This window comes from Anolis sagrei, chromosome 1 (genome assembly GCF_037176765.1).
Source record: "Anolis sagrei isolate rAnoSag1 chromosome 1, rAnoSag1.mat, whole genome shotgun sequence".
Classification (NCBI taxonomy): Eukaryota; Metazoa; Chordata; class Lepidosauria; order Squamata; family Dactyloidae; genus Anolis; species Anolis sagrei.
This window is the reverse complement of record NC_090021.1, coordinates 232701717-232835967: the sequence shown is the minus strand read 5'-3', so window position 1 is coordinate 232835967 and position 134251 is coordinate 232701717. Positions and strand designations below refer to the sequence as shown.

The 134251-nt window shown below is 42.1% G+C and overlaps 2 protein-coding genes across 13 annotated transcripts; one reads left to right on the top strand and one right to left on the bottom strand.

The window, feature by feature from the left end:
* Window positions 1-14487: 14487 nt before the first annotated feature.
* On the bottom strand, window positions 14488-84441 carry CLCF1 (cardiotrophin like cytokine factor 1). 5 transcript variants are annotated; one of them, XM_067461336.1, is made up of 3 exons: window positions 84204-84441; window positions 24164-24330; window positions 14488-16302 (listed from the first exon to the last, which is right to left on the bottom strand). In XM_067461336.1, the coding sequence occupies exons 1-3, from the start codon at window positions 84286-84288 to the stop codon at window positions 15814-15816; spliced, it is 741 nt and encodes a 246-aa protein (XP_067317437.1). In that variant the 5' UTR covers window positions 84289-84441; the 3' UTR covers window positions 14488-15813. The 5 variants fall into 5 exon arrangements, with proteins under 5 accessions (XP_067317437.1, XP_060628306.1, XP_060628325.1 ...); XM_060772323.2 differs by lacking the exon at window positions 84204-84441 and adding an exon at window positions 83633-83876 and having other exon boundaries at window positions 24164-24355; XM_060772342.2 differs by lacking the exon at window positions 84204-84441 and adding an exon at window positions 83633-83705.
* On the top strand, window positions 17956-133278 carry RAD9A (RAD9 checkpoint clamp component A). Of its 8 annotated transcripts, XM_060772260.2 has the most exons (14): window positions 17956-18089; window positions 76790-76979; window positions 107980-108302; window positions 120916-121094; window positions 122409-122479; window positions 123054-123194; window positions 125161-125275; window positions 127714-127813; window positions 128273-128382; window positions 128615-128721; window positions 128823-128887; window positions 129952-130050; window positions 130504-130711; window positions 132447-133278. In XM_060772260.2, the coding sequence occupies exons 4-14, from the start codon at window positions 121061-121063 to the stop codon at window positions 132549-132551; spliced, it is 1155 nt and encodes a 384-aa protein (XP_060628243.2). In that variant the 5' UTR covers window positions 17956-18089; window positions 76790-76979; window positions 107980-108302; window positions 120916-121060; the 3' UTR covers window positions 132552-133278. The 8 variants fall into 8 exon arrangements, with proteins under 8 accessions (XP_060628243.2, XP_060628253.2, XP_060628232.2 ...); XM_060772270.2 differs by lacking the exon at window positions 107980-108302; XM_060772249.2 differs by lacking the exons at window positions 17956-18089; window positions 76790-76979 and adding an exon at window positions 83474-83683.
* The last annotated feature ends 973 nt before the right edge of the window (window positions 133279-134251 follow it).

Here is a 134251-nt window from a genome sequence, read left to right as displayed (position 1 = left end):
AACTGATCAGTAACCTAATGTCATCACCAGATAAGAAATGCAATTATTATTATTATTATTATTATTATTATTATTATTATTATTAATTTTTAGTGCTGCAAAATGGTGTCCTGCGAGGAAGAAGATATCTATGATACCACAAAAACTTCCTGCAAATAAAATTTAAATTTAGAGAATAAAATGAGTTTTATTCATCCATCCATTTGTTTGTTTCAAGGCCGTTTCTCTTGGGATAGGGAGGAAATGCAGACCAGCAACTTCATCAGATGAAGGCAGAGAAGTGTCTTCTCTCCACTTCTCTATGCTTGATCTTGGTTTTAAATGGCACATTATTTTATTGTTGAATGAATGTATTAATGAATTTGTATAATGCTGTAAAATGATTTTTATTATTTTAATTGTAATTCTTATGGTGTATGTGTTGATAGCATCATATGATGCTTATGTGAGGCCGCCCTGATTCCCCCTTTATGGGGAGAAGGGCGAGGTACAAATGTATGAAATAAATAAATACATAAATTTAAGGTGTGGACAGTTCTCTCTCAGTGGAATTTGAGATCCAAAAATTACCTCATGAGTACTGGATTTTTAAAATTCCTTACATCAACAACTACCTATGCCATAGCAGAATTTTTTTAAAAAATTCTAGTGGATGCTATTACAATATAAGTACGGAAGAAGGAGGTAACGGATTTGCTCACAGGAAGAATGTGTATCAATGCAAAAACAACGAAAATAAACTTCAACAAATTTGCCATATTTTTGAAGGACTGAGTCTTCTATATGCCCAGGAACCTGCTGTCAATGTGGAAAGAAAGTGTTAGGGATTTTTGTCAATGTCAAAATTTCAGTGTGTGCATTTTCTCTGGATTTTCTAAACTACTGTCTCTAGCCACCAGGTGCCGCCTTTATCCCCATGAAATGCAGTGATGCTGTTCTTTTTAAGGCTTTGCATTTTATTTGGTCCATGAAAAAGGACTGCAAATGCTTAAGGTTAACCCTTTCATTAGTGTTCAACAACAAACATGGAGGAAACTTGGAAACTTGGAAATTCAGGTAAGGATTATATCACACTGTTCATAAAAATTTGAAGATCTAGCAATGAAGATGTAGGGACTAACATGTTTACAAGAAAGGCGTGAGACTGCAATTTCATACTTTCCTAGCACTGAGTCTCACAAAATAAGTTCTACGGGAGATCACATTAGGATAGAATAGCATTTTAGGACCCTCTGCACAGTATCTGATACCCCATGCCTCCAAATGGGTGGCAGTAACACTGGGAGAACCACCTAGGGGCATTGCTTCTCTTCTGGCTGTAGGACTGGTTGGGTATGTTCTGTGTTTTGCTGCCTATTTTTGCCATCCTTCTTTTGCCAGGATGACTGGAGAATGATTTTAGTCCAGGCCATTGGAGACCACATACTAGCAGCAGATAGAGACAGTGTTCAAAGTGAAGGTAGATAAGCAACATTTGCCCCTTCCACACACATTTTCACACACATTCCCAAAGATGTATTCACACACAGTACACATGCTCCATATGTTTTACTGTCTCCGTTCCCAACTGATCAATGGAGCTTAGATGAGAAGCAAAACATCTCATAGTCTCCCCACTCCCCACAGGGAAGGGGGATTTTCACTGTGGTATGCTGAGAGGGGCAGCTTAAAACGTTCCATCCAGTTTGACATGATGGATGTGAAAATCACCCCTCTCCTCTAGTTCTTTTTTATCCATTCTGGTCACTGACCAGAGAAGACTCATAAGGGATAAACTCCAGGCTTGTAGAGCATGCTCTTGGAGACGGTGGCTAAGTCTCGAACTGGGTTCGCAGCCACATTATCTTTTATGATTGGGAAAGCTGAGAAGACCACAAAACACTGGTCAGTTAGTGAGCATGGCTCTTGGTAAGTTAGTTCTCCACCTTTTCTCCTTTCTCTATAGGGAGAGGATTTCAGGCAGAGTGCATTATAGAAACAAAGCAGAGGGCTTTGTCTCTATAATACACAGAATTGTCATGTTTTCAAATTGGGAAAATGGAAAAGCAAGGCTGCCTGATTCTGAATGAACATGAAACTCTATACTGTCCATGCTCTCAGATTTCACAGATAAAAACTGGGACAAATAGTAATAATAATAATAATAATAATAATAAACTTTATTTATATCCCGCCCTATCTATCCGAGAAGACTTGTGGACATGTGCAGGCAAGCAATATCAGAGTGTAGTTAGGACAGCAAAGGGTATTAGTGAGAAAGAATGAACAAGCTAAGAGAGGCTGTAGCATTTTGCTAAAAAAGGGTAAGCCAGTCTAAACTCTATTCCCTGTCTCATCCCTCATTCATAATTCGAATTTCAGTGGTTTAGGACAGGTGTCTAGTTACACCTTCATTTTCAAGTCAAGACCCAACTGAGACTAGGAAAAAATCCTTAACCTAATGCTTCTTAAGGAATTTGAGGTGGAGGATTGCTTGAGGTTTTTGTTTTGAAAATGAGTGAGGGACTGGCACTATATTTGTGGCTCTGGCTCTTGTTTTTCTGGCAATACTCTGTGGACTGGAAATGATTGCCCATGACTGGCACAGGTACATGGAACACCACTTTGAATAGCACTGCATGAGAATTTACATTTCATCACACATTTCAATCGCAATAAGGAAAATGCAGCTAGTAGGATCACTTTTGCCCCCTAATTTTGAGGCCTTCAACTTTGTTATTTTTTTTTGTGTGTGTGGAGGAAATGTTCCTCATGCCCCTTGAGCAAATGGGGGCAATGTTGAGTCCCTCCCCCCAGCCTAGGAGATACTTTTTTGGCAATAAAAACTCAAGAAGAAGGCTTCATGTCACCTAGCAATTTCTGGCGATGCTACAAATTTCATAAGCTTCCTTAGGCAAGGAATACTCAGAATTGTTTTTGCCAATTTCTATCTCTGAAATATTGATTCACTGGCTGGTATTGGTTGGCGATCCCCCCAAGAGCTTCCAAGATCATAATATAATGATAATAATTATTCTTATTTCCTGCCACCATCTCCCCGAAGGAACTTGGGGCAGCTTACATATGGGACAGAATATCCACAAGACAAAAAGCAAAATAGTCCATTAAAACAAAAACACAAATAAAATAGCAAAACATAATAGTCCAGATAAACACAATTAAATAAAAGATAAGAGTATAAAATGGCAGCATTGAAAACTCCATCTAAACAACACTCGACAAAAAAACAATTACCAGAAATGCGAAAATGGGCATAACCATGCTATAAAAGGGCTGGGCATGGGATATTGCGAAACAGTGTACCATAGGGCTGGGGTATTGGGTGAAGTGCAGAAAACAGAGTACTATCTGGCAAACTAGGGACTGGGCATGTATAATTTGGGACTAGTTATTCTCAAATGCTTGTTGAAACATCAGCCAGGATCCGGTGCCTTTAGGATATTTAGACTCCACCCAAGGGGGAAAATAATGTCTCCTATAGCCTTTAATGATGTATGGACCACTTGTGCCAATTACAACATTTTGAAATGTTGGAGTGGGAGCAAAGAAAGTCACAGCAGGAAGATTCAATCCCTCAAGGTCTCATGGGGGGTCGATGGTCATCAACGCTGGAAATCGCCCACACTGGCTTAGTTCCATTAACAATGTATTCTCCAGAGTCCATCTTCTTTCTTGACAGTTTTAAAACTTATAAAATGTGTATTGGAAAATTAAGTACAGGGACATGTTCTGCTACAATATATGTGAGCAGTTAAAGTTGCAGTGGAGAGTATATTTACAAAGCTGTTGTCATGTTGCAGTCTTTCTGGATTCACAGGTTCAAATCCAGGGAGGATGTGGCTGAGCTCCCTCTGATAGCTCCAGCTCCCCATGCGGGGCCATGAAAGATGCCTCCTACAAGGATGGTAAAACATCAAAACACCCGGGCATCCCCTGGGCAATGTCTTTGCAGACAGCCAATTCTCTCACACCTGAAGAGACTTGCAGTTTCTTAAGTCGCTCCTGACATGAAAAAAAGAGTCTTCCTAGCAAGACTGAAGACAAGAGGTGACAATGGAGGAACAGCAGTGGTTAACTCAAGTCTGTTTCCTAGCCACCTTCATGTTTTTCCCATGCTCTGAAAATATCCACCCTGGTCATTGTCTCCTGCTGAGAAACAGGACTGAGTCAGTTACTTTCCAGGATAAGAGACTCCATGAGACAAAGGCGGCCCCTGACCCAGACTTATCCCTGAGAATAAGGGATCCGCCAGGCCCTGAATCATCAACCTCTATGGTTTCCACCACCCCACAAGGAGTAAATAAGGGCCTGAGAGAAAGGAGATCTGAGCAAGTAGGTCAAGGATCAATGTACCCACCCCACTCACCCTTCGTTCACCCTCAACTTTTCCCCGGCCTTCCTTTTATCCTCATGGTATACAGTGACTAATGCAGTCCACGAGGCTCAGCTCCAGTCATGGGTGTCATTTTATGGAACTGTGCTGGGGAGCTTGACCTGCCTTGTAAACCATCTATCCACATCCCTAGTGCTTGACTCATACAAAGAGGCATCCAATCCATTGATTTCAGAGAGAATTACAAACCACATTTCCTAATGATGTCCCCCAGCCTCCTTCTTCACTGGCATGTGGATATTATTCAGCAAGACTTTCTAATCTTCTAATCTTTTTATTAGCTGTAGTATCTTGTTTACACGTTCTTTGATCCCAGTTATTGCTATGGATCCAGTTAGTACTTCATGTTGGAACACATCTTTCCAACTGTAGCTGATCAAATGCCAGCATCCTTGCTTTCATAGTAATGATGCCAACAAACTGCTATTATATTTGGTGAATCGCAGCATTGGGAAGCTGGATTTGAACATCACATTTGTACAATAGTAAATATGCTTGGCACCAGATACTCTGAAATGAAATAATGCCCTTTTGTTTCTCTCCTCCATTGTGGAAAATTACTGGATCCTCTGAAGATGCCAACCACACATGCAGGCGAAACATCAGGAGAAAATGCTGCTAGAACATGCCCAAACAACCCGGAAACAACACAACACTCCATTACCTGTTTGGTTAAGGTAAAAACACTGCAACTCACTCTAACAAAATTTTAGGTTGAACTTAGATTGAAGCATTTTGTATTACCACATACTGAAACTGTCTATATTCGCAGGTCTTCTGTGCAGCAGCCTTTGGGTTCTCTTACTGTCTAAAGTGGGTTGTGTGGAGGAAACTAAAAGGACACAAAGTCCACTTGCTAATCAATGATCAAATGGGTATTCCTTTTAAAAACACATTGCATTTTGATGTGTTATCGAAGGTTTTCATGGCTAGAATAACTGGGTTGCTATAAGTTTTTCGGGCTGTATGGTCATGTCCCAGAAGCATTATCTCCCGACGTTTCACCTGCATCTGTGGCAGGCATCCTCAGAGCATCCTCAGAGGCATCCTCTGAGGATGCCTGTCATAGATGCAGGCGAAACATCAGGAGAGAATGCTTCTGGAACATGGCCATACAGCCTGAAAAACTTACAGCAACACAATGCACTTTGGCCTATATGAGGCAAGACCTTCCTCAGGGACATTCAATAGAAATCTCTGGAGTTTTAAACAACACTTTCCAAAAAGTTGTCCATTTGGTACTAAAAGAACAAATAAAGAGGAGGCTTTATTGCTTGTTTCATCCCATATATGTAATACTTCACCCAGAGATCCTTATCTGGGAATGCATTTGTTTGTTTTTCTGGCACCAGATAAAAATCTTTAATTTCTTCACCCAGGTGTTGGATATTTAATCATGATGGAAGTGTTCTAACCATTATTCGTGTCTTCCTGCCTATTTAGTCTTGTAATATTTTACATCCTTTTTGTTTTCGTTTGGATTTATATAAGCCCTACTAGAACTGTTATTACACTTTTGGGCAAGGTTTCCATTTTATTACATGAATGAATAAATGAACAAATGAATGACCTCTTCACATTTTTTGGCAAGCCCTCCTTTGTTTCTAACTGAACATAGCGAATTGGACTCTGGTGGTGAAGTGAATATAAACATAAATGTGAAACATGAGTGATTTCTTGAAACTGGTCTTGTTCAACTGGAATCTATACAGTGAGCCCTTGTTATCTACTGCAGTTGGGTTCCAGGACACCACACAGATACCAACATCTGTACATGCTCAAGTCTCATTATGTACTATAGTATAGTAAAAAGGTGCCCTTTAAATAAAATGGTTTGAGTCTGGGGCCGTTTATTTTGAATATTTTCAAGCTGTGGATGATGGGATCCATGGATGCCAAATCTGTGGATACAGAAGGCCACAGTAGTTTCAGACTATCTCTTCCTGTGCCAGAATTTTAAGAACTTTCTTTCGGTCCCACCATTATTATAGGCACAATTGATGGGGGAGAGAGTCTTTTCAGTGGCTACTCCAAGATTATGAACTCCCTTTGATACAGATATGGGCAAACTTTGGCCTTCCAGGTGTTTTGGACTTCAACTCCCACAATTCCTAACAGCCTCAGGCCCGTTCCTTTTCCTGCTCAGCCTCTTAAGCAGCTGAGCGGGAAAAGGAAGGGGCCTGAGGCTGTTAGGAATTGTGGGAATTGAAGTCCAAAACACCTGGAAGGCCAAAGTTTGCCCATGCCTGCTCTAACAGGAGGTACATTTGGCACCCTTTCCTTGGCAAAGTGGCTTCAATATAGGGCTATGACTGGCGAGCAGGGTTCAAATTCTGGCTCAGCCATAGAAACTCGCTGGATGTACTTGGTGAGTCACACTCTCTTAACATCAGAACATTTGTTCATCTCTCTGAACAAAAATAGTCAAGAAAAACCTGTGATAGTCACCTTGGTGGCACCATGAGTCAGAAACAACTTGAAGACTTTCTTTTTACACATAGGAAAACATCCTTTTATTTGCACAGGGTTTTGTCGCATAATTTATGCGATGAAAAGGTCTTTTAATAGAGTCATGGTTTTAATCTATTCATCTTATTTTATCTTCTTTTTAAAACTATATTTGAATTGTGAATTATTTTAACTACAGTAGAATCTTGCTTATCCAACATAAATGGGCCAGCAGAATGTTGGATAAGCAAAAATGTTGGATAAGGAGGAATAAAGAAAAAGCCTATTAAACATCAAATTATGTTATGATTTTACAAATTATGCACCAAAACACCATGTTTTACAACATATCGACAAAAAGGCAGTTCAATACATGGCAAGTTACTGTATTTATGAATTTAGCATCAAAACATTGCAATGTATTGAATCAGCTGTGGATCCGGGCAAGAGGCAGACTGCGTTGGATAATACAGAACGATGAATGAGCAAAGGTTGGATAAGTGAGACTCTACTGTACCTATAAACTGACATTTCATTGTTTTTTATTTTTGCCTAACTATTTGTTTAAACCATATCATTTTTTTCAGATCTTCACAAATTACCTTCAATCTTTACAAGCTGCAGCACATTAAACAAATAAAGAGATGGATGCTGTAGTTTTCAGCCCAGTCTCAGGCTGCAAGAGGTATTCATATCTATTTTTTTTAAGCTGCAAAACTTGACTTTTCAGATGGTGGGTCTTTTTCTTTTCATGAAACATTGGAAGTTTTTCTTCAAAAATAGCTTTGAAGAAGGAAAATATCATCTATTTTACAACGATTTTGGGTTTTTTGGTAGTCAAATAGGCAAATTCAAGTTTTGATTTGCAAATCAATTTCAGTTGTGTTTAGGTTACCAAATTAATTTTAGCTCTATATAGATTGATGACCTACTGCAATGGTTCTCAATGTATGGGTCCCCCGGTGTTTTGGCCTACAGTTCCCAGAAATCCCAGCCAGTTTGCCAACTGCTAGGATTTCTGGGAGTTGAAAGCCAAAACATCTGGAGACCCACAGGTTGAGAACTACTGGCCTCCTGGATAGTTTTGGTCCCCTACAAGATGTGCTAGTCAATCTATTTAGGGGACAGGAAGGAAATTGTCGACATAATTATTCAGATGCCTGAATCATAAGTAATGAGAATATTTATATATAAAGAACAAGGGCTTGTGTACATCAGGATTCTTGCATATCTTCCTTCCAGACCACAAAGGAGTATTTGCAGAAGTAGCTACACTTCTGATGGGTTCACTGATTCCAGATTCACCAGCTATCGCCATAAATAAATATAAGTAGTCGAGGTATAGTAGGTATGTGTGCTACAGGCATTATAATTTTTATTTCATATTTAAAACATGACAGCTTGTCTTATGCTATACTAGCAGCTAGTAAGTGGTATTAAACCCTTCATACACTTTGTTTTAAAATGTGTGTGTAGGCTCCTACAAAGTAACCATACCTGATAATGGCTATGTTTGATTGTGTATTTCTGCATGGCAGGAGGTTGGACTGAATGGCCCTTGTGTTCTCTTCCAGTTCCATGATTCTACAAATTCTTGTCTGTTATACTGAAGAGGCAGTCTCTGCCTTAAATTCAAATTAATGTAACCACCCTTGTGTACTATACCTCACTACTGAGACAAGGGGGTAGGGTAGACACCATTTGCTCTTCCTATTTAAACAGCAAAACACACACACACACACACACACAAATTCCTTACATATATTGATTGACAGTCCTATGGGATTGTCTAATCTCCTTTTCATATTATAGTATTTAAATTAAATTGACAACAAAACAGAACTTCCATGTTCCGAGGTTGTTTTTTGTCCTTCATATGTATTGGGCTACATCTCCTGGCTGTTGTGTGATAATAGAAGTTACTGTCAAACACATCTGATATGCATTGTGGATGGGGAAGACTGTATTAAATGATCTCCAATCTGGGTTGTTGTAGGTTTTTCAGGCTCTATGGCCATGTTCCAGAAGCATTCTCTCCTGACATTTTAGCTTCATCTATGGCAGGCGTCCTCAGAGGTTGTGAGGTCTGATAACCTCTGAGGATGCCTGCCGTAGATGCAGGTGAAACATCAGGAGAGAATGCTTCTAGAACATAGTCATATAACAACCCAGTGATTCCAGCCATGAAGTCTTTGACGATCTCCAATCTGATTCTGTTCAGGCAAGGCACTGTACCTCTCCTGCAAGCTAGAGAAATACGTTTTTATGAACAGCTTGGGCTGGATGACAGACTCACCTGAGAGAAAACGGAGGTACTTGCTTCTACAAACTTCATATTCTTTTGGTTTAGTGCTACAGCTATGCAATCAAACCATGATAAATGGCCATTACCCTGCTGATATGTCATGGAAGAGGAAAGTGCTAATGTCTGCATGTAGTCTATGTGTAAAGAAGAGACCGGAAGAAATGGTGTCACCATGCTGTTTCCTTTTCTTTTGCTAGCTCAAAGTGTTTCTTTGTATTTCTGGAGGATTGACCTTTGGGGGAAGTAGAGGCATCTAGGACCAGATACAGGTAGGAAAATAATGTGAAAAAAAGAGAGCTGCATGAGAAAGGCTGCCTCAGCAGGGATCTGAACTCTCTAAAGGCCTATAAACCATTGAAAAAATAGTATCCTGCCCCAAGAAGCAGATGACAAGGAAGACTTCCTCCCAAGACTCCAGGGAGAAAAAAGAGGTTGCAGGAAACTTGGAAGAGGGGCTGGTGCAGGGTCCTTGTTGCAAGAGCAACTTAGAGTAGGGAGGTGCAAGGAGAAGTGTCTGGGGGGTGAGTTACATACAGGAGGTCACAACCCAGTTTCATTGGCTGTCGGAAATTATGAACACTGTGTGTGTGTGTGTGTGTGTGTGTGTGTGTGTGTGTGTGTGTGCGTGTGTGTGTAGGAGGTAGATAAGAGAGTAGCCAGAAGGTCAGTCTCTGTTCTCTCCTTGTTTAACGCTTTAGTGATCTCACTACAGCTGGAAAGGGTGAAAGCAGCCAACCTGGACACAAAGACCCGCCAGATATCCATCTCTAGGGACAAAAACTGGCTTCTTGCTGTCTCGCATAAGACACGTTTTAAGAGGTGAGGTATGGGAGGTCTGCTAGTTTCAGCCTGGATGTGGGGAGGAGGTGCTTGGAACAAAGACTCTTAAACTGTATTCCTGGCTCTGGACTCAAAATGAAATCTAATAATTAGAGCAAGAGGGATGAAGCTGGAAACTAGAACATGCGCAGTCTCTTCCCTCCTCAGGATATTAGTTCTCCTGCATATGATGATTATGATGATGGTGATGGTCTTAAAGACAGCTGCTGAGCGATTTCTCCTCTTGAGGCCTCTGGCTTTGCATTGCTTTGTTTTGCAGCCTGTCTCAGGAAGAACTGGTTGCCATTGTCCCCATGGCTTTGCTACTTGGGGAATTATAGCTTACTGAACCAGCTGCAGGGTATTAGGGGTGCTCGACACAGTTACCTTAGACCCCCCATAGGAATTGTGAGAAAGGAAACAACAATGAGAGAAAGAGAGAGGATCATCGTATGTCATAATTCAGTTGAAATGGGCTGAAGGTAAAAGGCACCTCAGGTTTGGCCTGAGTTGAGAGTAGCCAAGCCTCATCAAGAGATGTTCCTAATTAAAATAAAACTGTTTTGAATCAGAAAACGAAGCAGTACAGGGTTTGTTCCTCTTCACCATGTTACCTTTCTTTTGGTTCCCTTCTGCAACATACCTGGGAATACAGATTATCATAAAAATTGGTCACAATCAATGTATTGCCACCCCCAGCAAGGAGGAACAGCTTCAGGAGTTTCAAGAATAGGCAAAAATGACCAGATGTTTCTTGGACCAAGGATAAGGTTTATTTCAGTTTACAGGAAAGCAAAAAGCAAAAACCAGGGTGCACTTGCATGTGGGTGCCAACCTATCTTGTATAGGAGGGAAATGGCCAATGCTAGAACACAAGATGTATGCTACTTTCTTGACTACTTAAGCCAGCCTAAACTCCTAGCCAGTGGTTCCCAAGCTTTATTTGACCAGAGACTACTTTGATCAGGGACCACTCTCCAACATTAGTACCAAAAGGGTTACGAATCGGTTTTTGGTCAACTTTAGATTCAGTTTGGTTATTTGGGGTGCTGATTCAGAAACTTGCATTGGATAGACCACATCAGCTCTAGTTTCTGATACAGAACATATGCCATCCAGTAGTTGCCATCTGGTTGCCCACAGAAAAGCATATTTAATAATCTAGAGCCACTTACTTTCTTTTAGGTCTTGTGGGCCACCAATGGGACACGTCCACAGGTTGAGAACCACTGCTTCTAGCCAATGGAAAGTGTACATTTCTCTACCTTTGACTTGTCTGGTCAAGAGGATATGACTTTGCTTGATGATATCATTTCCTGCTCTCTAATCATGGGCATGTGGGCGTTTGAGGCTGGGCTATGCAAAGAACATTCAGGCTTCTGCTCTCTTTCTCCTTGCTTTATGACTGGTCGCTGTTTGTTTTAGGTTGTTGTTCCTCTGAATTGAAATACATCTTGGGGATAGAAGTGCTTGGACTGGATCAGTGTGTATGTAGAGAGGGAAGAAACAGAGCAAAAATGTATTCACATAGCTCCAGAATTGATTGTACATCTGAATGCAGTGACAGCCTCACCAATAAAAAGAAATAGCCACCTCTATAGGTTTGCGGAGCCATGAAAAGGCAACAAATTCTTGGTTGCTTAATTTGCTGTTGTAGTGCAATTTTCTATCTCATGTGCCAAAATAACTTGGCTGGCTTTTAGTACTGTGTGCTTTGACGTGAATGAGGAGTACCATTTTCCATTCTGCTCCAAGCAGCAAAGTATTTTGGACCAGGCTTACTAAAATGCTTTAAATATTCTGAGCCTGCCAGCCTTATTTATTTATTTATTTATTTATTTATTTATTTATTTATTTTCCACACTTTTATCCCGCCCTTTTCAGCCCGAAGGTGACTCATATCACCTACAAAGAAGTCTTATTGCCCCTAATGGGACTTACACATAAATTGATATGGACTTGTATTCCTGTTCCATTTTAGCCAGTTACACTTGTGTTCTCAGATATAACATCCATAGGATTTGATTCCTATTAGTTCCAGGTGAGCAAGCATCACTAGTGTTGAGAGATGAAAGAAGGATTATATCTCATCACACTGTGGAGCCCTCAGTGGCGTGATGGGTTAAACCCTTGTGCTGGCTGGACTGCTGACCAAAAGGTCGGTGGTTCGAATCCAGGGAGCAGGGTGAGCTCTGCCTGTTAGCTCCATCCCCCTATGCAGGGACATGAGAGAAGTCTCCCACAGGATGGAAAAATAGGATGCGTCCCCTGGGCAACATCCTTGCAGATGGCCAATTCTCTCACAAGAGAAGCAAATTGCAGTTTCTCAAGTTGCTCCTGGCTCGGAAAAAAAATTCCCCAGACTCTTGTTTTAAATGATCACTGGGGAAGGGGAATCAGAATAATTTTTTCCATTGATTTAGACACATTTCCTTTGCTTTTAAACAACTTCAACCACTGGTTGACTCCTTAAAGTATGAACAGAAATCCAAGACTGAAGTTGGCATGAGCTGGGGAATGGGAGCAAAGAATTATTATATTCAGGTTGAGCAAGAGTTATACAAAATTCTGAAATACTCCAGAATCATCCATGTGGGTGGCTAAGGTAGTAGTGACACCTTTGCTTTTTGATACTTTGCTGTACATCACAGTTTCTTTCTACCTCCATCCTCTGCCCATTAAGCTCATCTGCTTACCCACTCCTGCCTTCAATAAAATGTGCATTCCCTTCAGCTAAATAAACAACCACCCACATATCCAAGACACTTACTCTTTTTACTGGCTGTTTTTACAAGTCTTCAAGATTAGGAACTCCTGACATATTTGTCCTACATTGCTACAGCAGTTTTGCACCACTCTCGCCCCATCCCCATAAGATCCTGAGATTTGTTGTTAGGTGAGGTATTGAAATCTCTGTGCTAGAGAGCTCTACTGCTTTAACTCAGACGGTGGGGTACGAAGCTCTTGTAGGTGAAAATCTGTGTATCTCAGCAATTGACAAATCCCAGAATCCCATGAAATGGAGCTACAGCAATTAAGATGATATCAAATTTACTGTGCAGAGACATTCTAAGAGAACACGGGTAGCTGCATGCCTCTGGTTTGCAATCTCTTGGAGGGAGCTATTTATTTATTTATTTTCAAATTTTAGTAATACAAGATGGCTGTTCACCAAGATAAGTTTTTAATACAATGAATTGTAATAAGTATTGGTCTTTAATACATTCTATTGTCCTCCCTTCTTGCCCTTTTTCCTTTCATCTCATGTTGTCAGAAATATTAAAAATTAACTAGGTACACTATTTTTAAGTACAAAAATGTGAGTCAAGCACTGAAAGGATTCAGTGGAGGCAATGACTCAGCAAAAGCTGTAATTCAATATCAGCAGGTGCGCCTGTTGCTTAGTAATGCTTCAGTGTGAGAGAAGCCTGTGTGAGAGAACGCCTCAGTGGGGAAAATAGGTCTCAGTGATAGTAGGCCTCACTGTGCAAGAAAGGCTTCAGAGTGTGAGGTAGGCCTCAATATGAGATAGCCTTGTGTGTGAAGCTCCAGTGTGAAGGTTCCGCCTCATAGTTTAAGCTCCGCTGGGGAGGCCCTACTCTCAGTTCCACCGGCCTCGCAAATGGGTCTGGTGGGGACGAGGGACAGGGCCTTTTCGGTGGTACCCCCCACTTGTGGAATTCATTCCCCAGTGAGATTAGATTGCTGTCCTCCCTCCTTTCCTTTAGGAAAAAACTGAAATCATGGTTTTGGAACCAGGCTTTTGGTTAGCAGGCACAACAGCACTTTGGACATTGAACTGGACCATATGATTGTTATGATAATGAAAATGGCCATATGACTGTATAAGTAATGTTATTGTTTTTAATCTATTGTGTATTTCTGGTTTTATATTGTTGTTTATATCGTGATATTGTGGCATCAAATTGCTACCAGTGTTAGCTGCTCTGAGTCCTCCAGGGTAGAAATGTTGTAAATAAATAAATAAATAAATTCAAACATTTCTATCCTGTTCTTCTCAAGCCCCGAGGAGGGACTCTTTTGAACTTTATTTGTGTCATGGAAACCTTGTGCTTGTAAATAGTGCAACCATATTATTCTGCTACAAAGAGAAGCCTCCTATGAAAGAGATAACATTGGTCTGTGTGTTTTTGTTCTTTTTATCACTTTGGGCTACTGGTCCTAGGTCACGCTGCTGCTGCTAAGTCACTCTGCTGTACATTTGTGAGGAGGGTCTTTGTTAATGACATTTGTTTCAAACATTTGTTTCAAAACTAGCAGAAGTCTCATAGCACTAAGAGGTGAGGGCTGTCATCATCTGCCTGTGATGGTTGAGTGTATGCTTATGTCTGATGATGCAGGATCTGAGCATCATCAGATATATGCATAGGCTCCATCATCAGTAGTACATCAGGAGATGAGCTTTTGATAACAAAGGGGAAACACATACACACACAGAGTTTGGTTACCTAGAACTTCCCAGAATTATGCCATGAAGGAATTAAAATAAAGCCAATGCAACTTCTGGAGAAAGCCTTTTATTCGTTAATACAAGAATAGAAATTCTGCAATAAATACAATCTAATAAATAACATCTGAAAATAAATAAATATTAATACAGACAAACTGAGAATAAAACAACCTGACAGTAGGGAGGAGGGAGAGGGGGAGGAAGGGGCAGAGCGAATGGTGGGGGATAGAGAGTAAGGATTGGGGTCGCATGGGGAAATTCCTCCCTTTCTTCCCCTGCCGGTGACAGTGTAAACTGCGCAGCCTCACCAGGCCCACCTGCCATGGCATTGCAGGGAGAGGTACAGGCAGGCGGTTATCCCTGCTGGGGCTGGCTTCGATGATGGCCCCAATACCACATCATGTTGTAGCTCTTGGATTCAATGAACATGGCATGAATAAACAGCTGGAATGGAGGGAGGCTTTTTACTTGGCCACTGGGATTGTGATTAGAATTGTGGGAATGAGGGGGGCAGCTGTAAGGGAGGGGGAATCTGACGAAAATCACCACCACTGCCTGCATTTAATCATGTCCCCTTAAGTTTTGTGCCTCATGTTACCACCGCCTGTTGAGCAGCCTTCCTGGTTAAGATTGCCCCTAGAGTTTATGGCCTCGCTAGAAGGCCAGCCTAGGCATCCTTGTGAACAAGCTGGCGTTCCCACAAAAACTGCCTGATCGGTAAAGCCCCTTCAAAGTCCCTAATTGGCATTGCCTTTAAAGAGAGAGCAAGATTGGGAGAGACAAAGCAATTTATGGAGGGCGGAGTGTCAGAGGTGGAGGCTGCCAGATGTTAGCTGCCCTGCAGCCAGGGCTTTATTGCTCATCACTGAGGCGGGAGGAGGGAATACAGTTCTTCCTCTACTTCTGAAGGAATTAATGGCCCCCTCTGGGAAGAGTATGAGGAAATATAGGACACTCAGCAGGAGGAAGGAACAAAGAACAAAAGGAAAAGGGGTTAGTGGAATGGGTTTGCTCACCTAAGGCACAACTTCCCAACAGAGAGCAGTGCAGCACCATGAAAGGGGGGGGGGGGCTAGTACAATTTTGAAAACAGTTGAGGCCCCTTCGACACAGCTGTATACAATGTCACATTATCTGTTTTGAACTGGATTATATGGCAATGTGGACTCAGTTAACCTAGATCAAAGAAGATACTGTAGATTATCTGCCTTGATATTCTGGGTTATATGGCAGTGTGGAAGGGCCTTGAGAGTGTATGTATATGTGATGGGTAAGGAGGACACTGTATGGATTTGGAGGCTTTGAGAACCTCTAGCCCTTGAGTGACAGTTATGACAACAGTGGATGAGGTGAAGAAAGAGTGGCAGAGGACAAGGGTCAGAAGCGCCTGCTTTCGAGATGCAGCATAACAGCAGAAGGTGGCACCCTCTTGCGCAGCCTGTTGAAGTCCTTGGCCGAGCGCCACAGCCATGTCTGCAGCTCTTTAAGTAGCCAGAAGTCATCCATCTTACGTAGGAAGTTAGGAGGAACAGGCTTGGGCGTAATAGGTGGTGGCTCTGGAGTGGGGAGTGAGTATCCCAGGGCTGCCATGATGCCACCAATAGAGCCCAGCAGCCCTTGCAGGCTGGCACGGAAGTGGGCTAGGCTGTGATGCAAAGTTGGCACGGCAGCTGCATCTGCTCCATCCATGGTCCTAAGGTGGCACAGCAGGTGGCTGTATGCCTGGTAATTGGCCGCTAGCCGTGCATTATCATTCAGGCTGTGCCACTCCTGGATGTCCACAGTAGCACTTGGCACGGCTTTTGCCCCAATTGTCCGGGGAGGGTCAAAGTCTGGTTCATTGAAAGGCGGCCCTAAGTAGTTGAGCTGGAAAGCAAAGACAAGAGAGTGTCACTTTCACTTGTAGAGGGGTTGCCATTCCCATTTATCCCTTTCTGCATATCCCTTTCTCTCTACAAGCTCATTCTCCTCCCATTCTCCTTTCATTCACTCACTCACGTATATGATGGCTTGAGAGCAAAATAATATGTTCATATATTAGAGATACGTAGCATACTATAAGGCATGAGTGCATCATTACATATTTGATTAGCAGAAATAGCTGCACCCAGCGTATAAGCTTCATATGCGTGCAGGGGTACATACATGCACCCACTTGCTGGCAAGCCCACGCATAGACAAGTGTGGGCCTGTCAATGTGCATTCATAGGTGTCCACAGATCCACTAATACGTTAGGATCTTTTTGTTATCTAGTGACATCCCTCGTACTACTGCTCGTGCTGTCATGTGTCGGCTAAGAGATCCCTGCTTCTCCCGGAACACACACACGTGTGTTTATACACCTACTTTATTAACACCCGCCTGCCCTGCAGAGCTACGTTCTTGGGATTCCCCACCCCCTGCCAGCACTGATGCCCTGCGGGACAGCAGGATTGCCCAGGCAGTGGGGTGAGCGGGTGGGGTGAAGCAAAGAGCGGAAGGGAGGTGTGTCAGAGCCTTCAGGCATGTGAACAATCTGACAAGCTCAGGAGACAAATTAATTTCCTCTGTGTCGCCTGGGGACAAGTAGAGACGGTTCTCCCATTAACAACAAATGCTCACCAGCAGAAACCAACTCGTGAGGCAGGCTGGGGCAGTGGCCAACACCATGAGACCAGCTGTGGAAGGAGGATGAGACTGAAGGAAGCGTTCACATCTCTAATACTGAAGGGGATGGACTTTGAAGGGCAGCAGAAGCAAGGGAAATGAAGGTGGTGCAAGGCAGGCAGATATTGGAGAATGCACTGGACGGTGGGTTTTTTCAGCAATTAACCTGCATCAGCCAAAGGTGTCTTTTGCCCACTTTCCCCTTGCAGCATAGAGGCTTTGTACAGTTCAGGCAATTCAGGGCCCTTTTCAAAAATTCTTGATTTCTCTTTCTTTGTCGGACCAAAGTAGAGCAACAAATGGTGTTTCTCCCTCACCTCCATGTGCGTATCTAAGGGCCTTTCCACACAGCTCTATATTCCAGAATATCAAGGCAGAAAATCCCACAATATCTGCTTTGAACTGGGTTACCTGAGTCCACACTGCCATATACGTGGGATTTTCTGCCTTGATATTCTGGGATATAGGGCTGAGTGGAAGGGCCCTAAGAACAGTCATTTGGGCATCTAATGCCAAAAAATCCCACAAATCTTTCTTCCTATCTGTGGCATTAAGATAACAAAATAGTAATGAAAATTTGCTCCCCTTTCACCATGTTCTGCTTCTGCTGCCTCACTTTGCCTAAAAGACAGGCCAGTCCCATCTGTCTCAAAGCTGTAGCCTATTGCTGTTGCCCAAGAATCATCAACTAATAAATCTCCATTCTCACTGTGAAATCACAAAGATTTCAAAATGATTATTAAGGTTCTTTTCTTTTGCTTTCAGAATTCTGGGGCTTCAAACATAGTTTATTATAGCCATAAAAAAGCTCCCTCTGGGCAAAAGGGAAAGGAGTCTTAAAGAAGAGCTTGTTTAACTTAAAACCTCTGTCAGTATCAGTACTGAATACTAAATGTGGGCCACCAGGCAGATACTGACTGAGAGAGCAAGGTTTAGGTGCAAACAAGGAATCAGGAGTGTGAGAGAAGAGAGCCAAGAAGAAATAAGGATAGCTGTGGACAGCAAGGTAGGAGGCAAACATTTTTGTCTTAATGTTACATTCTTTTTATAGTAATTTTTGTTGAATTTTCATATAGATAGGATAAAAAGTAGAATATGAAAGAAAAAAGAAGGGAAAAGAGACAAGATCCAAATGAGAGAAAAAAAGAAAAAGAAAGAAAATGTACTTTCAATCTTTATCCTTGCTGGGTTCAACTAAATTATTCCAAAGTCTTTAGATTTATCTATTCCTCTTTATCTGTTAATGCTTTATTTGCATTCTCTTCCAGTTGTTTGGGTGGGTATATAATTAAAGCTCTCTTCTGTGTGTGCACATACATCCTAAAAAGTTGCCAGTCCGTCTTTTTCATTGGTCGTCCCTGATGTCTTGTTAGCAGCTGGGTCAATTCATCCATATTCATTACATCCATAATTTTATTTAACCATTGCTCTTTTTTGGGGTATTTTTTTTTGACACCATAGCTTGGTGTATACTATTACTTTCCATCTTCACATCTATGAGTCCTAGCAAAAAATACTCTTGTTTCATTTGTAACTCGATATCTAAAATCTTCTGTATATCTTCATGAATTATTTTCCAGTTTTGTTTTTGGTTTATTTTTTGTTTGGTTTTTTTGCTTTATTACACAATCACCACATGTGGTAAAAAGTTCCTTTTTGGTGTTCACATGTAAATTTGTATAATATTTTCCTAATTGGTATGGGGTGATGTACCACCGGTGCATCATTTTGAGCCAATTTTCTTCAAAGTCATATGTATGTCTCTTTTGGTTTATTATTCCAAATGTATTCCCACTCATCCATTCTGATTGATCGCCCTATGTTGACAGCCCATTTTACCATACATTCTTTAACCTGTTCACTCTCGGCTGATCATTCTAATAGCTTCTTGTACATTTTCATGAGTGACTTCTTTTCTGATTTCATTATTTTATCAGAAAAGGTCTCTTCAGACGTGAATCCGTTCAATCTATCTTTACTGTAATATTCCTTTAACTGCCTGTGTTGAAACCAGGAGATTTAATTAATTTCTTCTTGTTGTTTCATCTCGAAAGTATTATTTTTCTTCGTCAAAGCATCTCCATGAGTATTCTATTCTTTCCAACCTAATAGTTTTCTCTGACCTGCTTCTAATGGTGATACCCAGAGGGGTGTGTTAGCATAGAATCTCTTTTTGTATTTGTCCCAAATTTTGATTAACGCCACCCTTATTAAATGGTTTCCATTTTTTTTCTATTTAGATTTTCCCATACCTGATATAACCATGCCAGCCTATCCTTAGATCATGTCCTTGAAGGGTCAATATTTTTTCTCTATTCAATGTCATCCAATCCTTTATCCAGCAGCCTCATGATATAATTCTAAATCTGGCATGCCGAATCCACCTCTCTTCTTCTCATCTGTCAAATTTGTGGATTTAATTCTCGCTTTTTTCCTAGCCAAATGAATTTAATCAGACTTTTGTTCCATCTTTAAAAATCTTTAAGGTTCTGATTATTGGTAAGTTTTGAAATAAATACAGCATTTTTGGAAGTATATTCATTTTTACAATAGATATCCTTCCCAGGAGCAATAAATTTTAATTTTTCTAAATTTACCCAAATATTTATTTTTAGTTACTATTTGAAAACCTGATCTCTCTTTCAGTATCTCTTGCTTCTTCTTTGTAATGTTTTTGGTCAGTAACATTGATTTTTTAGTATTTATTTAAAATCTTAATGTTACATTCTTAATATGGGAGCAGAATTTAGAGAAGCCATCTTTTCTGAAGTATGATTCCTATGGAATTTGTTGACGATAAAGTAACCTTTCCAAGCCCTTCATAGGAGTTTTGCTCACTATATCAATATGAGCATATTTCCTTGTATCTGAGCCCCCGGTGGCGCAATGGGTGAAATCCTTGTGCTGGCAGGACTGGTTGACCGACAGGTTGGTGGTTCAAATCTGGAGAGTGGGGTAAGCTCCCGTCTGTCGAGCTCAAGCTTCTCATGCGGGGACATGAGAGAAGCCTCCCACAGGATGGTAAAACATCAATCATCCTGGCGTCCCCTGGGCAATGTCTTTGCAGACAGCCAATTCTCTCACATCAGAAGTGTCTTGCAGTTTCTCAAGTCACTCCTGACACACACACACACACACACAAGCAACCTTGTGTTAAAAGATAGGTCAGTGGTTCTCAACCTGTGAGTCCCTAGGTGTTTTGGGCTACAACTCACAGGTATCCCAGCCAGTTTACCAGCTATTAGGATTTCTGGAAGTTGAAGGCCAAAACATCTGGGGACCCACAGGTTGAGAACCACTGAGATAGGTAGATGGTTAAGTAGGCGGATGGATAGAGAAACAGTTAGATAGTTGCAAAATTAGTGCATCTCTCAGATGCAAGTATTAAGAAAATCTCTTACAGCCTTCTCTTCGCCTGAGCATTGGGCTATAAATGCATGGGTTTATAAATGTGCCTTTAAGAAAAAAGGAAAATACATGAAAGTGAGGATTAAGTTGAGAATTCTTGGGATGTTGCACATTATGTTCAGTCCTGGACTGAATGCTTACATATGGGAGAATTCACACCACCCGGGTCATAAAACCGGTCTTCCAAATAGTCATCCTTGTCAGATTCTCAAAAGAACAAGGAAGGGGTTTTTAGGCAGAAATTACTGTAGTGCATACTGATATACTGCAGGGATTCAATGTGCTTAAACTTCAATCCCCTAAAGAAACCTGTACAGATGTTAGACTACAGTCCTTTAGCTGTATGACGATGGTAGATTTTCTTTCTTTTTTCCTGGCTGCCTCAATACCCTTTTAATCGCCAATGCTCACATTGCCACATATGGGAGCAGCTTTGCTCCAGCCGAAATCCCTTGGCAGAAAGTTCACAACATCCCTCGAGAAGCAAAGACTAAGGCAGCAGAATCAACCGGTTTCCTTCCTTGTGAGATACAGAGCCCCTGTGGCTATGTGACAGTGTGCGTGCATACACTTGTGTGTGTATTTTCCCTCCTGCTGAACTGCTTAGTTGCCAATCATAAGGCATTAGCAAATACTGACCTGCTTAGGGGAAAGTGGTAGGTTAAGAGACAACCATCCGGGAAGGTAGAAAGCAAAGGGATTAGAATAAAATAACAAAAATCTAAAGTGCTGCTGTGCAGAAAGAATATGCTTCATAAAGTTTAAGGCAAAGATGGCATAAGTAAAGGAGGCCCAATTCAAATACTGCCAATAGCAACCTATAAAGTCCTCCCAACGCTACAAACTTGGACCACCAAAAATAATTGTTACTTGTTGCACTACTTTTTTTACTGAAGGGATGGATGTCAAGGCTATTACTGAAGTTCCCATCACTGTTCCCCAAATAGATTTTTTAGGGCAGAAGGAAAGAATGGCATTTTTGAGCCTCCAGCAAATGTGATTCTATTCTTTGTTCAAACTCCAAATCCACTTTTTGTAAAAAAACAAAAAACAAAAAACAAACAAAACAAAAACAAGCAACATCTTGTAATTAATCTTCTCAACATTTCTGACGTCATAAGGAAGGTCCGATGCACATCATGGAGGGATTGCGGAATTGGAACGGAGACCCCCAACTGTTCAAGATTATCTATGCTTGCTGCACTATTTCCAGCACTAATAATCTACTCCTTCTAAAAAGGGACAATTTTTTGGCAAAATTCAGGTTAACTTCTTTTATTAAGCAGATAGGATTTCAGATCTCCCTGCCTCTGCAAAAACTGCAGAATTGTCCTTTTTTATTAGATGTAAGTAATTTGTAACATTGTCAAAATTGCATTTACACAACAAAATAATAATAATTAACTTTATTTATACCCTGCCCTCTCTCCCCAGAGGGACTCAGGGCGGCCTCTGAAGTATAACAAAAATGGCAAACATTTGATGCCAGGAGCAAATAAACAACAGTCACAACGAACCATGAAATAAAATAGACTAAATATACCTTATAAACAACAGAACTTAAACTAAGTATAAGCTAAATACCATTTAAAACACAATTCATTAAAACATTTAAAGCCCAATAAATTATATCACATTATTATTATTTTATTCCCTCCTCATATGACATATTCTATTGATTACATTCTAGCAGTTCTATATATCTATTACCTATACCTATCCAATCCCCCCTTTCTCCCTTCTCCCTCCCTTTGGGAACAGTTATGACTCCTCTCTCTCTCTCTCTCTCTCTCTCTCTCTCTCTATATATATATATATATATATATATATATACTAGCCGCCCCTTGCCACGCATTGCTGTGGCCCAATCTGTATATATGTTCTTTGTGTGTGTGTGTGTTTGCGTATATATGTGGTTTTGCACATGCGTTGTAATGTATTTTTTATTTTATTTTTTTTGCTTTTTAAGTCTCTTCTGCTATGTTTTTCAGTGTTTTTATGAGTGATTGCCACTTGTTGGCCTGATCGGTGTATTGTGTCCAAATTTGGTGTCAATTCGTCCGGTGGCTTTTGAGTTCTGTTAATCCCACAAATGAACATTACATATTTGTTTGTTTGTTTGTTTGTTTATTGCTGGATTGCCAAAACAAAGTTGTGTTCTGTTCTGTGATTTCCTTGCTGTTTGGTACGAACCACTGTATAACCAGTTTATAGGTTCCTAAGGGCCTAAATTTCCAAAAGGCACCAGATGTATCTTATCTTGGATGGAAGTTAAGCAGGGTCAGTCTTGTTTAGTACTTGGATGGGAGGCTGCAAATGAATACCAGGTATGTAGTCTATATCAGAGGAAAAAACTGGGAAAACATCCTCTGTATTCCTTACCTAAGAAAACACTGTGAAATTCATGAGGTTGCCACAAATCAACAGACATGATGGTCTGCACACACACACTTTCTCCTGAAGAACTAGCACATGGTGAATATGATCACAACATGGCTCCTGAGAGATTTGATTAAATGTTGATTATGAATTTAGTCTCCTATCAGTCAATATTTATTATCATGGTCTAGAACAGAAGTTTTTACCATGTGGTCTATGTACTGCTTGTCGCAGTGTTCTTATTTCTGTTCCTTTTAACTCTCTTCATAGTGTAATTCTATTTGAACTTTTTGTTTTTATTGTTGGGAGCTCTTATCTGAACCTCTTCTAACTTTTTCACAGTGCTGGAGGTAGGAAATAAATTACATTAGATTAAAAAAAGAAAGTATATCATTGTTATGTCCATACATTCGTAAGATGGCACTACTGGTTTCTGCATGATGGATTAATGCTTGATTTTCCAGACCATGCTTCCCCATGCAAATTTTTCAAAAGAAGTTTCTGCAACAGCCTGTGTCTTCCTAATTTTCAAATCCCCGATTTCCCTTCTTGCAATTGCTTTTGGGTGCTGGGTGCCAGCAAACCTTGCCAAGGGGTAGGGCTTGAAATGCCAGGTAGGCCAGGGAGCAGGGATACCGTGCGGATGGAAGAGGGGCTGCCCCAATCTCCGCTCTTTGCACAGCCGGGGCGTTTCCCTGGCGAGTTCTGACAGACGAGGCCTCGCCTCACCCCAGGAGAAGATGCACAACAGATTGTAAACAGGGAGACTCCACCGGTGCCTGAAGGCAGGGAGGGGGGAGCATGTCAAATACTCTGCCGAGTGAGGGCTGTGCAGGGAGAGCAGTGCTTTAGCCCTTCATAAGGAAATTTCCGATATAAGGTAAAGGTGTGAGTGTTGTTCTCAGAGGGCGTCACAGTCAGCTGAAGCCATGAAGTGCCTTCCTTCCTACACGCCTTCTCTAAATCCCGAGCAGAGTCAAGTTCTGTCACCTTTTGATGCTCTCGTCTTCCCACTGAACTTTCAGGATTCAAGAAGTGCGTGACTATGTCTGGGATTTGATGAGTACAAAGAGAAACAAAATCAGGCCTCACCTTACTACACAGGCATCAAAGCAGAGAGAGACTTTGAGGCACAATTTACACAAGGGGTGTAGGAAGAAGAGGAGGAAGAGAGGGCACAAGGGAAAAGGTTGAAGAGGGAAAGAGCAGGGCACAAGGGCAAAAGAAGGGAGTTTTTTCCACAAGGTTACTCAACTCAGTATTCTCCGACTCTTTCAAGGCGTCTACACTCACATAAGAAGCCGCAAGCGTGTGCAGCTGGTGTTCCAGATAGCGAGTGAGGTCATACATCTGCTGGATGGAGTGTCTGGTGGCCAGTTGGTCCGTGTTGTTCAGTGCGAGCACCACAGGCAGGTTCCAGAGCGTGGCACACAGGAAGGCAAGGATCCCCCACGAATCTCCTGCAGGGAGCACACTTGTAAGGAGCTGTGGGCAAAGGGAGCACTGTGACAGGGGGAGCAAAGCCTAGGTCACCTCTCCCCATCCCAGGAGAGAAACTTTAGGGAAAGGTGCTTCAAAGCCACCTGCTTCTAAAACCCAGCCCCATCCTTCATTTGACATATTGATAGAACTAGGGAAATCCCTCAAAACCACAATAAATAACCCATGAGCCAGGGACTGGGTGTCTCACAGCCCTAGGAACAAATGAGTCACTGAGCTCAAAGGTATTCCCGGGTATTCCAATGCTGCCCTACCTTTGGCAACTGCTACAGCAAAATAAGATGAACCAACTACAGAAATACTTGATCAAAGAGTCATTTGCCCTGTTTCATTCATACATTTTTTCTTATAATTGCTGTTTCACCACGCAGGTTTCTATTTGCTTATGAATTTATGCTTCCCGTTATCTGATCACACTTTCTCTCTTTATGTAAATAGCAGCTTCATAGGTACAGATATTTTTGTCTGTACTATCACAGAAACAATCAAACTTTCTCTTGCCTTCATACCTCTACCCTCACAGTCCCATGCTGCACATTCTATAGTTTCACATATTGCTGTTACTATTGTGCAATTGAGTACTGGATGCCTCCTTGTTCCATGCCTCCCCTAAAGTACTTAAACTGGCGTAACTGTTATAAAACCAAGAGGAGTAATGCCCTCATCCCCTTTCCCTTTTTGATAGACATATTATTATTATTATTATTATTATTATTATTATTATTATTACGGCCAGTCTGATGTCATGGTTTGAGTACTGAAATAGGGCCTTCATGAGACCAGGATTTGAATCTCTATTACCTGGAACAAATCACTCTCTCAGTCTTTGAGGAAAGTAATGACAAACCTCCTCAAAATAAATCTTGGATTAGAGTTCCCATTAGCTGGGGTTGCCTTGAATGCACATAACAGTACTAAAAACGATTACAAATGTTTATTCGTTTGACCTGAATTTTGAAATTGTAAGACACTTTGTAGGACATTTTGAGAGTGAGCTGTTGAATTACAAAAGAAGAGAATGTGGTGAGCATTAAAGTGGCTCAATATGCCCCTGAGTTGTGCAGAAACTGCACATCAAAGGATATATACAGAGGGGGGAGAGGGGTGGTGGTTTTAAGTGTCCCTTATCCAAAATGTTTTGGATCAGAGCTGTCCCATATTTCAGATTTTTGCAAATTTTGAAATATGTTAATATACATAATAACACATGTTTCACATATGCCTTTAGACATTGCCATTTTATGCATGAAACAAAGTGTGTGCACATTGAACAATTGGAAAAGCAACCATCAGCAATCCATGTGGACAATTTTGAATTTTTGAGTATTTTGGAATTCTGGATCATCATCATCATCATCATCATCATCATATATTTATACCCTGCTTTTTCTCTACCAAAGGAGGCTCAAAGTGGTTATCATTAAACACTATAACAGTGTGTGAAAGGGATACTCAACCTGCAGTTCCAAATGTATTTGGTAGAAATCCAAAAGGCTTTCAGCATATCCATTTCCCCACCTTTCTGATCTCTGCAGGCCAAGTCTGGGAACCTGGTCATGCCTGCATAGCCGCCATGGAAGCCTGGCCCATTACTCATGTCAATGCCTCCCACTTGTGATGATTCACCCATGAAGCACGCAGCCCGGCCCTGGCCACTCGCGCTTCATTAAAGACTATCCCGCGGCATTTTCCTGTGCGCACCACGCCCCAGCCCAGCCCAGTTGGGCTGATTCCACCCTGCTTCACTTCTTCCGCTGCTCCCACCAGAAATGGGGCCCACCCATCCTCTCTCCTATGCACTTGACAACATTTCTACAGATTCATATCCTCCAAGTGTCCTAATTTGACATGGACAGTCCCAAATGGTCCTGTCATCCCACTTCTTTGGTTGCTTTTCAAAAGTCCCAGTTTCTCTCTCCTCCTCCCACTTCTCTCCTTTGTCTTCAAACTATTTCAGTTGTTGCAAACAAATTTCAAAGAGGGAAATAAATTTGCACTGAACTCAGCAGAAGGAGAGGACAGGGCAGTGTTTTTCTTTTTTTGGTAGCCTCATCAAAAGCCAACTGCTGTAACCTCTCCTAGTCTGTGTGCCCTTCCTTACCATTTTGACCTCACTCTGATGATGTTTGGCTACACATGCCCTGGTTTACATCTGTGAAATGTAGGAGGGTATGAAATTTCCATTACATTTGGGGGGCGGGGGGGGGGGTCAACTATAGTGGTTTCAGGGATACTGTATATACTCGAGTATAAGCCTAGTTTTTAAACTCTTTTTAGGCTGAAAAAGCCCCCGTCGGCTTTTACTTGAGTGAGGGTCCTGGCAGGAAGGCGTGGAGATGAAATAAGGGCTTCTTTCAGCCCCGTGCCTTCCTGCCAGGACCCTTACCACAGCAAACCCAACTCTTCTTCCTCTCCTCCTCTCTTGGCACTAGTCTTTCCCACTTTTCCTTATTCATATACACACAATATTTTCCACAAAATGTCTAGTTAAAATAAACTATGGTGATTATTGGAAGGATACGTAAGCACATTGAAGAAGGTTATAATAATTATTTAATCAGAGTTGAACAGTTTTATCTTTCTGTATGTAAATATTCAAAAACGTTTAACCTACTGATGCCTCAATTAATGTAAATTTGTTGGTATCTATTTGTATTTTGAAATTTACCAGTAGCTGCTGCATTTCCCACCCTCAGCTTATACTTGAGTCAATAAGTTTTCCCAGTTTTTTGTGGTAAAAATTAAGTGCTTCAGCTTATATTTGGGTTGACTTATACTCGAGTATGTACAGTATTTGCTTCCAACCAGCAAGTGACTACCATACATGCATTTTCATCCTGATGGGTGTCTTCTAAATGAAAGGAAGCCTAGCCGTTCTACCTATTCTGGTATATTCTTCTCAGGGAAGTTTCAGGGAGAACAAGAGGGCAGTTCTATGAGAGGGTAGAGACAGTAAACTCTCAGTACTCTATGGGAAGGCCCACTAACTTTTCAGTCTCTTTCTTATCACTACAGCTCTCTCGGGTAATTTGCACCTACTTATAGCACCAATTAAAGCAGAACTATTGAATCAATAATAATAATAATAATAATAATAATAATAATAATAATAATAATCTTTATTTATATACCACTCCATCTCCCTGAGGGGACTCAAAGTGGTTCCCAGGTAACATCACAAAAACATACAAAGTAAAAAACAACATAACCATAAGTTTAACAAAACAAAATATAAGCATAAAAATTGTCGCCATAACACACATATATTAAAAGAATCCTGCCTGTTCAAGGCAATTAAAAAATTTAAAAAGGCCGGGCCAAGATTTGTGCAAGCCCAAAAATTCTAGGGGCCCTGGGAATTAAGTGCACTGCTATGGCAGGCAACAATAATATTAGGTTCAGGTCTGTGGCACATAGTTAAATCAATGAGATTTAACTATGTGTTGATTCACCGTTCAACTGTCTTTTGTAGTTGGAAGGAGCTGGTAGGTTTTATACCATAATGCCCAGATGGCTTTTGTAAGAAGTTTTGCCTAAAACATTTTGCTTTCTATGGCAACAGACTGCAGTGTATCACCACCCAGCCCTGCTCCTGTTCTTTGTTTCACAGTCACCTGGACTGGCAGTTGAAATCTTAACTCAAGATCAGTAATGGGAGTGTATGTTCCACTGTGTCCTCAGTTCAAGACAGATGCTTCAGATTTCTATCTTAAGGAGCAGAGAGCAGTCTGCATGACACATACAACTCTGTCCTTCAAAATACAACTAAATCCAATATCTGCAAAACAGTGGTACTTTTATTGGGCCACATAATTACAAGTACTACAAGAAAGGAAACTTTAACAAGAGGAAGCAAATGAACTGTGATGTAACTCTTTCAGGTTTCCACCTGTGACAATGGTATAACTTTTTTTTTTAATTTGGAGAAAAGTTTTTCCTGATGTCACTGTACAGAGACTTGATGAGACTCTGCTTTAGAAGGGGACAGTTTGCATTGCACAGGACAGGGACAAGATATTAGATCTTGAAGGAAGTTACTTTTCTGACGCTAATGGAGTTGAAATGTTATTGTCTGTCTTTTACTTCTTTTCAGCATGGTCTCCACTTGGCCAAGAAGAGGGAAGGTCCTCTGCCTGCAATGAGATACCACCCCCACCATCTTAACTGACAACAGAAATAAAATTTGAAGCAAAATGCAGGCCTGGGATTCTAACATCTTTACTTAACTTTTCCTGTATGATTTATAACACCTTTGCCTGATAAAGAAGCCAATGAAGCTTTGAAAGTTTGCAGGATCTGTTTTGTGCATTTCAGTTAGTTCAATAAACATATCACTGTTTTGTGGATTTTGAGTTTTGTTGTATTTTGCTGCAAGGCCAACACAGCTATCCCTGAAGAGTGTCCTTCAAGTGGCACCATGTTGCCATTCCTCGTGGAGCTTGGAACTGGAAGCAGGTGAAGCACTAGGATTACACTAGGATGAGTTACTAAAGGGAAAAAACCTTAAATGATTGTGCACATCAGGAGCACCAGACTCCAGTGTAATTGAGCCTGTCCAGGAATTATTTGAAGTGTATGGAATGATCACACATTAAAAGAGATGAACACAGTAACTGTCATTGCATCCTCTCAGAAATGATAAAGTTTCCCTGCAGTCCATCCTATGTGCAATTACTTGGGAATAAGCTGCACTGAGCATATAGAGAACACTTCTAAGTGTGTGCTAGAAGAGTCTTCATATTTAAATACAATCAAATGGTAATGAATGGGTGTGTAGAGGGCGGGGGGGGGGGGAATTATTTGTCTTCCTCCTCTCATACCTGCAGATAGATAAAATTAATGGTACCCAGACTGCTAATTTTGAGTGTTCCCATCCCAATTCGAGGTCACAGCTTCTTCCCACCAACAGAATCTCCTGTTCATTCTACCTAGTGGTAAGGTTAACTCTGCCTAATAATTTTTTTGATTTTGTTTATAAGCCAAATTTTAGAAAATCATGTGTATTTCTATTTTTATTTCACATACACATATTCATAGTTAATATTAGATACCCCGCAACATCTCACAAATGAAAACCAGATGCATGTGGCTGAGCGACATCAGAGTGTGATCAAGATGGCAAAAGATATTAATGAGGAAGAACAGACAAGGTAGAAGGGTGGGTTGCAGTTATTTGCTTTTGTCCAGGTCTATGGGAAGGGTGAGATGTTGCCTTCTTCACTCCACTTTAGTCCTTTGTGCTAAATAAATGCAAACTATTTTGCCCTCTGGACTCATTTACCATCAATTGAGGACATCAACTGAATCAGAGCACAAAGTACCTCTAGACTATACTGGACACAATACTGAGCATTATGTTTGCTGTGGGTATTCCACAGGAAGCCGGAAACTAGCATATTCAGTCACATAATAGTTGGCATCCTGTTGGTGATTTTTGCATGTGTAAGTTGCTTATGCAAATGTGGACAATACATAACAATCATATTTAGCTGAAGGTTATAGAAGTCAAGTTACATAAATGGCATCATTTCACACCATTGTGCACTGAACTTTATGACATGGCAATGCATCATTGCCCATTTTACATCAATGCACAATGCATATTGGTTGTGTAACATCACAATTCTGTAATGAGGTGATGTAGCACAACCTCAATGGATGTAAAGTTATGATGCACTGCCAACAGAACCTCAGAAGATGTCTGCTACAGATGCAGGTTAAATGTTAGGAGAGAATGCTGCTAGAACATGGCCATACAGACAGCAACCCAATGATTCTGGCCACGAAAGCCTTTGACAATATTATGCATCCCTTGGATGTGGGATCTCAACCAATATCATTGCCTTTTATTGTGATAGCTTTGCCTTACTTCTGGTTTATTGTAGGCACAGCACTAAATCAGTTGTGTTGACAGCTGCCATCTGGATGTAACCTCAGAATGTAACCTGCAGTCTGCACTTCTAGACAAATGATTGTATATCACACCTGCTTGTTCCAGTGAGATCATTATACCATGTGATCTGTGGCAATCACACATAGTCAAACTGGTCTTATTATTTACTACTATGCGGGTCCCCAGGTGTTTTGGCCTATAACTCCCAGCCACATCCCAGCTATTAGGATTTCTGGGAGTTGAAGGCCAAAACATCTGGGGACCCACAGGTTGAGATCCACTGCCATAGACCATTGTCCAAACAAAATTTATGCTAGTTCTCTTTATACACACAAACACAGAAAAAAGAGACATTTTCCTCCATTTGAATATTTAAGGTTTTCAAATCTAGAAACCTTAAATGCCCCCAGCTATCACCACAGAAATATGCAAAGAGTGGTGATATAGAAATAGAACTTGTTGATAGTTCACTTTCGGCAGACTTTGGCTGCCAATCAGGATAAATATTACTGAGCTGTATGAACCAAAGGTCTCACTCAAAATAAGACTACTGTCTTATGTTCACAGTAAAACTATACTCTTACTTGGGGCTTAGCTACATTTACTTTAGTGTTCCAGGAAATACTCCTGATGTTTTGATTAGAGACTTTCACAGTTCACATCCCTAATAATAATAATAATAATAATATGTGCTTTTTCTGTCTTTGCTACTTTTAAAGACTCATTTTTCTTAGCTTTGTTAATCTAGGTTTATATATACAGTATGACCCTTGTATCTATGGGGGATGCGTTCCCAGACTTTGCGTGGATACATGAAACTACAGATAACAGCAAGCTATTATTTTCAATTGTGTAAAAGGCAGAGGTGTTAAGAAAAGGATGTAGCTTGTATAGGCTGCCCTAAGAGAATAAGTAAAACCATGCATAAAAACATGTATTTCGGTTCTTCAGATATAGAGATCTTATTGTATCCATTACTTTCTGTGTGTTCTTCATGTATTAGTTGAGGACACTTATGCCTCTCAAAATTGTTGACAGAATGGAGGATTGTGCTTTCTTTTTTTAAAAAAAATCACAGAGCTATCTGTATTTTTCAAAATACCTGGTTAGGGAAGAAATCTTAAGGTATGTGTTGTTTTGTCCACATTTGATCAGCAGGACCAAATCAAGTATCCCATAGCAGTCTTTCCCAGCCTGGTGCACCTTAGATGGCTGGTCTACATCGTTCTTGGCCAAGCTGGCTGTGCAGTTGGGGTTACTGGTCCAGCACACAATAGAGGGCACACTTCTGGGGAAATTGCACTATACGGCTTTGTTATGTGAGTGAGTACATGCCAAATGGATTTTGAACCAGGATCTGACTGGAAGAGAACTGCTCAGTGCTTTGGATAGATGAAAGGAGGGGAAGTACATTTACTCCATAAAAGTAGATCCAAGATTTTACAGAGTGCCTTAAGATCCACATGGGAGGGACACAAGGAAGCAAAAGGCCTGTGAAAAACAGGAGATCGTTCTTCTGGTCCTCAGCACAATCTACAGCGCCAGCATATACAGAAAGGATACTAAGGATAAATATGCACATTTATCCATGAACAGATATGTGTTCTGGAAGTGACCACATGGCATCCGATACAAATATGTTTCGTTTTTTGTTTAAAGCAGCATTTCTCAACCTGGGAGTCAGGACCCCGGGGGGGGGGGGGTTGCGTGTGGGTTTCAGAGGAATCACCAAAGACCATCAAATACATATATTTCTGATGTTCTCAGAAACCCCTTTGGCAGAGAAGGCTGAAGATCTTTCCGCCTGTCCTTCTCTTCCTTTTTGGAAACAGACAGCGAATCCTATCACTAAAATCCCTCCTCCCTGTGATTGGCCAGCTTCTCAGTTTGCCTTTCAGCCAAGGGAAGGACTGTTTCTGAGACTCCAAGCAGGGAGAAGAGAACAGGTGTGCTTGGCACATGGCAGCATGGTGCGCATGTGTGGACGAGAGAGAGAGTGAGAGGATGGAGGGAGGCTCATGCCAGCGAGTCCCTTCAAGACAAGGGAGTTCTGAGAAGTTTAACCCAATTCTATAATTGGTGGGGTTCAGAATGCTCTTTGATTATAGATGAACTATAAATCCCAGTAACTACAACTCCCAAATGTCAAAGTCTCTTTTCCCCAAACTCCATCAATGTTCACATTTGGGCATATTGAGTATTTGTGCCAAGTTTGGTCCAGATCTATCATTGTTTGAGTCCACAGTTCTTCTCTGAATGTAGGTAAACTACAACTCCAAAACTCAAGGTCAATGCCCACCAGACCTTCCAGTATTTTCTGTTGGTCCCGGGAGTTCTGTGTGCCAAGAATGGTTCAATTGCATAATCGGTGGAGTTCAGAATGTTCTTTTATTGTAGGTGACTATAAATCCCAGCAACTACAACTCCCAAATAACAAAATCACAACCCCCCCCCCCCCCAAATCTCACCAGTATTCAAATTTGGGCATATCGGGTATTTGTGCCAAATTTGGTCCAATGAATGAAAATGCATCCTGCATATCAGATATTTACATTACGATTCATAATAGTGGCAAAATTACAGTTATAAAGTAACAATGAAAATAATTTAATGGTTGGGGGTCACCACAACATGAGGAACTGTTTTAAGGGGTTGCAGCATTAGGAAGGTTGAAAACCACTGCTCTAGCTTTAGGTGGCCATTCATACCAAACAACTTCTAATTTTCCTTCAGGAGCAGGCTAGAAGCAATACAACGACAGCAGTTTTCTTTTCCTAGAAGTATATGCACTATGCACTCCTATACATAATCTTTTTCACTAGCTTGCTTTCTGTGTGTGTGTAGAATGCATGCACAGCACTGCACATACAAATATTTTCCCTTGCTTTCTCTTTGGCAAATAAGCCTATTTCTGCTGTATGCTGTAAATACATTGCATTTTCTTCCATAGGTTACCATAAGTATTTTTGGAACAGACCTCTTTTTTCAAGGCTATAATTGACAGTTTCCACATCATTATCTGGTCTGCAATTTCCATCTTGAGACATGCTCTAGCAGTAGACTTCATAGTCACAACAGCTGGGCTTTTTTTAAAAAAACTTTTCTGCTTTAAATCAAATTGCCTGTTTATTAATACCAGCTAGCCAGCCTGGTGAAGTGTTCTGAATAATTTGAAAATTTGCACACCTCTGCAGCATTTCAGATGAACCCGTTAAAGGTGTTACAAAACTTTTTTGATTATCAGAAAGAAATCTAAAATATTATTTCTGATCAGTTTTAATAGTATAGTAAAGGTAAAGGTTTCCCCTTGACATTAAGTCTAGTTGTTTCTGACTCTCGGGGGTGGTGCTCATCTCCATTTCTAAAGCGCCATTACCTTCCTGCTGGAGTGGTGCCTATTGATCTACTCACATTTGCATGTTTTCTAACTGCTAGGTTGGCAGAAGGTGAGGCCAACAGTCTGAGCTCACCCCGTTCTCTGGATTCGAACCGCTGACCTTTTGGTCAGCAAAATCAACAGCTCAGCAGTTTAACCTGCTGCGCCACTGGGGCTCTTTATTATTCTATACTGTACTATATATACTATACTATAACTATAGTTGTGAATATAATAATATAGTATTGTATATTTATTCATAATTCACATGCACATTCCAAGGCCTCTCACTGATATTTATTATCTATATTTACATACCCTTCAACGTTTCAGAGGTGAAAATTGGGATATGTATGTTCAAGTGGTGAAGCCACATCAAAATGTGGGCAAAATGACAAAAATTAAGAGTGAGAAAGAAGGCATATGTTGGAAGAGGTTAGTGCAGTTGCTTTGGTCTGAACTTACAGGAAAGAGCACGAAGTTTCGACTCCTCTTCACTTCTCTGTCCTGTGAGTGAACTGAGTGCAAACTACTTTTGCATTTTAAACTCAGTTTGGAGGAATTAAGTAGAGGATAAAGGAAAAAGGGGGGAAAGAGATTTTTTTAAAAGCAGCTGAAAAGTAGAGTAATCCTTGCAAAACTGGGACAGTCGAGAGGGTATGTAGTTAGCATAATGTTTATGTAACCCTCAACTTTGCATACTTTTACATTTATGACCTTTTATCACTTTAAAACTGTTTGTGACTGAAAAACTGTTGATATCTCTAAAAGTTTTTTGTGGAATTATCACATGTATTTATCCACATGCTGTACTGTGAGGGTTCCCCCCCCCCCCCAGATTTTTAAAAGTTTGTGTATTGTTTTCAGATTAGAAAAATTGCCTCTTTAAAACCTGAAGTACCAATGCTAATAAGACATGCTAACCTCTATTTGCATGAGCACAAGTCTGTGATTGCTTTTACCTAGGCAACCACCAATATTTAGTTCTGTGATCAGCTTCAACTTTAACCATCCCAATCAGAGGTAATACAGGTTTTTGAGCAAATGAACATTTAATATGAGTCTTAAGCATACTAAACTTTTTCCTCCTTTTGTTTCCCAAGCTCTAACAAGCCAGGAAGTAGAAAGGTCAGGCTCCATGCTGATGTTGTCATACATTTGGCAAACGTATGTAGTATGATACACGGCTACCTGTATTCATTAGCTAGCTAACCCGACTCTCTTCTCAATAAACAAATCGCAAAATCACATTAAAATAGGGAGTGGGAGGCAGAAAGGACTCAGTATTCATGCAGCACTGCAGCAAAAAAGCAGGTTAATACAAAGCAGTTGGAAATGAGATGAAATTAGTCCATTAATCGTGTCTGTATCTCAAGCCCCCAGACAGAATTAAATCTGCTTAATTTTTCTCCTTCCCTTCACCACTGTTTTCCTTTGTGTCTTCTTGAGTTTCGGAATGTATCTTGACGGCAGAGGTGGGATTGATTAGTGATAAAGGGTAGTCAGTCTTACTCCAGAATACCATATAACTGTGTGCCAGATGTAAGGCAACATCAGCGTGAACCTCAACCGCAGATTTCCTGTCTTGTTCTACATCGTCAAAGGACAGATGCGGAAGACAGGAATCGTAACTCACGTTCTACAGATTTCGCAAGGATGGATGTGTGCTTGATAGGCCTGGCATTTTTATGAGATTGACAAAGGAGTTGGGTATGTGGCTTTTCACAAGCCTCACATCCTTTTGCGGACAAGTTCTAGGGAGTTTGTGTTTCCTGAAATATGCAGGGAAAACCACTGCTGCTGGATGCCACTGGGTCAATAAGAAAACAGGAAAGGTGGGGTGCTTCACAACCTAACACACAAACCACAATTGTGCAAATGCTGGTCTGGTAATTGACAATGCTGGTGGGGGAAAACCCACACAAAACTTATGAATTTGGTGGCTGCAAGAATGGTTTCATTACATCTGGTAGTATTGTAATTAAAAGCCGTTTCCAAAGAGCCACGTAGCCCTTTTGCAATAAGCATCATTAGTGTCTATGTTGCCTAATAATCCTTTTCAGTGTTCCCTGAAACATAACCTAACAATATTTTTTAAGTTATCCTGTGTATTTTTTACATTCTTGTATTGAGATTTTTTTCTGGATAAAAGCCATCATTAGCTTGCAGGATTCATCAAGAATATAATTGGTAATAGTTGTAATAGTTTTGAAGTTCTTGTTAAGAAACTTCTGTCTTTAAAAAATCACAAATACAGGGTGCTCTTTATTTTTTTAGTTGATCAGTTTTAGAATTATAGGACTTCATCACATCAGTGTTTCTAGCCACTTAAGAATCGGCAATCCACAGAGCCCACCACATGATGCAAGCTTCAACTGTGGATTCCAGGTATTTTGCCATTTCTAAAGTGTGTGTTTATCCCACAATTCCTACGTTGATTGGCAAGCAACTTATTTTTCAACTCCCTGCACACAGACATGTGAAAGCATCCAATTTAGCGTGTGATGGGAATCTCCCCTTGCCCATTTGTAAAAAAAACGATGACATCATAATGAAGGAGGAGCCGAGATGGGCATCCTTTCTGCTGCCATGATCTTTAGATCCAATGAGGTAATTTATATCTTTGTAAAAAAAAAAAAAACAATGGCTAATGCTTCTTCGGGTGATGTGGCTCCCACTGAAATAAGTGTTTTAAAAGGGTGGCTTAACTCAGCTTCATTGGAAGAGTGTTGAGGGCAAACGACCCCAGAATAAGTGGTTTCTTAAAACTGATAAATTAACTCTGTTGTAGCTGAAGGGTTTTGAGGGCAAATGATGGAGAGGAGACAGTGGGAGGAGGCATATGTATCCCATGTGATGGCAAAGGATTAGGTGTGATGGGGGTAGGAAAATCTTAAGTTTAATTTCAAAACGGAGTGTAGCAAGGTTTAAGGGAAAATAAACTTTTTACTTCATTTTACTTGTCCCATGGGATGAAGTCCATACAGTTGTAAGAAATGCAAGGGACATCTAGTCTGGCCTCCTGCAATGCTGAAATACACAATGCAAGAGTTCCAATGTACATCCAATCCTAAAGGAGAATCTACAAGCCCTCTATTTCACTGTCAAATGACTCTTATAGTAAGTTCTTTGCCATGTTTGGTGAAATCTCTCTTCCGTGAGTCGGAACCCATTGGTTCATGTTCTGTTATGCATTTTATTGATCACATTTACAGTTCACAGGCCTAAATATCCTGAAGGCCCCTCATCATGTCTGATATGGGAAGCTAAGCAGTGTCTGTCGCTCTGGTTAGTATTTGAACAGGAGACTACCAACTAACACCAGATACTGTAGGCTACATTTCAGAGTGAGCAATTAGCAAAACCACCTCTAAGTATTCCCAGTCCCTACGTAAGAAAACCATATGAAGTTGATTAGGTCATTATAAGTCAGAAAGCGACTTTAAGGTACTTACACACACACACACATCCCATGAGATGCTATATTTTGTTCTCCCTTGTATTTGACATTTTTCTTCCCTGAGCTAAGAATGAAAACAAATTTAGATGGAGAACTTAGTAAGAGCCAACATGTTTGTTGTAACCATTTTTGCCATTGCAGAGGAATTCCTGACTGATGTGGATCTGTGAAATCCAGAGAGAAAAGGTTACAAATAGCTTACAAGGAATGTGAATGTTGGTGAGTATGAAGACTGCCGCTGGTTGCACAAATCAAATCATCAAGAGCCATTTTTATATTTTGAAATATAACTATAAATCATAACTATAAAATATAGTTTAAAACATAGAATGGATTAAAAATATATACTTAATAGAAGCTGTAACAACAGAAACAAGTTCTTCTGCAGTTAATGTGAAATATTTGGACCACCTCTTCCTTTTCCTTGTGATCACTGGCTTCCTTTCTCTTTGTTTTCCTTCATCACAAACCTCTGGATCTCCATCTTGCAAGTCCTCTGTTCTCTACTGATGTCTGTGCCTCTTCATACACTATACAAATCTCTCTACGGCTGGCTTCTTCTGCCTCCACTCCTTTCAGTCCCTCCTGGAGTTTTCATTTCTCCGGGCCTGGACATGGTTCTCGAACCCCTCTCTCACAGGTCTCAAGCAAAGACCACCAGCTTTGAAGTGATGCTCCTCTGACAAAGGGAGAAACGTGCCAAGAGGAAAGCACATCATGCCAACCCTGATCAGGACTGCTTTCCACCTGGAAACCAATGTCGTCAATTCAGGGAAACAAACCCATCAAGAATAGGGCTCCACGGCTACCTACGGACCTAGGGCCAAGACACCACATCTGGAAGACCATCATCCTCGAGCTACAATTTATTTATTTATTATTTACTATATACCGCCTTTCTCAGCCTATCAGCGACTACAAAGGATCGCTTAAGTCTCACAGGTGAGCATAACTTCACTACCAGAACTTGAACAAGAAAAAGCACACCCAGGATGGAGTGAGATAGTGGAAGATCAAGTAACATGTGATATAGATTCCTCACTTGCATATTTTGCTGTTGGAACAGGCAGCCACACAAATATCCCTCTATTATTGGCTACAAAGATGAGGAAGCAGGCAATGAGCTACAGGCAAGAAGCATTGCTCGCAAGAAGGACAGTAAATGGGAAGTGAGCCCAGCGGTCCATATACCATGTGTTGTGCAGCACTGCTTTCAGGTTGTCTGATGTAAAGGGCTAGCTGTATTTATTAGTTGTATTTACTAAGGGAACTGTTGGTCTATTTGGGTCTATGGGCTACAAATGATTCTTTCTGGGAAACAAAATTGCTCAGGGACTTGCACTGGTACAGACACCACTGCTTTGAATAGCACTGTTGTAAAACACACCCCTAAATCAGTCGATTTGACAAAAAGCAATAGAGTTCACTACACTGTAGTATAGAAGTGAATAGGCAGTAGATTTGGATTTACCATAGCTCTCATTTGCAGTAAATCACCATGGATTTCAAGTTCCCAATTGTCTAACAATAGCAATAAAACAACCACACATATGCTTATATTGCTAAAATGGATAAAGTTTAAAGTAAGGAGGAGTGGACTTTTATGTGGAAGGAGTTCTGCAAGATCAGATCAGTTCTTCTGGCACTCAAAAAGAAACTCCTGTGCTCAGACGTCTTAAATTTTAAGTGAATGTCTTTTGTATGAGGCTCAGGTAAATGGATCTCAGTGTTCTAGTAAAACAATAACAACTACACCCACAAGTCTCCAGTCAGCCCACCCTCTGCTATTCCATGAAACAAAGATCTTAAGGGGGATTTTTATATTGTTTTACATATTTTGTTTAGTATGCCTCTCCTCGGCAAAGTTTTCACTTGACCCCAATCCTGCATTTGCCTTCACTGTGCATAAGGACCATTACATTGTCCAGAAAAGTCTAGGTAAATTCCATACTAAAAAAAAAAAACCCTTTTGTTTTCCTCCCTACATTGAATGGAAATAAGCCAGTAGACAAAGAGGAATGAAATGCGGATAACTCCTTTTTTCATCTGACACAGTATTGGGCTGGGTGAAAAGATACTTCTCCAGACTTTATTATTATTATTATTGACTCTATTTATATCCTGCCTTTCTCTACCCCAAAGGGAGCTCACAAATGGCAACTACCTTTAGAGAACAAACAATTAAATACATTTAAGTTAAAATTTAAAATTAAGAAATTAGAGTTAAATGCACATTAAAACATATAAACATTATAATCACTATTCAAATCACACCATACACATTCATAATCCAGGACCGTTCCAAAAAATCATTGCACATACTTTGTAGTTATTTTTGCACTGTAGTTAATCTCCAAAGGCTTGACCCCACAGCCAGGTTTTTGCTTTCCATCTGAAAGTCAGGAGCAAGGGAGCTGCTCTAATATCACTTTGGAAGGAGTTCCACAGCCAAGAGACCACCATTGAGAAGGCCCTGTCCCTCATTCCCACCAGATGCGACAAGAACAGAGCCTCCCCGATGATCTTAGTCTCCTAAGTGGTTCATAGAAGGAGATATGTTTGGACAGGTAAGCTGGGCCAGAACCGTTCAGGACAGTGGTTCTCAACCTTGGTGTAGAGATGTGTTCATTATAAAGTGTTATTTATAATGTGTTTAAACTGTATTTATAATGTTTATTATAGAGTGTTTAATGTACTGTGTTGAAACTGCATTTATGTATTACATTTATTGCCATGGCCTAGCTGTGAGGGATAGGTTGCCATGGTGACAAGACAAGGCAGAAGAGGAGGTGGGCGGAGCTTAAGGAGAAAAAGGTTGGAGTGTGGCAGTTAAGCTCCAGTCCGGTGGAGGAGACCCGGAGAAGAGCAGAGCCAGTTAAGGGCTCTGGGAAATAGCAGAGTCAAGAAAGGACTCTGGGGGAAAGTAGTTTAGTCCGGTGGAGGAGACCCGGAGAAGAGCAGAGCCAGTTAGTTAGGGCTCTGTTGTGAAGCTGTGAGAATTCAGCAGTTCTTAGAATTTGTGAATATTTCTTCAGCAAGAGAGCTGAAGGTGTTACCTTGTTAGATTACTTAGGTTAAAGAATCTAACAGAGGGGGTTTTAAGGATCACCAGTAAGGAAAGACTGGTGATCAGTGGTTTGTTCCGAGTATAGGGCAAACAGTGTGGACATTCACAATAGGGAACTCTGGAATAGTATAAAGAAGGAGTTTGTAGATTTGTAACATTCAGAAGCCTGAAAGTATCTCAAACCAGCCATTTTGTAACATCAAGTCTTGTGCCAAGTTCAAACTCTCAAAACTGCAACAATTACGTTCTGTTAACAATAAAACTTGTTCTCTTTTTATTTCAAACCTGCCTCCTCCATTGCTGTTATGCTTGGTGCATTCCACACTACCAAAATCACCTCACAACCCAACTAAAGATAAACAGAGACATAAACCAGCGTCTCTAAACATATTGGTGGCAGCTTAATTGATATTTAAAAGAAGGTTCCTCACAGAATATTGGTGGCATTAAAGAAGATTAATACTTCCTCACATAATTTTTGGTGGCATTTTAGTGAGATTAGCGCTGCTTCTTTACATTTTTGGTTGACAAGCGGTGGGATTAACGCTTCGTTACATTTTTGGTGGCAGACGACGGGATTCGAGTAACAACTGATCGAGTGCCTTAAGTTTAATTTTAAAATAAGTTGTGAGGTAAAAGTTGCTGAAAAATGGCTACCAGGCGACAGAGAAAGTTGGCTGAAGGAAGAGAGGGAGACCAAGAGGAAAGTTCGGGCTCTGAGGCAGAGACAGAGTTAGTGCCTATGTCAGAAATGGCTTATAAATACAAACTGGAGATGGAGGAAAAACGATTAGAGATGAGACGATTGGAAATGGAGGAGAAACAAAGAGAGAGAGAAATGGAGGAGAAACAAAGAGAGAGAGAATTGGAGATGGAGAGAGAGGCTAAACAAAGAGAGTTTGAAGAAAGACAAAGAGTGAGAGAATTTGAACGGGAGTTAGAATTGAAGAGAATGGAGTTTGAGCTAGAAAAACAAAGATTGACTTTGTCTCAAACATCCAGTGATGTTCAGGAAGGGAGATCTGGAGGGGATACCCCAGATTTGATGAAGAAATTCCCAAAATATACCAAGGACGATTGTCCAGAGAAATTCCTAATATCTTTTGAAAGATGTTGTCGTGATTTTGGAGTGGCTAAGGAAAAATGGATGACTTACCTTAGGCCACAGATAAGTGGGAAACTTTTGCAGATTTATGGACAGTTGCCTGAAGAATCTTATAGAGACTATGATCTGTTTAAGAAACAGATTCAACAAGAGTTTAGATTGACTCCGGAATATTATAGATTTAAGTTCAGATCCTTAAAGAAAGATAAAACTCAAAGTTTTGCTCAGGTGGCCTCTAGATTGTCTCAACTGTTTGATAGTTGGATAAAGACGTCTGAGGTAGAAGATTATCATCAGCTGAGGGAACTTTTGAAATTGGAACAATTTTTCCAATTAGTTCCTTATGAAATTCGTTGGGTGATTCAAGATCGCAAGCCATCCACGATTGTAGAGGCAGCGGGTATGGCAGATCAAATAACAACCTTGAAAGAAGGATTCAAAGGGGAAGATCTGCCAGGGGACAAAAGAACAAACAGGCAGCCATTTTATTCACAACAAAAGCGTCCACAGCAAGAAAAGGGTGCTGACTTAGAAGACACCACCTGTAGGAGGCAGAGTGTAATAAGACCAACTGCTCCTGAGGTAAAACGACGGTGCTATCTATGTGGAGAATGGAATCATTTAAAATATCAATGTCCCTTGTTAAGGAAAGAGAAAACAACCCTCTTTGTGAATAAAATGAAAGAAACACCAAGGGCAGAAGCAGATACTGTTTCAAAGGAGAGTTCAAGCTCAGAGCCTCAAGAGAAACAATGTCTGTTTATCCTGTCAGGCAGCCCATCTAAGGACTACTTAGAAACCATTTCTATTGATCACAAAGACAGGAAAGCACTCAGGGATACAGGTTCCGAAATATGCATAGCGCATCCCGAAATAATACCTCAGAGATTTCAGCAACCAACCTCTGAAGTAAGATTAAAAGGTTTAGGTCCCGCGATCCCGACACCCGTGGTGACCTTGCCAATAGAATATAAAGGATGGAAGGGTGTGTGGGATTTTGCAGTCAGTCCTGACATACCATATCAATGTTTAATTGGAAATGATTTGGCTGAGGAGATTAAATTCTGTAAGATGGCGTATGGGGAGAAAGAATGTAACAATGAAAGCCCTGAACAGAAAGCCCTGTGTTTTGCCATACAACAAGATGGGGACGAGAAGCCAGAATCTAGCACTACGGTTGCTGAGCTTATTAAGAAGACAGGAGGAGTCAAAGAAATTCAACAGGAACAAAGAGCAAAAGAACAACCCTATAGATTTATTGCTGAAGATGGTGTTCCAAATATAAAGTCAGAAGTGTACAGCCAGAAGAGACCATGCAAACGAGGAACAAGCCCTGCAGCAGAGCCGATTCCAGTGGCTGATTATTTGAGAGCCAGTGAAGAGAGTATAGAAACAATAGGTCTGGAAAGACAAGTGATAAACTCTGAGGAGAAAGAGGAATCCTTGACCTTAAAAGATGTATTTCCTTCAGCTCCACATAAAGAAATTACCTCAGCCGAACTTTTTGACAAAGACAATAAAATAAAAATAAAAGAGAAAGCTAAAGGAAAACAAACTCTGGATGTGACAGTAGGAGCTGATGCGAGTTCAGAATATCCAGGGGTCTTCTGTGAAACAAAGATCCATACATCTGAAGAGAAAGTAAACAGAAAAAGAAGATTTGGCCATGTGTCGGAAGAGAGATCTCCTTTATCCTTGAACGGAGAGGAAAGAGAGAATAAAAGCCAAGCTGATAGACTGACAAGAAAACTAATATACACAGACTATATTGGTGATGATAAAAAGAAAAAGCTGCAATTTCTAGCTTTGGAAGTTTGTCCAGATAGCAGTGATGAGCTTGCCATGAAGAAGGACAATATTCGTGTTCGTTCTTCCAAGGACAGTGAGTTCTCTTCAGTGCCAAGAAAAGATGCTCGAGGAATTCCAGATTATTCACTACAACCTGATGCTTCACGGAAGCAAGCCATTGTTCAAGCCCTGAAAATCGATGGAAACAGAACTGTTCCTGATAATTGGAAGGTCAGACAAAAGAAGAAACCTAAAAAGAAGAAACGAAGAAGTGGAAGAAAGAAGCTAAAAGATCATCATAAAGAGACATTGCTGTGGACAGTTGGTCCAATACAACCGAGGTTGTGTTTGAACCATGGGACATTGGACACTAAGACATGTCAATGATCAAATGTGGGAGTTTAACTATTGTGTGGGCTATTAACAAAGTGGGACCATATGTATGGAAAAAAGTTGTGGTATGGTATATAGATAAATGTCTTGTGAATTGACCAGACTGGGTAGAGAGTCAATTGTGTATGTTGATGGGATGGAAACACATTTGGACAAGGGTGGTTTTATTCAGGTAAGCTATATAGATATAGGTTTAGTGTTAGCCTGTTAGTTTCATTGGAAGGTGTTTCATCAATACTGATTCCATGGAAAAGGATTTAGCTTTTAAAATCTAATGTATGTGTAAGGTAGTGTAATATTAAAGTGTGGTAGGTATATATGTTTTACAATAGGCAATAGATATTTACGAATATATATATAAGTATAAAAATGTGAGACTTTGATACCACATCCATAGATGATACTAGAATTCCATAGGTTAAAGGTTTGTATATATGTATAGTTGAAATGTACCTAACTATGATGCGTTTCCCTTTCAGAATTGATGTATATGTATATATTGTTAAATAATATGTGAGATTATTTTTGCTATTCTAGGATTAAGAAATATACAAAAATAATATTTCTGGGGAGGAAGGTGTAGAGATGTGTTCATTATAAAGTGTTATTTATAATGTGTTTAAACTGTATTTATAATGTTTATTATAGAGTGTTTAATGTACTGTGTTGAAACTGCATTTATGTATTACATTTATTGCCATGGCCTAGCTGTGAGGGATAGGTTGCCATGGTGACAAGACAAGGCAGAAGAGGAGGTGGGCGGAGCTTAAGGAGAAAAAGGTTGGAGTGTGGCAGTTAAGCTCCAGTCCGGTGGAGGAGACCCGGAGAAGAGCAGAGCCAGTTAAGGGCTCTGGGAAATAGCAGAGTCAAGAAAGGACTCTGGGGGAAAGTAGTTTAGTCCGGTGGAGGAGACCCGGAGAAGAGCAGAGCCAGTTAGTTAGGGCTCTGTTGTGAAGCTGTGAGAATTCAGCAGTTCTTAGAATTTGTGAATATTTCTTCAGCAAGAGAGCTGAAGGTGTTACCTTGTTAGATTACTTAGGTTAAAGAATCTAACAGAGGGGGTTTTAAGGATCACCAGTAAGGAAAGACTGGTGATCAGTGGTTTGTTCCGAGTATAGGGCAAACAGTGTGGACATTCACAATAGGGAACTCTGGAATAGTATAAAGAAGGAGTTTGTAGATTTGTAACATTCAGAAGCCTGAAAGTATCTCAAACCAGCCATTTTGTAACATCAAGTCTTGTGCCAAGTTCAAACTCTCAAAACTGCAACAATTACGTTCTGTTAACAATAAAACTTGTTCTCTTTTTATTTCAAACCTGCCTCCTCCATTGCTGTTATGCTTGGTGCATTCCACACTACCAAAATCACCTCACAACCCAACTAAAGATAAACAGAGACATAAACCAGCGTCTCTAAACATATTGGTGGCAGCTTAATTGATATTTAAAAGAAGGTTCCTCACAGAATATTGGTGGCATTAAAGAAGATTAATACTTCCTCACATAATTTTTGGTGGCATTTTAGTGAGATTAGCGCTGCTTCTTTACACTTGGGTCCCCAGATGTTTTTGGCCTTCAATTCCCAGAAATCCTAACAGCTGGTAAACTGGTTGGGATTTCTGGGAGTTGTAGGCCAAAAACATCTGGGGACCCCAGGTTGAGAATCACTGGTTTAGGGCTTTATAGGTTCAAGCCAGCACTTTGAATTAATGGTATCTTTCCAGTAACAAATCAACCAAAAATAGCCTACGTATTATATAGAGTTCTTCTATTCTGAAGTATATAAGAAGCCAATCTACAACTCTAGTATTTCATCCATTGCTAGAGGCAACCAGGAGAAAGGGTCCTGGTTTGAGCAGCAAGCTGTCCTCCTCCTAAGACATTCAACTGCACTGGTATGAAACGTGACTTCAATGTATATGTTCATAAAACAGCAAACATCTGGAACCTATCATGGTAGCAGCCGTGATCAAATTCAATCTCCCTTGCTTCTAAAATTTAGATCCCTGCCACTGAGCTAAAGAAGAAATCCTAGTAGTGGGTTGAGAGCCATAGCCCATATAGAACACCAACCGTAAACCTATAAACATATGCACAACCCTGCCCAGTGCTAAATTAATGTGATTTTTGCAGTAGCCAAATGAACCATCATTAAGTTGAAAAATTGTGTAAGATGCCTACGTCCAATTGTTCAATGGATCCAAATGAATAAGCAACCGTAATTCTTATTTGGCTTGCTTTCCACCATTGATTTTTCCCTCTGCATGAAATCTAGTGAAGTATAGAGCACCAACTGAAATCCATGCCTGAGATTAGACTTCAATATATTATGATACAAGTTCTGGAATACAACATGGTCAACTTTCTCAAAACATGATGATCACAGCTTTTGCTCAATCTTAGTGTTAGGTAATGGGTGACGATAAAATCCCGTGTTCACAATATATGGAAATTAATATTCTCACCACCACCACCACCACCCCACATCACTGCAGAAGAAGTAGCTCTGAAATAAGGGTCACAGAAATCTGCTTTTGAGTCCTCTTGCCCTCCTCGGTGTAAAGCTATACTGATACAGCTGCATGGCTTGAATGCTTCTACTCATTCATCCCATCTAACCCTATCTAACATGGAGTTTCTGAGTGACCAAATAAAAACCCACTTGGGTTTTTTTTAAATGTATTCAGTCTTGATTTAAAAAATGGAACTTAGTGCCCAAAGCTTGGGAATATTACTTTGAGGGGTTGTGAAATGTAACTGGTGGGTTTATCATTTAATAAATCTCCCCGTTTGGTCAGGGAAAACCTCTGAATGGCTTTTGGGAAGTCACACTCTCTCAGCCTTATTCAGAAGCAAACGTTCTCTGAATAAATCTTGCCAAGAAAATCCAGATTTGCCTTAAGGTCATCAAAATCAGAATTCACTTGAAGGCACATACCAACCAATTGCTGGAAAAATTGATTTCACAAGTTTTCCCATAGAAATAATGTTTTTATCCTAAACAGGAACACAGCTTTTTTTAACTTGCGTAAAATAATTTACTATTATTTTGACATGCAGGTATTTAACAGAGACAATATTTTCCATCACTTTCATTATGAATTGGGTGAAGTAGACTGTATCCACTTAAGTATACACCACAATATATGGCTTTGTTTTTAAGTTATCACAAGACTACAAGGTTGCTACAACAAGTTGATATGGCTACTTTTCTAGAAATTGCCTAATGTATATGTCAGGCTATTGTGACAGATACAGAACTACTGCTACTTCTTCTTCTTCAAAGTGGCAACTGTATACTTTTTTATTGTGTCAGAAGTGACTTGAAAAACTACAAGTCGCTTCTGGTGTGAGAGAATTGACCATCTGCAGAGACATTGCCCAGGGGATGCCTGGATGTGTTACCATCTGGTGGGGGGCTTCTCTCATGTCCTCGCATGGGAAGCTGGGGCTGACAGAAAGGAGCTCACCCTGTCTCGTGGATTCGAACTGCCAACCTTCAGGTCAGCAGTCCAGCTGGCAGAAGGGTTTAACCCATTGCACCACCACGGCTCCAACTGTATACTAAGCAAGTGCTAATCAAACTGGTGGCCCTTGAACTGGTGCCTTTCTGTGAGGACTGGCTGACGGTCCTTGGCAAGTTTTCCACAAAGGGAAAGGGGAAGGTCAGTGACAGAAGCCAGAGGTTTGGACGTGTGGTCCAGCTGGGGGGGAGGACCATCCCAGGCAGAAATATGGTGCCACATGGAGGAAGGGACACCTGTCAGCCTGCCACATCAAAAAGCTTTTAAAATCACTGTCATAAGCCAAACTAACCTGAATGAATAAACACCCAGACCCTTGAGCATGGCCTCTTCCACACAACTGAATAAAATCCCACATTATCTGCTTTGAGCTAGAATATATGGCAGTGTGGTCTCAGATAACCCAGTTCAAAGCAGATATTGTGAGGTTTTCTGCCTTGATATTCTGCATTATATTGTTGTGTGGAAGGGCCCTATGTTAGCAAAATAATTCCCATAGAAGCATCCCACTTGACTGTATTCTGTTCCAGCAGCCCTGGCACAATACCATTGAAAATGGGATTATGGCCTTGGCACTAAGCCTGCAATCAGGACACCATGTGCTCACTGTCCTGTTTACAGCACCTTGGACTCATTGGCCTAGGGGCACTTTTGCAGGGTTTTCTTAGGCAAATAATATTCAGAGGTGGTTTGTCATTTCCTTCCTCTGAAATATTGCTGACATCCCATGATATTCCTTGGTGGTCCCCCATTCAAATATTAACCAGGCCTGACCCTGCCCAACTTCCAAGATGAGGCAAGTAAATGGGCATCTGGTTACCTAAGAACTCCTATCCTTACTGTTCTGAAGGTTTAACACTTTTGACAGTTGAAATGGCTTTGAAGGTTGTTCATGGCACATATAAGGTTAAATATCTGTGGACCCTGTGTAATAATACACATTACATATCTTTTATCTTAAACTTTGAAATAGTCCAAAATCCAAAATTGTCCACCTGGTTGGTTGACATAGTGACTCCCTTGCTTTCTGATGCTTCAATGTATATTTATTTATTTATTTATTTAAAACTTTTGTATCCCAATCTTCTCTACCTCCGTAGAGGGATTCAGACCGGCTAACAGCAAGTATTCAGTGCTCACAAACAAACCTTTAAAACATCATATATAAACAATAAGTTAAAAATGCATGTGAGATAAAAAGCATAATAAAACATTCACCAGGATAAAAACATCCAACTCAGTCCACACATTGTAGTCAATACCTTAGTCAATTACTGGACTCAGCCATCACACTGCAAATGCCTTGTTCCACAACCAAGACTTCACTTGCCTCCTAAAGGTCAGGAAGGAGGGGGCAGATCTAATTTCATTTGGGAGAGTGTTCCATAGCCAGGGAGCCACCACAGAAAAGGCCCTGTCTCTCATTCCCACCAAACACGACTGTGAAGGCAGTGGGACACAGAGCAGGGCCTCTCCGGAAGATCTTAACGGAAGATCTATATGGCTTTGTGGAAGGCCCCTCACCCCCATTCTTAACTACAAGTCATTTGTAAGCCAGATGTTTGTAACTTGGGGACTGCCTGTATATAACAATATATGCCTGCTCTTGACTCCGAACTATGCATTTTAACTTAATACAATGGTTTTCAACCTGTGAGTCCCCAGGTGTTTTGGCCTACAACTCCCAGGGCCCTTCCGCACAGCCCCATATCCCAGAATATCAAGGTAGAAAATCCCACATTATCTGAGTGTGGACTCGATAACCCAGTTCAAAGCAGATATTGGGGATTTTCTGCCTTGATATTCTGGGATATAGGACTATGTGGAAGGATCCCCAGAAATCCCAGCCGGTTTATCAGCTGTTAGGATTTCTAGGAGCTGAAGGCCATAACATTTGGGGACCCATAGGATGAGAACTAGCTAAAATGCATAGGACGGAGTCAAGAGCGGGCATACATTTTTATATACAGAAAATCCCACAATATCTGCTTTGAACTGGGTTATCTGAGTCCACACTCAGATAATGTGGGGTTTTCTGCCTTGATATTCTGGGGTATAGGACTGTATGGAAGGACCCCAGAAATCCCAGTCAGTTTACCAGCTGTTAGGATTTCTGGGAGTTGAAGGCCAAAACATTTGGGGATCCACAGGTTGAGAACCACTGTATTAATCTAAAATGCATAGGTCGGAGTCAAGAGTGGGCATACATTGTTACATACAATCAGAAAATCCCACAATATCTGCTTTGAACTGGGTTATCTGAGTCCACACTCAGATAATGTGGGATTTTCTGCCTTGAAATTCTGGGTTATATGGTTGTGTGGAAGGGCACAGGTTGGCTTAATAGATGGTGCCGGATCCCTATGGGGCTACTTTGCCCACCGCTGTGGGCTACGCAGCCAGTCAGAGGGCACCATGCAAATATCCGACGGCTCTTTCAGAGTCGATTGGCTAGGGGACTACTGACGTCATAAAGCCGTAGATTCGGCGAGTGCGGGTAATAGAGAGGGGTCTGGAGGAGGGTCGGGTCCCCCACTTCTCTGGGCAGCCCCTAATGGCAAGAGCAGTAGGTCCGGCCGGCGAAGGCGTTGGGGGTTCGCGTTGGCCCCCTTCCCATCTCTTCCGCCCTTTCTTCGACCCGCCTGCCTCCCGGCGACCCCCTCCCTGCCGACTTGGCCCGGGGCCGGAGTGGAGCTGGCCCCGGTTCAGCGGAGGAAGCCGGCAGCCCATTAAAGCAGGTGTCACATGTTCCTTCACCTGGGTCACTTGGCCGGCGGAGGCGCCGCGACGTCCCTTTAAGAGCTCTGCCTGGAGAGGGGAGGGGAGGGGAGGGGGGGGCGCTGGGGGCAGGATCCGCCGAGCAGAGAGACCCCCCCCCCCCCCCGCACAAGCACGCCCCGCGCGCACCATCCCACCCACCGACTTCCTTTTAACACCCAGGCCAAGCACAAGCACATTCCTCATCGCCTTTCAAAACAACATCCACATTTCGGATCCTATCACTATTGCTTCCCAATAGGCTTTGGGGGCCAGCTGTGTAGGGTTTGGGTTTTTTGGTCTCTTTTAATATGTTTATGTTCAATGAAACCAAGAGTTTAATGGTATTTTTTTTAAAAAAGTTTTATACTATTTTAATCCATTTATATGGTTTTTGATGTGCATTGTGTTATATTTATTTTTAGTCCCTATATCAGGAGAAAGGCAGGATAACAATAAACACAGCAGTCTCGCAGTTAACCAGAACTCAATCAAACAGTTAAGGTAAAGATTTTCCCCTGACATTAAGTCCAGTCCTGTCCGACTCTAGGGGTTGGTGCTCATATCCATTTCTAAGCCAAAGAGCCGGCGTTGTCCATAGACACCTCCAAGATCATGTGGCCTGCATGACTGCATGGAATGCCGTTACCTTCTCGTGGTACCTACTGATCTACTCACATTTGCATGTTTTCGAACTGCTAGGTTGGCAGAAGCTGGGGCTGACAGCAGGAGCTCATGTTGCTCCCCGGATTCAAACCTGCGACCTTTCGGTTAGCAAGTTTAGCAGCTCAGCGGTTTAACCCACTTCGCCACCAGGGGCTCCAACTCTCAAGCAACTGGCAAAAAAATCAAAGAAATAATACTACATTTACAGATTTTTTTAAAAAAAATCATGTCAGGAGTGATTTGAGGAACTGCAAGTGAGAGAATTGGCCATCTGCAGAGACATTGCCCAGGGGACATCTGAATGTTTTGATGTTTTCCCATCCATGTTGGAGGCTTCTCTCATGTCCCTGCATGGAGAGCTGGAACTGACAGAGGGAGCTCATCCACGTTCTTCCCAGATTTGAACCTCCGACCTGTCAGTCTTCAGTCCTGCCAGCACAAGGGTTTAACTCATTGTGCTACCAGGGGCTCCAATACAATAAGCCCTAAATTGACTAGATATTAATATAAAAATGCATTAATTAAAAATTTTAATCAATGCATTTTAATATTAATATCTAGTCAAGTTAGAGTTTATAGTATGACATATGATGGGGTATAGTATTGGTTAGGCCTATTTTCAGTTGTAACTCTCAAACAACTACAAAGTTCATTTGTGGACAGATTTGTGGACCAGGCTGTTTGGTAGCTTTCAATATGTTTTAATTGATTTTAACTGTGATTTTAATACTGTTATGTTTAATTCTGTTCTAATGTATGTGTTTGTATGTGTTTGTACTTTTAATATAAGCCATTGAGAGTCTCCTTCAGAAGAGAGAAAGCAGACTTTAACTAATAATAATCATCATCGTCATCATCATCATTTACCTGGCATCTACCAATCCCATAAGTGCCGTGGTGGCATAATGGGTTAAATCCTTGTGCTGGCTGAACTGCTGACCTGAAAGTCAGCGGTGCGAATCCATGAAACAGGGTGAGCTCCTGTCTGTCAGCTACAGCTTCCCATGTGAGGACATGAGAGAAACTTCCCACAGGATGGTAACACATTCGAGCGTCCTCTGGGCAACCTCTCTGTAGAGAAACATGAGAGAAACTTCCCACAGGATGGTAACACATTCGAGCGTCCTCTGGGCAACCTCTCTGTAGACAGCCAATTATCTCACACCAGAAAGGACTTGCAGTTTCTCAAGTCGCTTCTGACACAATAAAAAAAGGGGGGAGGCACTTAACTGAGAGTCTACCACATCCATATTTTAATGCATTTACATTGTTTTGGTTTGCATGGTCATATGTATTGTTAGTCTCTATGTTGGGAGAAAGACAGAATAAAAAATAAATGAAAATAAAATGAAGGCACAAACCAGTTTGCTGGTTTGCTCTGCAAGTCAAATCAAGAAACTGAAAAGGGTTTGAAGAAGTCAAACTGACTACAAAATATGAATCCTCAAATAAAGCCAGCTTCTGATGGATCTCCCTGCGAGGAGAAACACTCTTTTAAGTGCTGGCCACTCACAGATGGCAGGTCGCAAGGGGATATGCATTTGTTAGGAGGCCATCAAGCAGCAGGAACTTGCAGTGCATCACATGAGATTGGAAGCAATGAAGGAGTTGTGAACAAACTCCAGATTTGTTGGTGTGTTGCCTTCAACATCTGGGAAGCAATGGGGTGCCTGACCCCCACCCACCCCCCTTGTCTAAACTTCACTGGGAAAAGTAGAAACCTGGAGCAGGTTGGTGGGAAAGAAGTCCCACTTTGGACATTTCACATTGCCTGCAAACTGATAACTAGCGGAATAAAGAAAAATAGTGGCCATACAATGTAAGTGGGAACTGAACCATAAAGCAGAGGAACAACTTTGGCTGGATCAATATTGGCTACAAAATACAGTCAAATGAAAAATGCTATTCTAAGAAGAGGGATTTGAACCTTTGGTTCCTGGGGTCTTAGCTCAGCACACAAACTACTACACCATTTGCTCCTACTATTCTGAACGTTAGGAAATATTTTACTTTAAGCCAGAGGTGTCAAACTCATTTTCATCAAGGGCAACATCAGCCTTATGTTTGCCTTCACGGACCATTGAATCTGTGGACAGAGAATACATAGATACAGAGGGCCAACTATGTCTTTTTTTAACATAGCGATCAGTGCTCTTAAGTTCTTACCCCATTTGAGTCCCCAAATATTACTGAACAACAACTCCCATCACTTTTGATTATCAACCATGAAGACTGGGGATAATTGGAATTGCAACCCAAAAGAACTTGTCGCTTTGAAGCTGGGGAAAGATTAAAGGACATTTTGAAGTCAGAAATCATATCCACAAGCCTTGTGTCTAAATTCAAACCCCACTTTAGAATAATAGAATCATAGAGTTGGAAGAGACCTCATGGGCCATCTAGTCCAACCCCCTGCCAAGAAGCAGTAATATTGCATTCAAAGCACCCCTGACAGAGGGCCATCCAGCCTCTGTTTAAAAGCTTCCAAAGAAGAAGCCTCCACCACTTTCCAGCAGTCTTCTAAATGTTACTGAATCACAAGTCCCATCAGCTGTAGTCTAATGATGAGGAATACAGTTCCTGATTCAGTTCAAAGGGCTAGTTTTGATTTTTAAAGTTTTCCACAGTTTGGGATTAGTGTAACTGCAGGATCTTCTCTCTGTTGGTCTGTGTTGACAAAGATCTTAATTAGAAACCTTTTTGTGAGTTTCCCATCAATAAGTCATTTTCCCAATGTGCTTTGATGGCCAAGTGGGGATTCTGATCCTAGTCTTCCAGGGCCCTTCCACACAGCCACGTAACCCAGATTATCAATGCAGATAATCCACAATATCTGCTTTGAACTGGGTTATCTGAGTCCACACTGCCATATAATCCAGTTCAATTTGGATTTTATACACCAAAGTATATCTCCCATGATTCCATTGCATTGATCCATGGCATTCAATGGGCATCAAACTGCATTAATTTTACAGTGTAGATGTACCCATACTTCACAACTCAGTTGACTACATATTTCTGGCTCCCTGTAGTACATGCCTCATATGTCCTTTAAGTGACAGTGCCAAATTCAGGAATGCTGTCCTCAGAGAGGCTTACCTGGCATTCAACGTGGTATTATTTTGGCCTTGGGCAAATACCATATTTTCTCAGGCTTTTCAATTTCATTTGATCATTTTTGTCTTGGCCAAGTTTGATGTTTCTACGCTGTTCACAACTCCCTTTACTGCTTTGAGTAGATTGCTCTATGTTTTGATTTGCAAGTTTTAAAAAATTGTGTTTTGAATGTTTCCCAGTCTCCTGGGAAATGTTGAAGACTGGGACGCAATAAATAAATAGTTTCATAAATTGCATGCATGCCTACAGTGTAGTATTGGCGGATAGGTTAATAAGGGTGGACTCATAAGACGTCTGTGTGTAAAATTGTGCGCAAGAGAGAAACTGCAGGCAAGAGATGGAAAACAGGGTCACTTCCAGCAACATTACTGAGAGTCCTACTTCCTTTAGGCTTGTTCTATCCACAAATTATTTCTGTTTTAGCTGGTTATTATAAGAACTACTATGAGAAGCCAAGTACTGGCACCTCAGTTTGCACTTTTCCTCCTCCCTCCCTGTTCCTTTTCCTTTTGTGTCATGTTTTGAGTTGAAAGCTTGAGGGCAGAAACTGCCGTGTTCTGATTAGCTGAATCTACATGTATTTGTCTAGCCTCATCACACTAGGGAATGACTCCACTTTGAATCCGGTCGCTGCCTCCTGCAGAATTTTGGGGTTTGTAGTTTAGGGAGAAGCCTTTAACAGCCTCCCTAAACTACAAACCTCAAATTCTGCAGGAGGCAGCAACCAGATTTAAAGAGGATTCATTCTCTAGTGTGATGAAGTATTTATATTATCCTACTTTTTTCCACAAAATGTTACTCGGATTAGCTTAGCAGTCATAAAATTTGAACAGGCAAACTCACTATGAGACCTCTTTTCAGCTGAAAAGCAAGATAAATAAATAAATAAATATAAAATAAAGTAGTGCTTTGTTAAACAATCAGCTCTTATTTGTGCAAGAATTTTCAAGTTTTGTGCTTCTCTAGGTAAAAGGAAAGAGGAGCAAGATCTCAAGTATATTGAGTTGAAGACAACAAATTTAAGTCACAAAGGCTACCATGTAAACAGAGAATAAAATGATTGACACAGAGGTATAGACTGATATTACCCAAATCATAGAAGGTATAGATTCCTATTACCCAAGTCATAGAGGTCGTGGCCAGGCCTGTAGCGAGGGGGTGGTTTTAGGGGTTCAACCCCCCCCCCCCGAAATGTTTCAGATTTTTTTTAAAAAAACCTGGTTTACTCATGAATTTTAACTGGTTAACCAAATCCCCTTGCTAAGTCTATGAGATGCAAAAAATTAAGAGTCCCTCCAGAACTGTAAGCACTATCTCAAGCAAATATTGACAATTTATTCACACTGTCATTACTTGCAGCAATAGCCAATGTAGTGAAGCAACCAAGTTGGGTGTGTGTGTGTTGAATGCTCTCATTAAGGAAGCCAGAATTGGTGGAGGTGGTTGACAGGGGCGGAGCTGCAGGCTATGGAAGGTTGCTCTGCCCCCTGCTGTGCTCTTTGCTTCAGCATGAGCTAGGAGGCAGGTTTCAACCGCCCCCCCCCCAGAAATTTTCAACCCCCCCCCCCGAAATTGTCAACCCTCCCCGAATTTTTTTTCTCTAGCCTTTTGCGCAGCTAAGATTTCTGTGCAATACAAATAATCCATGCTTTTGTCTGAAAAATTGTATGACTCCTACATACTGTATATTTCTGATTCTTGTGGAACATGTCTTTGGTTCACCCACAGTTTGGAAAAGTCCAATTGTGTACTACAGTTCCCAGAATCTTTTAGCCAGTATTTAAAGAGAGAGTGAGAAGCAGCATCACATAAAGATGAGAAAGTATTATATGGTTTTTTATAAACATAGGAAGGTGATGGAGGTAGGATCATACCATTTATTTATTTATTTATTTAGGGTTGTGAAGTAGAAAAATCTATTAGGTGACTAGATCTGGAAACAGTGTTTAGACATTGCAAGTTGATCACAACAGCACAAGTTGCCTATGCAAATCACAGATATTGGAGATGGGATAAGAAGTAGAAGAAACATGATGTCATAAAGCCAAAGGCATAAACTTTAAGACAGTAAAGTTATATCTGTGAATCATAATATCTTGTCCCTTTAGCCTAATGGTTTCCAACCTTTTTTTGACCAGGGGCCACTTTGACCATGAACCACTCTCCAGCATTATTACCAACAGGGTTATGAAACAGTTTTTGGTCAACTTTAGATTCGGTTTGGTTATCTGGCGTGCTGATTCATAAAATTGCATTGGATAGACTACATCAGCTCTAGATTCTGATACACAACATATGCCATCCAGTAGTCACCATCTGCTCGCCCATGGAAAACCATAATCTAGAGCTATGGACCTTATTTTAGGTCTTGCGGCTCACCAGTGGGCTGCAGCCCACAGGTTGGGAACCACTGCTTTAGCCTAAAGAGGCTAACACTTTGAGATATTTAATATTGTGGGAGAATATAGGTCAGCCAAGAGCCAGCTTGGTATAGTGGTTTGAGCAGTGGACACTAGAAGATCAGGATTTGAATCTCATCTGAAAACCTAGTGGGTCACCTTGGGGAAATTGCATTTTCTCAGCCTAGGAGGAAGATAAGGCCTCTTCTGAACAAATTCTGCCAAAAAAAACCCACCATGACCTCAGGGTCACCGTAAGCCTAAAATGATTTGAAAGCATACGGCAACAGGTCAGTCCGAGGCAAACAGAACTTTCAAGCGATTTCCATATTACAGCCTTGCTCTGTCTGCTAAGACTCCTGAAAATGGAATGCAAGACAAATATGAAAAGCCAATTGGCAAGGAAATTATTGTTAATTCTGATGCACCAAGCTGGGAGTCTTATCAAGGAGATTTTCACTCTGTATCCACAAAAGAGTAAGCTATCTCTGCAGGAGCTGCATAAACCAGCTCTGTGTTCTTAGCTTTTGATGATGAACGATAAAGGCTCTGAAAGTGCTTTAGGGGTATATTTCTTGGTTCCCTGGCCATTTAGCTCCATCATGTATTCCAAGAAATGTAGAGGGAGATTAAATAAACGGTCTGATTGGTTCCCTGGCATCCCATACTTGGGGGTGCTGCATCAAGCTTCTGCTCTGTCTGCCAGGCCTGTGCTTGCTTGTCTTGGGCTCCGTTCCCCGGCACAGCAGGCATCGTGTGACCTGACCCTGCTGGGCGACTCGAGCTCAGTCCAGAACAGCTTTCCCTTACTCTGTTGCAAGTTGGGAAACAATCCTTTATATGGTCTGTAAGCAGCTGCCTCACTGGACACCACAAGGATGTTTGGCTGCTTGAAGTCATTGACTATTAATGTTTCTGCGAGGGAAATGGGCCATCTCCTTCCTCTAGGACTGAGCTCTAGCCCCTGCCCACACACGTGCGTGTACACACACACACACACACACACCTCCTTGCTCTGAAAATGAGCTTCAACCCCTACTTGCTGTCCAATTTCTATTCTAGTTCAGGGCTCCCCTTAAAAATAGTACTGACTCCATACTGTGATTCCACCCTCATCCTGCTATTCTAATCCTTAGCTCCCTGTAAATAGTTCCACTTATGCTCCATGATTCCTACAAACCTGTCCCTTGGATTACAGATGCAAATAACTTTGCTGAATCCCCCCACCACCACCTTTTTTTTCATCTATAAGCCAACGATCATCCATGTCAGTGGGTTGCAGCGGGTTTTCCAGGCAGTATGGCCATGTTCCAGAAGCATATTTCTCCTGACATTTGTCCTGTCAGTGTCCAAGAGCCCTTCCACACAACCCCATTTCCCAGGATATCAAGGCAGAAAATCCCACATTATCTGAGTGTGGACTCAGATAACCCAGTTCAAAGCAGATATTGTGGGATTTTTTGACTTGATGTCCTGGGATATAGGGCTGTGTGGAAGGGCCCTATGATTCCTAGAAAGTTCACAGTTCCAGTGTTTTAGCAGCAACAGATTGGCTTTCTCTCCTTTTTAAATTTTGTGTTGGTAATTCTACAACAGAACCTACAGCCTCCAGTTACATTCCGATTTTAGTTATCATGAACAGGCAGGATACAAATGCTTCAGATTATAATATAAGCCTTTACAGACCAGTCTTGGAGAGAATGGGGCCTTATTCTTTCTAAAACTATAAATGTGGTGGTGGTGGTGGTGGTGGTTGGGGGGGGGGGTTCCTGGACTGTCTGAAAATCCTGTGCCTTCTGCTTGAAAATCTTTCCTCCTGAATCCAGGTACTTGGCATGTTAACTCTCATGTTGCAATTAAGTCACTGAGAGGGAAGTAAAAGCCACATATTGTGTGCACTGTATGTGATCAAATCTCTTTTCTCTAGCAAGTCCCACTGCAAATAAGTTGTAGGCTTACTTCTTTCACTCTTATGTAACAAAAAGAGCATTCAGCAGCACCTGTTTGGTTGCAAATGGTGCCTTCTATTTTTTAAGAATATCATATATGAGTGTATTAATAAATATCAATTTTTAAACTTATTATTTGGAAGGGAAATTTATGAAAAATGTGCCTGGGATTTGGGATACCCAAATGCAAACATCTGCTTTGAGGGTTGTAGGAAATTGCTTATTTTGTTCTTACAAAGTGGGTAAGATGATACTTTTTTCTATCCTTGCAGGAGTATGCAAACTTTTCAGTTACACAGAGCTTGCATTAGGCAAAATGAAAAGGTATTGCCTATGCCAAAATATTTTACAGCCAGAATTATATAAAAAAAACTTGAGAGGGGAGGGGTTAAGACTTCATTCACTCAATAACTTTGATTACTCATTACAACAGTATGAATCACTGGCTCACATAACAAGAATATATTTATGTCAATTTCCCAGTGGTTGGAGGGCACATATAAGTCTGCTTTGACAACCTGGAGAGGAACAGAGGGGAGGTGGCATAAGCCCTATTTGCTCACTGAATTCCTGAGTCAATGGGTCCTTGTAACTTTTTGTCCAAGATGGGGCATAAGAAAAGAGCAGGCCGGGGAGGGGGGGGGGGAGAGAGAAGCAAGAGAGATGGGGGATGGTGACAAAGAAGCTGTGCCTGGCAAGACCCTGGGACAGATTGACCCTGACAGATGTTTACAGTGGTGCTAAAGGAGGAGGGTTACTATGCCGCCGCAGACTAAACAGACCCTGATGCAGGGAGGGGCTGATAGTACTGCCCCCAGCCCCATCAAATCTTCATTCTAAAAAAGAAGGAGGTGGCTTGGTTTCAGGAGAGAATGATATCCCATGGGAAGCAGCCAAGAAGATGGGAAGCCCGTTGGCAAAAGTAACCTCTACTTGCCATTGACACTACTCGCCCTAGCAGTTTGCAAGCTGCAAGGGAAAAGCTTACTAAAAAGAATCAGGGTTGGGAGATGTTGCAAGACTAGGGAAAGGGATGTCCAAAGACATAGATGGTGATGATTCAGGCAAAGAGGTTGGTCATTGGAGGGGAATCCTTGCGGGGAAGAGAGAGAACCAGGCCAGAACACTGCAGTGACCTTTCTGGCCTGGCAAGGAACCACAGAGGCTCCTGACGTCAGAGACCGCCAGGAAAGTGTCTGTTCCCAACATAAGGAAAGGTCATGTCTGATTCCAACACATTTCCATCCCACTGACATCTCTCTGGATGCGTAATGGTATGTGCATGTAAGTGTACGTAATGGAAGTAAGTGGGGGGTGGTAGAGGAAATCCCATCACTTCCCAGAATTGGAGGTTTCTATCATGAATCTCAAGCCAACAATTGTTCATCATCCTGACTTGCTGCAAGTCCACATCTGGAGAGAGAATTTCTCCCTTCAAATTCTAGTCAAATCCTTCAAGCTTAGCCATCATTCCTAAGGGTGCCAGATTGTTGACCCTGTTCTTTCCGACGTTATACTGGATTAAAATAAACCAACTCAGGAAGCTGATATAAAAAGTCTCTGGTCATACCATGAGTTAGCAGAAAATATTCTGAGATAAATAAAATGTGTATGGACTTAAAAAGTAAAATAAGAAAGAACAGGACCAAAATCTGGAAATGTCTGGTCTTTTCTGGTTCCATCTATGATTCTACCTCTGCATTAACACACGGAGAGACATGTAAATCGAGCTCAGGAGGGCCAGAAAAGCAATTAACAATACATTTTGGTCTTCCCAGATCCAGTTTCCTCAGTCAAATATACATTTGCAAATTTTCAAAATTATTTCACATCCCTTGTGTTTGCATTTCTTTTTATATTTATATCCCTCCTACATTTTCTCTCTCTGTGGCTCAGCTGAAACTTGCAAGAATTCCTTTCTTCTGTTGCAATGTATGAATGCCAGTTGAGGGGGCACAGTGGGGTAAAACAGGGAGGGTGCCTTCATACTGCTCTTTTGATTTTCCTCTAAGCTTTTAGTTGGCTGCTGTTAGGAAAGAGATGCTTGAGATTATATTACCCAACAGGACTCTTCTTACATTCTCAAAGCTTAATATAAAAACATGGACTGTTGTCTGTTAATTTGAAAGTATTTGCATTCAGGTATGGGAGCATCCCCTTAAGAAGGAAACTGAGACATTGAAGTGGATCACATGGACAGCAACAAAAATATCTACAATTCTGGAAACAGGCTCTTTGAAGAAAGGAGGAAAGGGTGCATGGGTGGATGTTTACCCTGAACCAAATAAAATAAGCAATGCAATGTTTGATTAGGTGAGTTACAAGGCTCCCTCCAGGTTTCTGTGCTTGGTGGAGTGAATGCATACATTTAATGCCAAGGGAAAATCATAACAAAGACCTTCTCTTTATCAGTTGGCTTCTAAAATGGGGACACTTGAGAAAACAACGTTTAGATATGACAGAAGATACATGGCCTCCCATGGCAAAGCACAGTGCATGGGGGAGATGTTCCAAGACCCCCTGTGGGTAGCTGAAACCGTAGATAATAGTGAAGCCTATATTTTCATTATAGTACTTGGGCTGGAAGCATATCGCAGAATTGCATCGGAGGATCTTAAGAGGCCCACAGACCTTCAGGGAGGATATTTTTGGAAGAGTGAATAGGTGAAATCTGTAGATACTGTAATAGGGAAATCTTGCTCTTACAAGAGAAAACACATTAGAGAAGCAGCATAGGACTAGCTCAATGGTTCCCAACCTTTTTTTGACCAGGGACCACTTTGACTAGGGACCACTCTCCAACATTAGTACCAAAAGGGTTAGAAATCAATTACTGGTCAACTTTAGATTCAATTTGGTTTTTTGGGATGCTGATTCAGGAAATTGCATTGGATAGACCACATCAGCTTTAGTTTCTGATACACAACATATGCCATCCAGTAGTCACCATCTTCTCACCCACAGAAAACCATAGTTAATAAGTCTCGGCACTTTAAGAGGGTTTCACAAGATCAGTCACTCTTGTTGCAATAGTGTAGTAACAGTGAGGTTGCGGACTATATTTTAGTTCTTGTGGATCATTGGTGGTCCATGGACCAGGAACTACTGGACTAGGAAGACATCTCTCACTACATATTCGGCATAAGCAAAATGGCTTGGAACATGGCAATGGCTGCTACTTGGGTTTTAAATCTTTTTAAATGTTAGTGTTTTAAAATTTTATTAATCTTATTTTTTCCAAGTCTGGTTTTATGAGCTCAGTTAAAATGTAATCTTGAGTTGTATGCTGTCTAATTTGCTGTAACGTTTCATTATTGTCTGATGTCGATGTTTAATGTGTTGTTATTATTAAATTTATGGTAGTCTTATTATTTGTTGGTTGCACCTTCTTGGCACTGAATGTTTGCTGGTGTATATATGTTGTTAACATCATGAGTCCCTATTGGGGAGATAGGGTGGGATACATATAAAGTTTATTTATTGTTGTTGTTGTTACATCAGATAGGGACAGAACAAAACAGTACACAAAAGGGCTTCTGGTATCAAGAAAAGATTAGGAGAGAACAACTGGCATTCATTTCCCAACCTTATTTCCTTTGTATATATTTTGCCAATGCGTGCTATGTCCTGCCTATAAAATATATATCTGCCTTGCTTGCAAATTCAGCACCTTTTTCTAGAATTCGGTGCTCCTAAAAACAATTAAACCCCATGACAGTGAAGCAAAAAGACCAACCATTTTACCAAAGGAGTATACCTAAACAGAAAATATGAGTCACTAAGCCCATCCTTTGTGAGCCAACCTTCCTGAAAAGTTCCAGAGCTGGATGCACCTATTTCCAAAAAGCATAACCATAGGACCACAGCCCAACGGCCTCTTAATGAAAGGCTTATGGGTCTTTGCCTCGCATGGTGTGATTTTGTATCCTCAAAAGCTCTCAGGTTACTTCTGAGTAAACAGGCAGTGGAATGCTCTGCATAATGTCAACTTGGGTTAGAAGGAAAAGAGCTACACTGAAATGTAAAAAATGCAAATATAAACAATGAAAGGAGGCTTTTTTTAAAAAAAAAAAAGTTCATTTTACAGCTGCTGGAAATGCACATACAAAAAGCCGTGTATGGTACAACCTTATATATACATTGACTTGGAATATATTGGAAGCAACTGTGTTCAGTGGGGCCTACTCTTCCAACAAGCCCATTCAGCTAATTTTAAACTATTAATTTTAATATTGGATTGGATTGCATGATTTTAATGTGTTTTAAACTTTGTTCTATGTCTTTTTATATAGGTTTGTTTTATCTATGTTTTAACTGTGATACCCCACCACAAGCCGTAAGGAGAGGCGGATCACTGGCCATTATTATTATTTAGTCAATGGACTTGCAAATTTAAAGAGTTCAGTTTTATTTGCAAGGCAAATCCTACTGAATTCAATAAGTTTTACTCTCAAGTAGCAGGCGGGGTTAAACTTCATCCTTCCAGGTGTTTTGGACTTCAGCTCCCACAATTCCTAACAGCTTACGGGCTGTTAGGAATTGTGGGAGTTGAAGTCCAAAACTCCTGGAGGGATGAAGTTTACTCATGCCTGGTTATAGAAATCTGAAAGGGAGTGGATTAGGTTGACCAGCGGGCGGGAGAAAGGGGGACACCCTAATCCACTTCCCTCCTAGGAACCCATAGCCCCAAAGCCCCTGCTGTGCCTATAAAAAGAGAGGGAGTGAGGATGGGAGGGAAGGTGGAAAGAAGGAAGGAGAGGGAGGAAAGAAAGGAAAATAGGAAGGAAGGAAGGAAGGAAGGAAGGAAGGAAGGAAGGAAGGAAGGAAGGAAGGAAGGAAGGAGAGAAGGGTGGAGTGAAGGAGAAGGAACAAAACGTTTGGAAGGAAGGAAAATGTAGACAGAAAGGCATGGAAGAAGGAAAAGGAGGGAGGGAAAGAAGGAAAAGAAAGGAAAGGAGGGAGGGAGAAAGAAAAGGAATAATGAAGGGAAAGGTGGAAGGAAGGAAAAGGAAGGGAAGATAGAGAGATAAGAAGGGAGGGAGTGAAGGAGAAGGAAGGGAAAGGATGGAAGGAACGAAAAGGAATGCAGGAAGGAATGAAAGAAGCAAAAGGAGGCAGGGAGGAAGGAAAAGAAAGGAGGGAATGAAGGAAAAGGAAGAAAGGAAAGGAAAGGAGGGAGAAAGAAAAAGAAGGAAGGAAAAGGTGGGGGAGGAAAGAGGTGGAAGGGAGGAAAAGGAAGGAAAGACAGAAAGAAAAGTAGGGAGTGAAGGAGAAGAAATGAAAAAGATGGAAGGAACGAAAAGGAAAGCAGGAAGGAATGAAAGAAGCAAAAGGAGGGAGAGAGCAAGGCAGGAAAAAAAGGGAGGGAATGAAGGAAAAGAAAGAAAGAAAGGAAAGAAAGAAAAGGAGGGAGGGAGGAAAAGGAAGGAAGGAAAGACAGAAAGAAAAGAAGGAAGGAGAAGGAAGGAAAGGCTGGAAGGAAAGAAACAAAGCAAAAAGGAATGAAAGAAGGAAAAGGAGGGAAGGAGAAAGGAAGAAAGGGAGGAAAAAAAGGGAAGGAAGAGAGGAAAAGGAAGAAAGGAAAGAAAAGAGAAACAAAGAAACAAAGAAGGGAGGAAGGGAGGAAGGAAACGATGGAAGGGAGGAAAAGGAAAGCTGGAAGGAATGAAAGAAGGAAAAGGAGGGAGGAAAAGAAGGGAGGGAAGGGAGGAAAAGGAAGAAAGGAAAGGAAAGAAGGGAGGGAGAAAGAAAGAAAAAGAGAGAAAAAGAGGAAGAAAAAGAAAATTAGTCCGTTTGATTGTTCCCTTCACTCATAAGCATTTCTTTCATACCAAATCGCCAGGAGAGGAGATTTGCTATTTTAAAAGTCGAAAGTCCCGCAAAACCCATTGAGGAAAAGGACAAGACTGAAAGGGGGGCTGGGAGGGTGCCTGGGGGGCGGCGCGGGGCGGGGGAAGGAGGGCGCTGCTTTGGGGGGGGGGGCGGCCCCTCCTTGTGGGGTGGCTTGGCTTGCTGGCCGCGCCCCCTCCCTTCGGCCCGAGCCCCGCAAGATCTGGCCCGAGGCCCCAGGGCGTGGAGGAGCAGGAGCGGAGGGGAAAGGGGGCGCTTCCCGCCTCTGGAGCCTCGAAAGAGGCAGGGCCTGGGGCCCAGGGGCCCGGTGGAGGCCAGTCTTCGAGGCGGGAAGGGGAACCGGACCGAAGGGTTTTGTCTGGGTTTTGCAACCAGTAAGAAGAAGGTTTGGGGACTGGACCCCAGGGGAGGCGTGCCTTTCCTTCTCGCACACTTGAGGCAGGAAGATGGGTCGAAGTCCAAACCAATGTGGTGGTTTCGCATGAGAGCATGACAAGCATGGCCCCATCTACACTGCCAGTTGGAAATGCCCAGTGTAGCCTCATAGAATGCACTTAGACGCAGTTAACTGCGTTATATGGCAGTGTAGATGGGGCCAGTGAGGGAATAGACTTGTACCTGAAAGGCTACATTTTATTTGGCATACATTTCAGTAATGGGCAGTGTCCCGTTTTAGATGCACTTGGTAAAAAGTGTATTTTTTCCTGCAAATGCTATTGAGGGAAGATCCTATAGCAGGCAGGGGCAAACTTTGGCCTTTCAGTGTTTTGGATTCCAACTCCCACAATTCCCAACAGTCTCAGGCCCTTTCCTTTTCCCCCTCAGCCGTTAAGCGGCTGAGGGGGAAAAGGAAGGGGCCTGAGGCTGTTAGGAATTGTGGGAGTTGGAGTCCCAAACACCTGCAGGGCCGAAGTTGGCCTAGGCCTGTCCCATAGTAATAGTTAAGGCAGTTTCTTTGGCCATTTATCAATATACTGGGCCTTCGCAATCTGTTGGGTTTGGTTCTAGAATGCCTTTTTATACCAAAAACATGAATGCTTAGGTGGGCAAAAATATGATAGCTGGGACCCAATGCCAAGACAGTGCAGCAAGTGAGAGACACAGGTGCAACAGAGTCGTGGCAAGATAGTTTCCCAGAAAGGGGGGAGGCACAAAGGGGGGGGGGGGGAGGGAAACAACAAACACCCGAGCATAGTGTTTAAGGTGATCTGGATATCGTATGCAAACACGTTCAAAAACGTAATGTCTTTGCTTCTCTAATTCTGACCCGCTTTGCGCAAGCAGCATTTGGTCCCAGCTATCATATTTTTGCCCGATGGTGTAGTAAAATGATTACCCTTATATTAAAAGTTTACTTTTTGGAATAGTTTCAAAGAGTGGATGGTGGAATTCATAGTTATGGAGGGGCAACTATAGATCCCCACCCCAAAATGCAATTAATTTTCTGATTTAAATTGTCCTGTTGTTAAATCCACAGGAAAGAAGGGCTTCACTCTATATCAGGCATGGGCAAACGTGGGCCCTCCAGGTATTTTGGACTGCAACTCTCACAATTCCTAACATCCTCAGGCCCCTTTCTTTAAGCAGCTGGGAGGGGAAAGGAAGAGGCCTGAGGCTGTTAGGAATTGTGGGAGTTGCAGTCCAAAACACCTAAAGGGCCCAAGTTTGTCAATTCCTACTCTATATTAATCTGAGAAGGAAGGCCACATACACACGAACATACTTTGCCAAGTACTTTTGTATAGAGGCACATCAGGGTAATGACAAAATTAAAATTATTAAAACATATAAAACAGTGCAATTACAACTGTAAAACCACATCCACAATCATAATAAGGCCATTCGGGTAATCATTACTCATACATCCAAGTCCATCTATTGTACTGTGTTATTTGCCAAAGGATTGGTCCCAAAGCTACATTTTCATCTTCTTTCTGAAGGTCAAGAGGGAAGAGCTGATCTAATATCACTGGGAGGGAGTTCCACAGTCTAGGGGCCACCACTGCAAAGGCCATGTCTCTCATTCCAACCAATCGCACTTCAAAGGAGTCAGGTCCTCTCCGGACGATCTTACCCTGTTATTATTTGCCAGCTTGTGGTGACTCCGATGGGAGTCCTCCAAGAACCTGACATCAGCTGCCCTGCTCAGGTTTTGCAAACTCAGAGCCGTGGCTTCTTTGATTTAATCAATCCATCTATATTGTGGTCTCCCTCTTTTCCTACGGCCTCCCCTTTTACCAAGATTACCACCTTTTCCAAAGTATGATCAGGAGCCATATGCAGTCTGTTCCTGCTCCCACCACGAACTGACCATGTTGAACAGAATATATTCACATGCTCTCTTAGGGCCTTCCTGGTCAACATGGCAGCAAAGGAGTGGGGGAGGCTAGTCTGCCCATCCACACATTCCTTCCATGTTTTCAATTTTGTATTGCTTGCAGGGGGCAGTCTCAAACTTCAGGTGGTCTATGAAATGGATGCAGAGTAAGGGGAGAATATCTGTACTTGGCCCTGCACTTAATTTATTTTTTTCTGACAACAGAGATTGAGACCATTTTGACCATGAACTAATTAATGAACAAGACCCTAGCCAAGGGCCCATTATTTTCATGATATATTGCTTGGACAGTCAACTCATTTCCCCCTAAAATGTACCAGTTAAAGTTAAAGGTGATTTTGCTGAACCTGACCCAAGGCTAAAGCTGATGAATGGCACACAGAAACAAGTACGTTTGTTCCAAAGCAAGACTATAGTTATTAAAATATGACTTAACATACTTTTAAAAAAAGTTACTTTAGGGTTTGCCAAGATCCCTAGAAATTTTCAAATGCGTGCAGTAAAAAAAGTTTGGAAACCATAGATGGGAAAGTTACAAACAAAAATCATCTTAAAGTGATCACCTTTTTGGTTTTAGATATGTTTGAAGTATTGGAGCACAAGGAAGAGGAAATTGTTAGCAAATACATAGAGTTGAAGGCAAAAGAATTAATGGATAAGTGAAAGCTGAAGGAAAAGAGGAAAGAACAGAGTAAAGTGTAAAGGGGAATCAATTATATACATGGGGCAAAGACACGTCAGAGCTGTATTAAGATTTCAAGTGTAGCAGAAGTAAGTTTGAGAAGGAATTTTTAATGCTTGGGGTGCATTCTCAAACACCATATAATATGGATTGTTCATATCCTTTGACTATATTTCTGAGCAAAGTCAAAGTAGTTGAGGAATGTCAATGGTAGTCTTCCTATCCCCTATTTTCAGTGTGTAATGTGTTAAACCCTTGTGCCAACAGGACTGCTGACCAAAATGTCAGCAATTCGAATTCAGGGAGTGGGGTGAGTTCCCATCTGTCAGCACCAGCTTCTCATGCGGGGACATGAGAGAAGCCTCTCACAGAGTGATAAAACATCTGGGCATACCCTGGGCAACATCCTAGCAAATGACCAATTCTGTCACTCCAGAAGCGACTTGCAGTTCCACAAGTTGCTCCTGACACGAGAAAAAGTGTGTAATTGTGATATGAAGGAAAATCCTTAGGTCTTAATAAATGGTTTCAGAGCTAGTGCATAGTCCGTAGATGGATAAATCAGTGCATGCTTTACCTGATTGTCTTGAGAGATGAGAGAAAGAGAGCTGATTTAAAAAAACTTTTCAATTATGCTTCCTTACATTACATGAATGTTATGGTAATATCACAAGAAAACAACTGATATCTAGGCATTGTCTTTATTTTCTATGCTCGATATAAAATATGTTTTTAATATTCTACGGTTGCAGAGAAAACTCAGAACTGTAGCATTAGGCTTTCTACAACTGTGAGCCTTTCAACCCTTCAGCCAGATGATAAATGGCTCCATCTCAGGATGCCAACAAGTTAACATCCTCCTGCCTCATTTGAAAAGTTTCAAGTGGTAGTAACATAGATCAGTGTTCCCTTTTAACATCATTACAGTATAGCTCAATACTTAAAAGTTTCACTCACACTAAGCCAAAGTCTTAAATCTGTCCTGATTTTATCACATGAAAAGGCCTGCCTTAGTGGAACATTGTGTCTTTATTAACCTGCAGTAAATAATGTGACATCTTATTTGGGATGTGAAATTTAACAGAAAGTCAAGACCATTTTTAGAGAGGTATACCCCTTTATAATTACTGACTGTCTCACTTTCTAAACTTCCTGGAAAAATGGTCCATTATTACTCCCATTTTACAGAACTGAGACTGGTCCCCCCCCCCCTTAGTTATTGATTGAATTGTTGGCTGACCTAAGATTTGAACTCAGGTCCCCTATGCCTTTAGTAAAGAGGGTCTGGGTGGGCTAGAGTGACATCTTTCTTGGTTACGCACCCTACTTGTCCTTACATCTGTTTGTTCCCTTCAGCACGATGCAGGCTGAGCAAATGGAGGAGTCTGTTGATGACACTGGGGAGCCCTGAGCAGCCAGCAGACTTGTTTGCATCAATAATGACAGAGTCAAGGCCGTGCAAAAAAGTGGACAATGAAATTAGCCAGACAGTGGCTGTGCTTTGTAAGGATTTTTCCATTCTGAGGTAAGCAGCATCGCACCAGGAGAGAGGAGTGTAGGGTGAAGTAGGGAGTGACAGGGAACAGAAAAAGTGTGAAACTGAATGAGGCACGGAAGGAGATTCCTAGATGGAGGGAAGATTCCTGGTAGGTTATATGGCCCACGGAGGAACTTCCAGCTGTTTACAAGTGGAGACACAACCAAACATGTGCTATTGCTGCTGCTTTAGTTTTTTTTTTTTAAATTACTGGGTCTTGCAAAGTAATTTTTAACCATTCCTTGTCATATTAGGAATTACTCTTAATCAGGTTTACTGTAAACTCTGTTGACTTCAGTGAGAGTTACTGCCAGGGAAGTATGTTTTGGCTTGCAAAATCCATTTTCAAGCCACCTGTAAACCTGAACAGATTACACAAGTACCAAATGGACAACCAGAGAATAGTCCGTGACCATTCAGCCTTAAAGGCAGCAATAAGGACTGATGAGTGTAAAGGGGAGGTGGAATCATAGCAAGGGGTCATAGGACACATAGGAGACCCAGTGACACAATGGGTTAAACCTTTGTGCCAGCAGGACTGCTGACCAATAGGTGAGCAGTTCAATTCTGGAGAGAGAGGGTGGAGATCTCTCTGTCAGCTCCAGCTTCCCATGCAGGGACATGAAAGAAGCCTCCCACAAGGATGGTAGAACATCATACATCCAGGCATCCCCTGGGCAACGTCCTTGCAGACAACCAATTCTCTCACACCAGAAGCGACTTGCCGTTTCTCAAGTTGCTCCTGACATGAAAAAAAATGAACACATGGTGTTGGGGTGAAGGAAAATACAGCTGATAAAAAACATAGGATTGGAGACCTCAGTTCCTGGGTGGACAAGGAATCAAGTAGATGTCACACAACACATCTTAGATGCACAAATTCCCTCCTGAAATCACTTAGCTGTGTGTTCCACTTACCTACAGAGCTGTTTGCAAAAGACATTGGCAGAAAATTTGATGGGCTGTTTAGTGAACTGGGATGTACTAAGGCTATAAAAGCACAGTCCTAATATTGTTCCCAGTGTGCCACAGAAAATGCGGACACTACATAAAGCTTTCTTTCTTAACTGCAAGAGGCAGAAGTGGCACCAGACCAAATGATAAAATGAGACGCTTTTCAACCAGGAGCCTAATAAAAAGCAAACAAGTGGAGTGTGTGCCTAGGCTCGAAAGTTGTGAATGTGGCCACCGAGTCTGCACAGTGCCCCAGGAGAACAGTTGAGGAGATCATGTCTAGACTGCACAATGCAAAAATAATTTCAGATTTGAGTGCAAGCCAAGAGTTTTGGCAGTTCCAACTCAACACTAAAAGTGCCAAACTCTGCACCTTTCACTCCCCTTATTCCAGATTTAGGCTAAAAGGATTTCAGTTCGGGATAGTAAATACCTGAGATTATAAGAACATCACTGCCTGAATCTTACAAAGCACACAGGGAGGTAATGTATGTGTATTCTCTGGGATCTGGAATGGAAATAGGCTTTGCAGGCCAAGTTAGTGCATTTTGGCTCAGTTCAAAAGATCTGCTGAGTTTGGTGGTACAGGTAGTCCCTGAGTTACAAACATCTGACTTACAAATGACTCATGGTTAAGAACAGTGAGACAACAGAAAGTGAGAGAAATCTACCCTTAGGAAGGGAAATTCACTCCTGAAAGAGTTATCCTGGGGGGAAAGGTGCCTCCACTGAAGCTTTATCACCAATCCTTGTTTCCACAATAAGCTACATTTTTCAAAATCCAATTATCATGGGGGCAGAAAGTGAGGTGAAATCTTCTGAACAGGGGCACAGACAGCAAAACAAACAGTACAGGGGTGTTAACCCTTCCCTATGCTATCCAAAGCAGTCTGTCTGTCTATCTATCTATCTATCTATCTATCTATCTATCTATCTGTCATTGGAATTACACTTTAAAAATGTGCCTACTCCAACTTACATACAAATTCAGCTTAAGAAGAAACATACGGAATCTATCTTGTTCATAACTTGGTGACTGCACATTTATTCAGGAGGCAGCCCCACAGTAATCAGTGGGACTTCGAGCTTGGTAAATGTGCATAAGATTTCACCCTTGCATCAACTGGATGAGCTTAGCCCTATGGTCTTAATATAACAAGAAGCTTCCTGCAGGGTGACATATGATAGATTTCAAGTCCAGGAAAGCAACAGTATCAATGGAAAGACCTCAGGCATGCAGAGAAGAAGGGAAGTGTTGAAACACTATAAAGAAATGCTTTATTTCGATTGCTGCATGTGGTGAGGTGTTAGTTGCTGCCAGATTTTATAGTGAGACATACCATATACTCATGTATAAGTCGACCCCATGTATAAGTCAAGAACAGGTTTTTGAGCTAAAATTATGGATTTTAATATAATCTATGGATAAGTTGAGGGGTGTTCCTCAGAAAAGGGAAAGTGCCAGCACCAACCAAGGGACAGCTATCCCTGACTGTAGCTACCACTGTTTTTCTGCCAAGGCATTCAAAAGGCAGAGAAAGTAGAGTTCAGCCTTTCTTTATGAATTTACAGGATGGACTAAATTCTTGCTTTTTGTCACTTTATTCAGGGCACATCTACATGGTCCACTTAGGCCCCTTCCACACTGCCCTATATCCCCAGATCTGATCCCAGATTATCTACTTATCCCAGATCATATGGCAGTGTAGACTCATATAATCCCCTGATTGGATCCAGGGATATAGGGCAGTGAAGATCCAGCCTGAGTCTGAAGGGCTGGTGAATCAGTCCTGTGGTGGCTAAACAACATAAGGAGTTGATCCGGGTTAACACAGGCCAAAGCTGCTTAACACGGCCTTGATCGGCATTAATCCACAGAATCCAGAACAAACTGCTATTTTGGCCATATGGAAACAGTTAGGCCAATTTCAAGATGGAACTGGCTGAAATGTTTACACAGCCATCCTATGTTCTCCAGGCTCAGGAAGCCCAGGGACACACTGTCTCGCCTTTTCCGCAGCTGTCAGTGGGTTGGATTGGTTGTTTGTCAACTGAACTGGCATGACATTGACTGGATTGATGAGGTGATTGGAGAAGGGAGGGAGGAAAGGAGATAGTGATTCCTTCTCTTTGTTCTTGCTTCCACATTGATCTGGTGCCCTGGCTGTCATTCCTCCAGTCAACAGGCAACTGGCATGACCCATGTTGTGTTAATTGGGTGTCGTGATTAATAGAACAGGAGGGGACGATGGTTGTCTGGCAGTGCCAGTCTGGGTTCAGCACCACTGAACAATCAGGACTTCCTCCAGGGAGTGAGAGACTTTATTCAGACTTTATACAGTCTGGGAACTGGAAAGCTTTGGAGAATTTGAAGGCATTTTTGAACTTCGGTAACATATTTGTTAGCCATCCCTCCTATGAGCTCTTATTTGGGAGTAAGTTCCATGATATTCTGTAAGGTTTACTTTGAGTAAACATGTAGTCAGATAGACTGGTGTCACCCCAAAATTGCAGCTGGCAAGATACTGGTGGTTGTGTTCGGTTGACAATAGAGGCTTTCTTCCTGAGAAGTTCGCTAGGTGTGTTCCCTACAGTTAAACACAGGAGCAAGTGGAGCTGAAATAAACATTGAGCTGAGCTCTGCTGAAACTAAATCTGACCGGCTTAGTTGGAAACCGCAGGGTGACGTGAGCATATGAGAGTGTCAAGGCTAGGAGGCAGAGCAATAGGAAAGCCCAAACGTTTTAAAGCTCCAAAGGGGGAGGGGTGGAAGTCCTATTGAGAAGAAATTGCAGCAGACAATGGGATTCTAAAAAGAATATTAATACTACGTAGAATGGGGATTACTAAGCCTAACTACCAGTGCCCATCTGGTAATTGAGACATGTAAGAACAGGACCCACAAAGTCATATCTTGGCCAGGCATGAAGAGCACTTAACCACACTCAAGCATCCAGCTGTGAAAGTTACAGCCAGCAAAAGAAAGAGAAGGTAAAACCCCTGGAATGATTTTCTTGGAGGGATATAGGATATATTGGCACTAAAATTGCTGTGTTGCTTTTGTTTTTTCCAGATGTACACTGTTTTGAGAGAGCCTCCATGGTGTGGCAGCTGTGAGTTTAAGATCAAGACACTGGGAGATCAGGGTTCAAATCCTCTCTTGGCCATGAAAACCCACTGGGTGGCCTTGGGCAGGTCACATTCTCTCAGCCTCAGAAGGAGGCAAAGGCAAATCCTCTCTGAATGCACTCCGACAAAAAAACCTCTGTAATATGTCTTCCTTAGGATCTCTATAAGTCAGAAACTATTTGAAGGCACACAACTGTGATCATGCTGTGAGATGGCTACCCATCTTACACTACAAGCTTAAGGCAGATTGATTCCTGATGTTCTGAACTTTTTTTATATAAGCAAATTCCTCCGTGGTGGAAAAAAAATCAAATCATTGGTAGGCGGATAGGGCAGGTAGATCCCCTTCAGGTTCAAAGCTCCTCTAGTAGAGAATAACATGTGGTTTGTGAGTCATTTTTTTTAATCTATGTGCTAGAAAGTTTAAATTTGAGCCATTCGTATTTGGAACTAGATGAATAATACTCTGCCCAGTAGTTGGCAGAGAGTACTATTCCTGAGAGTCCTTAGATTTGTAAGATTTGTAAGACAACGCTGAAAGTCCTCAAGAGCCTTGTGGGCAGAAGGACGCAGAACTAGCACAGTAGGTAGGACATTCAGTCATAGCACGGAGCCAGAGCTTTGAAAACTCACTTCATTGGCAGGTACTCCCAGAATCCTTCAACTAGCCTGGTCTTGCTGACTAGGGGATTCTGGGGTTACAATCCATCAAAGTAATTTGACCAAACTCAGGACGGAAATCCACTTGAGATGCTTTCATCTTGCAGCACTCCCACTGGGATTGGTAGAAGCTAGATGAGGAGTCACTGAAGCCTGGGCAGGAACTGCCATATTGAGAGAAAAACAGTTGTTGTGGATTAGCTGTGAGGAGGCTGGAAAAAGTGTTGAGGCCCAGTCTGTGATGATAGCAAGCACTCTGCATATAAGATTCAGAAACTGTAGATAAAAAGCTAGATCTGGATAAATTGTGGCATCCCACATACTGGGTTGCTGTGAGTTTTCTGGACTGTATGGCCATGTTCCTGAAGCATTCTCTCCTGACGTTTCTCCTGCATCTATGGCAGGCATCCTCAGAGGCATCTTCAGAGGTTGTGAGGTCTGTTGGGAACTAGGAAGATAGGGTTTATATATCTATGGAAAGGACTCTTGACTACTTGAAGCAAGTGTGAATGTTGCAATTGGCTATCTTGATTAGCATTTAATGGCCTTGAAGTTTCAAGGTTTGGCTGCTTCCTGCCTTGAACAGACAAAAGTTATTTCTCCCACCCTAGACATTGCACAGATATATAAACCCCACTTTCCTAGTTTCCAACAGACCTCACAACCTCTGAGGATGCCTGCCATAGATGCAGGTGAAACGTCAGGAGAGAATGCGAATGGAAAATGGCCATACAGCCCAGAAAACTCACAGCAACCCAGTGATTCTGGCCATGAAAGCCTTCAATAACACATTGTAGATACTGTTAGACTGCAACCTTTCTCAGTCCTAATCCATACAGTCAGTAGTAGGGGATGATGAGAAATTTAATTCAACTTCTAGAAGCCCAAAATTTCCTCATACCTGCTTAAGAAAATGAAGTTTTTGAGGCTCAGCCTGTTTTCATGGCCTCTGTGCTTATTTTAGGAACTTACCATAGCTCTTTTTTTCTTTATAGAGTCATCCCCTCTTATTAAAGTAGCCTATCATCAACGGGACTTGACTCACATTTCTTGTCTGCTCATGGCTTTTACAGACTGCAGCTCAAAATTTGGCATAGAGCAGTGATGTGACTCCTCCAGCCCTTCTTTCTGAACTGAGCTTGGAAACAATGTTCTGCCCTCCGTTCCCTTGGACACTACCACAGGTTCTTATTCCTTGAACATCTATTTTCTCCCGTTGCTCCATCCTTATCATTCTTGAGCATTTTGTAGTTTTTTCCATTCCATTTTGTATCAGGGTTATTAGAACCTCAGATTTGGTGCTTCTGCGCTACATTATTGAGATACCTTCTCACCTGAGTAAGTCATTTGCTTTTGGCTTTATATCCAAGCAACATGACCTATCTCTTAATAGCCTGAAATTCAGTATAGGCAGAATTAAGTTTCATTTACTAAATATTGTCAGGGTAAATATCATAACATCTCAATGCATTGTCAAAGGCTTTCGTGACCAGGATCACTGGGGTATTTTGCGTTTTCCAGACTGTATGGCCATTTCCAATAGCATTTTCTCTGAAGATGCCAGCTACAGAAACAGGCGAAATGTCAGGAGAAAATACTGCATGGTCGTACAGTCCGTAAACCACAGAACACTCCATCATGATAGCTTTCGCCTTGCCTTTTCTGGAGATGTCAAGCTAAATCCTTAGTGACTAAAGATGCATCTACACTGTAGAATTAACACAGTTTGATTTGACACCATTTAAACTGCAATGGCCCAATATTATAGAATCCCGAGAGTTGTAATTTGGGGAAACGCCAGTACCCTTTGGCAGAAAAAGCCAAAGATGTTGTAAAACTACAGCTCCCATGGTGCCATAGCATTGAGCCACATCAGTTAAAGTAGTGTTAAACTGCATTAATTCTACAGTATAGATGCACCTAAATGTCTTATCCATTGACCCAATTACAGTCTTGCTTTTACTGCCTATGAAGTACATTTTTATTATTTACTTATTTATTTATTTACCCTATTTATACCGTGCCTTTCTCTACCCCAAAGGGGACTCAAAGCAGCTTATATATAGGCAATTTTCCAATGCCTTAAAACACATACAATTCCAATCATATTAAAATTAAAATCAAATTAATCAATATTAAGCATTCAAAATGTTTAAAAACATTACATTCAATATAAATCACGTCATCCATAATCATAGTCCAAAGACATTCCATAGTCTTTGCACATATTCCAAATCTGTTATTGTACTGCACTATTCTCCAAAAACCTGATCCTAAAGTCAGGTTTTTACTTCCTTTCTGAAGGCTAGGAGGGAGGGGGTGATCTTTCCCATCGATGCTTTCTGATTCAAGACCCATCATCCCAACAAACTTGACTATGTTTGTCAGATCTGTTGGTTTCTGTCTTTGAAATCTTCATATTATCTGTTTTTTGTCTTAACCTTGGTTTATTCCTATTTTCTTTGTAGGCTATACATTAGTTTTCATAGTTCTTTTTTAAAAATGCTCCTTTCATAATTTCCTGAGGAAACAAGCACTTAGATCATCTATCAATTATCATACGCTAACTGTTCCTCTTTTGTTTTTTTTGTTTATATGGTTTGTCTGCATACTTGGACTGCACTTAGTCTGGTAACTAAGCAGTTGAGATATCTGAGGAAGGTGTCTAAAGGGGACAGATTGCTCCCTGCTTTGAGGGGCTTCAGCCCCCCCCCCCTGAAATTCTCAGGGTGGTCCGCGAGCAGAGGTGGCCCTATGTAATTTTCAATGGTAAGCAAACAATATTCCCCCCCCCCCCCACCAATCACTGATATATATTTTCTGTTCGTCATGGGAGTTCTGTGTGCCATATTTGGTTCAATTCCATCATTGGTGGAGTTCAGAATGCTCTTTGATTGTAGATGAACTATACATCCCAGTAACTACAACTCGCATATGTCAAGGTCTATTTTCCCCCAAGAGTGCCTCAAGAGCACCCCTGGGCAAAATCAACTATGCTGCAAATGCTTACTTTGCGTAATGGGTTGAGCCGCCCCTGTCCGCGAGAAGGCCTTATTGGTACATTATTTAAACTGTTATGTTTATTCATATCATGATCTGATCACCATGTTCAATATATCCCATATGCATGGGGGTATTGGGGTAACAATACAAAAGGTTTGCTAGGGTAGATCCTCACCCCCCCCCCCCCCGGAATCAAAATCCTGGCTATGGGCCTACGACTTGAAAAATGGCAAGTCACTTCTGGTATGAGAGAATTGGCCGTCTGCAAGTACATTACTCAGGGGACGTTCAGATGTTTTCCCATCCTGTGGGAGGCTACTCTCATGTCCCTGCATGGGAATAAGATAACATCCAATTGCCTTTAATGTGTGGAGTTGTTTCTCTGAGTGTGAAACTCTTTTTTTTAAAATGCTCATGCTGATCACCTGTCTGTCTGCAAAACTGACTGGGTTGGTGCGATCCAAATGTTGCGTGGGGTCTGTGCAATCCAAATTGTGACTTGCAGAGAAATCACATGGCAGCCTGGAATGGGGAGGCCCTGGTGGGGAGAAGGAGAAGAAGGCATTTTCCACTTCCCAGGGTACTCCCAGTTGTATGTCAACCCTCGTCCATGAAACAATTCTCTCAGGCCCCTGGCAGCCCTGCATAAATTCAAACCATGTGGTAAACATTTTGCCCAGAGTTTCATATGCAAGCAGAGGAAATTTGTTTCCAAAAGTTGTGAGATACAATGAGTTATTCCATACGTTAAGTGTTAGTTCTTTCTTTCAGATTTTACAGGCAATAGCCCAGCAGATAGCTCTGCGGATACCGAATTCTAACGCCTGGCCATTATGAGGAGGTCAAATTAAATTTCCAGTTTTCAAACCACTGCTTGGAAAACGGAGGAGTCCCTAAGAAAAGAGAACAAGCTCATTCCTGTGCTGCAAGACTGAACTAGGAGTGATGGAAATAGTGACTGGTATGTGCCCCTAAAAATTATGTCTCTCTCAAACTGTCCTGTTCGAGGCTCATTTGTTCCACACTCATTCCATACAAATGCATTGCTATCTTGTCACAGTAACATAGAATCTTCAAACCATTCCTATAACTTTTCCTTTCCCCTCTTTAATTTCCTGGCTGCAGGCTTAGGATCAACAAACCTAAACCAGCAGCAAGCTTAATGAGGAGCATCTGTAGAGAAAGGGCATGCACATGGAAAAGTATGTACACATGCATAGATGTGAGGGAACGCTAGAAACTGGACAGCAGGCAGTCTACCTGTTGAGACTGAAAAGCTGTCGTTAACCCTATCCTCTTGTGTAAGAAAAAAAGGCCTGAAACCGTGCTACTTGCAATGTACCCTAATTGGGAATTAATGTCTCTCAAGGACAGCGGAAAGTGCATCTCAGCCCCATTTTTTCCTCTGTATTGAGACACAAGACATTCGCTGAGACTAGGTCATAATACTTTCATCCTCGTTAAATTCGGGATTGAAAAGATCACAATTTCTTTCTTCTCAGCCCCTCCCCCCTAGTTTTTGGTTTTTTTCCCTTGTACATGTGGTCTACACTTTGGCTCAGTCCCAGCTTTGGTCCCACATCAAGAGGCAGGCATGTCAGGGGTTGTGTTAATGCATGTTTTTGTTGTTTTTTCTGGGAAGTTCCCCCACCCCCATTTCTACATATGCATCACTACAGAGTTCTTTCCAAACTGGAGTGTGGGACAGGGCAAAGGGCGTGTGTTCCCCATCAAGGCTAGATTCAAAGACTTTGGGGCAGTCCCAGTAGGTCTGGGAGCTAAGCATCTTGGTATAGATTATGTGCTGTTGATGTGCTTCCTGCAAGTCAGACCACAAGCGTTCAGTTTTATCATTTTGCAAAAGCCCAGAGGTCTTTGCTGTGACTATTTCCAACATTCATTGAGGAGTGAGCAAGGTCTAGGGAATTCAGCAGACTCCCTCGTATAATTTGGCAATTGGACAAAAACCCAGATACCCTCATCTCCTTTTCACACCATAATGAAAAGAAGGCTAAAGACAGCCTTTACCTAAGACAGTGGTTTCCAACCTTTTTTGACCAGGGACCACTCTCCAACATTAATACCGAAAGGGTTACAAATCGGTTTTTGGTCAATTTTAGATTCAGTTTGGTTATTTGGGGTGCTGATTCAGAAAATTGCATTGAATAGACCCATCAGCTCTAGTTTCTGATACAGAACATATGCCACCCAGTAGTCACCATCTGCTCACCCAGAGAAAACCATATTCAATAATCTAGAGCTGAGGTAGTAGTAGTAATCTTTCATGGATAGTCAGCCTCTCCCCTCCCGACATCCCAGTTGCCTCCTCACTATAAGAGGGTTTCACGAGATTAGTTGCTCTTGTTGCCGAATGGTTTTGAAGCAACGGTGTAGTAATGGTAAGGCCGTGGACAATATTTTCGTTCTTGCGGACCACTGGTGGTCCATGGACCACAGGTTGGGAACCACTGACCTAAGAGTACGTCCCACTGAAGTCAAGTTACTTCAGAATACACTTTTATAGGATGGTACTGTATAAAGCAGAGATAAAGAACCAAAAGGCATCAGAAGTTAAGCCCTGGTGCTTGGATGGGAGACTGTCAATGGATACTAGGTGCTGTGGGCTATAGCTCAGAGAAGGTACTGGCAAAACCATTTCTGAGAATTCCTTGCCTAAGAAAAACCTATGAAATTCATGGGATCACCAAAAGTTGATAGGCAAAAGCAGAGTTAATACAGAGGGAGATACACAAATAAGTCAGAGATAAGGCGATATTTCAAATACAGATAAGCACATTACAAATGACTTATTTGACAAGACCTTTGAATATGCATGTGACCTCTTACATAAGTATAAATATAAATATTTCCTGGAAAAATACACGTGAAGGATTTTCTTTTTTCCCCTAATTCATCCCTAAATAGTATTGGATTTCATTTGAGAGACCCAACAGGCAAACTCATATTCTGGTTTTACACTTGCATGTGGCTTGCCCCATCAATTCAAAGTCAGACTAAAAACAGCAATGTGGTCTAACCTAGATCAAAAATAAACTGAAGCAGATTGCTGCCATGTAGACACTACCAGGATAGGTAGTGCGAATTAGTTCCCTTCCAATTTTGGTTTATATTCTCTCTCCTTCTTTCGTGTACCATACATAAACTCCATGACAGTGCACATACAACTCTTGACATAAGGCCTGATACAGTACAGATTCTGTCTTCAGGGTCATACTTGACCTAAATTGCTGGACTGAAATATTCTTTGACCTGAAGCGAAGGTCAGGATGGCATCCTCCCCTGCTATTCTTTGTATTCTATGCAAATCATTCTGGCAATTGAACCTTCTGCAGTGACAATGCAACAGAATCCACCAGCAAACTGAAGTTTCAGTAGCTTAGCCTAGATCAGAGGTTTCCAACCTTTTTTTGACCAGAGACCACTTTGACCAGGGACCACTCTCCAACATTAGTACCAAAAGGGTTAGAAATCAATCAGTTTTTGATCAACTTTAGACTCAGGTTGATTATTTAGGGTGCTGATTTCAGAACATTGCATTGGAAAGACCACATCAGCTCTAATTTCTGATACAGAACATATGCCATCCAGAAGTCACTCTCTGCTCACCCACAGGAAAAAAAACACATAATTAATAAGCCTCAGCAGTATAAGAGGGTTTCGCAAGACCAGTCACTCTCATTTTAACGGTGTAGTAACGGTGAGGCCGTGGACCATATTTTAGTCCTTGCAGACCACTGGTGATCCACAGACTACAGGTTGGAAACCACTGGCCTAGATCGTACAGGGCAGGTCATATGGCTTTACCACCCAACAATTCTCCATCTTTCCCTACTTTCCAGCTTCTGTCATTTGGGCTGCCTGACTGGGTTACCACTCACTGAAAGGGATGTCTTTGTACTGAAACACACACATATACACATATATTTCTATCTATCTATCTATCTATCTATCTGGTCAATGGTTCAGGGAAATTGGAAGAAGTGAAAACAAGAGTATGTGGCCTTTCCATTTCTATGTATTAGGAAAAATGTCCATTTAAAATGGATCCCATCAGGGACTCCATGCTTTTTTGCTAAATAAGTAGTGGGCTAATAAACCAAGCATAAAAACTCCTCATCCTGTCTCCTTTTCACAAGGGGCATTTATAAGAAAAGATGAACATATCCACATGCATGCAGATGCACATAAATGGTTTGTCTGAACACAAGGAGGATGTAGTATTAGGGCACATGCCAAGCGTCCTTCCTGGAGGACCTTCTCCAGATGTTTTGACCCAAAACCTCATTGACTCTACTCAGTAAGGGCAGCAATAAGGGACTGTGGGAACTCAGAAGACCAAAGTTCCTTTATCCTTGGTGTATCTCAGTATATATGACTCCATAGCATAACTGAAAAGGCTTCCTGGAGTAGTCCTACCTTCTCTCTCTCTCTTTTTAAACCCTTTTAACAGGACTCTGCCAGCCTCAAGCACCTGTTATCCTTGCAATTATATTAGCCTCGACATCTTAACTTCATCTACATTAGAGTTGGCTACAAATGTAACTGGGAATTCTAAGTACAAAAATTAACTTTTCCAAGCTTTTTTCTCCAGACATTGAATTTTGCCATGGCAGTCCACGTCTCTTTGGAGGAAGGATTCTCACATCTCTTTTGCATTCCGTTTTGCTCTTTAGCATTAACTGGGCAAATTATTAAGCTAGAAAAACTAGAATGAACTGGTTGCCAAGGTTGAAAACTTTACGACTATCGCTTTCTTCTATGCTCCTTGCCTTGCATGGAGCACTTGCCTCTATAATCCACTAGTGACCACCAAACACTAGCAAGTGGGACGGGCAAATGGGATCATCAGTGCCAGTCAGAGTAAAGGAGGCTCCAGTATATGTACAGCTAAAGAAATGATGTTCTTTATAAAAGATATGTCATTTCCCAGTGTACCAATCGTAGCCAAATCATTCTATGATACTGTGCAGAAAAAGTTCTGCACAGCTTCTTTTGTGTAGCATTTCTTTTTTGCTGCTCAAAATCTACCCAGTCTCCAAGACATTGTTGTTTAAAGATTAGAGGTCTGACCATCTTCATCTTCTCTCATGGTGTATTTATGTGTTGTATGGCACTATAATGCAGTGCTTTGTAAACTGCCCTGAGTCCCTTTTGGGAGATGGTGGCAGGATATAAATAATGATGATGATGATGATGATGATGATGATGATGATCATCATCATCATCATCATCATCATCATCATCATTAGGGCTGTACTGATGAAGAGCCCCTAACAACACTTGGCCCTATACTATCAGTTGCAGTTGTAGGGTGATAGAACTGTCTGCATTTATCAAGTGTGTTCCTATTCACCCTCCTTCCCTTCTTTCCTCACTTTCTCTGAATGCTTCAGCCAAGGAGCAGGACGGACTGGCTGTGCAAAGCCCCAGGCCAAAAGGGAGCATCTTTCCCCCATCAGACCTAGCAGCGAGAATTCGGGCTCTTGAGACCTGAAAGAGCAAGTTCTGGCTATGTCTGTCTAGTCCTAGAGGAATTAAGAGAATCAATCGCCCTGGCCTCACGTTTTTCCGGCATATTCCCTCTTCCACTTTCTTTGCTCTGTCTCCTTTGCTCAGCATCCAGAATGTGAAGGGAAAGAACCAAAAGATTTTGTTGTTGTTTTTTCTTTATCCCTTTGTTTGTTTGTTCTTTCTTTTTAAAGAGTTGACTCTGTGGGAGCAAGAGGCTCCCCTCTTCCCAAACAGCCTGATTGTCAAAAGAGTCAGTCCAGGAAACAAACCACTTTTGACCTTTTAAGGCTTGTTTTTACATTATTATATTTTATTTTATTTTAAACACAATCCCTCTCCCAGAAAGCCTGGGGTGTTGTCTGCAAAACACAAAACCCCCATTGCTTATAAAAATTACACCCTGCAGGAGAAAGCATTCTCACTCCAAGTAATCGCAACCCCCTTCCAGCCTTCTCGGAGTAGCAGCAAGAAAAGTTTTGCTAAGCAGGATGCAAACGCTAAAACTCCAAGGATTAACCAAATACACACACAGAGAGAAACACCCTCCCATTACTTAAGCAAGCTCGGAACTGTTCCTAGGGTTTTGTTCCACGCTCCCCCCTTCCGCCACTTCCATCTACCCCAGAGAAGGTCTTTTCTTAGTTTGGCCAGAAACTTGTTTCAGGATCCCCCTCCAGCCCACCCGCCCGTCCCAGCATCCCACGCCTTCTCCTTCTCCTGTTCTTTGTTTAAAAACAAACAAACAAGCTCTCCTTTTCTTGTTTTAATAACTAAACAGACTTTCTCTTGGTATTGGGACAGCACTTCACTCAAGTGGTGGAAAGTGGAGGAAACACCCCTTCCTAAGCCCTTGTCTCGAATCCTGGTGACCATGATTTTCCTCTGTCAGTTTTGGATGTCATTCCCTTGCTAAGCAGAGGCTATTACCCCCCTCCCTCCCCATAATCACAAACATGCATGAAAAAGAGGGGAAGGGGGGGGGGTCGCAGAGGGAAAGTCTTAAATCAGCCCCAAAGCCAGACAGACGTTTTAATCAAATCAAATTAGAATCAGCAGCGGTTTAGAGAGAGGGGGAAAAGACAAGGCGCTTGGCGGGACCCCCGCCCCATCCCCCCTTCCTCCAAAGTGAACGAGATGCGAGCCCTTACCTGGACTCCCCCCAGCAACACATAGCATAGTAGACTCAGAGTGTGGGCTGGGGGCGACGTTGTGGGTTAGCAGGCAAACGGTTTCCCCCCGAATATTCGCTGCAGATCCCCGGTGCGGAGTGAAAAATTGCCTTTCTCCCCAGCTGGCTCTGCCCTAGGTTCCGTTCCGTTCTTCTCTCTCTCTCTCTTTTCTATCTCTCCCTTTTGCCTATTTGTTTTGGTTTGTGTTTGCTGGGTGTTAGGTGGGAAAAGCTGCCTGTACTTTTTTTTCTTTTCTTTTCTTTTTTTGTTATGTGCGCAAAGTTTTCACCACGCTCTCTCTTGCTCTCTCTCTCTCTCTCCCCTCTCTTCCACCTCCCGTGATTTGCTCTTTTGATTGGTGTCCAGGAATGTAAGAATATAAAAAAAGGAAAGGAAAAAGCGCATACACCCTCTCTCGAAGCGACTGCCTTTCTTTTAAAAAAAATTCAAGTGTTAAACAGAACCAGGTTGCTTTCAAGAATGTATTTGATGCAATAGTATACAAGAGCAAGGCTCATTCATTTTTCTCTCTGCCCCCCCCCCCCCAATATTGCCACCCACCCCAAAATACCCCCACTTCAGATCTCCAAACTTCAGGGCTGGGAGGGGTAAGAGAAAGGTAAAAGAGCTAGATGTAGGGTTTTCTCTAAAGAAGGGGGGAAGAAAACTTTTGGGGGGTTGTTTTTTTTTTCAAAGCACTTTCCAAAGGAGGAAATACCAGCTCACCATACCCCACCCCCTCCTCCCCCCCCCCACCCCCCTCTCTAGATCTCTGGATGCTGCCAAGAGTTGCTAGTGGCATTTTCTTTTTTAAAGGGGGGCTTCCAGCAAATGTTGGAGAAACCATTTGAGTTTGGCAGAGGCTCGCTTGGGGTCCTGAAAGTGGCTGGTGAAGAGTACCAAGGGTGCCTACCTGCTCTGAACTCCATCTGGTTAAAGCCCCAGTCGGTTGCAGCCCTGGAAGGTAGGTGTGTGCCTGAGTGCGTCCTTTCGGCGAGGGGTCTGCATGGAATCTGCTGCCTCCTTTATTCTGGGCCAGGATTAATAATCCCATTTGCCAATCCCACTCACAGGGGTTTGGTTGTGGGTTTGGTTTTGTGTGTGTGTGTGTGTGTTTTAATTTGGTGAAGGATATTTGTGCAACCTTCTCCTCTTCTTCGAACCCCCCTCCTTCTGACGTGTAAAGCTTTAACCACAAAGCAAAGCCCAGTCCCAGAGGGTGGGAGGGTGTGTGGGGGGCACGGGGGAAGGGGAGGTACTGCAGATTGGCTCCTCTCCCCTACAAAGAGACAAGGCGAGGTGAGTGTGCGAAACCACCCTGTCTCAGGCTGAAATGCCAGATTTGGAAAGGGAAGGTGGAGGGAGAAAATGAGAGTGGGGGTGGGAAGGAAAGGGGTGGGGATAGAAGGAAGCAGAAACTGACCCATTCCCTTTCTCCACTCCTTTTGCCTTTCCCCATGCTTCCCGTCCTAAGTGTCTCTTACTTTTTCCTGTCTGAGAATTCCTCGGCCCAGCCTTCTGGCCTGGGCTGTGGAGGAGGGCTTCCACCTCCGAAGCCGTCCCATCCATGCGCCAGGTACCTAGGGCACAGCCACTTTCCCCAGTGCCCTCTCACAGGAAACAAAACACAATGGCCTGCTGGTGGGCTGTTGTCAGATGCTTGTCCCATTCTCACAAGTGGAGTGGCCTTTAGTCACCGGCAGGTGACTAACCCTCCAGGCGACAGATGTCATGAAAGGCTGATGTGGGAGTGAGTGCCAATTGTTTGCTTCACAGCCAGTCAAGGGCATTGAGGGGAGGGGTGATTCTTTGTCTGTTCCTCCACCCCCAGGGAGAGAAAAGACAAAAAAAGAAAGTTCATTCACATTGGTTTCATTCATCCCAATGTTCTTCTGTCCTTTGTGTGTGTAAGAATATCTGTGATTATAATTCATTAATCAGCAAAAGACTTCCCCGTCCTATTTCCACACAAGGCTTGTGACTCAGCACTCTGCTCTCCAACATTATTAGGGGCAACATCCCCTGCGACGCTGGATGCGCTCACTGAAAAGGGACTCTGATAAGGAAAGCATGGGAGGTTGCAAAAGAGTTCAGGCAGAGTGGTGTGACAGAATGAAAGAACAAATCAGGTTGGATCCGGAGGAAGAATTGGTTTTTTTTTTAATGCCACTCTGCCTTGCAAATATATCTAGTATGGGAGATTTTTGAAATGTTGAATCAAGTTATTAGATGTGTACTGTTTACTGAAAATGCAACTGTCATAAGTTTAGCCCAGCTTCCAGCACTGCCATTGCATTCTGAGCAATTGTTCCGACATAGACGTATGTCCCCTTTAGTGTGGATATTGTGCCCACGTTAATCCTGCTTGAGTTCAGCTAAACTTGCACACATATGACCGTGTGCAGACAATCACAGTCCTTTCCAACATCTCAATTCTTCAATTGACAACTTACATGTTCTCATCCATGGTTCTGATCAGACACCCATTAAAGTAGGTCTTGAGTTAGTTTTATGATTGTTTATATTTCAGTTCCAGTAAATAACTTTTGAATGCTTTGGGGTCTGTGTAAAAGTGCCTTTTAACTGGAGTTTTGAGTATTGTTGAAGTGTGTTTTTTTTCTTTGTCTTACCATTTTGTAAAAAAAAAGTTTTCTGACAAAAAATTTCTCTTCTAATTTCAATAGTGAAGGATTTTTTTTGTTTTCAATTATTCTCCTCTGATTGGGACTGACTTTGCTGATGGGAGTCTTTCTAACTAGACGAGAACTTTAGAAATAAACTTCCAATTTAAAATAAACTATCCAATGTTATTAAAGCTGGCATGTCAGGTATATGGCAAAAGTGGAAAAAAACCTCCAGACCCTGTTTATTCATATTACTAAATATTTACATATTTTGCAAACGAGGAAAGCAAGGAAGAGAAGCATTATATACTGTACAAGGAAATCAAATTACTTCATCCAAAATTAATTGCATTTGTGAATATATATGTTTTTTTCTTTGTTAAAACCTGACTCGTTATTTACATGGAAAAACTATTATAGGTCTTTGAACTTTAGGGAGGAAGGAATGGGGGAAACATATTCCTTTTTCCCCTTGAAGGCTTTCGCGTAATGCTTTGTGTAAAAACAAAGGCACTCACAGACACAACTAATTTTAGCGTTTTTTTTTCTCTCTTTCCAAAAAAAGTGCCTTGTGCCTCCAAAAGGTAGCATTCCGAATTCATCTCAAATGCAGTCTTGAGTTTGAAGAACTCAGCGTTTAAAATATAGTAAAATGTTTTTAAACTGGACTAGCCATAAGATGGACTTTTCTATTTTTAATTCAAACTAATTATTTGTTCTCAGTTGTTTCGTGTTCCTTTTATTTGTTAGTGTGAATGAAGATTTATGTATCTTAGTTTTGGCTGAAGGGAACTGAGGTGTAACTCACGTATAGAATAAATAATGCTATGGTAAGTATCAGGAACTCCTTGTATATATTTATAACAAATGGAGTCCTTCATTTCTCTTTTCCTAGACACAACTTTTCATGTTAATCAAATACACAGACCTTTTCGGGCCCTAGGCTTTCTAATTCCGTTTTCATGCTGTTTTTGGAGACTGTCGCAAGGAGAAGCAAAATCAGCTGAACTGGGCTTTTGAGGGCATAGGGTGGGGGTAATGTTGGATCCAGAGGCATATCCTGAGCAATGAATTTTTGGTGCCTTGTCTAAAGAGGGGATGAATCGCTTTAAAAATGTTCCCAATTTGCTTTGCTAACAGAGACAATCGTGTAGAATATTTTTCTCTTTTTAAATAAAGGTACGCTTGGAAATATCTGAATATGAAAGACCCATTATGCTATCAAAATTTTCCTTTTTAAAATAAAAATACACTGAATATGAGAGATCTATTATGTTGTGAAAAATGTGTGATGTTTGCTTTATCCGATATGACTGCAAATGCAATAAAACAAGAGATAGCTCTTGCGGTTGAGAGCATCCTATAAAACAAATACAGCCAACAACATAAAGGTATAAAGGATGCTCAGCCTGATATCTTACATAGTTTGAACATCATCAGAATTCTGAAATTCTCCAAAATTCTCCACATAGGTGGCTGAGATAGTGACACCTTTACTTTCTGATGGTTCAAGATATGCAAACTTTGCTTCATGCACAAAATTATTAATAGTGTTGTGTATAAAATTACCTTCAGGCAACATATATAAGTTGTAAAGGAAACATAAATAAACTTAGGTCCCATTTCTAAAATATCTCATGTAGATACAAGTATTCCAAAATTTTTAAAAAATTCAAAATACACAACACTTCTGGTCCCAAGCAGTTCAGGTAAGAGACACTCAACCTGCATATGCTGAAACAGAGGAAAAATTACAAAAGTATTTGGGGGAAATGCTTAATTTTTTTTAGTACATACAAATATATATTCCCCTAAAGTGCATTGGCAGTACTTCAAACAGAGTATGCATTCCCTTAAAGCAAACATGGACAAGGAGTTGAACCCAGAAGTGTGCATAAGGAGCATGCTATAGATGTCATTGCGAAATACAAACTAAAAGAGCAGAATTTCTGCTTAATGTTCTTATGCAACATTCATACAGACAGAGTGCTTCTTTGGGGTCATTATTGTTTTTGTGAATCATAATCTCAAAATGTCAGAACGTGGGGCAAAGCTGTTCTGAATAAAGGAAAAGGCATGCGTTCCTTAGGAGATTTAAATTCCAGAGGAGTTGTGTATCCCTGTTTTGTAATTGCAACATAGAGAAAGGGCTATGTTATTTTTCCTCAGACGACTCAACTCATTTGTCTCCAGGTGCCAGGTTCAACTGTTGTGAAGGGCAGCTCCGGAAGCCAAAGAACAAGGAGAGACCCTTCCCCATTCTAGGATTGTGTTGCCTCTTCCAGGAACAGCATCTTACCTGAAGCCCTAATAGAAACCTCTCTTCTACCACTGTGCAAAATTGTGTTTGGATCTGCATCTAACAGTGCATCTAACTTTTTGCAGTAGTCCAGCCATTGTTTCTTGTGCTAAGTGTATATTGTGCTTGTGTATATTGTGCTAAGGCACCTTGTCCCAAAGATTTCTTTTTTCTTTCTCCACTGGAGTGTGCTAGCAAAAAAAAAAATGTCCTTGTTGGACATGGGCCAATTGCCCCGGTGGCACAATGGGTTAAACTCTTGTGCTGACAGAACTGCTGACCAAAAGGTCAGTGGTTCGAATCTGGGGAACGGGCTGAGCTCCCGTCAATCAGCTCCAGCTCCCTATATGGGGACATGAGAGAAACCTTCCACAGGATGGTAAAACAACCGGGCACCCCACTGGGCAATGTCCTTGCAGACAGCCAGTTCTCTCACATCAGAAACGTCTTGCAATGTCTCAAGTTGCTCCTGACACGAAAAAATAAAGGGCACTTGAGAAAATTTTCAAAGATCTCATGGGCTAATTGGTGGCTAATTGGCTTTGCCTAAAGAAAAATGGTGAACTATGGTATAGTTTTATTTACTTAATACATTTCTATCTTTCTTGCAGTGAGCTTAAAGTAGTGTACATAGATCTACTTACCCCGGATTATTTTCACAATAATCCTCTGTAGCAAGTAAGTCAGGCTGAGGGTGGTTGTCTGGCTCAAGGTCAATCGAGCACAATCCAGCACTGTATTCCTACATTAGATTAGTCTGGGATACTTACAGACCCTGGCAGTATGGGAGAGTGTGTAATTTGGTATCTAGGAAGATACCTGGAATGAATTTCTATTTTCTGGTTACTAAAATGCACACACCAATTATCCTGGGTTTTTTTGGGGGGGGAACTAGCAAATATTGCCTTCACATTTTAAAGTCTAAGATTGAGGGCCCTTCCACACAGCCATATAACCCAGAATATCAAGGCAGAAAATCTCACAATATTTGCTTTGAACTGGATTATCTGAGCCCACACTGCCATATATCCCAGTTCAAAGCAGAAAATGTGGAATTTTATTCAGCTGTGTGGAAGAGACTCTAGACACATATTTGGGGGGGTTTATGGGACACGGATTTTACAGAAAAATGCATTGTTTGTCATAGAATGGCTTCAAATGTTCTAAAAGTGGAGGGGACAGAGCTATACATATCTCGTCCCTGCATTTCTTTGTACAATCCGAAATAGAATTTCAGATCTTGCCTTCATGGGGGGAAAACATTCAGAAGTGTAGACAGTTCAATTCACTGCCACATTGTATATATGTAAACATATACAATGCTTTGGGTGGCATGAAAAAGTTCAAGAAAGAGTACTGTTAAGATTATTTGTTCCACATACTGTAACTCCAGACACCATTTTTGGCTTTGCAAATTGCTGTCTAACTTGATAAAACTTGATTCCCAACATCCAGTATTCCTTGACATGGTTTGTGCCCTTGGACTAATGAATTCCAAATAAACGACAGTCCCTACTTTTATTGCCAGAGTCACAAAATGGTTTGAGGATGATTTAATTTGGAAACCTATAACAGATTTGAAATATATGTTTCATTTAAGCTTAAGTGCTTTAAGGTACAATCTGTCTACATTAACTCCTTTTGGGAATGTCTCCCTGTGTTTCCTTCAACTTCTTTTCTCTTTGTAATAATCCTGTTCTTTCGCCCCAATTTTTCTAAGGCCATATTCATACAAACAATTATTTCTGTTTTTTTTAAAAACAGGCTTTGTGATTGAAAAATGTGTGCTTCCGAATGCCTCTTTTTTACACACTGACAAAAGTTTAATGAATGGGAAGCAGAATGCTATAATTCTTGTTCTGTGTATTTCTGCGAGTGCCCTAGAAGCAAATCCTACATTTCCCCCCTTCACAGGGTGCCTCATAACTGCAGAAATTATGGTTTAATAGCAGTTGAGATGAAAGTATAGCTAGGAGGAATTCTGGGATCCTTCGCATGACATCACTAAATGGGATCTCTCTGGAGCTTTATGTCTTCGGTTTCTTAAAATGTGTATAAGAAGAAGGAAAGAGGAAGGCACGGCTTTTTGAAAAAGAAGTATTTTTTGTGATGTTCATGCAAATGCTATCAAGAATAAGGAAGAAAAACAGTTTTGAGCCTTTTCAGAAGGAAGAACTGTGTTCACTTTGAGTTGACATCGCAAACCCGCCCCTTGTGATGCAGAGGACCACACTCAACTTCTGGTCAGAGAGCTGGCAGTGGTGGTGATCTCTGTTAGGTTTCATAAAACAGCCACCAACAGCATCCTGCTGTTACCATATGGTGGAATGGGCAAAGTTCGGCCTTGTGGTCCCCGTTTTGTGGTTTTCATCTTCACCGAAACATTCTTATTTGAGGCCATAAAAATGAACTGGCCATCCTGAGTAGAGCAGAACTTCCCATTTGAAGTGAGTTGCTCCATTGTTTAACATCAAAAATATCCCTGTTTCAAAATAAGAGATAGAGTCATGTCACTTCTGGTTTTGGTTTGTTTTTTGGAAACTTTGTGCCCTCCCGCCCACCCTCCAAGGGTCACAGATCAGAAAATTGGACCAGAATTGCTCAGCTGCACTAGAGCAGGCCAAAGTTGGCTTTCAAGTGCAACTGCCATATGATCTTGAATGGCTTTCTGTTTCTTCCTGCTGCCCTTTCTTTTCTTTTTTTTATTTCTGTCTTCAGCCACTTTCCTGAACTGTGTTGGTATGTCATGCATGTGGAATGTATTTTGCCTTGTTACTGTAATTCTTAATAGATCATTCAAGACTGCTCATTCAAGACTGCTCAATGTTATCTTCCTCTTTCAGAGTGAGACAAGGTGACTTTGAGAAATATGCGTTGGAGAAATGTGTGTCAACATTTCTCAAGTGGCAGATAGATGTGCCAGCCTTTGAAATGGCCTTGCAGTGTACAGCACCAGCAAGCAGGCCCCCACCCCATTCCTAGGGGACCAGAGGATCCACATCAGGCATCCTCAAACTGCAGCCCTCCAGCTGTTTGGGCCTTCAGCTCCCAGAATTCCTGACAATTGAACAATTTGTTAGGGCTTCTGGGAGTTGGAGGCCCAAACAAGCTGTAGGGCCACATTTGAGGATTCCTGGTCTACATCATGCAATGTGCTGTAATGGTTAGAGACATGGATTGTAGTTGGGTGATCCAGGTGATAGTATCCACTGATTTACTTTTGCCAGTTACTCTCATCCTGACCTATATCACAGGTTTGTTGTGTGGATAAAACAGGGTAGAAGAGAGCCATGTACTGCAGGAAAGCTGAGATGTAAATGCAGTGATTTGAATGAATACATGAAGTGTCTGGGTTTTCAGGAGGATGAGCAGTTTTCCCTAAGGCAGCTGCTTTTGTGTTCATCTCATTGGGAGAACGGATAGGCCTTTCCTATTTATTTATTTATCTAAAACATTTATACCCTGTCCTTCTCAACCTCCGCGGAGGGACTCAGAACGGCTTCCAAACAGGCAACAATTTGATGCCAAACATAATACAAAACACATAATAAATACATCCACAAAAATTAAAATAATTATAAATATACATTAAGATCCTGCAGGAACCCCTGGTGGCCCAGTGGGTTAAACTGCTTAGTTGCTGAACTTGCTGACCGAAAGGTCGGTGGTTCGAAACCAAGGAGTGCCGTGAGCTCCCGCTATTAACCCCAGTTTCCGCCAACCTAGCAGTTTGAAAACATGCAAATGTGAGTAGATCAATAGGTACTGCTCCAGTGGGAAGGTAATGGTGCCCCATGCAGTCATGACCTTGGAGGTGTCTATGGACAATGCCGGCTCCTCAGCTTAGAAATGGAGATGAGCACCAACCCCCAGAGTCGGACACGACTGGACTTAATGCCAGGGGAAAACCTTTACCTTCACCTAAGAACCCGCTCACCAGAATTAAAATGGTTATCCAGAGCAGTTCAGATCCAATCCAATCCATCTTGTCTTTCCCATATGTAACTTGTTAAATCCTCGCTTGAGTCTTATCCCAGCAGCATCCATGGCATAAGCCTGTGCTGTTCCACACATTCGATACATGGGTGCATAGGGCACCCCTTGGTCTGGAGGACCTTGGCAGGCTGCTTGGCTCTGCCATCCTCATCCTTGCCCCTCTTTCTCTCTTGCTTTCTTCTTCCCTCCCTGGTGCTCACAGGAAGTGCCGTGGGCGGCTGAGCTCACCAGAGAAGGGTGATTCGCTCCCTCGCCCTCCAGTGGCGCCAGCCCCAGCCAAGCCTCCCACTGCCGACCTTTCACTGGGCTCCCTCCCAGCCTCTCTTCTCCCCACTCCCATTGCTGTTCTGCCGAGCTGTCTCCTTTCCCTTCTTTTGGCAGAAGTTTCAATAAGGCCAGTGGGACATGAGAATCAAACTGTTCTGGCTCTTAGTGATACTGCTAGGAAGATCTCACAGGCATCAAGATGAAATCCTAGCCATTTACTGTGAATCCCAGGGATGCCTGTTTGCTCTATTCTCAGGACTTAAAATTTGCTAATGCTGTCACAGGCGGCTGGTGCTCTCTGCCCTCTCAGATATTCCCTCTCATGTCTCACTCATCTCTCGCTCGCTCTCCGTGCCTCTCCTATCATTCCCACAGTTGCTTTTTTCAAGTTCACAGCCTGCCTGTTCAAGGCTCCCTTCTTACCTGGTTCCCATCCACTTGCTAAAAGGATTGACAAACTGGTAAACCGTGTGATGGGGAAAACATGTCACCAGGTTTTTAAAGCTGACATTCCAAAATGATGAATGGATATGGATTCACACATTTGTGAGGTGTGATCATTTTTTCCCTGTATCCATGGTAAATAAAACATACTGGGAGTACTGAAAGAAAATCATATGGCATACGATACATTGGATTTTGCTTCAGTGATATCTCTTATGCTAAATCTTTCTGCCTCTGATGTCTACAGTGAGGCACATTCACACTTCTTCCAGATTTTAGCAATATCAGCGTTTGCCCAACTGGGAGGATTACCTTCATCTTGTGATAAAGTAAGTCAGGAAACACAATTACAAAAATGATGAATCACTAATTCGCTTGGGTGCATATGTAATGGGTTTCATAGCCTAAAGTTTAATCCAGCATTGCTGGTGGTAAAGTGGGAACACAAGTCTGCTCCTTAACCCATTTGAGGTTTTCTTTAAGGCTACAAAAGCCTTACGCAAACCAGACACAAGCAGTGTTTCCAACACTTTTTATTCCCAGATGCTTTTGGGATTTGCTTAAATGTCACAAGTTGGAAGTCTAAATAATTTTGGGTTGTGAAACATTTGTGGTTTGTTCATCGTGATGCCCAGTCTCAGCAGGAGCCAATACTTTGGTTTGTCTCATCTTCCAAAAGCCATAAAAGAAATCCCGTAACAATCCATGGGTTTGTCATTGGCTTGTTGAGAAAGAACGCAGATAGTCATCTTCATTATAATCCACTGCTTGTCCCCAATAAGCCATGATTCCTGTGGCTGTGCAAACCCAACCTGATGTGCCTAAAATCAAAAAATAAAAAGGATAAAAAGTAATGCACCATTATCATGTTAATGCTGGTGCCATCATCAAGGTGTCAGATGAACTCAAATAAACGTTTTTTCAAGTAAAGTCTACCCAATAAAAACAGGATGTCATTTACAATACATGAGACTCAGGCCCCTTCTACAATGCCATATAACCCAAATTATCAAAGCAGATAATCCACAATATTTGCTTTGAACTGGATTATATGAGTCTACACCGCCATATCCAGTTCAAAGCAGATAATCTGAATTTGATATGGCAGTGTAGAAGGGACCTTAATGAAAAGGAAGGGCCTAAGTAGTATCTTCACAAATTCCTAATTTAAGTCCTCGCTTTCAATCATACAGCCCAAATGTTTGGGCAGGACAATACTTGGACCTATCCCAGATGGAACATAGTAAAGGTAAAGGAAACCTTTACCTAACATTAAGTCGAGTCGTGTCCAACTCTGGGGAGTGGTGCTCATCTCCATTTCTAAGCCAAAGAGCCGGCATCATTTGTAGACACCTCTTAGGTCATGTGGCCAACATGACTGCATGGAGCGCCGTTACCTTCCTGCTGAAGTGGTACCTATTGATCTATTCACATTTGCATTTTTTGAACTGCTAGGTTGGCAGAAGCTGGGGCTAAGAGAGGGAGCTTACCCCACTCCACAGATTTGAACTGCCAACCTTTCGGTTGCTCAGCAGCAAGCTCAGCAGCTCAGTGGTTTAACTTGTTGCGCCACTAGGGGGCCTAGATTCAAATTACCAGTATTTTGTAAACTGTAGTTATGGAATATGATGAAACATATGCTCATTGTCACCAACACAACACAGATGCACCTCAAACACATATTATTTACTAGTGATTCTGATTCATTAAGTGGTGCTCATTGAGTTGATTTTACTTGTTTTTTATTATTGAAAAATCAATTTCTCTTGTCATGTGAAATTGAAAAAATTTAATTTGCCAGTCACAAAAATACAATGGATTAATTTATACAGAATTTTGCCTTTTTCCCTGGACTGAAACTCATGATAGCTTATAATTTAAAAAGGGATCAAGAACAAAAAGTATTTTGACACTGAAAAGTAATAATGCATTTATAACAGCAGGTGGTCTTGTAGATTATAGCACATGTCATCAGATGAAAAATATGTGCAAATTGTTCCTCTCCTTCGTTGACTCGATTTGGATTGTTTTAAGAAGGTAAAAAGTCAAGGCAGGAAATGTTAGGCAACTGGTGAAAATGAGGGGAAAACACTGATAATATGATGAATCATTTTTATGGGATATGCAAAAAGTGGTTACATTTACAACTCATTTGTCTGTTTGTTTATTCTACCCAAAGCAAACAGATTGAGGAAAGTCTTTTTATCTTACACTGTCTTATTTTTAACCAAAGGCTATTTGAGGAGAAAGCGGCGGGGGGGGGGGGGGGGGTTGTCTGAAATATTGCATTTCATTCTAGTTAACTTCCCTGTTCTATGTTATTCTCATCATTCATTTTATTGCCTGGGGCTTTGTTTATTGCAATCATTAAATACTGAACTGACTAGAGAATTACTCATCCCATGCCCCGGGGCGTCCTGCGTCACTCCTCCCTTGTAGCCTCTCTATCAACACATGTCTTTTATCTTCACAACATCTTGATGAGGTGTACTTTAAAATGATGAAAGTGCCCATTTAATTTGGGTTGCCCTACTTAAGATTCATGTCTTGATTAGCAGCAGTTCTTGCACAGCGTTGTTGTGTTCTAAACTGGGAATTCCCCAAACCAGGACTCAGGAATCTTTTTTATGCCAAGACCATCTTCTTTGAAAGGAGGAAGATCTCTCAGGGGCTGTGTGCTCCTCACTCTTGTTCTGCCACTCTTATGGCTCCCTCCCATTTTATCCTTTACTTACCAAGGTGCAAGGGAAGAGACATCTCATATACGGGGGTCTCAGCCCATTTCTCATAAGAAGCTATTGAAATTAGGTTAAGATCTCTAGATTTTTTTTCATGTCAGGAGCAACTTGAGAAACTGCAAGTTCCTTATGGTGTGAGAGAAATGGCAGTCTGCAAGGACATTGCCCAGGGGATGTCCGGATGTTTTGATGTTTTATCATCCTTCATTGGCTGCCGATAAGTTGCCAAGCCAAATTCAAGGTGCAGGTCATGACCTATAAAGCCCTAAACAGTTTGGGCCCCGCCTATCTCCACAATCGCATCTTCTTCTATGAACCGGCGCGAACTCTTAGATCTTCTGGGAGGCCCTCCTTTCGCTCCAACCACCCCACTATCACAAGTATGGATGAGAGAGCCTTCTTGGTGGTGGCCCCCAACTCTGGAACACCCTTCCAAAGGAAATAAGACAGGCCCCATCTCTACCCTCCTTTCGTAAGAGCTTGAAAACCTGGTGGTTTCAGGTTGGAAGATGTCACCTTTTCTCAAATATTTCAGCGTTTTCCTCACCCGGCGGGTCAGAAAATGCCAAATTTTTGAAAATAGTCAAGTTTCGAAAATGTCAGCGTTTATACTTATACTTCCTATCTATTACCCCGGTAATCCCTCTAATAGGCCCTGGAAAAGAGCAGCCACAAACCTGCTATTGTTGTTAGCATGTTATGGCACTGTACTTAATTCCCGGTCCCCTCATATTTTGAATTGCACTAGCCTCAGCCTGGCCTTTTAATTGCTCTGAACAGGCAGGATTATGTTTAATATGTATGTGTTATTGTGATAACGTTATGCTTACATTGTTTTGATAATTTTATGTCATGCTGTTTATTCTGTATGTTTTGGTGATGTTACTTGGAAACCGCCTTGAGTCTCCCTCGGGGAGATAGAGCGGTATATAAATAAAGTTTTATTATTTATTGTTATTCTTGTGGGAGGCTTCTCTCATGTCCCCACAATGGGGAGCTGGAACTGATAGAAGGAGCTCATCGGTGCTCTCCCCGGATGCGAACTTGCGGCCTGTCAGTCTTCAGCCCTGGCAGCGCAAGGGTTTAACCCATTGCACCACTGGAGACTCTGGGTTGCTCACCAGGTATGGTTCAACAATTTGGGCAGCATAGGAAATTGCCTAACTAAATGCTTCAAATAAGCAAGGAGATACAGGAGGTATAACCTTTAAGGAATGAAGTTGAGCACCATACTCCATGTTTTATGCTTCATCTTCATTTGTATTTTGGTTCTACCTCATCCTTTGTTTCACTATCCCCAGTGCGTACCAACCATTGTTGTTGGTTATAACCTCTTCTGGGATAGAAATCTGTGAACAGGAGGACATGAGTGATAAACCCTCCTATCGCTTATATGTGTATGTGAATATGTTCAGCCAAGTCACCTGCTGACTTCTGACTCCATAAAAGGGTTTCCGTAGGCAAGGAATACTTGGTAGTGGTTTTGCTAGTTTCTTCCACTGAAATATAACACACAGGACTTGATAATTGTTGGTGTGCCCATAGAGACATCAGACTGGCAACAAAGATCCGCCTAGTCAAAGCCATGGTATTCCCTGTAGTCACCTACGGATGTGAGAGCTGGACCTTAGGGAAGGCTGAGCGAAGGAAGATCGATGCTTTTGAGCTGTGGTGTTGGAGGAAAGTGCTGAGAGTGCCTTGGACTGCGAGAAGATCCAACCAGTCCATCCTCCAGGAAATAAAGCCCGGCTGCTCACTGGAGGGAAAGATACTAGAGACAAAGTTGAAGTACTTTGGCCACATCATGAGGAGACAGGAAAGCCTAGAGAAGACAATTATGCTGGGGAAAGTGGAAGGCAAAAGGAAGAGGGGCCGACCAAGGGCAAGATAGATGGATGGCATCCTTGAAGTGACTGGACTGACCTTGAGGGAGCTGGGGGTGGTAACGGCCGACAGGGAGCTCTGGCATAGGCTGGTCCATGAGGTCACGAAGAGTCGGAGACGACTGAACGAATGAACAACAACAACAACAACCATCCAAATACTAACTAGGGATGGCCCAGCATAGCTACCAAGATCAGATGGGCTCTGGTGCCTTTTGGGTATTTAGGCCTTTTACCTGGTGACTATCTGCGCCTACTCAAGCCAGCCTCACTCCCTCATTGCCTCCTCATTTCTAGATAATTGTCCTATTTTTTTAAGTGCATGCAGAGATAATATAGTAATAATAACACTTAATTTTTATTCTGCCCTGTCTTCCCAAGTCAGGGTGGATTCCAGCATATACAAAGACACAAGGCAAATATTCAATGCTTTGAGACAATGAAACACAGACACACAGATAAAGGTAAAGGCTTCCCCTTTCATCTCCAGCTCTGAGGGGTGGTGCTGATCTCCATTTCTAAGCCAAAGAGCCTGCATTGTCCGTAGACATGTCATGTGGCTGGCATGAGTGCTCCTTCCCGCCTATTAATCTACTCACAATTGCATCCATAGATAGGACTGTGTATAATTTTCTCTGAACACATCTGAAGACCATTGAATACAGGGTGACACTTAGAGTGGCAGAAATAGGTCAGGAAACCTTGCCTTGTGCATCTTAGCATATGGTGCTCCTGTAATCCATGAGGTATCCATTCTGAATTGGAATGGGCAACAAAAATACAATAGGCAACAAGCTAATCTTTCATATGAACTATGTGATAAGGAAATTGTCAAAATGCAATTTTGGTGAAGCTGTTTGCTCTCCAGTCGTTCTCATCCTGGGGATCCTCAGGTGTTTTGGCCTACAACTTCCAGAAATCCCAGTCAGTTTACCAGCTGTTAGGACTTCTGGAAGTTGAAGGCCAAAACATCTATGGACACACAGGTTGAGAATCACTGCATAGGCATTACTTTAGCATCTTTGCATATTCTATCTCATATTTCCTTCAATAGATAAACTTCCATTCAATAACCACAGAAGCCAGGTTTAAGTGTGGTATGAATATGAGAGGCACTAGGTGATATGCCCGTTGATTTGTGGAAAAACTAGTGTGGGTTGCATAATGAAAAACAAGTACATACAGATACATTTAAAAAACAGAGTCAGTTATAGGTTTTTTTCCCTCCTGCCAGATGTGTTTCCATCACTGTACTGTAAATAACGGGTGCATTTGCTTCCTGTTTGAGTGGTGATATAGTCTTCAGGTTCCACACCCTAGGTACTTCCCCATTTTTAAATTATTTAAAGACTCCTTTTGCATTCACGTAATGAAATACTCATTCAGTGCTCTTTCAAAAATATGCTTAAATTAAAAAAAACTGTCCTCAGGTGAGGGGGGGGGCAGTCCTCTTTTGAAAGGATGGAATCGATTAGTCAATGCCGGTGAGTAAGCTGACTTCGAAAGAAAACTTGCAGAAACCTTTTCTTCCGAGCTCAACCTTGGTGAAGAGATAGCTTTTGTTCTGAGCTCCATCCTAGTGAAAATCTTATCAGTGACCTTAGCAGCTCCATTCTTTTTCCTAGGTGCATATCTAAGTCATATTGATAAAGAGGCAGAGTTAAGGTTACCTTCTAGCATTGAAAAATCATTGAAGGTCTGAAGATTTTTTTTATTTTTCAGAACAAAAGTGTTTTAATATTATTTATTGTTAAATTGTGATAACAAGAATTCTCACAGCTGTCATCTGTCAAAAACCAAGCAGTATTTTGATTCCTTGAAAGGCATGGGTTTAATCCCACACTAGAGGCTGTAACACAGCAGCAGAACAGATGGCAAAAGTTCCACTTCTGTATCTGACATTTCTGCATGAATATATTTCAAGTGGCAAAATCAAGACCTTAGAGAGCCACTGCTAGATAGCTGAATCAATGTTCTCCTTTTATATGAAGCAACTTCAGATAGTCACTCCTGAATCAATTCCCCAAAGCAGGTAAAGTTTTTCCCCCAAATAAAGTAGCTTGTGAGTCCTGAACTTTGAAACTTTTTTGGACTGCAGTTTGGCATCTCACTCAGCTAGTATGACCAGTGGCATGCTGTTTGGTGCAATAAGAACTGATTTTTTTTTAAAAAAAATCTCCTGCTAGAATTTGATGCATTCATATTTAATATCCTAATGCAAAGTAGATATATGCACAGAATTCATTCCTACTGTTTCTACCGTTCGTGTCTTCCATTATTTCAGAAGCATGAAACAGGAAGGCCCCTCCCCACACGAAAATCTACTCGACACAAAAGCCTGCTTTCATATGCATCCGAACTTGCCTCCTTGCCTTGGAATGACAGACTATGTATGGTGGGGCAGGCCAGCAGGCAGGTCCAGAGTTTGGCTGCAGACATGCTCCGGGCCTGCCTGCACGGCCTGCCACACACACATTCTCAGAGAGTGCGACGGGGTGTGTGTGGCAGAGCATGCAGGCAGGCCCAGAAAGCACTCGCGCCTGCCATTACCTACAGCCGAGTGCGTCTTACTCTAGAGTAAAAACAGCAGGTGTCAGGATGGGAGCCAGTTGGTGAGAAGCACATATACACACCTTCCATAACGGTCCAATTTTTGGCCCCAACCCTGCCAATTTCAGGAGGCTCACAAAAAACATATCAGGGCCTCCAACGAAAGCCGGGACACAAAATGGGGCAAAGTTTACCACGAATGCACATGTTTAATGCAAAGTGATTTGAACTGGGTACAGTAACTGTGGAGAGAGTTAGGCAACAAACTCACCTCTTGACCACTCAAGTACATACTATTTCCATGCCAACACCTGTCCTTTATGCCTGGTAAAAACTGTGAAAGTTGTGCAGGTGTTGGCATGGTTGTAAACAAAGAGGTGTGTTTAATCACATGATATGGGAATGTGACAGAGTACAGGCATATTGGAGAACGATTGAAGGAGAAATTAATAGAATGTTAAGTCTTCAAATCATAATAGCCAATAAAATGTATTACATGCAATGATACCAGGAGTGTCTAATGTGCAAAAGGAAAGAGTGGTTGACAAATTAATTGCATGTGCTCAAATTGTTTTAGTGAGGAGTTGGAAAGATAAAACAAAGTAGACTCTAACAGAGTAGTGTAAATATGCTAAATGTGGAAATAACAAATAGTAAATTGAATAATCTAGACAAAATAGAAAATGTTATAATAATTAAGAACATGTGGGATCCAGTTAGGAATTATTTAGAGAATGTATTAAGATGTGGAGTTGAAAAACTGAGACTAAGACTGATATTTCAAATGTAATTTCTGTAGTTTATTGTATAAATTGTGTATCCAGGGTGAAGGTGTGGAGGGTGGGAGTGGGGTAAACAGTAAAATAATATTTTAAGTGCATACTATTCCCTATTTGAAAATATACTCATATGGTGTTGAGAAATGTATGTACTTAGGTATTTTCCCCATAGGTCTATCAGAAATATAGGTTGCTTACCTGTAACCGTATTTCTTCGAGTGTCCATCTGCGAAATTCACACCTATGGGTTTCCCTTTGCGCATGCGCAGAAATCCGGAACATTCTAAGTTTGATGAATAAAAAAATGATTATTTAAGGCTCCGCCCACCTCCCCGCCCCCTCGGTATATATATCCCGCCGCATGCGGGTGAGCTCTAGTTCCCCAGCGCTAATCGCAGCTAGGTATAGAGGCATGACAGAGGGGAGGACGGGCGGGTTGTGTGAATTTCGCAGATGGACACTCGAAGAAATACGGTTACAGGTAAGCAACCTATATTTATTCTTCGTGTCCTCTGCGAAATCCACACCTATGGGTGAATAGCAAGCTACTGACCTGGAGGTGGGTCATGCCACGCAGGAGAAGAGGACAGCTCTGCCAAACGCAGCGTCTTTCTTTGCTTGTATGTCCAACTTGTAGTGAGAAGCAAACGTGGAGGGAGTAGACCACGTAGCTGCTCTACAGATTTGGTCCAGAGGGACTCCTCGAAGAAAAGCCTGGGACGTGGACACCGAACGTGTCGAGTGAGCCACGACATGAGAAGGAGGTTCTTTCTTTGCCAATTGGTAAGCTAGTTGGATTGTTGAAACAATCCAGGAGGCCAACCCTTGAGAGGATATCGGGTGGCCCAACATGTCTTTTCTGTATTTCAAAAACAACCTAGGTGACTTCCTATAGGTGGAGGTCCTATGTAGATAAAAGGAAAGTGCCCTCTTAACATCGAGGGAGTGCAACGCTACCTCCAACGGGGAGGATGGGTTGGGGAAAAAAGCTGGCAGGATAATATCCTGTGACATATGGAAATAGGAAACAACTTTGGGTAAAAACGTAACATCGGTCCGAAGGACCACTTTGTCTTCGTGGAACCTGATATATGGAGGATCTGAGCGGAGGGCTGTTAGTTCGCTCGATCGCCTAGCAGACGTGATGGCCACTAGGAATGCCGCTTTCCAAGACAAGTGGGAAATGTCGGCAGAGGCCATCGGTTCAAAGGGCGGTTTTGACAACTGAGATAACACTAGTTCTAGGCTCCATTGAGGTGAAGGGAGGGATGCAGGAGGGTGAACATTTTTATAGCCCTTGAGGAATAATTGAATGAGGTGGTCTTGAAAAAGGGACGGCAAGCCGAACTTTCTACGGCCGGAGGAGATTGCTGCAATGTAGCATTTGACCGAAGAAAGGGAAAAATTCTTGTTGGAAAGGAGCACAAGGAAATCCAATATCACAGGGGTGGGAGCTGAAAGGGGCGTGTGGCCTACTGTTTGTGTATACTTTTGGAAGGATGACCACTTATAATGGTATGACTTTTTGGTAGTTGGTTTATGGGCGGCTAGGAGAATTCGCGAAACTTCATCGGATAGGTTCAGTGTGGTCTGATCCTCCACGCCGTCAGGGAGAGGGAGTGGAGGTCTGGGTGGAGGACTAGTCCGTTCTCCACTGAGAGAAGGTCTGGGGTTGGAGTGAGTCGGAGGAACTCTTTGTTGGAGATCTGGAGAAGAGGAGCAAACCAGTGTTGGCGTGGCCACCAGGGGGTGATCAGGATGCAATCTGCATTGTCCTGAATCATCTTGGCTATGACTGGGGATAGGAGGGGGAGGGGCGGGAACAGGTAAAGAAGGCCCGGAGACCATAGGAACAGGAAAGCGTCTCCTAGACAACCTGGGGATGTGCGAGGTCGGAGCCTTGCACAATAGAGAGGGCAATGTGTGTTTACAGGGGATGCAAACAGGTCTATCCTGGGGACGCCCCACTTGCGAGTGAGAGTCTTGAATTGTGTGTGATGTAATTGCCACTCGTGATTGTTCTTTGAGGATCTGCTTAGGGAGTCCGCCAGTATGTTGTCCTGGCCTGGTAGGTGGATAGCTGTGAGGGTGATGTTCCTTTGGATGCACCATTCCCAGATTCGTGTCGATATGGATAGCAGAGTCTGAGAGCGTGTCCCCCCCTGCTTGTTCAAATAATATTTGACTGCAGTGTTGTCTGTCACAATTTGGATTTTGCGGTTTGAGATGATGCGGACAAAGGCTCTGAGGGCCTTTTCTACTGACATCATCTCGAGTGCATTGATGTGGAATTTGCGGTCCCGAGGGGACCAGTGGCCGCTTACTGTGAAGCCCTTGAGGTGCGCTCCCCAACCTGAGTTGGAGGCGTCTGTCGTGAGGGACATGGACGGGTGAGGTTGGATGAAAGGCATCCCTGATTGAACATTGTATTGCTTTGTCCACCATGAGAGGGAGTGGAGGACGGAGTGTGGTGGGTATAGAATTCGGGATTGAGGTTCCCGTAGAGGGTCGAATGTCTTGATGAACCACCTTTGCAGTGGTCTCATTCTTAGGCGGGCAAATGGGGTTACATTTGTGGTAGATGACATGTGCCCAAGGATAGATTGGATAGCCCAAGCTGAGGTCCTTCGGGACTGTTGGAGGTTTAGAATTGCTCGTTGAAGATTGACGAAGCGATCGTCCGGGAGGAAGGCTTTCTGAAAGGAGGAGTCTATGACGGCTCCTATGAACTGGATTCGTTGAGTCGGAGTGAGGTGGGATTTTTCCTGGTTCACGACCAGGCCCAAGTCCTGTAAGAGAGATAAGGTATAATGAATGTCGTTGTATAGCTGTGTCTTTGATACAGAACAAAATAACCAGTCATCCAGGTACGGAAAAACCACAATGTTTTGCTGACGGAGGTGAGCCGCTATGACTGACATGCATTTTGTGAACACCCTGGGTGCCGTGGACAACCCAAACGGGAGAGAGTTAAATGAGAAGTGGTTGTCTTGGACTGCAAAGGTCAGGAATCTGCGGTGTGATTCCCTGATTGAGATGTGGAAATAGGCGCCTCGTAGGTCCACCGTCGCTAGCCATGCTCCTGGTGGAATGAAAGGAAGTATGTTAGGAAGTGTAACCATGTGGAACTTGCGTGGTGTGATGAAAGTATTGAGCCTGCGAAGATCCAGGATGGGGCGTAGTCCCCCATCCCTTTTGTCTACTAGGAAATATCAAGAAAAGAAGCAGGAGGTGATATTGTGTGTGGAGTTAGAGGATATGGCACCCTTTTGAAGAAGGGAGTGTATTTCCTCCCAGATCTCTTGAGAGGGCTGTGTAAGGAGGACCTTTCCCACAGGTGGGTAGGTGTCAAACTCTATCGCATATCCCCTTTGAATTATGTCTAAGACCCAGGCATCTGTAGTGATGGATTGCCATGCTGGAAGAAAGAATTGTAGTCTATTGAGGTATGTGAGTGGTGGTGTATGCGTGGAAGGGGAAATGGTTTTGGGTAGTGATGTGCTAAAAACGACGTTTAGAGTTGTTAGAGGGTCTGGTGCCACGGTACTGACCTCTGAAAGGGAGCTGAGGCCGCCTCGGGGCCGTAGACTGGGTGTAAGATCTTTGACGTCCTCTGTAGAAGGAGGTATTATAGGGTCTGTTGTAGTAATGAGGGCGATAGTAGTATGAGCCCCATCGTTGGCGTTGATGGGAGTAGGGTTGCTGGTCATACTTGAAGACGGTTTGTTTCATTTTGTGAGAATGTTCAAGTTGTGAATCAGTCTCAGGATTGAATAGACCTGCCTCATCCATGGGGAGGTTTTCAATGAGGGTGCGTTGAGATTGAGAGAGGATAGCAGCCCTCAGCCAGGCATGGCGCCGAAGGGCCACGGAGCCTGCAATGAGTTTGCCAGAGGTGTCGGCTGTGTTTCTCGCAAGATCTTTTTGCAGAGATGATAAGAGAAGAGCTTCTTCTTTAAAAGCCATGGCAAGTGGTTGTTCAGCTGGAGGTAGTAACTCCAGGTATGGTGATATTTTGTTCCATAGGAGGGTTTGGTAAACACTCATATAAACTCCGTAGTGGGCCATGCGTGCGAATAGGCATGCTGAGGAGTAAAAATTTTTGGCCATAGAGTCAAGTTTCCTTCCCTCTTTATCAGAGGGGGAGGTTTGGTTTGGTTGGACAGGTTTTGGTTGAGCATCAGTTACAATGGAATTTGCCTTAGGCATTTTAGATAGCCATGAGGCTGAAGAAAGATCAATACGGTATAAATTTTCTGCCCTTTTGGGGGTTGCCGGGATCATAGCCGGAGCAACACCAGTATTTTTTAAGATTTTTAGTAGAAATGGTAAAGTGGGCAACACAGTGGAAGTAGGTTGTTGTTGTTCAGTAGAAGTAAAGCATGGGTCTACCACAGTATCTGTGGGTTCAGGTGTAGAGAGATTAAGGTATTTGGAAAGTCTGATTAACAGGGCAGAGAACTTTTTAAATTCTTCCAAATTTTTGGGGGAAGGATCAGAATCTGGAATGGGTTCCTGTATGATTGGAGTATCATCAGTGGACTCCAGGTCTACTGTCTCAACCTCTTGGTGAGCTTGTGCGAGGGGGTCTTGGCATGGTTGGGGGGGATCTGGTTCAATGTGTTCTTGTGGAGGGCGAGAGAGTGTAGCAGTAGGAGCTGCATGAGGTGGATATGGGTATCCAAACTGGGGTGGATACTGGGTATTGTAGTCCTTAGCGTGGGTGGGGGGGGTGGATAATAGAAGGGGTACATAGGAAAAGGCGGGGGGGGGGAGGGTAGAGGTGATAAGGGTAGTCTTGTGGGCTGTAGGGCTGGTATTGATCGTGAGATCTAGCTCTCTTGGAAGGGTGGGGGTTAGGAGGGGGATGAGGGGAAGGAGAGAGAGAGCGCTGGCGGCGGCGCGGAGCCCGCGCCGCGGAAGTGTGCTGCTCCGAGGGAGGAGACTCCCTCGGTACCGGCGAATCTGGTGGGCTGGGGGAGGGGGGAGGTGAGGCTTGGGAGGGTGGAAGGGGCGGAGGAGAAAGCTCCGCGTTCGGCTGATTTTGGAGCGGATCCAGGAGCTCCAGAGGGGGAAGGTAAGTAGGCTCTTCCAGCTGGAGCATGGGAGGGAGGGGATCTTGGGGCTGGAAGGCGGAACCGGGAAGGTGGGAGGCCGGTTCCAGCATAGGAGGGCTCAAGGGCTGCTCGCCAGTGAGTTGCCGTCCCTTTTTTTGTTTTGAAGATTTTTCTTTTGATTTAGCCGACCTCGTGGCTTGTTTTGAGGGCTTTGCTTTCTTTTTAGGCGGCTCCACTGAGGAAGCGTTTGCCTGGCTCGAATCTCGCCTATCTCCAGCACGTGGAGAGGGAGGCTGAGTGAGCTCTTGGGTTGGGGAAGAATGGGAGGGGGGAGGTAGCGTCTGGGGAGCCAAGGCGCGTTCATAAAGGAGCGCTTTTAAACGATTATCTCTGCCTTTGTGGGCTCTACTGGTGAAACTTAAACATATCTCACAGGATTGGAGATTGTGAGCCTCCCCCAAGCATAACAAACATTTGGAATGTTTATCAGCCTCGGGCAAAGTAGCCCCGCAGGCCGAGCAGTTTTTAAAATACTGAGAAGACATGCCAGCCTGAAGTAGAGAGTAGTCAGTCTGTCCGGGTCAGGAGTGGAGAGAGACGGAGTCAGAAGGGAAGTCCTTAGTCAAAAAAGCCGGTAGAGAGTGGGCGAATGTTCCAAGATGCTGCCGGATTAGCGCGGAAAAGGAACTAGAGCTCACCCGCATGCGGCGGGATATATATACCGAGGGGGCGGGGAGGTGGGCGGAGCCTTAAATAATCATTTTTTTATTCATCAAACTTAGAATGTTCCGGATTTCTGCGCATGCGCAAAGGGAAACCCATAGGTGTGGATTTCGCAGAGGACACGAAGAATAAATATGGGAATCAAGAATCCCCTTGTATATTCTGGAGAACCTTAGTTTTTTAAAGTATCAGAACCTTTTAGTGATGTGAAAGCATTGTTTTCTCCACAGTTCACTGGAAGCAAAATTAGAGCCTGCATTGAACAGTGACACTTAGTAATCTCTAGCAATGCCATTCCCAAAGGCCAAGATGTAGCTATGTTGACTTTCAAGAAATTCCTAGTCAGGCGAAAGGGTCCACCACACTCCCAGGCAGCATATTCTACTGCTGAACAGCACTTCTTCTGGATTTCCAGAAAGATATTTAAAAACCTTTAAAGGTGGGGGTGGACTGTATGATGTTTAAAACAATTATGACAATTCTTTTTCTTCTTCTTCTGTTCAAGAATGGCCTCTCTTTTACTTGTTTTGGTGGATGGGGATATGTCAAAGAGACAGAAATGGCCTTGGGAGCTACTTGATTCCTATCTAATCAGGCAGATTGCTGATGGCACTGAAGCAAGCATTTAGGGCGCTGCTCTTGATTGGGGCCGCTGCGTGCAGGGAATGAGACTTAAACCTCACGCAGCTGCTTCCTTCCTGACATCCCTTCCCAACCCCTGTCTGTGGGAATATTTTCATTGGCACCAGTGGAGGGTGTGTTTTGCACCTGTGGTAGAGAGGGTGCAGTATCCAGGGAGAAGAGACTTGGAAGAAAGGTTCAAACCTCCCAATGTTAATGGTCCTAAAATGGATAAATAAATAGATCAATTAAAAAATCCACAAATACAAATAAGAGGAGAACATCAAATGGAAAATAAATTGTCATTAAAAGTACAGGTGACCTGGAATTTGTCTTTTATATTGCACAAGTCATGTCTAAAACAAATATGGGAAGATCCTGAAAATACACTTAAATGCCCTGAACTGATAATGCTGCTCCAAAGACTGCACAAAGAAGAAAATAGCAGTTCTAGTGAAGAGCTGGGCATGTTTAGCATGTAGAAGAGAAGGCTGAGAGAACACATGATGGCCATGTATAAATATGTCAGGGTAAATCATAGGGAGAATGGAGCAACCTTGTTTTCTGCTGCCCTGGAGACCAGGACGTGGAACAAAGGTTTCAAACTACAGGAAAGGAGATTCCACCTGAAAATTAGGAAGAACTTCCTGACTGTGAGAGCAGTTCAGCAGTGTAACTCTCTGCCCCAGAGGGTGGTGGAGTTTCCTTCTTTGGAGGCTTTTAAACAGAGGCTGGATGGCCATCTGTTGGGGGTGCTTTGAATGCGATTTTCCTGCTTCTCAGCAGGGAGTTGGACTGGATGGCCATGAAATCTCTCCCAACTCTATGATTCTATGAAATCTAAAGATAGTAACACCAGCTTTCTGGAATTCTGCACTTATATTTGGAAGTACTGTAATGCTAGGGGCTACACCTCCCAGAATGCCCAATCAGCATGTTAGCAAGGAATACAAGGAAGTACCGTACAAAAGAAGTTATTTCCCAAGCTCCAATTGAGGGTGTATCCAGTGTGCAGAGTATTTCATGTTTCTGTCATCTTTATAATGATGGTGTAAGATCTTAATATTATCTAAGGCCAATCAACACTTCCATAGCATCATGTTGGGAACGGCATCATAACCAGACAACATCAACGAGATTGAATGTAAAGGGATGCCAAGAAGTCACATGTATTTACTGGAAGCTAGCTTCCCACTTTTTAAAGTTATGATGGCCATCAGAGCAGTTCCCCTGGTTCCCTCTAGCCCAGCTGTGTACTGTTTCTACTCTTTGTACCTAGGAGGAAGAATCCTGCAAACCAGCAGCTGCTTTCTCTTCAGCTTTGCAGCACCGCCTGGTGGCCAGAGAACACAATCCAGTCGATTCCCTGCAGACTTCATCTGATTTGCTGGCGCACTTTCAGCGCAGACAACTTGGCAGCATCTCTTGCCAAGTTCTTAAAAGTCTCTGCTAAGCATGCATAAGATGCAATGTTTTGGAGGCTTCCAATCCAGCCAAGTGTGGGCAGATTTTCCTGAGGCCGACAAAAGCGAGGTTCCTGCCTAACACCCAAGCGAAGCCCATCCGCAGCCAAATTGCAAGCCCTTGCTCCAAAGCACAGAGGTACTGGAATTTCTCAATGGAAGCATCGTAAGGACCAGGTTTTGTTTGTTTTGTTTTGATCCAGGACATGCATTTCATGCCTCATGCCCATCGTACTCACAAGCATGGCTGAAACAGCTTTTCAAATCAGCCTGAAGGAAACCTTGGTGCTTGCAAAGGGCATGCACTAGCAGTTATAACTGGGCAGCAATACAAGCAATTCAAGGCAGTGCTATAATGGAAAAGTTAAGCAACCTCAACAGACGTCATTGGCAGAATCGATTTTGAACAAAAGCCGAGTAGGAATTTCTGATGTTGTGGTTTCCCAGACTTTTGACGGGATCCACCGTAAAGACTGCCAAGTGACCTTTCTTTTCTTAAATTTTAAAAAAATAGTTGCCCCTATTTCTATGGTTACTGTATACTGTATCTGTATTCATTGAAATATACCATGCACATTGTGCAAATCAATTAAGCTATCCCTGCTGATCAGATTCACAGTGTTGCTAACTTGAATCATTTCCAGCATGTCTTTTTCCTGTTTTTCCAGCATGTTGCCAGATACAATGAGAAATGTTGATATGGTACAATAGTCACTTAATTAGATTTTGGAGATGGAGTGTTCATAGTTTTTGAATGCAGGTTAACGCATTGAACTGAATTACATGGCACTGTAGATTCATATAATCCAGGTCAAAGCAGTTACATCTGCATTCTGAAACTCAATTATGTGGCAGTGTAGATCCAGCCTTAATTTTCCTGCTTAGGTCCAAATCCATTGTTATCAGAAAAGCCATTGTATGGAGAAGAAGAAAAAACATAAAAAAGACATTTTATACTGAGGAAGCAAATCTTATTACTTCTTTCCCATATCCAGGAACAAATAATTTCAATTTTTTGCTCCCACTGGGTGAAACCGCAAAATATTTTATACATTTACATATTTATTTAATTGCACTTCAAGGTGTGTGTGTGTGCGAGAAACGTCAATTTGCACAAAAACATTTTTACCCCAAGTTCAAGAAGTTTGCACATTAGGGTTGTAATAGACCTCACAACCTCTGAGGATGCCTGCCATAGATGCAGGTGAAACGTCAGGGGAGAATGCTTCTGGAACCAGGCGATACAGCCCAAAAAAACTTCCAGCAACCCATTGGAGGTTTTTCCACACAAAAGCCTCAAATGTGGGAAATTTTGCAGCAGTTAACTATTTTCTTGTGGCTTGATCTGTTGAAACATTTTCTCATCCAAAAAATATTTCTGAATCAATGGATATCTGTAATAGCAGAGCTGAAAGATCCTGCAACACCAATATAATCTAACAGTTGGCCATTTTCACTTAAAGGAAAGGAGCTGAAGTCCAAAATATTTAAAGGCTCAGAAATTTCTCTCCCATAACCCTGAATTCATTAACTTTAAAAAAGTAATACAGGTTGTGTAGTCCCTTTCTGATATATTTGGGACCACAAGTGTTTTGGATTTCAGATTTTGGAATACCCATCTAAACATAAAATTTTCTGCTATTTCATATACATATTGTACACATAGTTTGAAGATAATTTTATACACAATGTTTTTAATATTTTTGTGCAGGAAACAAAATTTGTATACATTGAACTATTATGCTAGCACCTAGTTTTCTCCCCTGATGTGGGCTATTCTGGTTTAGCTCAGATGACTTGGAAATGACCTGTTGTCCCTTCTGGTTTTGATTTCTGCTGATTTGGGAGATGATGATATTCAGGGGTGGAAAGGTTCTGTGGTGTGGGGGTGGAACTAGATAAACTGTATTTTGGAGAGAATTTCCAAATTCAATAGTGAAATATGCTCTTTCGGAGTGTGGTTGAGTCTCGTTCTCAGGTGAGCTTTAAGCTGAGGTTGGATGGTCATCTGTTGGGAGGGCTTTGATTGTGGCAGGGAGTTGGACTGGATGGCCCTTGGTCTCTGTTAATGCAGTACAAGCTAAATATGGAGCCTTATTCCCAACTGTGGTAAGTCCAACTTCTGAAACACCCTCCAGTTGACTGTTCAAAAAGGAGACACTACCAAGTTGTAAAATCCTGCTTGTTCTTTGGCTCCTGGCTATACTGTAGCTGTTTTATTTATTGCTTATTGTTCTTATTAAAAACAGTTCGGTATGTCATTCAAATAAATATCAAATCAATATCAAATTGGTATCAAATCGACGCTGTAGAAATATTCTAGCATATTCCACCTACTTTCTCCCTTCTCTGCACTTAATCCCTGCTTCTCCCAACATCCCACATCTCTCATGGCTTCTGGTCCTATTCAAATCAATTGGTACTTAGGGTACACCCTGCTTCAAAGCAATGGGTGCAGAGTGCCCCCTGCTGGCCAGGGAAGGGAAACAAAATTTGTTCCTCAAATAATGCAAGCTCAGCTAGATCTGTACTGCCCTATATCCCAGGATGTCATTCCTGATTATCCCGCAGTGTAGATTCATATAATCCATTTCAAATCAAATAATCTGGGATCAGATGCTGGGATATAGGACAGTGTAAATCTAGCCCTAAGAAGCTACAGACAACTCTATGCTGAATTCATGGAAAACTATATTTATATCTAAGTAAAGGTAAACATTTCCCCTGACATTAAGTCTAGTTGTGTCCGACTCTGGGGGGCGGTACTAATCTCCATTTCTAAGCCAAAGAGCTGCCATTGTTCACAGACACATCCAAGGTCATGTGGCCAGCATGACTGCATGGAGTGCTGTTACCTTCCCACAGAAGCGGTACCTATTGATTACTCATATTTGCATGTTTATGAACTGCTAGGTTTGCAGAAGCTGAGCCTAATAGCAGGAGTTCACCTTGCTAACCCTAACCACCCATTTTTGGTCAGCAAGTTCAAGTAGCTCAGTTCTCCTTTTATATAATTATATGGAATTATATAAAATGTGGTAACAGAAATATTATTTTGTAACTACAAACAAAAATCATACAACGCTGAGAGTGATTTTCAACAAATAAGATTTTGAAACATTCTTTTGAAAGATGTACAGAGAGGAGACCTGACAGATCTCTCTGATTTCTGAACCAATGGGACCATTACCAAAAAACCCCAAACCCTTTCTCTCCAGTTATCTTGTGGATGTCACCAAAATCATGGAATCAGCCTATTTTAAAATCCATGTTGGAGTGAGTCAGTCCCAACCTGGAAAAGGGAAAAACAGCCACTGGGCTCTTTGATGGTATCTAAAGTATCTAAACACAATTTTATGGGTGGAAGTCTAGGAGGCAATCTCCCAAAAGCCTCCTATATGACCACATCTGTTTGAGGGGCTTTCCAGAATACCATATGAGATAATTCTAGGGAGTGTCAGCTGGTTGAGAAAATACATATCACCACTGTTTCTCTAGTGGGAGATTCCTCCTTTCCCCCCACTCATGTACTATAAACGCAGTAAATATAAATCCACCCACTCTGCAGTAGCACTAAAATATCCGCTTTCAGGGAACACAGTTTCTGTTGGAACAATGGGAGTTCAACACGGCCACCCACCCAGTGCCAATCTTTTGTCAGAGTCCCTACACTACAGCAGATACTACACTTTGTTGAAATTTGGGAGTAAACATGGTGGCTGCTTGAAAAAGTATCTGAAGCAGGGGGGAAACCACTTGTTTTGAAATATGAAGAAACTGCTTCTAGAGTTACGAAACCAAAATCCCAACTATAAACATGCCATGGTTGGTGAAATTTCTAAAAACCAAGCTTCATTTTCCAGGAGATTTGTGACTTGCCAGAATGATGGGGAGAAAAATACGTTTGGCACTTGTCGTTTGGTCTGCATTAATCATGCAGTGGTCCCATTAATGCCACACCTAGAATCAAAGATGCATAGAATTATAGAGTTGGAAGAGACCACAAGGTCCATCCAGTTCAACTCCCTGCCATTCAGGAACACACAAAGTACTCTTGACAGATGACCAGTCACATCCACCATAGTGAGATGGCCATAGGTGACCACACATTTTCCCCTAGTAAACTCACCTTATTAGGATGCAGTTCTGCATTTCCAGTCCTTCATATTCTTCTTGGCTCCTCCACTTTTTTCACCCCTGTTGTGCATACCATGTACATGTTAAAGGTGTGTGTGTGTGGGTGTTAATACTAATATGCATGTATCTACACACATGCACCTTTCTAAAAGAAATCTGGGAAAGCACCACTTCCTGGCAGGAATGCTCACCAACTGTTTGGGTCCACCACTGACTCTTCCCTCTGAGTCTACAGTGAAGCACTGCTGCCTGGAGAGCCAGCCACATGCCAAAAAAAAAATCCAGATTTTCTGTAAAACCTTGGGGTAAAAGGTAAGGTTTCTTGAACCAGAAGCCCAAAGCACCACATTGCAAATTAATAAGCCCTAACTCTCTAGGTTGCCCAAAAAAAGTTTACTGAAAACAAAACATATATATCCCAGAATGGATTAACTGTTTGGTGGAAAGAGAGAGTGGTTTCCAACTCAGCAGGGTGTAGATTAGCCCTTTTTCTTCAAGGTTTCATAGCATGGGTTCTTCAACAGAAGCCTCTAAAAACTGGCCTTATTTGGATTGCTACAGTGGGGTGCTATGTGTTAATAGGGAGGCAATGTACAGCAGACATTGTTGCATTTTGGAAAAGGCCTTTTATTGGTTTCAAAAAGGTTCAAAATGTTTTTGCTTACTTATACAAGGTTTACCCAACCCAACTGTTTGACTTCACGCACACATATTGTTTAGATTGAATTAAAAAGTTGCTGAAACATGCTGAACTGCTCTTCTTGGTGGTATAGGAACCTATGTTTATTTTTTCATATCACTTCTGCCTCTGGTAGAAAAGGGGTCAAATGTACTGCTAAAAAGGTAGTGCGAAATTCCCAAGCTATGAACAAGATAGGATCTGTAGGTTTGTTCTTACGGTGAATTTGTAGGTAAGTCAGAACAGGTGCATTTTGACATGTAATTTCTTATCTATCTATTTATCTATATCAGCTTTGGATTGCCCTGTGGTGTTTGTTTTGCTCTCTGTGTCCCTGTTCAGAAAATTTCACCTCACTTTCTGTGCTTGTTATAATTGGATTTTGAAAAAAAAAGGGTTTGTTGTACAAAAAAGGATTGGTGATAAAGTTTCAGTTGAAACACCTTTTCCCCATTTATTCTTCCAGGAATAAATTTCCCTTCCGAGGGGTAGATTTCTCTCACTTTCTGTTGTCTCACCCCCATTCTTAACGACAAGTCATTTGTAAGTCGGACGTTTCTAACATGAGGACTCCCTGTACTTAGCTAGGTAACAAAAGGGGTTAAGGATCCCACCAAGAGAACTGCAAAGATATACATCAGGGCAAAGATTTGTACAATACTGGCAACCATGTCCCAATGTGCATAATTCCTAATTTGCATTAGTTGTTTCTCTGGCTTCCGTGTGTATTATGTTACAGCAACCATTTGCTGAACATGGATATTGCAAAATTGTGTAATTGACAAAAATAAGCCCACTTACAAAGACATAACCCCATTTACAATACTTAGTTAACTGAGATACCTCAACAATTAGCCTGCTGGCTGGGAAGCTCTTCTCGAGACTGGATTGTTCCCAGTTCGTTTTAAAAGTCTGAGCCATGATAAGGATTTAAGGGAAAATCTTTTGGTTTATAGCCCCAATATATAACCTATGCAAATGCAAGCCATTTGGGCTTGTTTGGGTTATGGATGCCATGAACATTAGCATTAGTAAGCAAGTAAGGCTGCATCGACACTGTAGAATTATTGCAGTTCAGCGCCATTTTAATTGCCATGGTTCAATGCCATGGAACCATGGGAGTTGGTGGGACATGAGAGAAGCCTCCCACAGGATAGTAAAACATCCGGGCATCCCCTGGGCAACATCCTTGCAGACGGCCAATTCTCTCACACCAGAAGCGACTTGCAGTTTCTCAAGTTGCTCCTGATACACAAAAAAGGAGTTGATATTTTTATGAGGTCTTTAGCTTTCTTTTCCAAAAGAGTGCTGATGCCTCACCAAACTACAACTCCCAGGATTCCATAGCAGTGAACCATGGCATTGAAGTGGTATCAAACAGCATTAAGTCTACAGTGTGGGTGCACCCTACGTTTCCAAACGCTTTCTTGGCCTTAGTTGTTGCTTCACCAGGCCACTAATGTATAAGTAGAACGCAGTAGGGGATCAGATTTTTTTTTGCAACTGGTTTTATTGACGACTTTCGTTTTGCTATGGTATATCCTGCAGTTGATTAAATTCTGCATGTATGCAATGAGGTCAGAAGTTTACCTTTCAATTATGTTTTGTAGCACCCAGGTGCCAGGTTTAATCCCTGGTGCTCATTTAAAACAGTCAAATAATACCCTCTTTTGGTTTTTACAAAAATATGCCTGCTTGTATTGGCAAGACATTTTATTTCCAGAGAGGAAATCTATTTGATTTTTAATGGTTTTTAAGGTACTGGTCTCAGGAGTGCTATTTCTTGGGGGAAGGGGTGAAAAAGGAAGAGGCAGAAAGAGGGTAATTTTGAGCAAAGCCTCAAAGTACAGCTCTTGAGATTGTTTAAATGTAAGACGTGTTTGTTTTAGGAGGTTCCCTCCACCCCCATTTCTTCCGATGTTTCATGGCTCTTAATTATAGGAAAGCTAACAAAAAACAGACAACCACTGAAGCAAATTAAATTTACATGTTTAGCACGCAGGACCAGTCCTGGATACAGTCAGACAAAATAATTATGAATCCAGGGAAGTTTTTAAAAAGGAAGAAAGGTTTCTTTTAATATCTGTCTTATGTAAAAGAAACAGTCAAATATAGTGTTGACTAGTACAGTATGGCCTCTGTATCTGCAGAGGGTAATGTTCCTGAACTTCACATAGATGTGGAAAACTGCAGATAATAGTGAACCAGACCAAGAATGCCATAGAATTGAGCTGGAGGACTTAGAAAATGCCTAGAGATTACATATTTTGTCTGACAGTGATAAATAAAATCATGGATCCCGTTCCTGTGGCTATGGGGTCCCTCAGTACTGCAAACATTTAAGCTGACAAAAGCAAAGGGATGGGACCACAATCATAGGTTCATCAAATGTTAGAACCATTGCTTCCATTAGGAATTATTCCCAAGTAGATGTAGAATCACAGAGATAGAAAGGACCCCCAGGGCCAGGCCTGTAACAGGGATTTTGATTCAGGCGGGGGGCTGAGTTTGATTCGGGGCGGGGGGGGGGGGGGTCAGGATCTACCTTAGCAAACCTTTTGTATCATTATCCCAATACCCCCATGCATATGGGATATATTGAGCATGGTGATATGAATAAACATAACAGTTTAAATAATGTACTAGTAAGGTCTTCTCGCGGACCACCCTGAGAATTGGGGGGGGGGGGCGGTTAAGCCCCTCAAGCCCCCCCCCCCCCCCCCACATACGGGACTGCCCAGGGCCATCCAGCCCAACCCCATTCCGCCATGCAGCAATACACAATCAAAGAACTGATACATGGCCATCCAAGCTTGGCTTAAAAGCCTTCAGAGACGGAAACTCCACACCTCAAAGCAACATATGTTGGAAATTGCAACCTTCTTCAAGCCTCCCCTAGTAATTAGTTTATCTATGATCTTGTTGCTTGTTTATTGTATGTATATTCTGATATGCAGCTTTCTTTCCTTGCTCTACGTTTTTTTTCTGAGTTGTGGGAGGGGTTGCACAGCACATGATCTGCTCTGAGATGAGCATAGAGCACAGACTTTTTAGACTTTGGGATTGCTCAGATTGCAGACTTGCAAACACTTGCCTGCTGTTTTATTATAAGAGAGATGTTCTGGCCAAATGGAACAGAAACATATCTGTAACTGGCTGATAAGTTATATGCCTGTGTATGCTGAACACATGAAGGTCGTGAGTAAACCAAATATGTTATTTTTACCAAAGTCTACTTTAGTGTCTCTTGAGTGCATAATATAAAACAAGTTGTTTTATGAGAGAGTAGATATATTTTTGGGCACTGAAAAACACTTGTGAAGTACTGCTATTTTTATGGACACGACACTGGCATATTATTTATCTCCTAACAGATGAGAGACAACAGGTCATTCAGTCTAACAACTGAAGTCAATTGCACTGCATAATTACATTTGGTTGTATACCACTTGAGAAGATTCTACTCAAACAGGTTTTTGGCTCTCCTCTAACAGGTTATGATCTCTAAAAGGTCACACTTTTCTAAAAACATATTCCACTGCCAAACAGCTCTTAATGTGCACAAGATTACAACCCTAATCTATTCTTCTGTTATGTTGTTCATGGGAAGTTGACCACGGAAGTCCACCCAAATGTTAAATAAACTGTTTGGTTCAATCTAAAATATTCAATCTACTTTCACACTCCATTCATGAACCTTACAAGATTTAAAAAATACCCCTTCTAAGGCACCTTTTATCAGCAGAGCAATTGGGCCAACCAAAGGCTGGTCTTGGATCCAAGCCGTATTTGATATAGCAATAACTCTCCATGCCATTTTTGGCAAAAAGGCAGTGTTAAAATATCCATTTGGGTGGACTTGAGTTTGGTGGTCCAAGGTTCCACACTGAATAAACAATCAAACCAATTTGTGGCATTAAGCAAAGGATCTGTTCCAAAATTGTATTTTTTCAATATGATTTTTGTGCATAATCTAGAACACTGTTTTCTTACCTGAATAGTACAATGTGTTGGATTTCCAGCCAAAGCATACAATAGAACTGCACAGAAGGACCCAGAAAACTATTCTCTCTAGGCCTCCAGTGCAATTCCGTGGTCATAGTAATTGATCTATGGATTTAGCAGAGGCAACTGTATGAATCAGTTTGTGACTTGTTAAAGATTTATTTGGCTGCTCTTTGGTAAATGAAACTTACGTACCCATTCAGTGAAGGAGATTTGTTGGAAAACAGCAGAGAAGCCTGTGGCACCTTACTGGCTAATAGGCTGATGGTGGTTGTTTTTGTGCACTGCAGACCTCTTAATCCGATGCATTGCTTCAGTTGCTAGTCAGTTGTGTGCTTGTTTAAGTGGGTGTAGGATTGTAATAAGTGTGCGGTAAAAAGGCGTAACAAGTGGGACTGAAGTATAGCAAGCCCTCCATGTTTGTGGCTTTGACTTCTGCAGATTTGATCATTTGTGATTTGAGTAAAATATAGTATCTGAGGATCTTTAAGTTTTCAGTGTGACTCTACTTGTGACAAAAGGTAAACATACAACCATGCCAAAGGACTTAAGAGAACACTTATCTAGGAATCTTTAGGTCCTACAGTATGACCTGGAAGACGCTGTACTGGCGGTGGGTCCATAGGTGACTGTGGAGCCCTAATCGTGACCTTCATCTTCTCCCGCAGTGAGGGCATCGGTTTCCAGGTGGAAGGCGGTCCCAGTCAGGGTTGGCTTGATGCGCCTTCCTCTTGGCAAGTTTCTCTCTTTCGCCCTCCATTCATGCCTCTTCAAATTCTACAGCACTGCTGGTCACAGCTGACTTCCAGCTGGAGCGCTCAAGGGCCAGGACTTCCCAGTTCTCAGTGTCTATGTCAAAGTTTTTAAGGTTGGCTTTGAGCCCATCTTTAAATGTCTTTTCCTGTCTACCAACATTCCGTTTTCCGGAGTAGAGCAACTGCTTTGGGAGATGGTTGTCGGATATCTGGACAACGTGGCCAGTCCAGTGGAGTTGGCAGCAGAGGACCATCACTTCAATGCTGGTGGTCTTTGATTCTTCCAGCATGCTGACATTTGTCCGCTTGTCTTCCCAAGAGATTTGCAGGATTTTTCAGAGACAGCGCTGATGGAATCGTTGCATGTGACATCTGTAGACAGTCCACGTTTCACAGGCATATAGCAGGGTTGGGAGGACAATAGATTTATAAACAAGCACCTTGGTATCCATACGGTTGTCCTGGTCCTCAAACACTCTCTGCTTCATTCGGAAAAATGCTGCGCTCGCAGAGCTCAGGCGGTGTTGTATTTCGGTGTCGATGTTGACTTTGGTGGAGAGGTGGCTGCCAAGGTAGCAGAAATGGTCAACAATTTCGAATGTTACACCATTTAAGCTGTATTTCTGGCATTGGAGAGGGATTGGCTGGTGTCTGCTGGAACAGCACTTTGGTTTTCTCGATGTTCAATGACAGGCCGAGCTTCTCGTATGCTTCTGCAAAGGTGTTTAGAGTGGCTTGTAGGTCTTCTGAATGCGCAGATGACGTTATCATCAGCACACTGGAGTTCTATAAGATATGTTGTTGTAACCTTGGTTCTGGCTTTCAGTCTGCTGAGGTTGAATAGCTTGCCATCTGTCCGATAGATGATTTCCACTCCAGTGGGAAGCTTCCCATCAACAAGATGAAGTACCAAAGCAATGAAGATGGAAAATAAGATTGGGGCAATAACACATCCCTGTCTGACACCTTAAAGTGGAATCATAGAGCTACACATTGCAGTTAAAGCAGAATCATAGAGCTACACCTGCAGAGTGAATGGTCGCAGGAACAAAGCAAAGCATCGTTTTTGCTTTTAGGACAAAAGCTGAATAATACAACATAGTCCAAAATATGTGGTCCGATAATTCAATATGTATTTGAGTCGACAGGAGAAAAACATCCCACAAGCAACCCACCTCCGGAACTGAACTCTTCTCTTTTCTTAATGGTGCCCTCCTGCGTTTCCCGCCTCTCTTTCGCGCCTGCGCAATCGTTCGCTCTCCCTCGCTGAAGGAGTGGGGCGGGCCTTGTCCGACAAAGCCCCGCCCTTCCCGCAAACGGCGAAATGAAAGCTTAGCTCCCGCCTTTGTTGGTTCACGTGAAGGGCAGTCCTCCAATGAAACTCGTTACAGCATTTGAAGGAGTAGAGTCTTGTCCAATGGGAGTGTTGAGGCGGGACATCCAAGCACTGAACGATTTTGGCGTATCTGTTTGACTGCTGAAGGAGGTAAGACAAACAGGAACTGGACGATCCCATTTTTGTCGGGAAGGGGAGGAAGTTTGCCTATGGCTTGGATTCCGAAAGCGGTGTAGTTTATCTATTCAGTGGCTTTCCTGAGTATCGAAGATCAACTCACCAGTGGAACCTTCCTGTATCCCTCTTAAAGAGCCAGCGCTTTCCCTGGGGCAATGATTCCCCAGACTTCTAGGGTTGTGAACTTCAACTCCCAGAAGCCTCAGCTGTTTGGGCTAATGGCAAGGGATTCTGGGAAGTGAAGTCCAAAAACCGTGAAGTTGCGTGATCCTTGCCTAGTGGAGGGCGGGTGCTTCTAACTTGTGCGCTTCTCAATTGAGACACTGGGAGGCGGCAGCAGTCCTGGACTCGCTTGCCTGGGATTCGCTTTCTGCAAGGAAGTTCACATTGGCTTCCCACTTTCCCCCTCCTTAAATGTGCAAAGGGTTCTCCATGGTGATGTATTGTACACCAGCCAGATCTCCACCAATAAATCTGGTCCTACTTCCTACCATCCCTGGCTAAGTGCCTCTCTGTTTCCTATCACAAGGCAAATGACTTTGGGATGGGATCATTTGTAAACAATTCTCGCTAAGCTTAATCACACAATCTATATTCTGTCTGTACTTGATTTGGTACTCAAATCAAATACACTCATTTGACACTTAGCTGATCTAAATATTCTCAATATATTCAGCATTGATAGTACTTACACAAGAAAATATGGCCATGTCCTCTACCTCCTACCATTAGGTTTGCGTCCCATTTTGGTGTAGGGACATGGTGCAGATTAGAAACTTCTTGTGTTGTCGAAGGCTTTCATGGCTGGAATTACTGGGTTGCTGTGTGCTTTCCGGGCTGTGTGGCCATGTTCCGGAAGCATTCTCTCCTGACGTTTCACCCACATCTATGGCAGGCATCCTCGAAGGTTGTGAGGTTGTTGGAAACTAGGCAAGTGGGGTTTATATATCTGTGGAATAATGGCCAGAGTGGGAGAAAGAACTCTTGTCTGTTTGAGGCAGGTGTGGATGTTGCAATTGGCCATCTTGATTAGCATTGAATGGCCTTGCAGCTGCAAAGTCTGGCTGCTTCATGCCTGGGGGAATCCTTTGTTGGGAGGTGTTAGCTGGCCCTAAAAATGGGAAATCCTGACATGAAACAAACCAGGGCCAGCATTAGAAAGTGTCTAACCAAAATAATCCAGTTTCTTTTAAGTGTCAATGGGGAATAAATGGGGAATATCCAAGTCTCAATCCAGCACTCTAAACACTGTGTTGTCAAAAGGCTTTCATGGCCACAATCACTGGGTTGTTATGAGTTTTCCAGGCTATGTGGCTATGTTCCATGACAGCTGCCTCAAGCAGACAAGAGTTCTTTCTCCCACACTGAACAATCCACAGATATATAAACCCCAATTGCCCAGTTTCCAACAGACCTCACAATCTCTGAGCATTCCTGCCACAGATGCGGGTGAAACGTCAGGAGAGAATGCTTCTGAGACATGGCCATAAAACCTGGAAAACTCACAGCAACCTAGAAACTTTTTGTTCGTTGTTACTCTCTTGGCATATACTTGTTTTTCAATGTAGTAGTAGATCTTATTGTTATTCAAGTACTCTCAAAAATGTAACAGTAATGATCAGATATTCATCTGCTAATTTGTATATATATTTTTCTCTCGCAGCATCCACTTTGGAATCCTAGAGGATCCTTTTGGTCACAAAATGGAATTGGTTGCTGAGTATGACGTGAAGAGTAAACTCTCAGATGTTTAGTTCCCTCCGATTTCTGCCTGGTGTGGAGGAACTTGCTGGCTTTTGTTCTGTGGCATGAAGTGCATAGTCACTGGAGGCAATGTGAAAGGTAAGGCAGGAATTATGGTTGCTATATAGACCATTCTACCTTTGAGACCTTGGCATGTGTGGGTACATGTGCAGGAAATGTGTCTTTATATTCAGTGGAATGGATTGTGCAATGCGTGGTCCTCTGCCTTCATTTTAAAGGTTCTCAAGTTCAGTTCAGATTCCTGGCAGAATTGATCATTCCCTCTCTTTCCATATGCTATATAGAAAGAGAGAAGACATAGTGAGTGAGAAAAAGCAAGCAAAGGCTTCTCTCTATTTATGACACTGTAGAATTAATGCACTTTAACTGTCATGGCCCAGTGCTATGGAATCCAGTGACTTGTAGTTTGGTAAGACACCAGCACTCTTTGGCACAGGAGGTTAAAGGCATTGCAAAACTATAACTCCCATGAGTCATAGCATTGAACCATGATGCTTAAAGTGGTATCAAACTGCATTTGCATCCCATTCCCTTGTTCCTTAGCTACAATTTGCACTATCCCATTCCCCTGTCTTGTTTACAGCCTGGCCATGTCTTACAATAGTTGTCACCACAGGTTTTAGGCGTTGTTCTGAGTCTTTAATTGTTGTTTTGTGTTCTATTGGTTTTACTTTTTGTATTGAACTGTGTGTTTATTTTATGAGTTGTTTTTAGGCATCTTGTGTCATATGTAAGCCTCCCCAAATCCCTCAGGGAAATGGAGGCAGAGTAAAAAAATAAAGTTGCTGTTGTTGTTGTTGTTGTTGTTGTTGTTGTTGTTGTTGTTGTTATTAATTCAACCCTAAGTCTGTTCCTGGCATGACCTGACAGATTAAATGGGACAGGACTAAGAATGACAATTGTGTGTTTGTGTGTATCCAATGGAAAGTGATGACTTTGTATCAGAGAGGGTTTTTTTTGGGGGGGGGGGTTCTGTGTCAGGAGCGACTTGAGAAATTGCAAGTCACTTCTGCTGTGAGAGAATTGGCTGTCTGCAAGGACGTTACCCAGGGGATGGCTGGATATTTGATATTTTACCATCCTTGTGGGAGGCTTCTCTCATGTCCCCACAATGGGGAGCTGGAGCTGGAGCTGACAGGGGAGCTGACAGCTCAGCCTGCTCCCCCTGGATTCAAACTGTTAGTTAGCAGTCCTGCTGGCACAAGGGTTTAACCCATTGCACCACCGGGGTTCTGCATCAGAGAGTGAAATGAAAATAATAATTTTGTCTAAAAGCAATGCTGGACAGTCTCAGTCTGTAGGAAGGATTGACTAAGTTGGGATGAAATGTGAGATATCACGAGATACTTAAACTCCCATACCAATTTAATGTTCTTTTTGCCCCGTGTTCAGCCCTAGGGAAAGCAATACATTCCCTTGCCCGTGTTGGAGATGAAATCTATGTCGAGCCACTACAAGAAGGGGTAAGACAAGGAACCTTGGAAAGTGAATAAGTGAGAATGTTCCATAGCAGAATTAAATTATGGTATATCAGGTTGACTGTTAATGGTTATATGGGGCCAAGGAATCCTGTCCATTTGCAATATGAAGCAGAAACATTGTTTAAATTCATTGCAACATCTTATAAGAAAATCCAACAAGATATAATAGGAAGATTTACTACAGAAGATGAGATTCTGAACAGCATATTGATTATGCATTACCTTTGTGGTTGTAACTAAAGGCTTTTCTTTGCAGCAGTGATTCACTTCTGGCATTATGATCAATTTGCTTGGCTGGGGGTGGGTGTGCCAATTACCTGTCAAAATCCTGTGTAGGTGTATGCTTCAGTTGTTAATATTTTGCATGCTAAAAGACATGTCTTTTGGTTAACAGTTGCCCTGTGTTTGGACTAGTGACACTTTCCCCTGGCCAAGCAGGATATGAAAGCTGTACTTGAGTCTAGAAAGCCGTGAGGATGCTACATGATGAATTGGAATTATCTTTTTTGCTCTGCGGTTCTGCTTAAGTTAGCGACCCTTCCTTTCTTTATTCCAGTTGTCCATGCGCACAGTCAGTGCATCTCGCTCTGCTTATGCGAGCTTCCTCTTTGCCCCGCTCTTCTTTCAAAAATACCAGCCAACAGAATCAGGATGTGACCCAGATACAGAGGCTTTCCGGTGCAAAGTGCACATGAAGGTGAGATACCCATGGGAGACCCAGACCCTTCCCAAGAGGCAAGTGAACTACATGTTCACTTGCCATTGCCTTTCCTGATATCCCATGTTTAAAAGGCCAGGATGGGTTTTGTGGTTCAGAACAGGGCCTCTTAAACTTTTTCCACTCGCGACCCCTTCCTACCTGAGAAATCTTTATGTATAAAAGTCAAACATAACTCTGATAATAAATCAACATTTGAAAAGTTTGCTATACAAGATTGATATCCCTTTTTTTTTGTGGAGTACATCTGAAGCATTTTCCGCACAGTCCATCATAAACACAGCACATTGTTGTTAACAGATTTGTATAAATAGATGGCATTCAGAAATCTTTAACTGTTTCCAAATTTTGTGTGACCCCAACATTGAGCTAAGGGGACCCCAGTTTAAGAAACAGTAGTTTAGAATGTGTTGTCAAAGATTTTCATGGCCGGAATCACTGGGTTGGTGTAAGATTTATTTATTTATTTATTTATTTACAGTATTTATATACTGCTTTTATCACCCTTAGGGGGACTCAAAGCGATATATAAATACTGTAATGTTGTTTTCTGGGTTGTATGGCCATGTTTCAGAAGCATTCTCTCCTGATGTTCTCCCACATCTATGGCAGGCAAACCTCAAAGGTTGTGAGGTCTGTTGGAAACTAGGCAAGTGAGGTTTATCTATGGAATGTCCAGGGTGGGAGAAAGAACTGTTTGTGCTTGAGGCAAGTGTGAATGTAGCAATTGGTCACCTTGATTATCACTGAATAGCCTCACAGCTTCAAAGCTTGGCTGCTTCCGGCCCGGGGGAATATAATAATAATAATAATAATAATAATAATAATAATAATAATAATAATAAATTATTATTATATCCTGCCTCCATCTCCCCAAATGGACTCAGGGCAGCTTACATGGGGCCAAGCCCAGTCAACAGAATTAAAAAATAACATATTTTAAATACATAATATGAGTATAAAACAACATAAAAACAATATTATAACAATATATAGAACAATATATAGAACAATAATTTGTTGGGAGGTGATTAGTTGGTTCTGATTGTTTCTTGCCTGGATTTCCCATGTTTTTGAGTGCTGTTCTTTATTTACTGTCCTGATTTTGGATTTTTTTAATACTGGTAGCCAGATTTTGTTCATTTTCATGGTTTCCTCCTTTCTGTTGAAGTTGCCCCATGCTTGTGGATTTCAGTGGCTTCTCTGTGTAACCTGACGTGGTGGTTAGAGTGGTCCAGCATTTCTGTGTTCTCAGATAATATTATGTGTCCAGGTTGGTTTATCAGGTGCTCTGCTATGGCTGACTTCTCTGGTTGAATTAGTCTGTAGTGCCTTTCATGCAGCTATGGACAAGTCTACATAGGGACCACCAAACGCAGCTTCCAAATACGATTCAAGGAACTTGAAAGGCACTGCAGAGAGAAGCCATTAGTCACTTTCAACATGACAGGAGTTGTGAGGGTAGAGGTGCGGAAATCATGTATGCTGCTTTGAGCTTACTGGACGAAAGGCAGAATATAAAAGGAAAGGAATATAAATACAGAAGTAAGTTGACATTCGAACTAAAGTGTGATTACATAGTTTGTGGGGCATGTGTAGTCCTCTGGATCCTGTATTTTTTTAAAGAAAGCTTCCCCTCAAACATCAGTGAGAGCAGTAGGGGGCAATTTTGCTATGTTTTAGGCTTAGTGGGATCCTTTTTATTAACAGGAATTGACTCAGAAGCCAGTCACAGAGGGCAAACTCTTTTGGAGGCTCATACTTTTCAGGGAGATCTTTGCGGTCCTTGGAAGTCCAACATGGCCATCTATCTCCCATCATTTATCCACCACTACTGTAACCAATATGCTGGTTTTCCTAGTGGCTTCACCTTGTTTTGGGGACTGTGTATGTGTTAGAGAGAGAAACACATGCCCATTAACAGTTGTTTCCTCCTGCCTTCCAGTCTTTCTTGGCTGTTTTCCGTTCACTGCCCTCCCTGGAGAAGACTGTGGAGAAGTGCCTTCTCTCGCTAAACTCCCATGCCAGCCGGTTCCGGGTGCAGCTCCACTGCAAATATGGTGAGCTCTGGGCCTGAATGGGAAGTGGATTAACCCTAGAAGGCTGAGGGTGGGTGTGCATGTGGGCTCAATTCAGAGCATAGTTTTGGTGCATTTGAAATCTGAATATAGATATTGCAGATGGCCAATATGAAGTCAGAGAGACTCCAAATGAATTTGGAGGAATCTGAGAGAGACAGAAAAGGGGAATTTATTGAGGGTTGTTTATCAGAGTCACAAGTCTTTTACCTCACTGTACCCTGAAGCCAAAAGAGGGATATATATGGTGTGTCAGTTGGTTCAGCCTACAACTCCCATCAGCAGGCAGTCTCCAAGTTACAAACAAGATAGGTTCTGTAGGTTTGTTCTTAAATTGGATTTGTATGTAACTCAGAACATGTACGTTTTAAAGTGTAACTCCAGTCATATATCTATCGGTCTGTGCTGTTTGTTTTGCTATCTGTCCCTGTTCAGAAAATTTCACCTCACTTTCTGTCCCTGTGAGAATTGGATTTTGAAAAATGTGGCTTGTTGTGGAAACAAGGATTGGTGGTAAAGCTTCAGTGGAAGACAGCTTTTCCCCATGATAACTCTTCCAGGTGTGAATTTCCCTTCCAAGGGGTAGATTTCTGTCATTTCCTGTTGTCTCACAACTCTTGACTGTGAGTTGTTCGTAAGTCGAATGTTTGTAACTCGTGGACTGCCTGTACAAAGGTTCCTTAACCCTGTCTTCAGGTGTAAAGCAGCAAAGAGAGCTCACAGCTATGTTGGACTGGGTCTCTTGGTGAACCCAAATGCAGATTGTGTTCCTTCTTACCTTGCAGGTATGGTGAGGATAGGTTGGTATTGATAAAACAGCTATGGTACAACTTCACACATCCTGCTAAATTTCAGACCATTTTTGAGGCCTTGTGGTTTATGGAATATAACCGAAATTGTTCTGTTTCTCTAAAGCCCAATAAGGGTTTTCCTTTTTCTTCATATGAGTAATATCACATTGGGTCTGTTATGGGACGTTTTGAAGTCTTGAGGCGGAACTGTCTTCTGACCCTTTATTAAAATAGTAATAAAGTAAGCTAATAATCAAGGACATAGCCATGTTTGTCTGCCTCAATATTAAAAATGTTTTCAATCCTGTACCATTGCATGGGAAAAAGATGTTTCTATCCTAAGTTTGTGTGACTACACTCCATCTCCAGCACTGTATTCCCAGCCCTCAGCCTTACAGTTTACATTGCACTAGCCCTGTCCTGCCCTATTAGTCTCAAATCTGCACATGCCCACTTTTCTCGGCTATGCCCACTTTTTCCAGCTATTGCTTGTTTGTTGCTTTATATTTTATGATGTCTTAGATTTTATTGGTTTTATTGTTTTAATATAGTTGATTGTTATATGTTTTTAACTGTATTGCTTTGCAACCATGTTTATATTGGGCTTATTCCTCATGTAAGCCGCCCCGTGTCCCTTCAGGGAGATGGAGGCAGGATACACAAATAAGATATTATTATTATTATTATTATTATTATTATTATTATTATTATTATTATGTGTTTGCTGGTTTTTTATGTTACTGCACAGCTCTTTTGCCAGAGATATCTGTTTCACTCAGTCTAATAGTAGGGCCAGCCCTGCATCATGTGAAGATAGTGGGGTTGTGCATTATCCCTGTTCTGCCATTGTTCTCCTGCTGGCCCTATCCATACATTCTGGCAATTTGGAGAAAGATCTGATTTAGGGGAAGTTTGGGGAAATGGCTATAGATTATCCATCATCTGAAAGATTTATAGCCATTGATTCTGAACTGTCACATTAAACTTTTAAATTGCAGGAAGTAATGATCTAGCATGAATTTGTGTAGGTGCCTCAATTTGTTCGCATGTGACTGGCTGACAGCACGCTTGCAGCTGAAACAGGCATCTATTTTTTCACTTGGTGGAGAAGGCAGAGGATTCTGAGACACGTGAGAAGATAGAATAGTCAGAGGCCACGGTACTTGAAGGTTTTGCTTCAATACTGGAATACTTAGAATACTCCCATTCTGAGTCATGTAACCTAAAGATGCTCATTATCCCTCAGCATCTGAGAGGGCTTTTTCAAGGTTGAATTCTAAGAGCATTGTGTCTCCAGCAATACAGTAGCAGGGCTCTATAATCATTCTTACTGAATATGAATATTAAATAAAATGGATACAATCAGTACTAGCTGCATCTAACAAAAATTATTTTTAAACAATCCTTTTTAATACAAGAGTTTTTAATTCATTCTCAACTCACCAGGGGCCATTTCAGGCTCTGAGAGAGGAAAAATACCACTGCATTCTTCTTCTTCAGCTCTTCCCGTCTTTACAGCTGACCCTGTGTGGTTCAAAGTCTCTGGAGAGACGGAAAGTGCCCCAGGGCCATTTCCCAGGAAGCCGCACATACACTCACTCACCCACTGCAATTCCCTTCCCCCTGCAGGTGTTGTCAAGACCCATGACTTGCCATTTCAGGAATGTGAATCCTTGCAAGCTGACTTTGACACAGGCCAATGCGGCCATGCTCTGCGTGCCCTTCCCAGGTGAGACCTTGCTGCGGTTGGGGCTGGAAATGGCAATGCAGGAGGGCAATGCAGGATGCAGGAGGGCTGCATCTGACTGGAGAAGGGACTTTAAAGACAGACTCCTGCAGTCCAGATGTGCAGCACTTCACCTTGCAGATTGTTTTACACTTTAATATCCATGGCACAAGCAATGGATTTCAGGGGGAGGAGGAAATACAGATCATTTTCTCTCCCCCCCCCCCCCCCCCCCGAGAGGTTCCTGAACTACTGGTTTAATGCCAAGTGATGAGCGTGGGAAGCTGCTGCGTGGGCATAATGCTGGGGAAAGCTGGGACGGGGGCGAGCAATTGATGCTTTGTACAGGCTGTCTTTAGCAACTGAATGGGGACAATGAGTCGTAAGTGCAGATGGGAGCTGGGGATTTCAACCATGAAATGTGCCTCGCTGTTCACCCCATCCCTCCTTCATCCAATTCAGGTTGTTAGCGGATGCTGTGGTGCATTTCCCACTGGCTTTGGCTGAGGTGACTCTGGTTGCCAGCCCAGCGGGGAAGTTGAGCTTGCGCAGTTACTTGGAAGAAGAAACCGGTGAGTTTCCTACCTTCCCAGCTTCCAGTTTATCCCTACAGCTTGTCAAGTTATCTGAGACTTCCTTAGCTTGTGTTAAGAGCCCTGATATAGGAGGCAAGTTCCTGGCACAGAGGTTCCTGCTTGTAATGGCCTTGTCATGTCCCCTTTCCTCTGTTTGGCAGTCCTGTTAAATAGGCACATGAAGAAGCAGCTGCCGGAAAGCATTTTCTAATCATGATCTCTCCCTCAGAGGCAACCCGGACAATGGTGACAGAGCTGTGCTTAAACGAGGATGAGTTTCAGGCCTTCCACATTAAGCAAGAGACACAAGTCACTTTCTGCCTCAAGGAATTTCGAGTATGTATGCTCCCTGTTCCTTGCCTTAACTGGAGAAGGTGGATATCTTTACTATTTCTGACCTGTTTTTTCCTCCATCTCCCCCTGTTCTTCTCTCTCAGGGTCTTCTGAGTTTTGCGGAGTCATCAAATCTTCCCCTTAATATCCACTTTGACAGTCCTGGCAGGTAGGCCTTCACTAGAGAAGCTTCTAAGTAGTGCATTGTCTCATGTCTAATACAGCCTCCACACACAACGGCAGCACACTGGGAGTATTGCCCTCATGCCCTGCTTGTGTGCGAAATAGAGGCATCTGGCTGGTCACAGTGGGAAATAGGATGCTAGAATACAATTATAGTGTAATAGAGTTGGAAGAGATCACATGGAAGAGACACATCTAGCCCAACCCACTGCCATGCAGGAAAAGTACAATCAAAAGAATTGTGGTGCTTTGGACTGATCCAGCATATGGTTCTTAGTAAGAATCATCTTCATTTGTTTTTCTACCCTACAGATAGCTTGCAGGAAGCTTTCCTATGTCATTTTCCTGCCAAGGATGTGATGCCTGGCTAGATTTGCTGGCAATACCTTATACCTTGCCACTGCTGATTTTAATTTGGAGCCCCTTAGCCCTAAACATGTAACTTTTGAGCCATCCTCAAAAGGAGCTGTCTTCATAGACCTATCAGCAGCATATGATACTGTAAATCATCACCTTCTCCTGAGAAAAATTTATAATATCACAAAGGATTCCCATCTCTCCTAATAGGAAATCTGCTACAAAACTGGAGCTTTTTTGTTGAGTTCCAGGGTCAGAGAAGCAAATGGTGAAAACAGAGGAATGGCATGCCCCAGAAGAGCGTACTTGCTCCATCAATGTTCAACATTTACACAAATGTCTATGGCATTGAATGTTTGCCATGTATATGCACATTGTAATCTGCCCTGAGTCCCCTGCGGGGTGAGAAGGGCGGAATATAAATACTGTAAATAATAAATAAATAAATAAATAAATCAATACATAAATAAGCAAGTGTGGAGAAGAGCAAAGCACAGACCACTTACTACAATGGAGGACGTGCTTACAGAGATACCAGTGGTACTCCAAGTGGCCAGCTTCTGGCCAAAGGAAATCTAGCATAATACCAAGTTTTGAACTTTGATTGTGTCTTTTAAAATGCATTATAACTGTACTACTTCTGACACGATATATAAATAAATAGCCATCCTCACATCAACTATCTTCCTGCAGGCCCGCTATCTTTACTTTGGACGATGCTGTCCTCCAGGTGCACCTGGTCTTGGCTACCCTTGAAGAACCAGAGAGCTCCAGTTCCCAAATGACCTCGTGGTAAGCATGGGTTCTGCCCTTGAAACATGGTGTGAGGTGGAGTTCAAGAGACCTGGTAGCTGTCTCTATTTGCCCTGCACAACAGGATTAAAGCTGTGCTGCTGGTGTCAATTTGTAATAGGGATTTTTGTTGCCTATTAAGCAGATCTCCCTCCCGCTCCGCAGTCCTGAGCTGCTGTTTTGGCAAGTAACAGTTGGTTACCTTGGTTACTGTTGAAATTGCTTGGCATCTCAGAGTTATAATGAAGCATTTTCCTGTCATGGTTAGACCCATTTTCCTGCCACTGCAGTTTTACGTATTGAGTGAGAAGTAGAGTGCCAAAATTTTTTTTTGAGAGCAGGGCCTGCTTAATAGAAATATACCAGGCCTTTCTCGAGGGGAAGCTTTCCTTGGTTTGACCGAGTGCCTCTTCGTGCTGTTTTAGAGTTAACCTGCTGTTTCTTTCCTGACAGCACTCCGAAGCCCGTTGCCCCTGCATATGACTTCACCGGTGATGACATTGATGACTACATGATAGCTATGGAAACAACATGTGGTGGCCCCGCAGGGACAGAGCCACCTCCCCGCCCCACCTTCCCTATGGGGCCCACCAGTTCAGAGGCAGAAGAGCCAGGCAGTGATCACGAGGAGACTGTTCTTGGCACACCACCACAGAAAAGGGTACGTACTAAAGGGCTGCCACAGCCAAACTATAGATGCAGGGTGAAGAATGTGGCCCTGCAAATCTGCTTTTTGTAGTTCTGATAAGTTTGTGTAAGGAGCCTCTGGTGGCACAGTGGGTTAAAGCGCTGAGCTGCTGAACTCACTGACCAAAAGGTCACAGGTTAGAATCCAGGGAACAGCATGAGCTGTTAGGCCTAGCTTCTGCCAACCCAACAGTTCAAAAACATTTCCATGATCAATAGGTACCACTTCTGTGGGAAGGTAACAGCACTCCATGCAGTCATGCTGGCCACATGATCTTGGAGTTGTCTATGGACAATGCTGGCTCTTCGGCTTAGAAACGGAGATGAGCACCAACCCCCAGAGTCTGACACGACTGGACTTAATGTCAGGGGAAAACATTTACCTTTACTTTAAGATTGTGTAAAATTATTTAAAGGGTACCTGTCTTATATTCGGCAAAGATGGGCATTGATTTCAGGACAGGAAGATATAGTAGGCACAATGCAATTTTGCAGTGTATTATTATTATTATTATCATTATTATCTTATTTTTCCTCTCTTAAAGAGACTCAAAGTGGCTTCCGGTAAAATCAATATGATACAAATTTAATCTAAAAGAATACAAGCATTAAAATTGAGTTAAATATTAGCAGTATTAAAAATAGTAGAAAACCCTTACTATGTGCTTCAGCAGGTTATCACAAAATAGTCCATAAGTGAAATTATCATAGGTACCTATTCATAGTGAAGTTTCCTTGGTTGCTCTGATGTAACTATAGGCTGGATCTCAGTTCCATTGAAATAAACTGGACTTCAGTCACTTATGGCTGCATTATTCCCTGGCTTGAGATTAAATGTCGTTATTAATGTCGCTGGAGCATAGCCATTAATTACACATTCAAAAATGACAGAACTTGAGCTTTGTTCACTGTAAGTGTTGCAACATCTGGGCTTTCAAAATGGTAAGGGTGTGGTAGAAACCGTACATTTGGGAAGCAGTGTCAGTTTTGGACTGGCTGGGAGGAACAGGGATAAAATGCTGAAGTTTTTCCCACACTGACTACCAGCTGCATTTTAAAAGCATTTTTGTATATTGATTTAGTTTTCTGTGACTACTGCAGGAAGATCTCATAATAATCATTTATAACAGTTTTTAGTTGTTTAATGTAATGTAAACTGACTTATTCTAACAATTGTATGTTTAATTCTATTGTAATATTAATATTTTGTAGGTTTAAAATTATATTGTTTTTAAGGTTGTGGGCCACTTTGGGTCTTGATCAAAAGAGAAAAGCAGAGTACAAATAATATTAATAATAATATTAATAATAATAATAATAATAATGGCTTGTGCTCTGGCACAAGTCAGTAAAGGTGGTCCCAGTGATCGTCACATTGGGTGCAGTGCCTAAAGACCTGGGCCTGCCTTTAAAAACAATTGGTGCTGACAAAATTAACGTCTGTCAGCTGCAAAAAGTCACCCTACTCGGATCTGCATGCACTATTCGCCAATACATCACACAGTCCTAGACACTTGGGAAGTGTTCGAAGTGTGATCAAATGCAAAAGCCAGCCTAGTGATCTTGTTTGCCGTGTACTAATCTTGTTGTGCATCAAATAATAATAATAATAATAATAATAATAATAATAATAATAATAATAATCTTCCGCTTTCTAAACTGTTTTTCAGTTATGGTCCAAGATTTTTTTGCCCTTGTTTCTTTTGCAGTTCCGGTCCTTGTTCTTTGGATCAGTCCTGAGCCAATCGCAGTCCTTGGCTCACTCCCGGCCCAGCCAAGAGGTGCTGGCAGAAGACAGCGAGGGAGAATCATGAGAGACGTCAGCCTTTCCCATGAGACATAACTGAATTTCTTCTTCTAGCAGAGAAAATTATTTCAGGCTCAGTGGATTCTCTTCTGGATGGCTGCCCAATCAAACCAAAGAGCTCGCCCTACTCATAATTCAGTTTGTAACACTAACTGAGCAGCTTGTGTATCATGAAGAAAAATGTTGATAGAGTAGAACCGTACTGAGAGTATATTCAAATATGTATGTCAAGACAATGGTTGCCATTTGGTTTGTGGCATACAGAAGTGTAAGTTAACCCTATACCACTTTATATCTACTTTTGTTCTCCGGAAGTTGGTGTTTCCTCCCTCCTACCATCGTGTCCAAAGCACCCCCAACATAACAGCCTTCCCCCAATAATTTCTACCTGAAGGAAAGTTGAGGGAATCACAGAAGTATGACTATGCACCCATAGCCGTGTATGAAATGCTTGCATCAGTCTCTGAAACCTCCAGGGATGATGTAATCGGTCTTTGTCTGACAGGTGATACAGAGACTTCTGCATTTTAGCTGCTCTCCTCTAGGTACAAGGTGGAGGGCAACAGCTCTGTAGTATCTCTAGGATTAGTAAATTGTCTAATGTAGCATAATTCCACACAAGGTAGTACTAAACTATGCAGGGTATTTTCCCCCCAAGGAGGAATAAACAGTGTCTTGGTGTACTAAGTTTTTGACTAATACTTATTTTGTAATAAACATGTTCCTACCTTTGACTATGATGTCAGTTTTTATGAAGCTCCACCTCTTACTGCTTTCCACGCCTTCTGAGCCACCTGTTTCCCCTCTTCCCAAGCAATTAGTTTCAATTGTTGAAGCTATCATTTGTTGTAAACTAACTGTGAATTAGAACTGAAGCATGGATGGTGAGGGAAGTCTAATCCAGTGGTTCTCAACCTGTGGGTCCCCAGATGTTTTGGCCTTCAACTCCCAGAAATCCTGACAGCTGGTAAACTGGCTGGGATTTCTGGGAGTTGTAGGCCAAAACACCTGGGGACCCACAGGTTGAGAACCACTGATCTAGAGCAGTGGTTCTCAACCTGTGGGTCCCCAGGTGTTTTGGCCTTCAACTCCCAGAAATCCTGACAGCTCGTAAACTGGCTGGGATTCTTGGGAGTTGAAGGCCAAAACATCTGGGGACCCACAAGTTGAGAACCACTGCTCTAGAGAGCTACATCTTCTCTGCCCTGACATCCTGCCTTAAGAACACAGCTTGCCCAGACTATTTATGTGGTTCTTTTTCAACAAAAATAGAGACATTCTCCTCTAAAACAAGGTGTATTGTTTATGTGCCTTTTCAAAAACAAAAGCAAACTTCTAATTTTGGCAAAAGGGCTCCTGGAACTTGCACACTTGTGCTGTTGAAGGTATCACTGCACTTAACAACACATCTGTTCTTGGAAGCTATTTCGTTTTATCCTATTGCAGCTTTCCCCAGCTCAACACCCTCCTGTTGTGTTGGGCTGAAATTCCCACCAGCCATATCAAGTCAAGAAGAGCTAGGCAGGGGGGAGATGGAGTCCAAGAGTGCAGGTTAGGAAAGAGTGTCTGCTTGCATGATGTGTCCTGCCATCCTTTCTGGTTTTAAGACACTCACATTGCTACAGGATTGCCTTGGCTCCATGCTAGACCTAATTCCAACAAACTCATTAGCAGCTGATACTATGCCATGGCTTGGGATTTAACCAG

Coding starts and splice junctions, on each gene's coding strand:
- CLCF1 (XM_060772323.2), bottom strand. CDS start 83,773: ATGGGATTATTAATCCTGGCCCAGAATAAAGGAGGCAGCAGATTCCAT. Junction 24,356..83,632: donor CCAGATGGAGTTCAGAGCAG/GTAGGCACCCTT, acceptor CTTTGCCCACAG/CTCCTTACAAGTGTGCTCCC. Junction 16,303..24,163: donor ACACGCTTGCGGCTTCTTAT/GTGAGTGTAGAC, acceptor TTTGCTTTCCAG/CTCAACTACTTAGGGCCGCC.
- RAD9A (XM_060772270.2), top strand. CDS start 121,061: ATGAAGTGCATAGTCACTGGAGGCAATGTGAAAG. Junction 128,722..128,822: donor TCTGCCTCAAGGAATTTCGA/GTATGTATGCTC, acceptor CTTCTCTCTCAG/GGTCTTCTGAGTTTTGCGGA. Junction 130,712..132,446: donor GCACACCACCACAGAAAAGG/GTACGTACTAAA, acceptor TTTCTTTTGCAG/TTCCGGTCCTTGTTCTTTGG.